At 51.1% G+C, this 140,304-nt stretch overlaps 4 protein-coding genes across 7 annotated transcripts in view; 1 reads left to right on the top strand and 3 right to left on the bottom strand.

The window, feature by feature from the left end:
* Positions 1-42,484, top strand: part of CAPN13 (calpain 13) — a 49,329-nt gene extending 6,845 nt beyond the window's left edge. Inside the window, 20 exon segments of the mRNA XM_071421466.1 lie at positions 4,034-4,103; positions 5,401-5,519; positions 9,207-9,340; positions 11,196-11,370; positions 12,494-12,565; positions 14,262-14,347; positions 15,669-15,743; positions 17,519-17,688; positions 19,635-19,780; positions 23,699-23,859; positions 25,375-25,411; positions 26,964-27,026; positions 27,989-28,046; positions 28,565-28,632; positions 30,088-30,156; positions 31,089-31,167; positions 33,952-34,068; positions 37,124-37,179; positions 38,385-38,430; positions 40,742-42,484. Of these exon segments, the coding sequence (XP_071277567.1) occupies positions 4,034-4,103; positions 5,401-5,519; positions 9,207-9,340; positions 11,196-11,370; positions 12,494-12,565; positions 14,262-14,347; positions 15,669-15,743; positions 17,519-17,688; positions 19,635-19,780; positions 23,699-23,859; positions 25,375-25,411; positions 26,964-27,026; positions 27,989-28,046; positions 28,565-28,632; positions 30,088-30,156; positions 31,089-31,167; positions 33,952-34,068; positions 37,124-37,179; positions 38,385-38,411 (1,782 nt within the window). The 3' untranslated portion in view covers positions 38,412-38,430; positions 40,742-42,484.
* Positions 42,485-58,006: 15,522 nt separating this feature from the next.
* Positions 58,007-82,251, bottom strand: CUL9 (cullin 9). Its single transcript, XM_071421455.1, has 42 exons — positions 82,163-82,251; positions 81,829-81,890; positions 80,213-80,800; positions 79,278-79,432; positions 78,398-78,931; positions 75,564-75,702; positions 74,351-74,541; positions 73,499-73,868; positions 73,086-73,287; positions 72,616-72,823; positions 72,322-72,515; positions 71,966-72,183; positions 71,590-71,821; positions 71,206-71,311; positions 70,670-70,897; positions 70,418-70,508; positions 70,179-70,350; positions 69,897-70,002; positions 69,645-69,740; positions 69,386-69,561; positions 68,750-68,883; positions 68,494-68,670; positions 68,148-68,263; positions 67,638-67,820; positions 67,137-67,294; positions 66,615-66,825; positions 66,350-66,518; positions 66,088-66,233; positions 65,810-65,927; positions 65,187-65,383; positions 64,846-65,105; positions 64,405-64,768; positions 63,977-64,117; positions 62,264-62,428; positions 62,003-62,166; positions 61,783-61,876; positions 61,493-61,567; positions 60,891-61,001; positions 60,096-60,213; positions 59,625-59,758; positions 59,369-59,460; positions 58,007-58,976 (listed from the first exon to the last, which is right to left on the bottom strand). The coding sequence occupies exons 3-42, from the start codon at positions 80,784-80,786 to the stop codon at positions 58,778-58,780; spliced, it is 7,518 nt and encodes a 2,505-aa protein (XP_071277556.1). The 5' UTR covers positions 80,787-80,800; positions 81,829-81,890; positions 82,163-82,251; the 3' UTR covers positions 58,007-58,777.
* A 2,807-nt stretch (positions 82,252-85,058) lies between these two features.
* SRF (serum response factor) lies at positions 85,059-99,336 on the bottom strand. Its single transcript, XM_071421441.1, has 7 exons — positions 98,767-99,336; positions 97,167-97,433; positions 91,864-92,122; positions 89,634-89,753; positions 88,744-88,935; positions 88,172-88,248; positions 85,059-87,908 (listed from the first exon to the last, which is right to left on the bottom strand). Exons 1-7 carry the CDS (start codon positions 99,208-99,210, stop codon positions 87,813-87,815), a joined length of 1,455 nt encoding a protein of 484 aa, XP_071277542.1. The 5' UTR covers positions 99,211-99,336; the 3' UTR covers positions 85,059-87,812.
* Positions 99,337-104,749: 5,413 nt separating this feature from the next.
* On the bottom strand, positions 104,750-139,892 carry PTK7 (protein tyrosine kinase 7 (inactive)). Of its 4 annotated transcripts, none has more exons than XM_071421393.1 (20): positions 139,737-139,892; positions 117,281-117,574; positions 116,656-116,758; positions 115,964-116,154; positions 114,811-114,958; positions 113,738-113,868; positions 113,224-113,490; positions 112,883-113,016; positions 112,374-112,509; positions 112,161-112,280; positions 111,866-112,015; positions 111,483-111,633; positions 111,024-111,151; positions 110,526-110,738; positions 107,296-107,451; positions 106,882-107,114; positions 106,264-106,344; positions 106,032-106,183; positions 105,776-105,954; positions 104,750-105,588 (listed from the first exon to the last, which is right to left on the bottom strand). In XM_071421393.1, the coding sequence occupies exons 1-20, from the start codon at positions 139,783-139,785 to the stop codon at positions 105,428-105,430; spliced, it is 3,177 nt and encodes a 1,058-aa protein (XP_071277494.1). In that variant the 5' UTR covers positions 139,786-139,892; the 3' UTR covers positions 104,750-105,427. The 4 variants fall into 4 exon arrangements, with proteins under 4 accessions (XP_071277494.1, XP_071277504.1, XP_071277526.1 ...); XM_071421403.1 differs by having other exon boundaries at positions 110,535-110,738; XM_071421425.1 differs by lacking the exons at positions 117,281-117,574; positions 139,737-139,892 and adding an exon at positions 116,404-116,505 and having other exon boundaries at positions 116,656-116,692.
* Between the last annotated feature and the right edge of the window lie 412 nt (positions 139,893-140,304).

Raw genomic sequence — 140,304 nt, 5'->3', positions numbered from 1 at the left:
AGGCAATTAAGAATTGAGCTATTCTGCTGTAAAGCAGGGAATTGAGTTCTGTCAGTGCAAGCAGACCCCTTGAGAGTAGTCTGATTTTTTCCTATTAGTTTTGGCTTGCTCAGTTATCCTCTCCCTCTCCAATCTGTCGGAGACAAGTCATTGCATGTCAGATCTCTGGTGTGGCCCAGTAAATCTTCTATTGTGTGGGTTGGAAAAGACCTTTAAATCGTGGAGTTCAACCATTATCCAGCACTGCTAAGCCACCATGTCCCCCAGTACCACATCTACATGTCTTTTAAATACCTCCAGGGAAGTGGGTGTACCACCTCTGTGAGCAGCCTGTGTCAATGCCTGGCCACCCTTTGAGTGAATGAATTTTTTCCTAATATCCAACATAAACCTGCCCTGGCACAATCTGGGCCATCTCCTCTTGTTCTGTCAATTGTTACCTGGGAGAAGAGACTCTGTAGCCTGGCTACCACCTCCTTTCAGGCAGATGTGGATCACCCCCCTGAGCCTCCTTTTCTTCAGGCTGAAAAAACCCAGCTCCCTCATCTGCTCCTCATGAGCCTTGTGCTCCAGCCCCTTCACTAACTTTGTCCTTTGTTCTGCCCTCCCTCCTTATCCCCAGTGTCTTATTTCTGTTGAGGTTTCCTGTGGCTGTGGGATGTATGGCAGTGGTGTGACTGACCCCTCCTCAGCCCAGGGAACTGTGGTACAGTGTTTATTTCTTAATCCACAGCAACACTATTACAGGCACAGCAGTGCTGCTGAATTAACATTTGTCCAGCTGAGAACAGTTTGGCTTTCAATAAATAGCAGCCTTTTTATTTGTCATAATTTGTGTGTGTTGAACAGGGAGCACCATTACTCATGATGGCAGGATGTGTGAGGATGGTGGAGCTGCAGCAGGGGGGAGCAACACGAGTGTGGCTGCAGGGAAAGATCTGTGGCAGGAGCAGAAACAGGGCTGGGACTTTATTTTAGGGTTGAGGTGAGCTAACCAGGAGGTGGCTCTGCAAACAGTCAGCTCCTTAACCCTCAGTGGCCTTGTGCCTGCACTCAGAATCATGCTGGGCTAGAAGAGAAATGTGGGGGAAAGTGGCCAGCACCCAGCCAGAGCAGCCTGCAGCCAGACTGGCTTGCACTGCCTGGGAAATCCCACCTCAGGCTTCCAATTTTCCACAGACCTGTTTGACTGTGTCCTTTGCATGTCTGTCTGTGGTCTACATCTACACTACTCACCTCCAGCTCCTTCTGGGGACTTGTTCTTCCCTAAAAATTTCAAGCAATTATAAAAAGAGATTTAGAGCTAAATGCATGTACAGGACACTTTCATTCCACCTTTCAGATTAATTCTCTATCTTGCCCTTTAGATGAACAGTACTTCTGTGGTAAGAACATGCTCTAGAGGATGAACTGGCTTGAACTTGAACTTCTCTTTCTTTTTGAATACATAATGAAGTCTTCAGTGGTCCAGGGAAAGCCAGTGGTGAGAGCTTTGTCCTGGGGGGATGAGTTCAGGCAGAGTGCTTGCCTTGCAGCCCATATGGTTTCCTTCACTGCTGGGCTCATGGATACTCTGAGAAGAGACCACGTGCCTCCCTGAGCTCCCTCTTCTTCCCCCTTCCAGCCAAACCTGAAAAGTCTTGGTGAAAATGCCACAAAGCCTCATCATTTCTCAGTGAAACAGGGCACTGCTTCTGGACAGACATCTAGTTAAAGCTGTGGTTCCTCTCTTTCTCGTGCAGTTTGAGCAGTAGGAAATAGTGAGGCTTGCACGTTTTGTGCAGTGGTAACTATGTGTTTAGCTGTGTTTTGCAATAATGGACAATATGGTGTTTTATGACTGCTGTATTCTTGCCTTTGAAGGAAGAGGAGCTAATTGGAGACTTCCTTTCCTCCCAGTTGAAAAGGTGCAGATTTCCAGAGCACTTCCATCACCCTTATGTCCTCTCTGTGCTCTGTCAGAAGCCCTCTGTGGGTCCAGACAGCTGCTGAGCAGCCCCTTCCCCTGGCTGGAGCAAACAGCACACTCTGTGCTGTGTCTCAGTGATTGCCCCAGAGCCCGTGGGGAGTGAAAACTCCTGGAGCAGAGCTCCATGTGCTGTGGGGAGTGCAGCACTGGAGAGTTCCCTCTGCCAGCCACAGAGATGTCTTTTCTGGGTTTAGACTAAATTGCCAGTTTCTCTCAGCAAGGAAGCTGCTTAATGACTTAGCTCATCCCCGTTTGCTCACAGGGGAGTCCAACACCTTGGTGGGCAATAGAATATTTGGTGAGGAATCTAATGGGCTGCCTTTTGAACCAGTCCCCACAACAGGCTAGCAGGATCCACAGAGCACTTCTGAGCTTTAGCATCCTGGCAAAGAGAACAGCACCAGCCCTTTCCTTGGGGGTCCCATAAAGACAAAGCTGCCTTCCCATTAGTTTCAGGCTCATGCTCCTGGATGGTGCTTACCCCTGTGGCAGCTGTGCACTGTAGCCCAGACACCCTGCTTCTGGCAAGTCAGACTTCAAAGCCCTCAGAAATGATGGGGGAAACAAAAAGAGCCATTCTTTTATGCTGTTGGTTTTCTGGAATGATTACTAGCAAGTCATTACACACAAAAGCACGGGGAAGTTCAAAGCCTTGCCATGCAGTTTAAACTTTCCTGCTTGTGGAAAGTTCTGAGTTCACCCAGGTGGGAAATCGAGGTAGGGAGAAGATAAGACTGGGATGGATGCAGAGCAGAAGGGAGAAGGGCTCAATGCTGCTTCTTCCTTATACAATGAGCAACAACTGCTGCTGGTGGCCACATGTCTCAGGCCTGCTCCCATGCCATGGGTAAATCTCTTGCTGCAAATCCCCAAAGTCCTGGGATAGCTGGGGATGGCTGTAGGAAAGCATGTCTCCAGGAATTTGCCTGCTGAGGCTGCTTTCCCCCACATCAGCAGTGCTCTGGGAGCATGATGTGCCCACCAGCCTGGAGCAGTGACATTGCATTGCATCTTTTCCTGACAGGGAAACGTTTTAGAGGGGTTTGATCACTGTGGAGCCATTTCAGAAAGCTGACAGCATTTGCTAATGCTGAGCTCACACAACTGTGTAAGTCATGAGTCACATTGTGAGCTGGTCTTATTTTTGTGCAGCATGTCAGACCAGCTGGGAAGAAGGAATGCCAGGGCCTGCTCAGGGAAGGGCTGCTGGTTTTTTTTTGGTTTTTTTTTTTTTTACCAGAACTTTTTTTTCCTTCCTTTTATCTCTTTGTTTTCTTACATGTGTGATGACTTGCCTATTTCAGGCTGATTGCTCTTTCAAAACAGAGCCTTACCACGCTGGAGAGTGCCAAGGGTTCTTCATGGGGGATGGTGAGGCTGCTCCTTCCTGAGCACTCAGACATCCCAGGCCAACAGCAGACACAGCTGGGAGAATGGTTCACATTTCTGTGTACAAAGCCAAGCCGTGAAGTGCTTCCCCCTTCACTGCCCAAGCAAGACTCTCAAGGAAAATTCTCCCTGAATCAAAAATGTCAGCCGGGCCTATGGGATTTTGCAGACAGAGATTAAGCTCTCTTTCTATATCTCCCTCACCAGAGTGAAGAAAAGCAGCCCAGGCTGACCTGTATTAGACCTGAATGGAAGCACAAAAGGCTTAGAGTGTAAAATGCTCCCAGACCCACTGCTGAGCTGAAGTATAGACCCTGTTCCACTTTGCTTGGAGACCTGTGTGTCTGTGCCCTGCTGTGCCCCAGGAAACTGCATGATCTCACTGCCAAGCTCAGAGCTCTCTCTGAAAGGTGTCAGTAGCATTAGAGAAACCCAAATGAAAACTCAGGGAGCACCCACCCCCAAGTCCCCCATCCCTAGGAATATCTGAGCAGGTTAAAGAAGAGATGATTGAGTATCTCCTCTGATTTTGTTGGTGGCAGGCAGCAAAACATCAGGGCTCAAGAAAAGCAGTTTTCAGACCTGGAAAAGGTAGGCAAGGTCTTCAAAGGGCAGGAACACACTGCTGGCAAAGGCTGGGTACTCACACTGTTCTTTGCATTTTCTTTCCTCCAGGAACTTCAGAGAAATCCTCATTTGATCACGGATGGAGTTAGCAGATTTGACATCATGCAAGGAGAAATAGGTAAGGTGATATTCTTGATTTGGAGGAGATCTGCACAGAGCAATAACCTGTGACTGCTTTGCCATGTTCCAAGTGCTCAGTGGGAAGATGTGGACCATGGTAGCTGCAGTAAACAATCAGTGCAGGTCAATCTAGACTGGCCCAAGTCCACAGACAACTGATTGCAGATATTTAACAGGATTCCCAAATGCAGCAGCTCAAATCTTTGTTACTTTTGTCTGGCATCTGCCTTCTGTCTGTGTAAGGCCAAGCTTAGAAATGGAGATCCAGCTGAGATCAGGCAGATGCTTCAGGAAGAAGGGTCTAACACAGTTGAGTGTGAGTAGATGAACAGGCACACCTCCAACTTCTGTAGGGCTGAATTTTCTTTCCTTCCTAATGTCTTCATTTGTCTGCCAGTGTTTTCTTCATGTGGATATTTCTGTTCAACTCCTGCCATAATTACCCAGTATCAGAATATGTATCTGCATCCTGTACCACTTCCATCTTGTGCTCCTTGACCATGTTTTTCTTCTGGGAGCAGCACTGCTCCCATGTAGTAAGAAATGCCTTCCCATTTCTCACTCCACTGAGAAGTTTGAAGGTTTCCTAAAGAGTGTTCTGTGTGGCATTCACATTCTCTGAAAAAACCCCTTCGCCCAGGATTTTTCTCCTGGGAAGCTGAGAAGCCTCAGAGAAAAGGAAAACAATTCTTATCTCATTTGCTTCTCCTGTGTTTTGCTGGTATGGAATATGTTTGGAGATTGTTTACCCACAGGTGATTGTTTCATTGGATTCTGGTGTGAGTTGTTTCCACTCTTTGGCCAATCAGGGCCAAGCTGTGTCAGGACTCTGGAAAGAGTCACAAGTTTTCATTATTATCTTTTTAGCATTGAGTAAGTATCTTTTCTGTATTCTTTAGTATAGTATAGTATTTTTAAATATAATGTAGAATGATAAAGTAATAAATTAGCCTTCTGAGAACATGGAGTCAGATGCATCATTCCTGCCATTGTTGGGGCATTTCCCAAAGAATACAATATTCCTGTACTGCAAGTCTCAACATGACTGCAAAAGATAGGAGCAGCCTGGAAGTGGAAAAGGGTGGCTGGTGACAGCAGGGTTCCCAGTGGACATTGCTGGTGAATCCTGGACAGTGCTTCAGCATTTTGGAGGGGGGAAAGGAGACAGAAGAATGTTGGTTGCTTTTATCAAAGTGGTTCTTAGATGTTGCAGCCCACTCCCTTTCTAAAGAGTCGGCTGCGATCCAGAACAGCAAGTGACTGACTGAATGCACTGGATTCTTCCCTCCCCTGAGGTGACTGCTGGATGCTGGCTGCCCTGGGCTCCCTGACGCTGCGAAAACAATTTTTGGAAAATGTTTTGCCCAAGGACCAAGGATTCCAGGACGATTATGCTGGGATTTTTCATTTCCGGGTATGTATTCCCTGTGGTATTGGTACCACTTGAGCTTGGCTGGTTGGATTGCAAAGGGCTCCAAGCTGCAGCCCCACATCCCAACACCCTTGAATGCTTTGGTTCTTCAATGCTGACTCCCAATTTGGAACTTTGCAGAAAATCCTGAATTTTTTAATGATTCCTCGTGCTCCAGGTGGTGCAATTGCACTTCAGGGAATTTTGATGCCCTTTTCTGAAAGTTGTGACTGCAAAGGCAGCGGTACCAGCTGTTCAGGTAGATTTATGTACATATATGTTTTAGATGGCATTCTGGTGGCTGCTTTGATTTGGGCAGTGTGTTATGGCTGTCATCTCACTGCACTATCTATTTGGGCTCATTTTCTGTTTCCCCACTTCTCCTTGCCCTTTTAGCTCGTTGAGACGGCTGGAAATTACAAATCCTTGGAGACAGATCAGAGGAACAGGCTTTTGATATTTTGAAAAGAGATTTGTTTCAGAGAGAGGAACAAGGCTTTTTAGTAAATCCCACTTTCTACCAACTCCTGAAATTGTCTGAATCTCCCAGGAGGGTGACTCGGGTAGCAACTGGCAGGCTCTGCTAGCTTGTGTCTGAGTCAAACAAATATCTGGTGGGATTAGAAGAGCTTGCAGCACCATTAAACTACAGAAGCTAAACTGGATGTGGAGAAAATCTGGATAAACTCAGCCATTCCTCATCCCTCTCTTTTGTTTCATGCAGTTCAGCAACAAACAGAGAGCTCTGGCAGTGGGACTTCTTTGACCTCCTAGGCTCTTGTGGAGCAGCACCAGGAGGATTATCTTGTGGACAGTCTAAATTTTGCTCTGTTCCTTTGCTCCTTAGAATACCAGATGTTTCCATCTTGGCCCATTTCCAGCACACACACTGCCACACTGTGTGAGATAAACCAGCTGAAGGGACACCAGTCTGCTTAAAACACATTAAATGATGCAAGCTAGATTGTCTTTCATGGGAGCTTTGAAAAGATTAGTTAGGCGCAATCCTTAAATCTTAAGCAGTATAAATACCTTACAGTATTTGAAAATGTTTTCCCTGTCATCTCATCTGCAAATCAATGCAACTGTTTCTGGCTTTCCTTGAGCAATAAACCCCTGAGAAAGCTCCTCTGAATGGAAATGCTTCTCTGCAATGCCTTTCAATTATTCCATCAAAGATATTTTACTGCCATCCACAGGCTAAGCAACCAGTCCTCAGTTCAGTGAGGAATCACAAACAAGGCATATCATATGCTAATAGAATAATTTTTAGTTTATAACTTTTTTTTCCCCATCATTTTGGAAGTGGAGCATCTTGCCTCTCAGGAGTACAAGGGGCTGCTCCAGTGTTCCTGTACAGCAGGAGCTGTTCAGCTGCAAGAGTCAAGGGTGTTAAGCACTTCATCAGCTGTAGTTAAGATGGGCAATGTTTTTATCTCGGGAACAATTACAGTGATGTTATTTCCCCAGGGATCAAGTTAGTCCCATGTTGGCACAGGAATCCCTTTCTCTGCCACAGAAGCTGTGGTGCCAGTGAGGCAGAGTGTGTCACTGCTTGTGACAGTGAGGAGCAGCACCTCAGCTTGGGAAAAGCCAGAAATGTTCTGCAGGGGACTACAGGGGGTCATTGCACATCAACTCACAGCTGGAGGGATCTGCCCTGGGTGTTAATGTCCCTGCTCTCAGGAAAAAAACGGATGAAATCTTTAAACACCATAAATGGTCAAGACTTCAGTTTCAGGAAACATCCAAGAAGTGCTTTCTAACACCATACAAAAGGTTGCTGTTAGTTGATAGTTGATAGACATGTGATTTTCTCCTTACTCAGTTTCAGAAGTGGATTTTTCTAAGATCTCTGTCCAGGAAGGGAAAAAGGGGGCAAAATAACAACACAGCATCCCCCCTTTGACCATCAGGACACTAGATGTGTTGTTGTCATCTTGAGACTGTCCATTTCTTTTTCCTTCTCTCAAGGAAAATAAAGTCCTGATTTAAAAGGCTTATTTTAAATGTGGAGGCAAAGAACTTCCCTCTTTGCATCCTGCCTAAATAGAAATTCTTGGTTTTATTTACTACCACATTCACAGCTGCAGTACTTAAATCCCATAAAGGGATATAAAGAAATTTCATTAAGCCAGACTCAAGCCACATCCTCTGAAAGCAGGTGCATGGCTTCTCCTGTACCACTCTTGTCCTTCTGGAGCACTCTAGGATTTCCCGAGGTTTCTTCTTCCCTCTGTGGCTTTTCCTGTCCTTGTGAGCTCAGATGTGACCACCACTTGAAGGTCTGTTGTGACAGTCAGGACAAAGCAGCTGAAGAAAAACACAGTGCTGCATTCAGACTCCAAGCTTGACCTCCCTACCAAACCATGGCCAAGGAACTTGACTTTTGGAAAAACATCCCTCAGTGGGTTTGGACTGCATTAATCCCCACAGCAAGTCCTGCATGTTCTCCTTATTTAGCTGTTGTGATTGCACCTGGGGAGGCGTGGCTGGATGTCACACCTCTTCTCCATATAGACCTGCTCCTAGGTGTTGGCAGAAGGGCTCCTTAGGTGACTGAAAGGACATTTCCTTTTGGACATTTCTTTTGCCTGTCTCTCCTTCAGGCAGAGGACAGCCAGTGGGAGGCTTTTCCTCGAGCCAAAATCAAGCAGAACCCCCAGATCTCTCCTGGAGCTCAAGGCAGAGGTTCCAACCCAAGTTAGGGGTTCCAACCCTCCTGCCACCACTGGTGCAGGAAAGGAGAGGCCTGGGTGAGGCAGAAGTGTGAGTAGGATCAGACCTGCTTTCAGCTGAGCAGTCTGTAAGCTGCTTTGCTGCTGGGCAGATCTGGTCTGGTGCTTTTCTAGCAGAACAGCTCATTTTGGGGTTTTTCATTGACCAGAGCTGTTGAAATAAAATCATGCTAGACTAAATCTATTGCTGGCATGCATCCACTAGAGTCCTTAGCATTACTGCAAATAAGAGCTTGGCCTCTTATGATTTCGAATCATGCTAAGCTACATTAATCTGCTAATGACTCTGGAAATGGCTCCTTTAGTTCATCCCCGCAGATCTTTATTCCTGTCTTTTCCCTTGAAAAGTTTCATCAGCTGGAGAAACACCTGCTCTGTCCACATGCTGGAGAGACTGCCTGTGTCCTTCTCATCCATCAAGGAGATGGATAACACCTCAAAACAGTCTTTAGTCACTGCACTGTCTCCATCCATGACAGCGTGTCAGAGTCTTAATTGAAACACTGAGGAAAGGAAATTTAGAGGCTGGATCTTGACAAAGCCTCTCTGGCCAAGAGCTGCACTGTGGGGAAAATCCAAGTGTGGCTGAGGAGTGAGGCTCATGGAATCCACCTGCTGGTCATTCTTTATCTCCTTGAGCTATTGCCCAAGAATATTAGCATACTCCCCGTGTTGAATCTCTCCTCCCACTGATTGCAGGACCAGCTACACTCCCCAAGGACTTTCCCTGCCACTGGGAAAGCCAGCCAGCTGGTGGCTTGTTTAACAATGGGGACCATTATCCTGAGGAGTTCAGGAGAGAACTTGCACATATCCATGTTGCTTTAGATTAATTCCTGTGCTAGTTCAGGAGGATTTTTCTTTCCATGGGCATTAGTGCTTAGAAGAGGCTCGTTATTTTATTTTCTCCCTCTTTTTTTAAAAAATATATTTTTTATTTTCTTATTTCCAGTTCTGGCAGTATGGAGAATGGGTGGATGTAGTGATAGATGACCGGCTGCCATTCCTAAATGGAAGATACCTGTCTGTACACCCCCGAACTTCAAATGAATTCTGGCCATCCTTGCTGGAAAAAGCATATGCCAAGTAAATACACCTGGTCTGTTCTTCCACCCAGTGCTGAATGCTTTCTGTGGGTGGTTTCACCCTCTGCCTTGTGCAAAGCACACAGGAAGGAGTTCAGGCTGACAGATGCCTGTGGTGCTGTGCTTATGTTGGCTGCAGCTAACATTGGGCCAATATAAACTGGAGGTGTTGGCCTTGGGTTAGACCTAACTCTACCCAGCCCTAAAGGCAGCCAGCCCTACATCTACCCAGTTCAGCTCTGGGATGTTAATGCCTGAGAAGCAAAATGAGCAGGGCAGTGGTGACACAAAAGTGCCAGGAGTGTCCTCCTGCTTTCAGGGAAACTTCTTTGTCTATGTTTTCCTTTCTGTGTTGTCCTCTGTTTGGGACTGCAGAGTCCAAGCATGGATTACCTGTGTTTACACACACTGATCAGAGATCCTGTGGGTATTTGGAGCAGGCAATGAGAGGAAGCAGGACTGAAGAGCATGCCCAGGCACAACACACACACTCCTGGGACTCTCTGATCAGCTCTCACTTCTCAGAGAGCTCTGACTCTCAGCTGAGGTCCCCAGAGTATGCAGGGTAAATAATGCCTAATAAAGAGATAACAATTTTTAAAAATCCTCTGGAGAGAGGAGGGATCGGATTGTGGTCCCTTGCCCATTTCTCATTATGAGAAATGCTGAAGAAAAAGTCCTGTGTGAGGGGTGGTATGAAGGGCTGGAACTTGGTACCTGAGGCTGGTGTGGCATTTGCACTGCAGTGAAGAGGAGATGAGGAAAAGAGATAATAATTTTGGCAGATTTGGTCAAGAATAAGCAAATGTTAGAGCAGCATGAGAGCAACTCAGGAAGGGGATGCATTTTGCCCTGAGATATCTCAGAAAAGTTGACTCAGGATTCAGTATCAATTTGCTGCATAAGATTTTAATTACAATGCATACCAAACCTCTATTAAATTAAAGTTGCAAGCAATGCTGTTTATGAGATTCCCATTGGAGAAGTTATTCCCCAACGCCCAAGACAAATTCTTTTCATCAGTGTAGGACAAGGACAACTCTTCAAAATACAATTAGCTGCAGACTTCATTTGATTACATTCATTAAATACAGTGTGTATGGAGGGGTTTAACAGCATGCTCTACCTGCTCTAAGTACAGCATGTTCCAGCTTATTTGCTGTCTCAATAAAAACCACACGATAAAAACAACAAGGACTGTGCTGGCAATATTAAATTATTATCCTATTATTGTGCTCTAGCAGAGTGAACTGGGAACAGTGCTGAGAACTCATTTCTGCCTTGCCCTGGAAGCATGGGTAAATACCTTCACCTCTCTTCTCCTTTTTCTCATTTGCAAAAGGAATACTGGCCATTTTTGTGAAGAGTCCTGCATAAGTAGGATGTAGAAACTAACAGTTCAGCTCCATTTAACCTGAAACATCCATTTGAACTAGTCATCCTTGGCTCCCTTCCTGTTCAGAGAAAAGAAACTGCATGCTTCAAGATGAGATGCAGCTCATCTCCCAAAAATGCCTGTGTTGGCCTGAGATGCACCTTATTATTTTCCACTGTCTGTGAATGGCTCTGGACAGCTGCCTCAGATGGGGATGAAGGCACAGAAAAAGCTCCCCCTTTGTCTCTTTCCTTCCACACGTGTTGTGCCTGGCCAAGTATTTCAGTCACGTTTCCTTTCATTACCTGGCCACAATGTCTGCACACCCTGGGCTCCCCTGTGCTCACCACCTCGATGCACACCTTCCTTTTTAAAGCAAGCAATGTGTGTTGTTTATGAAAACAGTGTAAGGACTAATTAACTTCTCTGTCTTTTTTCCCCTTTTTTATTTTTTTTAATCTATTTTAAATTTTTTCCACAGGCTGCAGGGCTCATACCAGAACCTGAATGGAGGCTACCTCTCAGATGCTTTAGTAGACCTCACAGGTGGAGTCCAGGTGCAGTTTTCACTGAAGGAGCCACCTTCTGATCTGGAGGAGATCCTGAGGGCAGCTGACACGTCTGGGTGTCTCATGGGCTGCAGCACCTCAGGCCAGGTGAGTCACAGGGCTGGTCACACCCACTCTCTTGGTTCACTGGCTTTGCACAAAGGCTGCTCTTTGCAGGGGAAAAGGAAACCCATCACCACTCTGTAAAATAGTTACAGTTTATGGGTGCCCCAAGGGATCCTGGCAGCAGAAAGTAGATAAGATTCTTTGGTGAGGACTGTAAAGGCATTTGGGCAGAGGTGGATGGATTGCTCTGTCCCAGAGGGGGCTGCAGCTTCTCTCCTGGCTAATTCCACTGCAGTACCGTGGTGTCCTCTTCCAGCAGGACTGATTTTGGCCTCCTAACTTTGTGATCAACTCTGGCAAGGCCAAGACACACCTCTCTCTCTTCTGTGAAAGGATGCAATGTGACCGTGTTCACGGGGGTCTGAGGATGAGGGAAGAGACGAGGATCTGACTCCATGCTTCAGAAGGCTTGATTTATTATTTTATGATATATATTATATTAAAACTATACTAGAAGAATAGAAGAAAGGATTTCATCAGAAGGCTAGCAAGGAATAGAAAAGGAAAGAATGATAACAAAGGTTTGTGGCTCGGACAGAGAGTCTGAGCCAGCTGACTGTGATTGGCCATTAATTAGAAACAACCAACATGGGCCAATCCCAGATCCACCTGTTGCATTCCACAGCAGCAGATAATTATTGCTTACATTTTGTTCCTGATGCCTCTCAGCTTCTCAGGAGGAAAAATCCTAAGGAAAGGATTTTGCATAAAAGATGCCTGCGACAGATGCAATCCTCTCATTGTGGCTTGCAGCCTTACTGGTATTAATGCTGGGCAGTTGCAAAGGGCTTTGCGATATTCAGCACGTACCTTTGATGAAATGTCTCCAAGGCTTCCCCTAGAGCATGTGGCAGTGAAGTGTGTGACACTGCTCTTGGGGTGCCTGCCCCCTCAGGACAGGAGGCTTGGCTGCTGCAAGCAAGCCAAGGACTGTTCTCTCAGCTCAGGTGGAGTGGGAGCAGCCACATTCCTGGAGGAGCATCTCTGAGGAGCTGCTGTGGTCAGAGCCCAGGCTTTGTTTAGTGCAAATGGCACTGCTGGGAGCTGCTGGCTGTGTCTGTGTGGTGTGGCAGGAGCTAAAAGCTGTGCTTTCTCCCTTCTGCAGTCGAGGAGGAACATAGAGCTGAGGAATGGGATTGTGCAGGGCCATGCCTACACCGTCACAGGAGCTGTGAAGGTAAGGTCAGGGACTTGATCCTGCCTGCAGATCTTGTGCTGATGATCCACCACAGGGCAGTGGCGCTGCTGGTCCAGTAAGAGTGATGTGAATTAGCTCCACACTCAGGGGGCATTGCTGAAAGCCCATAGCTCAAATTCCAAGAGATGGAAGGACTCTGGCACAACAAAAAGAGGGAGGATATCCAGATCCATGTTGTTTTCTAATGGAAAATGCAACTGAAATTTACTTTTCTTGTGGGACACTTCAGCAGTGTGTCCCAAATACAATGCAATACCAGTGTGTCAAATCCAACATTTCTGGAGATTTTTGTTCCATGCTGACTCTTTAAAAATGTGCTTTTGTGTTTCAAATGCAAGTAGAAGCACTGGCTGAAATTGTGGGATTTGTCATATGATGCAAATCTACATTTGTTCAGCTCAATCACAAGCTGCCAAAAATCACTGTGTGAAAAGTAAATCGCTGGTTCAAGAACAGCGTTTCTCCATCTTTTAAAGCTGTTGTACTCATGCAGAACTGCTCCTGGCTGAATATTAATATTGATGATCTGAGAACCAATTTATCACATGGATCAAAAGAAATTAAGGATTTTTTACAGCCAGAAGTCAGAACATGGCTTAGCCCAGTAAGCTGTAGTGCACACAGGGAGAGTTAACAGTGAAGAGAGAAACCAAACAATAGCTATGCTGTCAAGCAAGATAGCTACAAAACCTTTGAATCTTGGAACCTAAAGTAGCTTGGAAAGGGGATGTTGCTTTCCCTAAGCTACTTTCTCCCTTATCCCCCCTCTCTCTGTTGGTTTTCTCGTGCCATGGCATGCTTGGTGCTATCATCACAGCCAGCATGCTGGATTTTGGAGGCAAGGGGCTACAAAATGGAAAGATGGGGATTGCCAAGCTCCAGAGAAGGCCCCAGCTGTCTCTTTGCAGGGCAGGGGCAGAAGGGTGCCCAGTTCTGCTGGAAGAGAAGCAGGCTGTTCCTGGTGTGTGAGAGAGGAGAAACAGTCTTTGCCCCACTTAAGGGAGTGCCAAGGCATCCAAGGGGTTGTCCTGAGGGGGAATGATCAGAGGCTGGGCCTTTGCCTGGGAAGAGGCTGCCATGGCATTGTTTCCAACACTGCCTGTGTGCCTAAGGAGAGCCAGAAAATAAAGGTTTGCTTCTCCTTTCCACTTCCACCATCTTGGCTTCACTCACTGGCAAAAAAGTTAATTGCTTCTGACTTAAATCAGTGGCAGCAAAAGGAGGAGAGCACCAGAACCCCCAGCTGCTGCAAAGCACAGCCCCACAGATTCTGTTAATATTCCATTCTCTGTGCTGACTGTTGGCTTTCACTCCAGGCAGTCTGGTGACCTCATTCCTCAAAGTCTCTGCCTTTGCTGACTCACAGCATCAGATGTGCAGAATTAGGCACTGGAATTTCCCAAGGCTGTTGAATTCATGCAGTGTGACAGGAATGCTGCTGCTTCTCCCTGTGTCAGCTTTTCACTGTCCTCAGGAAAGCAAAATGGGCGCAGTTTTCTCTCCCACATCGTTCCTTTGCGGTGTAGCAGAAGGCACTGATTTTTCACTGCTGGGAAAATGAGATCAGAGGTTAAATCTGGTCTCTAAGGTGTGGAGGAAGTTCCATTTTATTACTCTTTTCTTCACTGAATTGTGAAAAGCTGTGGCTGAGTTTGTTTTTCTTTCCTCTTTACAGATCCCCTACAAGAATGGCTGGAAACATATCATCAGGATCTGGAATCCCTGGGGCCACGGGGAGTGGAAGGGGCCCTGGAGTGATAAGTAGGGTCTTAAAACTTTAATATAATAGTGAATCAATCTTTTATAAGAACCTCTGCCCTGCACCCATTTTAACAAAACAGATATTTCCAAATCAGTTAATTATGAGCATTATTTCCATCTGCATAGCAACTGCCTGCAGAAATCCAATCCAGGGAAAACTAATGCAGCCTTGCCAGGCTCAGGTGTCCCTTCTTGTCTGTGTGTATGCATTTTACCCAGTGCATGATTCTACAGAAGTCATGGATGGAAGAGCTCGTATTTCCTGGAGTAAGCTCTGACCACATCCTTGGATGCTGGCTGGCTGCTTCTATTGAATCCTCCTGCAGAAGTCACACTTCCACCTTCCTCCTCTTTCTTCTTCTCCCATGAAGCTGACTCTGGGAAGAGGATGGTCAGATGAGTCCATGGAGCAGGGCAGCATTGAACACAGAGGGGGACAGAAGGGGTGCTTGGTTATTCCAGAGGCAATGTGCCAGGGAATGGCTTGGGCTAATCTTTTGGATCCTTCATGCAGCTTTGGGGATGCAAGGACCACTTTGCTGCCTGTGTGGATAATCCAATATCCCTTTCCTAAAGAAAGGAATGATATAGACTGCGAAAATGTTTTGTAAATAAATAGATCTCAGTTTTCCTTTTGGAATTGCATCAGTGTTTCCATGATTAGAGAGATGTTCTTGTGCCACTCTTGGGTTATTTAAGAGCGTCCCACCCCTCCCTGTTGCTAGGACCACACACAAGCACTCTGCTGAGAAAAGTCAGGCTGGAGTGTTGCATCTGGAAGGGTTGGTGGGTTGTGTGGACCTGTCTGAGGCTGGGATAACATCTCTCTGCTCAGGCAGCATCCTCCCATCCTTTTGGAAGGGTGGACTACAATCCTAAGTGTAATTGAAATGTCAGCAGCACCTTCACAGGTAAGCTGCTGCACAGATCAATAAATTATTGATTCACGTGCTGTTTATTTATCTTAAACTCTGCAGAAAGTACAATTATCACTTAATTGTAAACATGCTGCTTGGAAACAACACATCTGACTGGGTAATGTGCTCCCTGCATGCCAGAGGGGTATCAGTGCTTCAGAGTGCTGTGGCCTGGTGCCTCTCCAGCCTGGGGACAGGTGACCAGGACAGAGGGGAGGATTCCCCACCCCAGGCTGGGCAGCTCAGGCACAGCAAAGGCACAGAGTTCCACTTGTTGGTCCTGTTTCCAATGCACAGTTTGTTCACCCCTCCTGATCCCTCATGGCCTGACAGGCTGCTTAGAGGAATAGGCCAAAGATGAAAAACTGTGCCTCACATCTTGTTGATTTGTTCTTTTTTTGCAGCTCTCCTCAATGGGACCGTGTTGAGCCTAAATACAGGGAAGCCTTCCTCAGAAATAAGGATGATGGAGAATTCTGGTATTTCCTTATTGATCCTTTGTCTGCAGGGTTTTCTATTTGCCTTCATTATAGAAAAAGTAATTTTGGCAGTTCTCTGTTCTTGGTGGTGGCTCAAGGCATCCTGTGTTAGCTGTGTGCAAACAGCAAATTGGAGATTGTCCTGACCCTGTGGTGTCAGAGGAAACAAAACCTGAAAAAATGGAGTTGGCCAAAATTAAATGACAGGCTGATGAAAAAAAAAAAAAAAAAAAAAAAGAAAAGGGAGAGAAGTAAAAATCAAGCCCTCTGAGACCCAGTCATTTTGTCATACCACCTCTCCTCATAAAGTGTGTGCTTTGAACCTTGGACTGACAGGTGCTTGAAGGGGACAGCTGGCTAAGCAGGTCACTGAGCTTGTGCACTTGACTGCTCTGCAGGTACTTGTGGTTTTTCACTGCCTCTGATTGCTCCCAGGTACAGCTCAGCCATGCATGGGCTGTCCCTTAGAAAAACTGATTATTCAGAAAGTGCACACGTGCCCTGAGGGGCTCTGAGGAAAGCAGGGCAGCAGCAGGTGGGTCTGAAACACACCTGTGAGGCTTGAGTGAAGCATGAGCATGAGACAGAGCACTGTGGCAGAGGTGTGCTGGAGATGGCAGGGCTCCAGCAAGATACCCCTGAACGTGCCCTGTGGTTTACCCTGGGGCATTTGGGGCAGTCAGGGCAGCCCAGAATGCACTGAGAGCTGAGCTCTTCTGCAAGGTAGCAGCCAGCAGAGCTGCAGGAGCCTGCAGTGCTCTCAGCAATCTCCCTTTTTACAGACATGGGGTGAATATGGATACCTAACTGGTGCTTCACAGAACCACAGGGTGGGTCAGGCACCACAGAGGGTGGAAGCAGGGTCAACCCAGAGCACGTGGCACAGAACTGTGATAAGGTGGTTGTGGAATACTCCAGTGAGGGAGACTCCACACCCTCTCTGGGCTACATGTTCTGTCACAGGCATCTTTTATGAAAAATCCTTTCCTTAGGATTTTTCCTCCTGAGAAGCTGAGAGGCCTCAGGAACAAAATGTAAACAAGGATTATCTGCTGCTGTGGAATGCAACAGGTGCATCTGTGATTGGCCCATGTTGGTTGTTTCCAATTAATGGCCAATCACAGCCCAGCTGGCTCGGACAGAGAGTCCGAGCCGCAAACCTTTGTTATCATTCTTTCCTTTTCTATTCTTAGCTGGTCTTCTGATGAAATCCTTTCTTCTATTCTTTTAGTATAGTTTTAATGTAATTTATATCATAAAATAATAAATCAGCCTTCTGAAGCATGGAGTCAGATCCTCATCTCTTCCCCAATCTGAAAACCCCTGTGAACATGGTCACAATGTTCCAGTGTGTGGTCATTTGCATGGTAAAGAAATTTGTCCTCATATTCAGGTGGAACTCCCTGTGCATCAGTTTCTGCCCATTCCCTCTTGTTTCATTGCTTGGCGTCACTGAGCAGAGCCTGGTCCAGCCTCTGACACTCTCCCTTCAGATACTGACATTGATGAGGTTCCCTCTCAAGGCAGAACAGGCCCAGCTCCCTCAGCCTTTCCTCAGAAGGGAGAAGCTCCAGTCCCTTGATCACCTTTGCAGCCTCCACTGGACCTGCTCCAGCAGCTCCACATCTCTCTTGTACTGAGGAGCCCAGAGATGGGCACAGCTCTCCAGATGTGCCTCACCAGGGCTGAGCAGAGGGACAGGATTCCCTCCTTTACCTCTTGGCAATGTTCCTCTGTCTTGAACTGAACCATGACATTTCCCTCCTTCTCTGCAGGATGTCCTGTAAGGACTTCCAGGAGCAGTTTTCCTGGCTGTATATCTGTAACAACACCCCAACATTCCTGGACTTTGGAGATGAGAGCAGCACAACAGCGTGGTCTCTGAACAGCTACACCAACCTGTGGAGCCCGGGCCTTCCCTCCAGGAGGAGCCGCTATTCCCGGGGTAAGGAATGCTCACCGCACCCACTGCCTGTCGCCTCCTCCTCCCCACTGGTGTGAAACATTCACTCTGAGCACCCAGTCGCACAAGGATTGACTGCCAGGTGTTAATGCCTGCCTTTTCCCATCACAGCACTTATCAGCTAAACAGGCAGAAACAAAGCAGCAGCAGCTGCTGAGTTAAAATGGGAGACTTGTGATTTAGGAACCCTGGGCGCCTTGAGTCAAAATGAGCTTGTATATCTTCTTTCAGCCGGTTGAAGTAGGTGTTACTGGGGACCTCATCAGAAAGTCTGGTCTGGCAAAAATGCTGTTGATTTCACAGAGCAAAAAAGTACTCTGAAATGGAATGGATATGGAATGTCACAGACACATTTTATAAAAAATCCTTTCTTTAGGGTTTTTTTCTCCTGAGAAGCTGAGAGGCCTCAGGAACAAAATGTAACCAATGGTTATCTGCTGCTGTGGAATGCAACAGGTGCATCTGTGATTGCTCTCATGTGGTTGTTTCTAATTAATGGCCAATCACAGTCCAGCTGTCTTGGACTCTTTGGTCACTCACAAGATTTTATTATCATTCCTTTTCTATTCCTTTCAAGCCTTCTGATGAAATCCTTTCTTCTATTCTTTTAATATAGTTTTAATATAATATATATCATAAAATTATAAATCAGCCCTCTAAAACATGGACTCAGATTCTCATCTCTTCCCTCGTCCTGGGACCCCTGTGCAAACCACCACAATGGAATGAAAAAAATGTGCTACAAAGCTCTATTTTTTAAGGGAAAAAGGTCTTTTTGAGCTGATAAGACCAGTGGTTTTACTGCATGTGCAAGAACTCTTCTGGCACTGTAAGCTCCAATCAATAGCAGTATATTTTTACATTTTTATCTTATCTCATCTCACTTTTTTTTTTTTTTTTACAGCTGCATCAGTGTTTGGGCTTTGTGTTTTTAATCTAGGATGGTAGTATCTGATCAGTGAAGAGGCTTCTTTTTTTCTCAAATGACAATCCTTGACTTAGCAGCAACCAGGTTTTGGCTTGCAGATTTCAGGCTCCTGCTCCCAACCTGATCCCCAGGTCCCAAGGTGTTGTAACAAAACAACGCCTGTGCTGCTGCACACCACACTCACTGGGACTGAGCAAGGAGCTGCAGGGGCTTCTTGTAGGCAAAGGGCTACAAAATGATGGAAAGATGGGGGTTGCCAAGCTCCAGAGGAGGCCCTGAACTGAGAGTGTGCAGGCAGAGCCATTTTCCTTGGAGCTGTGTTTCCCAACAAGTGTTTCAAGTACAGTCCCTGTCCAAGTACAATCATTCAAATTTGCAACTTTCAAGGCCACCCAACACAGGGATCTGGCTTAAATTCTACTCTGCTGCCATCTCAGTCCTTTTTTCCCCACTTAGGGCAGTTCATTGCTTTTTTTTCTAGCCAGGAATGCTTCCTGTTAACCAAAGCCTTGGCCAAGAAGCAGCTGCTTCCCTCTGGTGCTCGACATTCTGTCTGTCCATCACAAACACTGGCAGCAGGGAAGAAGAGGGTAGCTTTGTACCATTCTGTCCTTTTCTATGTGTTTATCACCTCAAAGCCACAGTCCTTCTCAGCTCAGCCTCTGGGTCAGGTGCCTGATTAAGAGGCACTTTTCTGCTTTTCTGCTGCTGGGAAAGTGTGCCATGCTGCCATGGAGGTGGAGCAGATGTAGTGGGGAGGGGTTGAGAAATCCACACGACTTCAGTGACTTTGCCAGAGATTTCTAAAATGATGAATGTGCAATTAGTTTACCTCCAGATGCCTCAAGTTCTAGTGCTAGTGTGGAGCCTGCAGTGCTCTGTTGTAATGAAAGGATCTTGGAGCAGTGACTGCCTGCTCCTCTGGGTCAGCACAAGCAGGATCTTACACAACAGGAACATCCCCGAGCCTACTGCTAACCTATGAACACTTTCTTAGCAGGTGCAGCTTCTACAAACCCTCAGTATTTTTTCCAAGTGCTAGATCACAACCCAAAATCCTATAATGTAGCAATTTCACTCATGCAAAAACGCGCTGGGCACGTGCAGGATGAGAAAAACCTGAGGATTGGCTTTTTCATCACCACGGTAAGCACAGTCAGATATCATGTGGGCACTGTTGTTCTCTGTGTGGTTTATTTTACCTGTGTGTGGGAATGCAAGGTTGAATTGCCTTTTGGCCTGTTAAAAACTCAGTATGTGGTGTGAATTTCTGGGTGCCTTCTATTGTAGAGAACTCAGAGTAAAAATAGAGTCAAGCAGGCTTTCTTTTATACATGTCTTAAGGAAAAGGTGGCACTTTTAGTTCTGTAGCATCCCAGAATAGCCCTGGGAAGCTGAGGGAGTGCCTGGGTTAGGAGATGTTCCAGGACAATGTCCTCTGTACCAGCAGCACTGGTGGCATGCCCTGCTGGCTGGGCACAAGGCATGACAGCCTCGAGCAGCACTCCAGGTATGGCAGGGAAGCAGATTGTCTCTTCTTCCCCAAAGGGCCTTTCTCACTCATCCTCCTGTTTTCTACCTGAAAAGCTGTATAGAAACATTTACAAAACACATGAGAGCCTTTGCTCGAGAGCAGTTAGAGGAAATCCACTCAGACACCTGGGACCTCCACTACAATTTCTCTGGGGTTTTTTCCTGGTGACTGTCCAGAGAGGTGCCTCTTCAAGCTCCTTTCCAGCCTTTTCAATGTTCTCAGAGCATTTACCAGCCTTACTGAAAGCACAGTGGCTACTGTGGATGGATGCTAACCCTTCCCAAAGTATTTTTCTTGTTGGCTGATGACTGTGGGAGGCTATTGTTCCAAACCCAAAGCCTGAAAAGGAAGCAAGGATTGCTATAACCCTAATTTCTCCTCATTCTCCTCATTACTGGAGAGGTTTGCCCTAGTCCCAGACTTTAAATAATTGATGCCATAAGTTTCACAGCTCCTCATAAAGGAAGAGCATGGCTTTGTAGCTCATAAAAAAAAAAAGTGTGTCTGAGAAATAAAAGATGTCATTAAAAGGGCATCCCTCCAGCAAGTGGAGCTCACTATTCCTGTGGGAAGATATCCTCTGTCCTGTGCAGGTATCAAGCCTGCAGCACTCCATTGGGCCAGCTGTGCCAGTCAGAAAGAGCTGCTGCTCCTGATAAAAGGGGAATTGCTCCTTCCAGCATGCCCAAAAGTCACCAGACATGGAGGTCTCTGTGTGCTCTTGCATGATGCACGTCCCCCTTGGTTAGTTACCCATTTTAACAGGCGTGGCCTTCACTGGGGGGTGATGATAGAGGTCTTGGTTCCCTCAAAAAAGGGATTGTTTAATCAGGAAGCAGACTAGGAGATGGATTTTCTCTATTCTTGCTTTACATTTAAAATTTTTCTTCCCCTCCAGTTGATGCTCAGGTGTGTTTTGTCTCCCTTGGTATGAGATGGATCAAGGATGGATGAACCTCAAGGAGTTTGTCAAGTCTAGACATGGCCTCTGTGGGCTGCCAGCCCATGGGTCACCTCAGGCTGCCTTTGGGCTCACTTGGGTGTCTGGCCTTATGAGTGACCTCCTACACAGGAGCTGGAGGGCAGAACAGAGCAGAGCATTCCTGGAGGCACCAGGATTACTGTGGGGCACTGAGCAGCAAGGGCAAGGGAGCAGTTAGGCTGCTCTGCCACACCATTGTCACCATCATATTTTCTGAAAAAAACCCTTGTCCAGGATTCTTCTCCTGGGAAGCTGAGAAGCCTCGGAGAAAAAGGAAAACAATGGCATCTCATTTGCTTCTCCTGTGTTTTGCTGCTTTGGAATGTGTTTGGAGATTGTTTATCCAACAGGTGATTGTTTCATGTGAATTGTTACTTTTACATGCTTTTGCTTAATGATCAATCACCATCAAGCTGTGTTGGGACTCTGGAAGGAGTCACAAGTTTTCATTATTATCTTTTATCCTTCCTCTATTATTTAGTATAGTTTAGTATAGTTTTAGTATAGCATTCTCTAATATAATATAGATAATAAAATCATAAATTAGCCTTCTAAGAACATGGAGTCAGATTCATCATTCCTCCCTTCATTGGGGGTCCCAAAAAATACAACACACCATAGCTTTTATCAATATGATGATATTGGTGCGCATTCATACAGAGGATTATACAGAAAACATTCCCTCATGGACACAATCTAAGTATTTTAATATGAGAGCTGCCCTTCCAGCTCCTCACAGCCAGCCTGGTGTCCTGTCCTGGTAGCAGCAAAAGCCAAGCCCAGGAGCTAAAACCAGACTGGGTGTGAGTGCCATTCCCTCAGTTTATCTCCCAGTGTTCAGCCTCAGTGCCTGAGAGCAGTCAGAACACCTCTGGGGAAGAGTTTACGAGGGGTTTCTTTGCACAAGGAGAGTGCAGTCGGCAAGATTCATGTGGCTTGACTCTTCCTCCCAGATCTGCTTTCTCTGCTGTGATTCATCAGCAGCATCATCCATATTGTATTTGCAGGGAATGCCCCAATGAAGGCAGGAATGGTGCATCTGACTCCATGTTTATTATTTATTATTTTATTATAATTCTTTATGATAATAAATAGATGATAATATGACAATTTTATGAAAAATATTATTTTATTATACTATATTACATTAAGGAATACTATGCTAAATAATACAGAAAAGATACTGAAGGCTAAAGAGATAATAATGAAAACTCTTGACTCTTTCCAGAGTCCCAACACAGCTTGGCCCCAACTGGCCAAAGAGTCAAAACAACTCACACCAGAATCCAATGAAACAATCACCTGTGGGTAAACAATCTCCAAACACATTCCACATGAGCACAACACAGGAGAAGCAAATGAGATAAGAATTTGTTTTCCTTTTCTCTGGGGATTCTCAGCTTCCCAGGGGAAAAATCCTGGGCAAAGGGGTTTTTTTCAGAGAATGTGAATGGCACACATCCGCTGTTCGGTACCTTTTGAGATGCATCAAATTGTTGCTGTGAAGTAAAAGGAGCATTATCCCCTGGCAGGATGAGAGGAGAATACAGTGCAAGGCAAGGATGCAAAGCAGAATGGACGTATCTGATAGCTCTAGGAAGCCTTTGATTAAATATAGACGTGGAACACTAATACATGGCTGTGAGGGAAGTTTAATGTGGTGTGATAGAGCTGAGAAATGTATAGAGGCTGATTCTTATCTCACACCAGTTTTGATTCCATTGAGATATTAATCTGCTTCTGCTTTTTACCAGAAGGAATGTGGAATAAGGCTCAAAAGTGGGGGGAGAAAAAGTATTACAGCATTTATTTCTTTGCAGCACTGCCCATTTCTATCTGCTCAAAATCTGACCCATAATACTTGGCAGTCTGTGTACCTCCCAGCCCTCTGTAACACTAGTCATCCTCTTTTTTTTTTTCCTTCCAAAATAGCAGTTTTATGTTATTGTCTCCCAAAGGCATGGCTCATAAATAACTCTGCCACGCTGTATAACCATTCTAAATGGAATTTATACACGCTGATATATTTTGGGGAATATGTTAAGAAAGGGGTTTTTATTATGCTATCTTTACATGTCATCATAGTAATAGCTGTTGCATTGTATTTGTTTCATCTCAGCAAAAAAATACTGGAATAACAGATGAAAGATCAGAATACTCAGTTTTCTTGTGACACTTGCTAGTTTGGATTGGGATTCTTGAAGCATTGTCATCTGGGTGACATGTTTAGAGGCCTCTTTGAGTCACAGAAGATCTCAGGGAATTTTTTAGTAATAGCATTCATCCTTGATTCCTTCGTGAAATCTGCTTAATGTTAATTGAAGTTCTCTTCAAATCTCCTTAAGCTCATTTTGGCTTCTGTTTCTTTCACTTTCTCCACCTTTGACCAACTCTGGTATGTCCTTGAGAAAAGCCTGTCCCCTGGCTGGGCTTTTCAGGCCACGGGGGATGCAGTGTGTACTCAGAGAGGTGTGGGGATGGCAGGCTGTGTGAGTGTGCTGCCTGATTTACTCTAACAAGAAGATAGCCAGCTATATTTTTCTTTCAGGAGAACTCCAGAGTTCTGAATCAAACCTTTCTCCAGGCTCGAGATGTGACCAGCTTCTTGATCCTGAGCCCAGGAACCTACGCCGTGGTTCCTGCTGCAGCAGAGGAACAGGAATTCCAATTTCTCCTACGAATTTTCATCAAGAATCGGGACTACCATGAGTAAGATGATACACACTCCTTAAAGGCCCCAGAGCCAGAGAGTGCCAGGAATTAACTCTTTGCTGTCAAGATGTGGCAATTTGCTTTTGGTGTGTCCCTGGAGGGTGGGGAAGGCACAGAGGAGGGTCAAGCACCTGGTGAGTGGGATCAGGTGTGCACTCAGCTGCACAAGGGTGGCCACTGCAGAGCAGGGCAGGAGCTCATCTGCAGCCACCAAGGGTCCCAGCTTTGCTACAAAGAGAGCAATAATTGTGAGATGTGTCCTCTACCCCTGATTGTGGGGACGTTTCTCTCTGCTGAAAAGAGGATGGGGAGCTTGTTTTCCCTAATTTTTAGCAGCTGTTCAGTATTTTCTTGCGTTCTGCTGGCTGGATGCCAGATGGAACAGGTCCCATTTTGCTCAGAGTGGGACCTGGAGAAGCCAAGAGCAGTGAAAGGCCTTAATCCTTTTACTCAGCCACCTCACAGACAGGCAGAGCTCCCTGTGGGCATGAGAGCAGCCTTGAAGATAAGTTTAGTGGAAAAATGGTGTCTGAGTTCATGCAAAGGCAGCTATTACCACACACACTCTCACATTACCACGTGAATGTGGTATTGTTTATATTTGGGTGTGGTTTACTCCAGGTGAGCAAGCTTTGAGTCCCAGCATTCAGCCTCACCAAATGACCTGCAAGCATCACTGTGCACTGCCTTCCCCTCAGAAAGCTTTAGAGTGGATGTGATTGCAGCTCTGACCTCACTGGCCCATATCTTAGTAATGAGATTGCTTTCCAGGCTTTGGCCCCTGGCAAAACCAGCCCAGAACCAGCTGAGGCAGCTCCTGAGTTATGGAAGCAAACACAAGGAGTGTGTGCTCTGGGCTGGACTGCCTTCAGCAGAGTGAGTCATGTGTGAGACAGCCCAGCCCTGGAAGTGAGCTTTTCAGGAGAGCCTCTGACCCTCACAGACCTTCCTGAGCTCAGCCAGGCGTGGAGATGACATTCCAGTGGCTCTTTGCAGCACTTACCTGCACAGATGTTATAAAAATAGAACCTGGCTTGTCTAATTTCTCTACTGAAAGCAAAACTCAAGTACTGAATGTGATGTCTTAGCAATGGTGACCCTGGCCCAGTTTCAGGCAGGCTGCAGACATTTAGATGTTGCCTTTTAATAGCCCAGATGCTGTTTTTATTCCTGACTGTTAAGCTGAGCAAAGAGAAAGGAGATGAAAAATTTCTGTGGCTGAAGGCAGGGCAGCCCTGTGTTCTGTGTGGTGAGCTCAGCCCTGGCATGCTCAGGGTGACACAAACTACCTTTCTGTGCTGGAGACTCAGCCCTGTCTGCACAGAGAGACCCAGGAGTGGTGCAGCAGCCTTGTCTGAGCTGGGCCAAGGCTGGGCCATGGGTGCTGAGCATCCTGTGGGGCTGTGGGCTGGGTGAGGGCTGCTGGTGGTGCCTGCCTTCCTCCACAGCTGCAAACCAGTGCTCTGGAAAGGGCTCTTTTCTCCCAGTTTGATTCTTGGAACTCTTTTCTAGGAACTCAAGCTCCCTGACCAGCCCAGGGCTGCCCATGGTAAGAGTCTGGAAACTGGTGCAGGTCCTGGTGGTGATCATTTGGTCACCTCTACTGACTCCTCTTCATCTGCTCTTTTCTCCCTCCACCACCCACTACTGTCCCATTGTTTGGCACCCTGCAGCCTTGCTGGGAGGGCAGGACACCTCTCTGGAGAGATGGGAGTGACAGCAAAGCCCTTCCTCTTCTCATGTGTCTCTTTCAGAGCCTGATTTTTGAGGAAACAGGTCTTGCACAGTCCCTTTGTCAGTCTGTCCATCTGTCCTTTTCACCTCACCATATTTAACACTTGGACAAACCGAATATAGCAGGGGAGAGAATGCTTAAAAGATTCTAATTTCTTTCAGTGTCTGTAAAATGGGTATATATCTATAGGGGGGAGAGAGGGAAACTTCATTCCTATGAGTGGGATTGGACATGCCTTCCCCATGGGAATGATTCCATTTAAGTGCTTGTACCCTATAAAGCACAGGAGACCATAGAGATGAGACTCAAATCAGATTTCTGCTGCTTTTCATCAGGATATCTTCTGAGACAGAGACATAAAGCAAACCACAGTTTGGAACTGGCTGCATCTCCAGTCCAACCCCCATTTTGTCCCCTCCAGCCCAGCCACCGTGGGTTTTTTGACTTCTTGCTGTGAGCTGTGCACATTGCCAGGGCTGCTCCAGCCCCTGCTGGTGCCACCAGCAAAGCCCTGCCACTGAGAGGCTGCTATTTACAACCTTCAGAGACACAGATCTTTGAAGCCAGAGGTGTGAAGGAGAACAGAATGCTGAGTCCTTTCCTTGTGATTCATTTTCCAGCACACAATTAAGCCCCATTAGAGGGGTGGTGTAAATGGTGACTTTTTATCTCTTCCCACTGACAAGCTGTCAGTTTACCTGGCTGTTGTCCTTAGCCAGTGTTCTGACTTTGATGAATTGTGGTATCCACAGTTTCTGCTCCTGTTCAGGTATTTGGGCTTCTCTGCTATGAAGTATCTCATACAGAGATGAAGGCATTGGGTCTTGGGCTTAGATTTTTTCTGAAGATTTTACAACTTTAAGGATAATTCCCTGTAGTGCCTGGTGGATCTTGTCACTGGAAGGTTGAAAAAAAAATCACTTAACCATTGAATTACAATTGCTCAGGTATAGTCCAAGCTTGTCTTGGGATTGAGAAGGTACAAGAGAAAGGAAAAGTCAGCTCATGCTGTTTTCTTGGTTCACATGAATCTTCCCATGCCCTGAGCAGTGGTCCCAACCAAGGGCCACAAATAAGGATCAGGCCTTGTCTCTCCATACTCATGTACTGACTTGCTGAATTCCACCCTGGATGTGTTCTGTCATCTTCCTTAAGCCCTGAACTGTTCCTTCCTGGTTGTACCAGCTGCTAACACCCAAAATAAGCTTCTTCCTTCATTGCAGTCCACTTTCTTTTGGGGGTGTGAAAACTGCAGCCTGTGCTGCACATTCCCTGCCCCTCTAAAGTGCTGTCTGGATCTACAGACTTTTGCCTCCAGTTGTTTTGTACCTGAATTATTTATGTCTGCTCTTTGTTTTCAATGCAGGATGTACCAAGACAGAACCAGGGCAGCTTCTATAAGGCTCTTTTCCTAAGACACGCTAAGCAGGTACCCTCTCTAAAACATATTGTTGGGAAAAAAACAAACAAAAAACCCCCAAAAAAACCCACGTGCGGACTTGCAGAAAAACTGATCTATGATGTTGATACAAATCCATTTAGAATTTTTTTTTTTTTTTTTTTTTTGGAAATGAAGCTCCATCTTCATGTGGATACCCTGAAAATGGTATTGATTGACCTGCCAAAACCCCCAGAAAAATGGGACATTCAGCTGGGATAGATTGTCTAGTGCTATATATCAGTGGAATATTGGAGATTTATAGTTGAGCTGGTGATGGGCTTGCATTGCATGTGTACTTTTTTTTTTTTTTTTTTTTTGCTTTGGTTTGTTTATTTGCTGAAAGCAATTAGAAAGCCTTGGGTAGTCCCCCCCCTCTCATCAGCATCATTTTCCATTTGCCTTCTCAGCACTTGGAAACCAGACATCAGTCAGCGTTTGAGTAATTGATTCCTGCTCTTTCAGAGCCAAGCTCTGTGTTCACAGGAGATGCTTTTAATGGTTTAATAAACTGTTATAAAGAACTCCTTGACTTAGTCAAGAGGAAAAAAATCGCTGTCAAAAGTCTCTGCACAATGAACCTCTGGCAGTTAATGGTTACTTCAATGCGTGAAGGTGAAAACGAGCAGGGAGGCCCTGGGGGTGTCCGGGGTGGCTGATGGGCAGCACTGCCTGTGTCCCCAGCCCACCCACACAGTGCCTGCTGTGCTGCCCATCCACAGCTCCCCATCCCTGCAGAGCAAAGCCCGTGGTGATGGGAGTGCAGCTGGAGTGGCCCGGCAGCATGGAGAGCCTGGTCGTGCTCCAGAGAGGATGCTGCTGCTCCTTTGGTAGATATGAACAGAGGTTCTTGGTTGCCACAGTGCCTGAGGAAAAAAAAAGGGTTGGGCAAAAGTGACACAGGAGAAAACTTTATGCTCGCAGACATCTCTTTGTGCTTTATTTTGCATCAGGGCTCAACTATCGATGCCTCGCAGCTGCAACAACTCCTTAATGAAGTGATCTCCCAAGGTAAAGCTTTTGCAGCCCAGCTGATGCTTTTGGTGCCTCCCTATCCTTGGACTAGAGTCAATTAGTCGCAGGATTTAATGGTGTCCTGATGGTCCTTAAACAATCCTCACTGTGGCTTCCTGCGCTGTGGGATGAGAGCATGAGAGGGGCACATCTGGGGGGCTGGAGCCAGCTCAGCCAGGTGCTCAGCCAGGCTCAAAGTGCTCTTAGGGCTTGCTAAATCAGCACAAGTGGCCTTTCTTGTCACTGCCATTTCCCTTATGCCAAGAGGGAAGTGTTTCCATCCGTGGGCAGGGCGAGCCCACAGAGGGCACCTGTCCCTGGGGAAGGTAGAGGTGTCTGAGATGTGCAGATTCCCTCAGCCTGGCACAGAGCCCTTGCTGCTGTGTGAGACCCTGAGCCAGAGCTGGGGCTTTTCAGCTGTGGGAGCCTTCAGCCTGGTGTCCTCAGAACGGTGTCCTGGTGCCTGTCACAGCCCTTGCTCTTGCTAATTCCTCCTGTTTTGTCAATCCCTGCAGATGAAATGACCAGCCTGGGAGGGAGATTCAGCTTTGATTCATGCAGAGGCATTTTAGCTCTGATGGATGTATCCTTTCAGCAGAAGCAATAAACTTCCCTGGTGCTGCCCATCCTTCCCTTGAGTTATGGCTGAGCTGAGCATCCCAGTGTGAGAACCTGCAAGTAAATATTAGCCCAAATCCCCAATAAATAACTGTCCCATAGTCCATGCAGGACTTTGCTGTGCATGCCCTGGCTCTGCTGTGTCTGCTGCAAGGTGAGGATCAGCCTTTTTTCTGCCAGCCAGTTCTTTGCTCTCATTTTGTCCTCTCTGGGGCTTGGCTAAGCTTCACCCTTGGGTGGGGGTCTCAGGCAGAGCTGAGACAAGGAGGCAGGACAGAGTTTAGGCATAGCTCAGCTGTTCTGTGGTGGTTGCACAGCCCAGGGTGGCACTTTACAGGCTGCCAGCAGTGCTGGTGCCAGGGGCAGAGACACTGTCACTGCTGAATGCCAGGCACTGGCCTCACAGGCCATCCCAGAGTGTATTTCCAGTGTATCTTTATTAGCTGAGTGAGTCAGTCTTTTTACTGTTAACAAGACAACACAAGAAACACATTTCTGGCCATTGTAGAACAAGAGGGCTCCTTGATGGAGACATACATCTCCCTCCTGTGTTTCTTCCCCTTTGCTTGCTCATTGTCTCTTTTCCTCCATGCCTCGAAAAAGCTTTGAGACATTTTCAGACCTTTAAAAACTGCCAGAGAATGAATTAAAATGACCAGAAGTCCCTCTCTCTTTCCAGCTTTCGGCACCTAGCCAGTGAAGGAGACTTTTTCTCCTCTGCAAAGCCCCTGTCCTGGGATAAGTGGGCACTGTGAATGCATGGCACTTGCAAAGAGCTGACAAAGTCTCTGCTCTGCTGTAATTCAGGATGGATTTTTAATTCTCTGGCCTGCAGATAACCCATGTACAGTGTGACCTATCCTGGCCTGCAAAGCCAGGATCAGCTTTTTTCACCCAGGTTCCACGACAGCAGCATTTGTCTGCCTGTATTTCAGTGGTGATGAGTTTTGCTTTCGGGGAGGTTTCACCATCCTGCCCTGGGGTGGGTGCTGTGTGTCTGCCCAGGACTCCTGGGTGGGGAAGGGAGGTTTGGGATCATCTCCTCGTGCTCTTGGCTCCTCAGTGCCTGTTCTCCTGGGGGATCCAGGCAGAGCAGATCCTGTGCAGAGGCAAGGCCATGGGGCCACGTTCATTCACAGGGGTGCTCCAGGGCTAAATGCCACCACAGCTTCCCCTGTGGTTAAAGGCACCTTATAAATAGAAACCTTTTGTGGTTTGTGAGCACAGGCATGAGCGGCTGTGCAGTGTGACAAAGAAGGTGGATTCAAACACCACTGAGAGCAGGAAAACTCTTGCTTTTCTCAGCACGACGTGACCCACGGAAGAGGCTGCACCTTAGGCGTTCAGCTCTGTGCAGGCAGCAGCAAAGCCAGCCAGGTTCAGCTCTCATTAAGTGCTCGATTCTTAACTAAATGCACAGCTCAACTCGAACGGAAGGCTCACCCTGCAGGAGTTCGGGAGCCTCTGGTGAAGTCTCACCAAGTACAGGGTACGGGGGAGGGGGTGGCTCTCTCTGGGGATGCTGGGGATGCTCTGGGTACTTTGGATTCTGTGGATTCTGTACCCCGGGGCTCTGCAGATGCTCGGTGCTCTGGGAGCGCTGCGGGGAGAAGCCTTGCAAGGGTTGTTTGCTTTGCTTAGCGGGTCAGAGTTCCCTCCTCTCACGCCAGGGAGGCAGTGGTGTGTGTAAATGAGTGCTCCAAATGAGCAGCCCAGGCTTTCCCAGCACAGAGAGCATCCAGGGAAAAGGTAGGAAGGCCAATTAGGCTCAGGATCTGATGGAAATCTCCATGTCTGTGCCACCACTGGCAATTTTTTTTTTTTCTTTTGACATGACTTCTTGAGCAGAGTCATCTGAAAAATGTCATTTTCTCCTTTCTGCAGTTCCTAGTGGAAATGTAGTGGATCTGATAAAGGCTTGTCTGGGAGAAATGTTTCTGCTCCAGGATAAGCACTGGAAGCAGTGACATGGTATTTAGGGTCCCACCTAAATCCTTGAGGGCAGGCATGGCAGCTTCTCTGTGTCAGGTCCTTCTCCCTCAGCCTTGGTGCAGGACAGGAGGGTTTCCTCAAGACTCAGCTTTGGGTGGGCTCCAATTTGTTCCCTTCCTCTTGAGATGCTCTGAGACCACCAATTTCCCCATCTAGACAGGGGTGCTCTTCCCACAGACAGTGCCTCACATGTGCTGGGTTGTGTTAGGAAAGCAAAAAGGCTTCTGCCCACCCCAAACTGTGGGATTTCTTACACAGTAACATTCTGTTCAGAGCCTTCTGAAAGTTGGGTGTCCCTTGTCACAGCCACCCCACCTCACCTGCTGAACTTCTTTGCAGCGTGTTTATTAAGGGAGGAGAGCTGGTTGTGGTTGTAAGTGTGGGGAATGGTGGTAAGAGCTTGAAATCTTCCTTTGCACTGTGTTTTAGGAGATCTTCTTCAAGGAAGACAGGAACCGTTCTGGGTTTCTTGATGTTGCTGAACTGGAGAATGCCATACAGGCAGCAGGTACACCCAGAGGGGCTGAGCAGCTCCCCTTGCTTTCCCTGGGAAAGGGAAGGGAAAGGGAAAAGATTTTTGGGGAGAAAGTGGCTTGGATTTCCCAGAGATGCCAGTTAGATCAGAGCTCTCCTGAGGGGTCTGTGCTGGGGAACCAGCAGAAGGGTGCAGAGAAGTGAATGCAGCACTGGCCAGACCTGCTGCATTCCATGCTTCCAGGCCATGGATGGAACATCCAGCAGGGGAGGAAAGGAGAGAGGGAGAGTGGATTCTTGCACTTGCCTCAGTTCCTGCAGTTCCTCTTCAGGGCAGTGACTGAGTCTAGAAGGGAAAGCCACAGCGACAGGCATTTATTTAGTTTGCACTGACCTCTGTTGGCTACCGAGTGCTGAAACTCTCAGCGAGTGCACACGAGTGAAGCGTTTCTTTCAGCTGAGTGGTCTCAAAGGAGACTTTGTGCACGCAGTACATCTCTGGCACAGCCATCCCCTTTGAATTGTGCACTAGAGCAGCTCCCATTTGGCTTCTGGAGCTCAGAGGGGTGCTGTCCCAGGAGGAAACTGGTACAGGATTGCTGGAAGCCATCAGCTGAGCGGATGCATATATAATATTTATTTTTTGGCTGTTGAGAGCCAGGCAAAGCTCTGTCAGAGCTGCACCTGCACTTCTCAGACAGGTGATCACTGTGACTGATCACAGTTTCACTGATCACTGATGTGTCAAATGCCAAAGGAGAAGTTGCCATTCTGTGAGAAAGATGCTAAAGTGTAAAACTGGGAGGAAAATTGTGCATGGAAAAGTCCTGCCAGCCAAAACAATGCAGCTGTTTGAAGGCATAAAGAGGCACTGTTAAGTGGCAAATTCTCAATACGTGTTTGACTACAAGTAGTTCTGAGTGGGGAAGAAAATTGCAAGCTTATTCTTGCTGCCCTCTGAGCCAGACATCTGCATTTGAATCTGGCTTGGCAATGGGATGATCCCTGTCCTGGCTTTTGAGCAGGAACTCCAGAAGGGGTTTGGGAGCTTGCTGCTACCTCTGGGAATGGTATTAATGTATCTAAATCCACCTCCTAGCCAGCTGTTCCCTGAAGTGTTCAGTGCTTTCCCCAACAAAACACTGCAGTGTGTGCTTAATTTTCACTGTTTTCCTAATGCTCCCAATAATAATAATGGATAAGAGTAAAGCAGGCCAGCTGCATTAACAGCAGTGCTGCCCTGAAATGCAGCAGCCTTGGCCTGATGTATTTACAAACTCCTCTTTGGCAACAGCAAGTGATTCAAAATAATTTTTATAAATAGGGAAACATAGAGTCATTATGTAATTTATATCTTGGCCAAAACCAGAGGGAGGAGTCCAGCAGATAAAAGGTTTGGGAAGTAGCCTTACAAATCAGCTGAAAAGTCTTGGGAACAGAGAGGACTGGCCCTTCAGTTTTGTTGATGAGGTTGATTGAGAGATGTTGCCAAGTGAGCAGATTTCAGAGCAAGTGTATCCCAGACTGACCAGCCCAAATTCTTGGTGTTTTACTAGTGTAAGACTTGACTGTAGCATCCCATAAGCAATATTTACTGGAACCTGCTCTCTGGAGAGAGCTTGATTGAATTCCTACTGTCTTCAAAAGCTTAAAAATAGAATTCATTGCTCACTGCTACAGTGGTTTAAAACCAGACTCGAAGAAGACAATTAATGAGATTAATTTTTAATTACTATCTTTATCTCATTTGAGAAGAATATAAAAGCATGTTTACCTTAATTTGAAATGTATCTTAAGCCCAAATGTATTTCCATTCTTTAATTATTCAGCATAATGTACCTGCTTCCTGCTGGAGACCTCCAACTAGGCTCATGCAACCAGAGTTTGTCAGTAGTGGTACTAAACCACTTCCATCGGCTCCCTCTCTCCCTACACAGGTGTAGAGAAGCCATTTCTTTTATTTCTGCTTTTTCAACTAATTTAGCTCCATGATGAGTTCATTTAAAACTGAAAAGTTCAGAGCTGGTTGAAAAAGCAGGAAAGTTACTTCACATCCAGCTGAGCTACTAAAACCTGGAGTGAGCAAATGAGACTTTTCTGAAGTCTCAGAGAAGGCATTAAACCAAAGCTATCAGTCCAGCTCTCTGCAGAAAATTTCCCTTTTGTTTTGCAAATCAGCTTTTAGTGCAAAATATATTTAAATCATTCCTCTCATATAGCCAGCACATTTAGGGTAGTTTTATTTAACTAATAAAAGACTCATTCTAAAAAGCAATTTTTGTTCATTCAATTGAATACCGATTTCCATCCAAACAGACTGCGACACAAATACTGAATAATCAGCTAATAAAAAAGAAATGCACCCTTCACCATTTTCTAATAGAAGAGAAAATGTAAAAATTAAGAATCCCAGGCATGCTATGCAGCATAATAGCCTGAGCATGCAGCAATGCAGCATCTGCCTCTTTAGCAGAAAGAGCCGGTGGTATTGGAAATGCTACACTCAGACTTTTACAGCTATGAGCCAAAGAAAATCACCCTTTCTTATAGCAAATAAAAGCTAGAAAGTCAAAGCAAGATAACACAAGATTAGTTAGCTCAGTGTTTGCAGCTTGCTGGCTTAAGCCACAATGGGAGTCAGTGAGTGAGGCAACTTTGGTTTTCCATTACCCTACCCCAACTCTTGGGCACCATGTGGGGGGAAAGCTGTCCAGGGGAAGGCCTGTACGCCAGGGGAGGGGGCTGAGGGTGTTGTTGGCAGGCTGCAGGAGGCCATCAGAGCTGCTCCATCCCCTCCCAGCGTGTTTTCCCCCAGCAGGTCTGTCCATGGACGCGCAGCTGCTGCGGCTGCTGACGCTGCGCTACGGCGACCGCACCGGCAGGGTTGGCTTCCGCGACTTCGTGTGCTGCATGCTGCGCCTCAACACCATGAGCCGTGAGTGCCAGCCCTGCCAGGGCCCCTGGCAGCAGGGCAGCCTGCACAGCCAGCCTCAGAGAGGGACAAGGGACACGACACAAGGGGTAATCGTACCTGTCCAACAGCGTGGCTTCAAGTGACGCAGCTGCCCCGAGCCCAGGTGTGGCCCAGGCAGCTCTTTGGGCAGCCTGCTTGCCAGGAGCTGGATTTATCTCCTGTGTGCTGGTACAGAAAACCAGGTGACCCCAACTCTGGGGATGATTGGCACCTGACTCCATGGATTCAGAATGCTGAGCAATTGCTTTATTAAAACTATACTATGTTACAGAATCACAGAATAATGAGGCTGGAAGAGGCCTCTAAAGATCATCGAGTACAACCTTTGCCCTAACACCTCAACCAGACTATAGCACCAAGTGCCATGTCCAGTCTTTTTTTAAACACATCCAGAGATGGTGATTTTACCACCTCCCTGGGAAGAGCATTCCAGTACTTTATTATTCTTTGGGTGAAAAATTACTTCCTAATATCCAACCTATACCTTCCCTGACATAGCTTGAGACTGTGTCCTCTGGTTCTGTCAGTTGCTGCCCAGTTACATTACAACTACATTAAAGAGACACTATACTACAAAGAATGCTAAAGAAAACTCGTGACTGTCTGAGACAGCCAGGACACAGCTTTGAGCCAATTGGCCAAGGAAACAAAACAATCTTCAGCAGAATCCAATTGACAAATCACTTCAGGTAAAAAAATCTTCCTAACACATTCCATATGTGCAAAAACAACAGGAGCAGCAAGTAGATATAAGAATAGTTTTTTCTTCTTCTCTCTGTGCTTCTCCAGGAAAAAAAAAAAAATCCTGAGAGGGAAAATTATGTCTCTCTCTGTTCAGAGAATGTGAATGCCACACACTGGAGCAACCAGCTGCTAGAGAGTAGCTCAGTGTTCAGTAAAGTTGTCTCAGTTTTTTGGTAAGGAGGAAGTCCAGTATCCTCTGTGGATAAACAAACCCATTCCCCATGTTGCATCCAGCTATTGCCTGGTACTTGCAAGGAGGGAGTGCCTGTAAATGAGCTTTTGCCTGAATGGAAATGAAATTGTGTTTTACAAAATCGTAATTTTTTCTACTCTAATAATAAGCATTTTGATGGAAATATTGGTAGTTAAAGCCAGCAGCTGTGACCCCTGTGCTAGAACACTGCTACAGCAATTTATTCCATCTTTGGAATGAGCTGGGTTTCAACAGTGCATAGAAAGGAGCATTCATTTCCTCCCATGTGTTTGTAGCACTGATGTTTAATGGGCCAACAGTGGTCAGCAGATCTGCTTGGATGACACTGCTAAAAATCCCATTTCAAGGGAGTACAGCACAGGCAGCTCCGAAAGCGTTGTAAAATCAGAGCGTGTCCCGATCTTAATGCTTTCATTAAAAAAAAAAAAAAAAAAGAAAGAAGCTTGTAAACACCCATTTTTTGTGATTATACATGTCACTTGCTGTAGATGAAAGTTTTTATGCCTAAATTAGTGCCATAGGATATTTTTTTTGTTTAAAAAAAATCCTTTTACATTTTAAGAGCCACTGTAAAGACAAATCCTTTGCATCCATGTGGAAAGGAGTATCTAAAAGTTTCATTGCTGTCTGTAATGAGAATCTTAAAATGCTTTCCACTCTTTCAGTTACCACTTTACAGAGGGTTTAATGTGGAATACATTTCTCAAACTTTTTAGATCGTGGTGAATAAGTTTGTTACAGGAGAGGATAAAGGTGCCAAGTGGGAATAAAAGGCAGTCAACCTTTATGATGATGTGAATGCAGAGGGGAAGATAAAATCTGTCCCATTAAATCATTATTCATCCTTTCAAGATAGCCAGAGATGAGACCCAAACCAAAAGCAGCATCTCCTTTGCAAATTCTATTTAACTGGAGTTAATGAAGCAGTAAAGAAGCACTTACCTCTGCCCAGAGGAGGTAATTTCAGCGCTGCCACTTTTTCCTAAAAAGACTGCTGGGTGCAAGCCCAGCCCTGCATTGGCAGCCTTGTCAAGGCACTGGGCACAACACGAGGATTTCCTTGTCCTGTGCTCTTTCTTCAGAGCAGTGCAGGCTGGATGTGCCACCTTTCCTCCCTGCTTTGGCCCACACAGGTAGCTCTGGTGGCCTCCTAAGGGGCAGATGAGCAATGAGCCCTTGTGCCCTGTTCCTACCCTCTCCCAGCAGCCTTTTTGCTAAGGCTGGGCACGTTTCAAAGCACCTGTAATCTTACAAAGTCTTTTCCATGCAGAGTGGGAAATTCCAGGCTCCCAGAGAAATGTGTCGTTCAAGGATAGACAGACTTAAATTTGTTTCAACTTTTTATTACTGTTATAAGAGCATATTTCTAGGAGAAAAGTAATTTCAAAATAAATAAAAACCCTCAAAATACTGTGTTTTGAGTTTATCCAAATACTTGGGCTTGAAGACTTCTCCTAGACATACTGCAATATAAATATGCACATAGAATAACAATATTTGAATGGATTTAAATTTCCTGATGGCAAAGTGTTCTGTCAAAAAAAAAAACTTTCAGCAATGTTAATTTCAAACTCTAGCTGAATAACAGCAGCATCTGCATTTATATTCCCTGCAAAAAGCTTGCAAGGCATAATAATGACTTCAAGAGAACCACTTTCTTTAGGGCACACTGTGATCACTCACTGCCAGGGAGGATGGAAAAGGACCAACAGAGAGTTTCCCTGTGGGAAGATGTGTTTCATTAGTTCACCATCCTCCTGTCACTCTTCAGGCAGGAAAACAATTGAAACAAATTATGAGAGGAGATGAAGGCAGCCACATTGAGCACTGCCTGTCCCTACACTTCTGCCAAATTCTGGCCCCAAAATTGGGATGCCTTCCCAGGCTGTGATCCGAGGGCCAAGGCAGAAGGGGTACCCAGCACGGGAATGAGAGGTGGCCAGGCAGAGCATCCCAGCACGGGGACTGCAGCTCTGCTCCTCAGCTGCCACAGCCTTATGTCTGCATTGCATTCGTGCTTCTTTCTCATGAAATAAGGTTTTTTTGTTCTGCCCCTAGATGCATTCCAAAACTTAGCAGAGGGCGGATCACAAATTTTGATGACAGCGATGGAGGTAAGAATGCTCCTCTCTTCTCTTTTCTCTTCTCTTCTCTCTTCTCTTCTCTTCTCTTCTCTTCTCTTCTCTTCTCTTCTCTTCTCTTCTCTTCTCTCTTCTCTTCTCTTCTCTTCTCTTCTCTTCTCTTCTCTTCTCTTCTCTTCTCTTCTCTTCTCTTCTCTTCTCTTCTCTTCTCTTCCTCCTCCAAAGTGGGAGCTCATTTTATCAGAAGGGTGAAGTTAAAGATGATGTGTGATGTGTGTTGCTAGGTTTCTGTCCCAGCAAATAGTGGTGGAGGCTTTGCCTGGCTGGAAGTGCCTCCTGTGTGGGAGGTGTTTCCCTCCAGGGGTTCCCTGGCCCCACTGGAGCACAGCTCCATCCATCCCTGGCCAAGGCATGGAGTCTTCCCTTGCTGACACCAGCCTGTCATTGCTGGAAACATTGCTCAAAGTGACTTTGAGAGAGTGACAAAAAAAAAAAAAAAAACCCATGCCCTCATTTCTTACTGCCCCATCTGTTAATCCTGAATTGCAAAACATCTTGGTTTTAAGAAAGAAACAGCAGACAAATGCTTGCTGCTGCTGTTTGTCTTAAAAGCACAGCCTGAAGGATAGCTCAGTGAATGGGGATACATCAGGCTTTTTATCAGCTAGTCTGAAGCAAAAATCCTGCTGTGCTCCATAGTGATATGCCTGAGTACTGCATTTTATCAGTCTGGGGACTGTTATTTGACAACCCAGTGTTTAAAAAGATTTTTTAAAAGAGCATTTTACAATCTCACCAGCTCCTGTTTATACTCTGTGGCTAGTGCAGAGCCTCATTGTTTTAATTCTTTTCTTTTTTTTTTTTTTTTTTGCACCAAGGGCACAGCACAGTTTGCAAGCAGAGGACCTGGACCTATTTTATAGGGTAGTCTGTAGGACAGCCAGGTTCCCAGAAGTTGCTATCTCTTCCACTTGCAATCAGGCAGGTGCCACACTTTCCCAGCAATTGCTCCTGCTGCAGCTGCTGCAATAATTTATCATGGAAAACAACATATGGGAAGAGTTTCTGGGTCTGAATTGTAATAAGGGAAAGAGGCAGTTCCAAAATCCCTCAACTATCCTGTGCAGTACAAAAGGACTACAGTCATTGGGTCACCCCTGAAGGTCCTGAGACAAGTCTGAAGATTTGGTGTATACCATTTCTGTCTAAATGCACCTTTTCTTCTCCTTTTTTCCCAGTTTCTGACCCTCGTCATGTACACCTAGAGAGATGCCAGAGGTCATGGTAAGAAATCTCCTCAGTGCTGACAAGAGAGGGTGGGGCCCTTGCAGGAAGCCCAGCCTGCAGTTATGGGGGGTTTTGAGAGAATAAGCTGTGAGAGGAAGAGGGAAGGAGGTGAGACCTGCAGCATGAGAAGGGCTGTAAAGGGAATTGGACTTTGGGCTGTTTTTTTTCCTGGGGAATTGCTGATGACCTTTCCAGTCAAGCAGACCACCAATGGCTCAGCTAGAAACTTGCCCCCACCTAAGATAATAGATGAGAGAGCATAACTTATTTTTTTGAGTTCTGAGGGGTGCAATTACCTCTGCATATTTTACACAGCAGCAAATGTATAGTCAAATAGAGGGTGGGCATACAAGGTAACTTAGATTTCTTGGTCTGTCTGATTTCACATTTTTAACAGAATTACGTGGTTTGGTTTACATTTGAACTCCCTTGTGCTTCTTTTGATGTTTGCTGCCTTCATGTCAGGCCTAGAGAGGGACTTTTTTTCCTCTGGATCTCCCAGTTTTGGTGCTTGGTTCTCCTGAAAGACTTTGCCTTTTCCTGCAGAGCTCATGCTGTTTATAGATCCAAGAGCCATCTCGGCCATGGTGCTTCTGCCAGGCCTCTGTGATGCAGCTGTTCCAGCTGCAGTGTCAAAGTGTTAGTGCTGGTCCCAAACATTTGTCACTGAGGAGAAAGCAGGGAGGAAACCCTTAGTAAAATGTGCAGTGGAGGGGCAGCTGACCCCAGGAATTTGTGGAGCATCCTTGGGCAAATCAGACACTTTCCTTATCAGCCCAGACCAAAAATGGAGCAAAAACCTAAAAGCCATGACATTCTTTGAAATCCATTAGCTGCATCCAGCTAATCCTTCCTATAGACAGGAATTACAATAGCAAATAATACAGGAACAGCATCTCTGGTGTCTCACATCCTGTTTCTGAGGGCAGTTTGCATTGGATGCCAGCTTTGCTGAGAAGTTGGAAAGGGAAATGTGTAACTGGGGTGTAAATTACACTCCCCCAGGGAGAAAGCATGGTAGGTTCAGAGCCAAGGCAGGCATGGTTCCCATGTCTATCACCTCGACTCCAGGACAACATTTGGGCCCTGCTGCTCTTCTCTCTTGGCTCTTGGTGCCATCCAGTGTGTCCAGCTGTGGCAGGAGCTGGGCTTCAGCACTCAGCACTGGGATACCGGAACAGGACAACCCCCGTGGCAGGGAGAAATGATGAGGAGGACTCCATCTTATCAGAAGGCTAATTAATTACTTTATTATACTATATTATTACACTATTATTCTATTATTCTATATTACTACTAATATATACTATATTATTCGATTATTATACTATATTATTATTAATTACTTTATTATACTATATTATTCTATACCATATTACACTATATTACATTACATCTAAACTGAATCTGCCAAGCACCCAACTGCACTCCCCTGCACAGCATCTCACGACTGCCAGTGACAGTCCCAACACACACCTGGATTCCATTGGTCAGTGAATCAAAACACACCAGAATCCATTCACCAATTCCCTTCAGGTAAACAATCTTCCAAGATGCATTCCACTTATGAGCAACACAGGAACAGTAAATGAGATAAGAATTGGGTTTTTTTCTTTCTCTGAGGTTCAGAGAATGTGAAACCCAGAAATATTCCTGGGAAGAATTGTGCCTTGCTTTTTCTCTGTGAAGAGAAATGTGGGGACACTGCGATGCCTTCACCCCTGAGCTCTGCCTGCAAACAGTTGTTTGTTTGAAAGCCTGCCCTTTGCATTCAGAGCTGTGGACAGTGCAAACCTGCATGCTGGTGTGTGGAAACAGAATATGCACAACACTGCACCCAGCATTTGCACTGCAGACTGTCATTAGGTAAATATGAGAAGGACCTCACCTTTGGAGAGGAAGTTGCTTAAATTATTACTTGCAAATTATATTCATAGTCTATTTAGTAATCTTTTTTTTTTTCGCCATGAATGATTCATAAACTGATCATAACTTCTGGGAATATATAATTAATCATAATTTTCACTTACTGGTTTGGAATGAAATCCTGCCTGCAGGGTGTTTGTAAGCAGCTCACTTGAGCAATTTAGCAGACACTTGCAGCTGGAGCCTGGGCAGTCGTGGCACAGGACCCTCAGAGGATCAGAACTGTTAAAACTGGAGCTTAACAAACTGTGATTGATGTGGGAAAACACACTTGGCACGCTCTGAAAAAAATTCTCTTGGCAAAAATATTCCAATTAGAGATTCCCAAAGGCTGACCTGAAGCTGGCTGTGTTCTGAGTGAGTCCCTTTACCTCTGTTTCAGGTGACTTTTCTTCCTCCTCAGCAGAGCAGAGTCCAAGGCCATCCCATACAAAAGCCATCCACAGAGTTCTTGAAAAACCACAGTGAAGGAGTGAAGCCAGGTGTCCTCATGCTTGGTGGTACTCCAGGCTGCTGGGATGAAGAGTCCTTTCCAGGCAAACTGGAGGTGCCTTGGAGAGGGAAGAATTGCTAATGAAAGTACTCCATGGGCAAGCTGGAAGTACTTAATGGTCTGGGCAAGCTGGAAGTGTTGACTGTGATCTCCTCTCATCTTCCTGTAAATGGTACAGAAGTCAGGAACAGCTCCATTAACTCCACTATGAAAAAAGAACAGAGCCATGCCTGTCATGTGAAAGGAGTGTATAAGATGTAGGTTACAAAAACAATTAAGAGACAGTTTTATTTTAATTATTTCTTCATTTTCTTCTCTGCCATTTATAAGTGCCAGAAAATGATTGAAGAAATTAGTCCTAATTCATAAATAACACCAGAATCTTTTTTGTTTTCTTTATACTTTTTATTAATAAATTAGGGGAAAAAAGTCTTATGCATTTTTGAGTTCATCAACTATAGGGATTCCATTTTATTTGCTACAGAGATGGGGTGGCATATTAGAGATAGAGAACAAACTGTTCAGTGCTTTTTTCTGACTTCCAGAATCTATATTGGGACTGTTTGGGAGTAGAAAAGTTTATCTGAACTGCATTCTCTTCCTCTGTCCTGATGTCTTTAAAAATGTAGGGCTTCTTCAGACATAATTCCTGCTCAAAAATTTCACTTAAACCTGCAAAATAACTGTAACCTTTCTGTACCCACACATGAACTTCACTTTCATACTTTTTTATCATGGCATTAACAGCAAATTTAGTGAAATTTAGCAAATCTATTCCACTCAGATATTTAAAAAAAAAAAAAATTATGAAGACTCTATTTGTGAAAATGCCAGAAAAGAAGGATGTCAATGGATGAAAGAAATCCCAGGTTGCCATGGCAATATAATTCACACCATGCCTCACCCAGACCCTCTGCACAGGTTTCCATTGAGGCATCCACACATTAGCAACAGATTTACCCATTTGCCAGGGAGATGTTGCACACTGGAGCAACAACTACATCACCAGGTAAAGATGAAACCCAGATTTTTGTTACCATGAGGACACTCTGTGCTGTGTCACTGCCTCTTTCACAGCTTGGAGAGCATTACTCATGTAGGTACATCCTGGGCAAGAGAGGCCACTGAACCCACTCTTCCACTGAAAATTGGAGCAAGGGGAAATCAGTAAAGTTAGACTATTTTAATATTTTTTCCAGTAATTTTTGAACAAACCGATTCCTTCTCCACAGCGAGACTTACACATCCCACCTGAAATCGTTAATCACTAATTAAGCCCTCTGCAAATGTTGGCAAAGGGAGGAGATAAAAAGGGGGCCATGAAAAAATAAATATGCTTTGCTAAAAAGGTTTATTAGTAGAATCATTTCAGAGAAAGGTTTGTGTAGCTTAGCTTGGGATAATTAAAAAACCTTCAAGTACTTCTGGATGACTTCCACCACACAGTTCAGTGGTGCTCAAGATGGCTCAGACCTGCTGGGAACAAGCTCTTTGTAGCTACAGAGAAGTCATCTCTGTTCAAGTTGCAAAATTCAGTTCAAGTCAACTGCTTTTAAATACTTAAATTCTTCTTGTGTGAAAGTCTCATCTGTAAAAATACCAAGCCATTAAGATTAATCTTAAAAATCTTAATTTGCAGCCCGTGTATTACTTCTCCTTTTGTTGAGATGCATAATTGCCTTTCTGTGGAAGGCAATTCTGCCTGTCAGGAGACAAAGATCCTTGTCTCACAACTCAGCCTGGCCACAGACTGAAATGTCTCGTGTTCACTGAAAAGCAGGCACAGACAGCAGGCACCCCTGGTGAGAAACATCACCTATGCATGAGCTGCCTCCCTGCCAGCAGCTGCTGGGGCTGATGCTCTGGGCAGCATCCCCAGGCACAGAGGGCACCTTCAGCTCCATCCCACCAGCCTTTCACCCCGCTGTGTGTGGCTCTGCACCCCCAGGGACCAAGCCATGGCCCCTCTGGCTTTGCAGGCTGGTGCCTGCAGGCTGATCCTGCACTGGGGCAGAGTAATAACTCACCGCTGTCAACCCGAGCATGGCTGCCTGTCTATGGCATTGGAAGAATTGGTATTCCACTTGATTTATACCTCCAACCAAGCTAATTAAGCAACAATTCAGGAGGAATCCATCATTGTGACAGACTTGTTGATTAACCATCCCACAAACAAAGTCAAGGGTGTTTGGTAGCCTGAAGAAAAAAAGGGTCAATAAGGGAGAAAAGCAATGATTTGGCCATAATACAGTGGTGATACTGTTATTTCCAAAAGCAACAAGAAGTTTAATATATTTCACAAATACTGGGGCCAACACGGAAAACAAAGGCAGCTCAGATCAGTGGGGTGTTTTAGATAAAGAGAGAAAACTTCTACATTTCATCTTTGCATGATTAAACTGTGAGGGCCAACTTTATGGGGATGGTGCCCCCTATTAAAATCTTCAGGCCCCTTCATCTGTGTTTGCCAGCTCTGATTGTGAGTGCAGTCCCCATGAGGTTTCTGGCACTTATGAAGGCTCTGAGATTCATCCAATTATGATAATATCCTCTCTAATTTTTTTGATTAAAATCAGTTGCTAGTCCTCAGGGACACAAGTCTGAGAAGCCCTAAGAGAATCTGCTGTTAGAAATGCAAGAGCAGGGCCTTGAACAAATGCTCTATTTTTAAATCTTCATGAGGCCAGTGCCCTCAAGAGGGTAAGAAGCAGGCTGAAGCAGATGAGATTAGTGATGCTGAGCTCCCTAGCACAGGAGATGGGACATAGAGCTGATGAAATTAGATAAGATCTAAGCCAACCATTAGCTTTAGAAGGACTCTGGTGCAGAGTGGTGACAGCTGACCCAGCAAGAATAATCTCTGCATCTCTGGATCTTGGAGCCCTCCTGTTTACTGCCCTTCTCCTAAGACCCAAGGGCCCCGTGTCTTACATCTGCAGGCCAAAGGCTGTGCCCAAATCATGCCAAGATGGACAGAGGAGGAAGTTCTCACATGTCTTACCTACAGGGCCTGATTCCTGAGCCAGCAGCCTGGGTCAAGGCTTTCCCATGGCCAGGTTTGGAGCAACTGGACCCCCCTCTCTACCTCTGGCTGTGCCTCAGGTCACTCACAGAGAACCTGCTGCTGCAATTTATAGAGGAAAAACTATAAACAGTTTCAAGGAAAAAAAAAGGCTTATTATTCCATAACCACATGCATGGCTGGAGAGGGGAAAGGTGGGTAAGACCCTGTGGTATTTTCAGGGTCCCCTGTGGCAGGAAGGAAATGATGACTCTGACTCCATGTTCTTAGAAGGCTTATCGATATATAATATATAATATATAATATATAATATATAATATATAATATATAATATATAATATATAATATATAATATATAATATATAATATATAATATATATAATATAATATATATAATATAATATATATAATATAATATACATTAGATTATATATTATATAATATTCTTTATATTATATATTATATATTATATATAAACTATTATTATATTATATATTATATATTATATATAAACTAATATAATATATTACAACATAATATAATATATTATATTAAATATATTATATTATATTATATTATTTCTAATATATAATATAAATGTAATTGTTTATATATAATATATAATAATATAATATATAATATATTATATATTTGTTTAAATATAATATAATATAATATAATATAATATAATATAATATAATGTAATGTAATGTGATATATTATTATATTATATTATATTATATTATATTATATTATATTATATTATATTATTATATAAGCCTTCTAAGAACATGGAGTCAGATTCATCATAGGACCCTGGGGACTTCACCTCAAACTTAAGGATAGCAAAGTGGACAGAAGACAAAAAGTCCTGCCTAAGCAATTTACTAGAAAAATAAGAGAACAAAGGAACTAATCACTTCTGTTAGGTGTTTTACCAGGAGCAAGAGCCCGTTGCTCCTGGCTCGTTTTTTCTCTGTATAGAGCTTTGCTAATTTTACTAAAACTTTTCTGTTTCTGACACTACCACAGAAGACATCCCACTAATTTTATGCCATCTGAGGTAGCTGAGCTATCTTGGGTGTGATATAGATCCTCAAGAGCTTAAAAAACCTGGCTTGAAGAGATCATTATATCAGACCCTTTCTCAAAAAAAGGTACTTGTCCTTCTCTGAGTAGGAAGCAGATGGAATTTCTGTCAAGAGAGTCCCCTCCCCATGTTCAGGTGCCTCAGCAGGGGCACAGACAAATATTGGGATAATTTCTCATTGGGTGGGGGGTGCCAGCTCCATCTGGCACTATGGAGCTTTGCCTTAGCACCTGTCTGTAGGATTTCTTTGCTCCAGGGCTGCAGCTGAAACATTTCCCTCTTACCTGGTGTGAAAAACTCCAATCCTTTGTTTTTAAAATTTTAAAAGTTTAATAGTAATAAAATGGTTATAAAAATAGTAATATAATTAGAGTAATTAAAATTTGGACAATTAGGATTAGGACAATATGAGACAATAAAAACAAGAAGTTATGGACAGACCGGGTACCTCTTTCTGGGCAAAAAAAGCAAGTAAAAGGACCCACGTTAACAGAGGATTAACCCTTAAAAGCAGCAGCCTGTTGCATATTCATACACCTCCCACATGATGCATAAATTCCATTCAAACACAGGATTCTGTCTGGTCAGTGTCAGCTTCTTCCTCTGAATCCTGACTGCATCTTCAGATCTGAGCGAGGCAGGAAGAAGTTCGTTTCTCCTGATAATGGACCAATAAATTCTTTTTCTCTGAAAGATTGAGGTGCCCTGGGGCTGCTATCTCAGTGCAAGTCCTCCCTTTAAAAAGAGTATCTTACATAGCAGCGTTTCTATTTTAACATTATGTTATAACCCTAAACTATGTTTAACACACTACTTAAGAAAATTAACACAGCATAACTCTCTAACATAACACATATAATATTCATTTTAATATCTGCCAAAAGCCAATCATAAAATACGTATTTTTCACACCTGCCAATTCCTCACACGAAATACCTTAAGCTGCAATTTCTGGCTGCACTCCTTGCACCTGGTCCCACCCTGCAGGGTGGGACTAGGGGAGGGCAGTCCCAAAGCACAGCCGCCTCTTCTCAGCAGGTTTCCCAATGCCCCCACCAGGCTGCCCATTGCCACCCTGTGTCCCGGGTGCCAGCTGTGCCACCAGGATGTCCCCAGCCCGCCGTGGCTCTGGGGTCCCTTTCTGCTGTCTGGCAGTGACATCTAGAGGCTCCCTGGCCTCGGCTCCTGCCTCACTGCTCGCAGCTCTTGGCACGCAGAAACCTGTGCCTCACAAAGCCCTGGGAAGGGCTGGAGGGCTTCAAGGAAGGAGGTGCAAGCCTTAAATCCAAGTCCTTCCCGTGCCCCTCCTTCCCTAAGCCACGGTGGGAAGGATCTTTGTTGTAGCACCCCAAGATAAATTTGATATTGTTTCTGGGATACCAAAGGTCTGGGAGACCCAGCCCGTGTCTTTTCCCTAAGAGAAGAACTGGTCCACGCAAGGCTGGTGCTGGTTAAATGTGAAAAATACGTATTTTATGATTGGCTTTTGGCAAATATTAAAATGAGTATTATATGTGTTATGTTAGAAAGTTATGCTGTGTAATTTTCTTAAGTAGTGTGTTAAAAGTAGTTTAGGGTTATAACATAATGTTAAAATAGAAACTATGCTATGTAAGATACTTTTTTTAAAGAGAGGACTCACAGTGAGGTAGCAGCCCCAGGACACCTGAATCTTTCAGAGAAAAAGAATTTATTGCTCTCTTATCGAGTTCTTCCTGCCTCACTCAGCCCTGAAGACGCCGTCAGGATTCAGAGGAAGAAGCTGACACTGAACAGACAGAATCCTGTGTTGGAATTTATGCATCATGTATGAGGTGTATGAATATGCAACAGGCTGTTGCTTTTAAGGGTTAATCCTCTGTTAACGTGGGTCCTTTTACTTGTTTATTTTACTCAGAAAGAGGTACCCGGTCTGTCCGTAACTTCTTGTTTTTATTGTCTCATATTGTCCTAATCCTAATTGTCCAAATTTTAATTACTCTAATTATATTGCTATTTTTATAACCATTTTATTACTATTAAACTTTTAAAATTTTAAAAACAAGTGATTGGCATTTTTCACATTAAATAATACATACAGCTTTCCACTTGAGGAAATATTATTTCCTTGCTTTACATGCCATCCATTAGGTCTGATGCCATCCAGCATCAAAGGCAAAGCTGCCACAGAAATACCTCTGTATCATGGCTGGCTGTGCAAGATGAAAGATTATTGTGCAAACAGTATTATGCATTTTAAAGCCATGCATTCAAGGAAAGGGGAGGAAATATATCATCTCCATAGGCTGAATTATTCAGCCAGATGATGAATGCATCTCCTGAAACATTCCCAGGGTTTGAGCTGAAATACCTACCATGGAGAGAGAGAGAGGGAATGCTATTGCCTATATGAAAGGTACTTGGGATTCAGTAGAATGTGTATTCTCTAGGGTGATATTCCACAGGCATTTTGAGTCAGCAGAGCAGATTGCAAATGAGCTTCTAACCTGAAATCGGGGAAAAAGCAGTTTAGCGGAGTAGAGCTTTCTCACAATAAAAAAATCTGCAGGAATATTGGAGTGAAAAGTGGGAGGAATGCTTCTTGCCCATCCTGTGTCTTAGATCCTCCCTCCTCTCCTCTTTACTTTTTGTGTCCGCCTGATGCTGAGGAGTTGGGCTGTGATGATGGCTTCCAGCTCCACAAAGGGAGAAATGCCAAGACAAGGTGGGAGGTCCAGCTGTGGGGTGAACCTTCTCCATCACCCTTGGATTTCATGGCCTAAAACCCCTTCTCCTGATCTCTGAGGTATTGTATTTGCAGGGTGCCCCGATGAAGGCAGGAATGATGAATCTGACTCCATGTTCTCAGAAGGCTAATTTATTATTTTATGATACTATATTATATTAAAGAATGCTATACTATACTAAAGAATACAGAGAGGATATTTACAGAAGGCTAAAAAGATAAAAATGAAAACTTGTGACTCTTTCCAGAGTCCCAACACAGCTTGGCCCCAGTTGGCCAATGAGTGAAAACAACTCACACCAGAATCCAATGAAACAATCACCTGTGGGTAAACAATCTCCAAACACATTCCACATGAGCACAACACAGGAGAAGCAAATGAGATAAGAATTGTTTTCCCTTTTCTCTGAGGCTTCTCAGCTTCCCAGGAGAAGAATCCTGCGCAAAGGGATTTTTCAGCGAATGTGAATGCCACACCGAGGGACACAAGTTACATCTCCACCCATGGAGCAGGAAGGTGCTTTGCTTACCAGTGGTGTATATGATTTGCAAGACCTAAATACAGTCATTAACTGGTAGAAATAATAATGTGTCAAGTTGTTTGGGTTTTTGTGGTTTTTTTTTTCAAACCAGCATTCCATGTGCTCTAGAACTCAGAGGTGATAGGAGATATGAAATGAAACTCAGATTGTCAGGCTGTTTTGATTTTACTGGATTGAAGGAAGAATGGTGAAAAGGAAATTGTAGCTGTGAGTGACAGATTTTTCTTTTTCTGATTTTTTTTTGCTCCTAGTCACAGGCATAAAAGTTCCCCTTTTTCATTATTATATCAGATGAAACCAAAGGCTTTTTTCCCTCCACTGGTAAAAAAAATTAACAGTTTCAAGCTTTTAGGGTGGTCAGTGAAGGCCAGCACAATCTTTATTCAAATTTAGAAGATTAATTGGACACCTTACCCATAGCTCCTCGATATCATTGATTACCACAGAAGTCTGTGGTATTTTCAGGGTCCCCCGTCGTGGGGAGGAAATTATGAACCTGACTCCATGTTATTAGAAGGCTAGTTTATTATTTTATTATATCATATTAAAGAATGCTACACTAAAACTATATTAAAGAACAAAGGATACAGACAGAAGGCTTAACAAGATACTAATAAAAACTTGTCACCCCTTCCAGAGTCCCAACACAGCCTGACTGTGATTGGTCATTAATTTAAAACAATTCACATGTTGGATAAACAATCTCCAACCACATTCCAAAGCAGCAAAACACAGGAGAAGCAAATGAGATAATACTGGTTCCTTTTTTTCTCTGAGGCTTCTCAGCTTGCCAGGAGAAGAATCCTGGGCAAGGGGATTTTTCAGAAAATATGACAGTGACAGAAGTCCCTTGGAAAAAGCCTTCCACATCAGTCTGAATATGTTAGGAAGCCAAAAGGAACAATGTGCTGTGGTGGACCTGGATATTTTCTTCTGGGGCCTGGCTGCCAGGCAGAATTCTCCTTAAACGCAGCAGGAGGGAATTCTGTACTTCTAGGTGGCCTTTGCAACACTCAGCATTTCAAACTCCTCATCTGGGTGTTGGCTCTGGCCTGGGGAGAGTGTTGTGGTGTTGTGCAGGTCTCCAGGATGAGGTGAGAGATGAGAATTTGACTCCAAGTTCTCAGAAGGCTGATTTATTATTATATTATATACTAAAACTATACTAAAGAAAGAGAAAGGAGACATCAGAAGGCTGGACAAGAATGAATAATAAAAACCCGTGACAGACTGAGAGAGTCAGACACAGCTGGCTGTGATTGGCCATTAATTAAAAACAATTCACATGCTGGGTAAACAATTCTCCAAATCACATTCCAGAGGAGCAAAACATGGAGAAGCTGAGGCTTTTCATCTTCCCAGGAGAAGAAATCCTGGTGAAGGGATTTTTCATAAAATATCACGGTGACAGGAGGGCTTGGCATCATCCCTCCGTCCCAAAAGGAGGCATCAGAAACTCCCAGCACTTTCATGGGGCAGGTGGACAGCAGGTGGCCTGGCTGGAATAAAGAAAGAGGAGAGTGAATGTCAAGTAGGGCATGGCTGGGCCTGGGTACAGGAGAGCAAAGGCAGCGCTTTCTGTGCCACTGCAGAATTTCCTGGTGCAAGCACCAGCCCCTCCAGCAAGTGCCTGTGCCACAGGTGACTGCAGGGATGCTCTGGGGAGTTCCTGTGTTTTACTGCCCTGGAAAAACCATGGGGCCTGGGAAAAGTCACACCAGGCAAACTAGGAGATCTTGGCATACTCCTGCCTGCGGGCCTGGGTCACCACATCCATGGGGAAATGTTTCCTGCAGGCTCTGCTGCTGCTCCTGGTGCTGGAAGGCTTACAATCCCTCATGTCCCTCCAGACAGCTTACCTGAGAGCTCCTCTCTGCTAACAGGTGCTGGGAACCAGCCCCTCTGGCTCAGCTCTTGGAGAAAATGATGGATCCAGCTCTCCCACTCGTGAACAAGTCCTAGGAAAGGAAGACATCTGCAATCACTCAGCTCTGCTGCTCAGGTGTGAAGCCATGGCTTTGCAGGCACTTCTCAGATAGCAGGCTGGGTTTAAGGCCAAAATCGGAATATGGAATAGAAGAAGCCTTCTCCCATTAAACAACATTTATAAAAATAATTTCTGGGCTTTTAGCCTTGTGCAATTTCACTTTAAGGCCTTATTACTCTCCTTGTCCCCAAGGATGGGAGAGAGTCATGCTGTGGGACAGCAGTCACATCCAAGAGGCAGCAGGCTGAGCAAACAGCTTTGCTTTGTCAAGCTGGAAGCACCAAACTGAGGAAGGCAAGGGCCAGGAGCTGCTTGCAAAGCTGCTGAAAGGTTCAGGCAGCTGTGGTATCACCACTGTGCCTCTGGATGTGCCCTCTGAGCTGCCAGGCTGCTGGTGGATTGACACACATTCCCAGTGACCTGCATTAGAGGGATTCGTGAGTCACACATCCCAAAAGAAAAATCATTTCTCTCATGATGATAGTGGAGCCTGGAAAATGTTAAAGATAGACTTTGAAAATGTTAGGCTTTGTGTTTTCTCAGATCACTGCACCTGTGTAAGCAGTATGATAAATGATATAATTGTTAGATGTGATGATTGTTTAGTAACTAAATATAATTATTGTATAATCATGAGAAGAATCATGAGAAACTATGTTAGAAATTTAAGGGGGAACCATGAGAAGCTATGTTTAGCTGAAATCTGTGTATACAATAGAACAATATAAGTTTAATAATTAACATGAAAATTATATAAGGATAGAGTATAAAACACATTCACCTCAAATGTATGGTCAGAATCAGATTTGGATGGAAAACTACCCCAATTCCCAGAGGTCTTAAATAAAAAGCACCACATATAATCTCTTATGTGATTATGTGTTTTTGAATGCTAACAAACAGACTGCTGTTACTGAGATGGGAATTTTGCATGAGATATTAAGCAAGAGTCTTTGATTATTTGAATTTAATGATGTACTTCTAACAACAAAAAGTAACTGGCATTAGGCCTTCATGCAGATATTCATGGCTTTCAAGGCAACTTTATGGATGAATTGATTCTGTCCAATCAACCAAGGCATAGAAGAATTATTTCCTTCTCTAGCTCCAAAGTGATTCAATAAAAAAGGGGATAGGATTTCCAAAACTCCCTTTTACTTTTGACTGAACAATGGAAGAGCTTTTACAGAGGCCTGAGGCTCAAGTGTACCCAGGGGCAGAAAGTCAGAGGTAGCAATGTTTAGGTCAGGAACAGATTGCTTCTCTTTTACTTTGATGAGATATGCTGAGATTTAATGAAGACTTCACCAATCCAGCCATGTCATGCTAATACAGGAGCTCAGATGGATGGAGCACAATGTTCTTCTCCAGCACAGGGATCTGAAGTGGGAGATCAGGATGGGGATGGTGACAGCTCCCAGAGTTAGGCTGGGATCCAGCTGGGCACGGCTCAGAGGGACACACCAGCAGAAGAATTGGTTTAGTGACAGGGGATTGATCTTGGAGGTCCCTTTCAACCTAAACCATTCTATGATTTCATGAAAAAAAGCACTGAAGGCGTGCAAAGTTTTGGCAAATTGGAATCTCTTGGGCAAAGTATTTGAACAAACTTTTTTTTTTCCCTCTTGCAATGGATAGATTGTGTAAGAACTTCTGGGAAACAACACGGCTAAAAGTCCCTGTGCTGCTGATAAGCAGACACTCCCCCGAGGCTAATCTCATCTTAATTTGTCAGGTGTGTGTGTTTTAACTACTCAATCATTCGACAAAAGACTTTTATCTCGTTTACAGTAGAGTCACTCCTCTTCCAAGCCCTGTTTGAAGAGGAGCGAATTCCTCCGGGAATTTTCACCCCAGAAGCTTCACCTGAGGAGGTTATTGAAAGAAGGGGATGTTTGCCCAGCTGCAGGCGGGCAGGAGATGCTGCCGCAGTTCCAGCCGGGAGCTGCAGATGTCAGGATTGAACTGCAGACCCAGCCAGACAATGCCTGCAGCCCAGGGACCGAGGTACAGCAGCACCGTGTAGGTGACACCGGGAATGCCACGCTCAAAGCTCGCTTTTCTGAAAAAATGCGCGTTTTATCATTGGCTTTTCGCAAATATTGAAATGAATATTATATGTGCTGTGTTAGAAAGTAATGCTGTATCAATTCTCTTAAGTAGCGTGTTAAATATAGTTTTAGGTTATAACAAAGTTAAAATAGAAACGATCTATGTAGGATACTTTTTTCCAAAGAAAGGACTCACACCAGATAGCACCCACAGGACACCTCAATCTTTTAGAGAAAGAGAATTTATTGCTCCCTTATCAAAGAAACTAATTTCTTCCCGCCTCGCTGAGCCATGAAGACACAGTCAGGATTCAGAGGAAGAAGCTGACACTGACCAGACAGAATCCTGTGTTTGAACGGAATTTATGCATCATGTATGAGGTGTATGAATATGCAACAGTCTGCTGCTTTTAAGGGTTAATCTTCTGTTAATGTGGGTCCTTTTTCGGACTTATTTTACCCAGAAAAAGGTACCCAGATGTCCATAATTCTTTGTTTTTATTGTCTCATATTGTCCTAATTAAAATTGTCCAAAATTTTAATTACTCTAATTATATCGCTATTTTTATAACTATTTTACTACTATTAAACTTTTAAAATTTTAAAAAGAAGTGATTGGCATTTTTCACACTTTGGAGGTGTAAAACCCCTCTTGAAAAAAAGATTATTTTCCTCCACAAACGTAGAGCCAATGCTGGTACCACAGGGGTTGCCCTGAAGGTGCTGCACCCCCCTCTGTCCACACACAGAAGAGCAAAAAAAATGTACAGAGAAAGGCACCAAAGTTAATCAAAGTCTTCTGAGCAGCTTCTGGTTGAGGAATCATTAAATATATAAGGTTACCTCAGTCTGGAGAAGAGCTGCTTACAATGATGTTAGAGAGCAGGTGCATAAAAAAAGACCATTTGTTGTCCTTACCAGAACCAGGAGCAGCAAATAAACCCCTTGCTGGTGTGTGCTGGAGCTGTAACATGCAAAGTGAATCTCCTCCTCAAGCTTAATTCTAGGAGCAATCCTTACCATTTGGAGCAACCACTGAATGATGGCTTGAACAGGGATAGGAATTAACACCCTCACCCATCATTCCACTCATCTCCAAAGCTGCAAATTCCCCCACCCACGAGCCACTGAAGCCATAATCAAATATTTCCCTAGTGCAAGCAGCTGCCTCGGCATTCGTTGTCTTTTGAAGCAGAACCAGTGTGACATTAACAAATTAAACCAGGCAACATCCTGCCCCTACTGACAACAGTCAGATTACACTCTAACTAGCCCCAGTCCCTTTCCATTCCTGATTCACAGAAGTACTTAATCCCTGGTCACTGCTATCAACAATAATTAAATTCACTGCCACCCATTCTTGTCCTAAATCACTCTACTCAAAATTATTAACTACCATAAATCCTTGCCTCAGCAGCTCAGGGAGACTGAACTGGACTAAATCAAACACAGATTTGAAAAGTCTTAAGCATTCTCACTTGGGCTGAATAGCCTAATAATTATTATGGCTGTAATAGCCAAACACCCTCTACTAACTTTCTACTTATACTTCCTTAGAAGCTATATATATAGATATAGATATAGATATAGATATAAAAATAATATATAAGTTTACATATATATGTAAGTTTATATATCTAAATAACTTATATATACTAACTTTCTACTTATATATATAAAAGTATTAAGGAAGTATAAGCTTTTTATATATTATATATAAAAGTTTATATATATAAATAAAAAATATATATAAATAGCTTATATATACTAACTTTCTACTTATATATATAAAAGTAATAAGGAAGTATAAGTTTTTTATAGATTATATATAAAAAGTTTATATATATATATATATAAAAATATATATATAAATAGTTTATATATACTAACTTTCTACTTATACTTCCTGATAATTGCCACAACAGTCCTTGCTCTTAACACAAACAAAGCTCAAAACCTACAAGCGATAATGGCCTAAAGAAGGAAAATATGGGTGAGAGCACAGGAGACAGAGACTACTCACCCCAGCCTTCATGTGGCAACAGAAAAACTCCACTTTCTCAATCCCTCCCTTATATAGGGCGTTTGCAAGGCCCAGTCTGGATGCTCTCATTGGTTTGAACCCCTTCAGGTCCTGGCCAGTGAGGTGGCTGCAGCCTTGGGAGATATTTGGTTGGCCAACACCCTTGTCAATCACTGTAACATCAACACACAGAGTAAAAATCTCAATATTAGCCTTAGGCTTCCTAGCAGGGCTTCCCCTGCTACCAAGATTCCTGTTTAAATTACTTATTGTTGAAAAACTTACTGAGCACATAATGACCAAAACAGATACAGTCATTGTCATACTCTCACTACTAGGATTGCTCCTGTGCCTTCTCCTCACATAATATTCACCAAACACACTGCCAGCACTCCAAAGAAAAGCCCTAACAATAATTCTGTGCCTATCACTAACCAAAATCCTGCCCAACAAAATACATAAACCTAGATGACCACATCCATAACAAAAAATAAGCCCTAACAATTGAAACTGCTAGTTAAGCCTAAACATCTCTAGCATTAACCCTAACGACTGTATCTCTATCCCTAAAAATATTTCAACTAACCCCTCACCTTAAATTTAAGCTCAACCCTTGTCCTAACCCTACCATGTAACCAAAATGGCTGTAAATCTAATATTAACTCCACTACCTAATGCTATCCCTATCAACAGTAACCCTAACCCTGAACTCAAAGGTAACTCTAACTTTATCCCTCATGACTGTAATCCTTAAACTCAAGCCTAACCATAACACAAACCCTTCACCTAAAACCCTAACACTGACCATAACCTAACCCTCTCTTTAGCACTGTTTGCTGTACCTAAACCTTAAAATGGCTCTTAAACACGACCACACACAAAGGGAGTATAAAGGGAAGGTGAGGACTTACAGAAAGTGGCTCACCAGTACCCTCAGGACCATGCTCCCTGAATTTTGCAGAATCCTGGGACTAAGAACCACAGAGCCTACTGGGCAGGCAACCCTGAGTCCCACCAGCATGGGGCTGGGCATGATGCTGGGTGCTTTGGTGCCTGGGATTATGTAATCACCAAGTCCTCTGAGCAGGGATCCCTGAAGGATGATTTTGATGATCTCTTTGGTAGTGACTGGTTAGAATCTTTCCAATCTTTCTCTTGTTGGCAGCAGAACACACTGCTGATTATGTATTTTGATCCTGAGTTCCTGATCTGCAGGGCAATGCCCACTAAAAGGTGAGCAACAGACTCTCAGCTGGAAATTGCCTTGTGGGGTACATTCCTCATTTTAAATGGTAAGGCACTAATAATATTCTTGTTGGGAATGCCTCCAATGGATGGAGGGAAATGTTAATGCATTCCAGTTGTTACTAATTTTGTCCTTTTCAAAGCTGCTAATGTGGGAAGATGGGTAAATTTGGTGCGTGCCTCAGGGGGATTTGATTTTCAGTGATAATGGGCATTGAATTAAATTGTATTTTATTAATTGTTATATAACACTGTGTATTACTGCTTCTTTCACTTATGTTCCTGACATGGCAATGTGGTACAGTGCAAAAATTCATCCTTCCTCCAGTCACTACATCTCCAAAGGATGGTATTTGGAGACAAAACCTTCCATTCAGAGACTAGGGTCTCACCACAGACTGCTTCTGGAATGTTACTTTCTTGGTTCCAGACTGATGGAATTTGGTTTTCCCCTCCTCCTGGAGCAATCCACAACTTGCTGAATTGATTCTCTGTACCTTCTCAATGAACTATCAATTTGATAGTTTTAGCAGAGGAGTTTGGTGCAGTTCAATTTGCATTTCCATCTCTTTCCCAAGGGCTGAGGTGAGGCTGACTGGCCTGGTTTCCTGGGTTGTCCTTCTTGACAATGGAATATATTACCTGCCTGTTCCCAGTCACTGGGAGCATCCCCCTTCATGGATGTGACCTTTTAAGGGTGATGAAAAGTGGCCTTGTGGCATCTGCCAGCACTTTGAGTACTCTCAAAGAGGTTCAGCCCACATGGTACAGGATCACAGGAGGAGTGTTGTTGCAAGGGAGCACAGTGGCTCACCTGCTCCAACCTCCCTGCTCAAGGACGGTGCTCCCAGAGTGTTGGAATCCTGGATTCTGAGAATTTTAAACCTTCTGTGCTTAAAGGCACAGACCCACAAGAGAACTCTGCATTTGATCCTGTGAAGAAGGTTTCCAAAATTGATTGACGGTGCTGGGATTACGGGTGTGTAGTTGGTTAGAAGTGTGTAATATCACAGGCTGGAAAACTTAGTTTGGGATTTTAGATATATAGAAATAAATATGAAGCAAGATGGAGGTTTTAGGGTGGAGGCAGGTTGTTCTTCTTTACCTTCTTCTTCCTTCTTCTTCATGGGTTTGGGTGACGTTTTGTAATTGGACAGAAAAGTCTGTATTGTGGGCTCTGTGGGATCAGTTATTGGGTTAAAAGGGAAAATAATCTAGGTGTCCTTTCTTAATTGAATAGTTTAGTCTTAAAAGACCTTGTAACAAGAGATTTTTGGCCATTTTGTGCCTTGCTAATGAAAAGCTGCCAAACTCATGGTTGTGAGACTGTTTTACTGATAAGAAATAATAAACACCTGAGTCTGAACATGAACTACTGTCTCCAGTGCCTTCGATGCAGACCCAGAGAAACCAAAACCAGAGCATGTGGTACAGGAATGACAACTGAAGAAGCCCTTCTTGTCATCCTTGACTCAGGTAGGTGGTTTGACTGGCACAGTACAAGCTGTCCTGTTTGTCCTAGCACAGGTGTCCCACAGGCTCAGGGAGGACAGAAACCTCCCACGGAGCAGGAGAGCAAGGTTTGATCATGATGTTCAGTACAAACACTCCATGAGAGCAGAGATTCACAACCCTGACTCTGGGTTTTAAGCAGACATCCAGGAGACAGGGAAGGAGGAACCACAGGCATGAGTCTCCACATAAGCAGCTTAGGCATCTAGGATGCTCTGCTCCATCCCCAACAACCTGGGAAATTCAGGTTGCTGCTGCAAGGACTGGTCACACTGGGGAAGACAAGGCTGTCTGGGCACCCCCACCACATCTCTCCACCAAGTGTCCCTGAGGAGAGGGCCCAGAGAGGTGTCACAGGGAACCCACTGCCACATATGGGGAGCAGGGCTGGGATTTCCACCATGACAGACTGCAGGACCAGGAGCTACCGGCTGCAGGGAAGTGGAAAATCAGCCTTCCTTCATGGTCTGTCTGGCAGTTGCTCCCTGTCCAACATCCCATAAGAGCCCCACATCCCTTCCAGATGATATCCAAGGTATACTCCTGTATCTCCAAAACAGCCCCCAAATCACCCCTCAAGCCCTGGTAGCAGTCCCACATCTGCCTTTTGCTGGGCACCAGACATCACCCCCTCCATCAACATGCAGGCATCCTGTCTTGCACCTGGTCCCAGAAACATCAGCCCCACTACTCTGTATGGCCTGGGCCCCTGCCCTCTGCCCCATGGCTCCCCACACCCTCTCACTGTTCCCTGAGCTGCCCAGGAAGGAGAAGCCACTTTGCAGGAGGGCAGACTGGGTGGTCTGGCTGAGGATTCCAAACCCAACTCATTTGTGATTTCTAGCTAATTTCACAAATAACTTCTGGGATAAGCACACTCAGGTCACATCCTCACTTGAGGATATCCTGCTATCCCTCCACTCCCCTGTTCCCCACAGACAAGAAGAAGGCTTGTGCTAGAAGAAAACTGTTTATTTTTTTAAACAGAACTTTTTTCAACCCTTGTTCCTCAGGATTTTCTTTTTTTTTGCAAAGATACATTATTATATGAACAACCTCTGCATATATATATATATGTATATAAAATATATGTGTGTGCATATATTTATAAACTTAAACAATCCTGCAAACTTGTGTCACTCATAGTGGCCCTTCCTGCTTCATAACAGAGAAGAAAACTCCAACAAAGGGCAAAAATGCAGCTCCTCTCAAGCAGAGGAACTGAACCACATCCATCTGTGGCTGGAGAGAATCCCACCAGCTCCAGCTGGGAAGCTTTGAGTGTAAATGTATCTTTTTACAGCGTTTCTAGACACTGGCCATTGCTAGACAGTGCTGTGCTGGGACATGTGCCACCCTGTCCAGTGCCCAGCCCTTGGGGACAGCACACCAAGGACAAGGAGCAGGCCTTTAACAGGTGGCAAGTGGTCCTTACTCTGCAGGTGGGCTTTCTAACTCAATCAAATACCTACAGGCAGAACTGGAGACAAGAGAAAAAGGCAAGGAGATGTCTTTCTGAGAGGTGGCCACAGTAACACAGACCAGCTGCCCAGAGCATGTTCCTGCATATTCAAGAGTCACTGAGCAAGAAACCTCCCAGAGGAAATATTTTGTTCCATCTGAGAGCTCCTCCCTGCCTTTGAGGAAAAACAGTAACACAAACTGGTTGAGAAAAAGTAGAGGCAGAGGTCCAAGGTGGCAAGGCTGGGTGACAGAACCCTTCCAGTGTTAGCTACGATAGCTATCATTATCATCAAAGTAAGAATCACAATCTGAATCATTATCAATCATAAAGTTGTCTTCATCAAGGTCATCATCATCATCATCATCATAGTCTTCCTGCCACTGTGGATCATACTCCTCATCTTCAACCTCCTTGCCACCTTCATCTGTGTTGGGGGAGTCACACAGGAGGATACGTTTTTGCCTGTCGAGGAGGAGAGCATAAAAGCTGTGAGCATCAGCTGTGACCCAGCCCCACAACACCCTCCTGTCATTGTCTCAGCATCCCCAGCCAAAGAAACTTAGGAGAGTCCAGGGAGAGCAACTTCCATAACTGAGTCTGCCAGTGATGCAGCTTTCTTGATCACAGCTGCATACAAGCAGGAGTTTTGCTCGTTTCCCTACACCACTACATCACTTAAATTGTTACCTCAGGGGGAGGTAGCAATTTAACCACAAAACCACAAAACAGGATGCAAGTAATCAGTGTTTGCCATTCACTCTTTTGTATGTCAGTGAGCACAGGCGAAAACTCTGCTCACCTGCTTTTTGTCTGCACTCACTCACCTTCCCCTGTAACCCACTAAGAAAACTCACCCTGTACTTGCAAGTGCTGAAGCAGGCACATTTGCAAGTTTCAACTTTCTCTGAACAGCATCTCCTGAAGTCTGGAGCCCAACATGGAAATCCTGTTAGCAGGAAAGAATAGCCAACAGACACAGAAACAGCATGTAATTTGTGCTGCAAACCCTTAGCCTGCACACACTGTCCTGAGTCTATCCCCTCAGCTGATCAAGCCCTTTAGTTTGCCCAAAAGAGCAAGCCAAGGCACGAGCAGCCATGTGGCCTTCACCTGTGTGGAGTGCCAGAGGATTGCAAAGAGCCGCTCCTTGATCTGCCGCACCAACTCCAAACCCGTGTGGAAGTGCTCTGCTTTCAGGAGCTGAAGAGAAGTGGCCAGGTCCTGGTACTGCAGCAGGGTTTCCTCTGCAATTCAAGGCCAACAAAGTCATGCTGCATCCCACACTCTTGAGATCAAGCCCTTGGCTCTGATTATGAAGCCAGCCATAGCTGCTTAGATCCCCTGTGCAAATGCATCCCTCTTTCAGAACAGAACATGTTGCTCATTTCTGCATCAATCTCCACTGGCAGCCAAACTCAAGTGGACTTCCTCAGAAATGACATCAAGCAGGCAAGGACTGGTGTGGGAGAAGTGAGGCCAGCTGGGGGTTGCTATATTTGCTATCACCCCACTACTGAGCTGCTGCTCTTTGGCTAGAGCTAGAAATGCCAGTCACATCTTCAAGGAGGCTGCAGGACTTACCCAGAAGGATCTGCAGAGCATTAGTGAGCAGCTCCAGGCTCTCAGTCTGCTGTTCCACAATATCCATGCTCTCAGTGTCCTGGTTATAGTAGCTGTACACACAGGAGTAGGCCAGCACCTGGTAAAGTACAGATCATCTTGTTAAGCACCCTCCTTCAGCTTCAGAGTGGGCAAGAAGGGAGCAGCATCAAACCCCTCCAGACCTCATTATTATCAGTGACCCATTATGACAAGGAACAGCAGTGCCAGGCTAACTCCAGCTACTAGCAGGACTGGAAATGAATGTGCAATTATTTTATATTGAAGTCTAAAATCACTGATTTTTCCCACCTGCAAACCATCACAAGAACACAGACTGTAAATGCATAACAAGTGTGACTGACCAGCAGCCAAAAGTCAAACCCATCAGCACACAGGACCTAGGCAATGCTGGGCAGCCCAGGCTGAACAAAAGTGGCAGTGAACAAAGAGAATGGAGCCCAAAGGGAAGCAGGCATGGTGCTGTACAGCACCAAGAGCCCACAACAAAGGCATTTCAACAAGTGGCAAACTCCAGTTATGAATTGATGACTGAGCTCCAAATCCTATGACCTTACTGTCAGGAACACTGCAAACAGAGTTCAACTCAGACTCAAAGCAGGGAAGGGCAGACATGAGCTATTCCCCTGTCCTGATGCTACTCCTCCCCTCAAGCTTTCTCTGTCTCCTCTTTTTTGGAGAAGAACAAGGTTGGTGTCTCCTCACACCAGCAGAATTAAGTCTAAACCTCAGCAAGACTGTATTATCCAGCCTTACCTTCCGTGCCTGTTCTAGCACTTTGCAGGCATCAAGAACAAAGGTCAAGTTTCTAATTTTTGGCATCTCTCTGATGGAAGAAATGCTGTTCCTCAGACTTACTGCAAATTCCTGCAAAAACCAAAGGATGGGGGGGAAAAGAGTCAATGTCACTGTCAAGCTCCACAAGACTGAAAAAACAGCACCTTCCACACAAATAATTGCTAAGCATTCTGAAGTGCCATCCCAGAAGATGCAGGCAGCAGAAGAGCGTTTAATGCATCCAGCTATGACATTTCTACTGTGCCATCACTTCAACCTTTTACAGCACCTCAGCTCTGAGCAGAGCTCAGCCTTCAGTCACCACTGCTTCCAACTCCTGCACCACTCTGAGCCCCTCAACACCACAAGTCAGGTGCTCAGTTTCCACAACAGGCTGGATAGAAGAAAGCAGCCAAGGACTGCTCCTTGATGTCAGAGCCAGGGCAAAATGATCATCCAGTGATCCCAGCCTGGATGTGAAGCCTGCTTCTAAGCAGAGAAGACACTGACACAACAGAAAGTGCCCTGCTCACCAGGGCTGAGCAGCAGTCAGCATCTGCAAAGGCAGGAGGAGGCCTTACCCTTGCATGGTGATGAAAGGTGCATCTCTCATTGTAATCCTGGAAACGCTTCTCCTGCCAAGCTGCTTTACTCACCTGAAAGGAAAGGTACAGGAACTTGTAGCAATTTCCCTCGAGTACCAGGGCTACCTGGAAATGCCAGTATTGCTGGCAAATTCACAAAGTCTAGAGTGGAGTCTGGTCAATTCAAAAAGCCCAAAGGGCCCAAGTGGAGATGCTTACCATCTCTGAGAGGCTACAGGGCTCTCTGAGCACAAGCATGAGCCAAGGAGATACAGCAAACCACTCACCATAGCAGAGCAGTTGTAATAATCCTTGTGGTTCGGCCTCCAGGGCTTGAGGCAGCGCCAGCAGAAGCCATGATTACACTTTGCACATGTCATACTGCAGAAGGACAGTGGGAATCGCTCAGTCCTGACAGCCACTTGCAGACAGTTCCTGACAGTGCTTCCCTACACCACAGCCAGGGACTGTGCCACCCAGTAACAAACACAAAAATTTTATACTCACTGCAGGCACCCTTCATTTTTCTCTATCTGAGCCTGGCAGTTTGGGCAGTGCTTTGAAATGAGCTTAGCCAGGTGTTTGCTTTGGGCTTCACTTGTCATTCCCTCATAGTATCCATCATCATCCACCCACCGAGACATGTGGCTGCAGCTGGCAGGATAATGGGCCTGAGAGACAGAGAAAGACAATCAGTCAACCACACAAAAGCAGAAGGATGTGTGCCAAACCTAGGACAGTACAGCCTGTGATCCACCTCAGCCTCACCTCTGGGAAGTTGCAGTTGAAGCAGGATATCCAGGAGCACTTGGAACAGGCTGCTCCATAACCAAGTCCATCCTTAAGGAGGATCTGATCACAGCCCTGAGGGTTGGTGCACCATGTCAGGTTGGAGCAACACTCAACATAGCGTCTGAGGAGGGCTTTTTCATACTGTAATGAGAAGCCAGGAAAGAGATTTAAGCCTGAGAAGCTGCATGGTTAAGCCTTAAAAGCAGTGTCTGGTGCTTTGGGCTGTGCATCTCACCAAACAGCTGCTCACAACAAAACAGCACTCAGCCAGTTTGCCCTTCCACTCCTTTTGTGTTCATTTTCCTATCCCCACCATGTCATATCTGGAAGCTGTTGCATTTCATAGAATTGCTGAGGTTGGAAGGCATTTCTGGAAATTAAGACCTGGTTCAACCTCTCCAGTTTAAAGCAGGATTGCTCAGGACTGTGTCCAGTTGGATTTTGAATATACCAAAGCACAGAGACTAAAAACCTCTCTGCCCAAACTGGTACCATGTCTCACTACCCTTGCTATTGGAAAAAAAACCCAACCCCAACAAACAGTTTTCTTATGTTTAAATATAATTCCAGCATTAGATCTTCATAAAATAATCTAGTTATTTTGAGCTCAGGATTAGACCAGAGACCTTCACAGATTACTGCAACCCAAAATATTCTATGACTGTATGTGTCACTCTGCATCAGACGTTAACACTCCAGCCACACCACTTACTGATCAAAAGGAAAACATTTCAGTGACAGCATCAGAGCATCTTGTTAAAATTAGCTGCTATTTATGTCAACCTGCAATAATTATTTCCCTTTATAAAACAGTCACAGCAACAGGCTACTAAACCCTGCTTTCAGACAGGTGTGACTATGGGATTTGCAAAGGCAGTAAGGACTAACTGTCCAGATATATGCATTAATTCTCCAAACACTTTCTGTAAAAAACAAGCCAAAAGATACAACTGTCAAACAACAGAGCAGTGGAAAAGAGACTGTTCTGCCCAGCAGTTAACAAAAAGAGTCTGTCATGTGACAGCTACAGCTCTGCCATTAGGTGGGGAGGACATTCAGCCCTAAAAACTGAAAGAACAGAAAAAGTAGCATCTGCTTTAGAACAAGCATCTACTACTAGCATCTAGCCTGATGACCAAGCAGTAAGGAAAGCTTAGATAGGTTTGTAGACTCACACAGAGTGAAAATTAAGTCTGATGTGGTAATCCCTGCCATCTTCACAAAAACCTGAACTGCTCAAAGCCAGAGACCAATGGAAGAGAAAGGGCATAGGGGTCACTGATGCAGCAGTAAAATGAAATTGCTCATGTTTTCATTTGGTTATTATTATTGTTATTATTATTATTATTATTATTATTACTATATTGCTTCCAGCACAGCACTAGAGGATACTTGTCATGAACTGCTACCATGGCTCTCATCTAGTCCTGAACTAATGATGTCCCTGAAATGTTGCTTGCTAGAGATATATTTAGAGGAAATACCACTGTGCTCTTTTGTTGATGTTATGCTTTCCTGAACAGCTGGTATTGACCATAATCAGAGAAAACAGACACAATCTGGCTGGCCACCATTATCAAGCTGCCAGTCTTGGTAACAGGAGGGAAAAAGCAGCAACAAAATTATCTGGCAGTGCTGACCAAAATGTAGGAGAGCTTGGACACTCAGCAGCCACCCCTCCTGCTTCACCTTGGCTATGATCTCCTCGGAGGAGACGATGGAGTAGATGAAGGCTGTGGTGGGCTGAGCTCGGCACTCGGATATGGGACAGGTGCAGTTGACAACCATGTTCTGCTCAATGCGAGTTGTGAGATATTCCCTCCAACAGGGCTGTCAGGGCACAAGAGCAGAGATCAGACCTAAGCAGGGCTGTGTGACCCTGGAAGCCATCCCCACCCAGCACCCCACAGATCACAGGTAAGTACCCCAAAGCACAAAAGTGGGAATAGATAAGCCAGGGAGTGAAGGATCACAACAAAAAAAGTGAACTGAGGAAAGAGAATGTATAAGCTCTGAAAAATCCCCTGATAACACCTTCAGACAAACAACAGCTGCTCCAAGTAGACAGCAGCAATTGCCTGTCAAGTAGCAGGAACCAAAGGCCCCAGGACCTTCACCTTGCAACAGTAGTGCATGCAGCAAAGGGTTGGTGGCTTCTCAGTGGGACACAACTGGTTCACACAGACTGGGCAGTGGGTTCCAGGGCTTGGGGGAGGCTGGACATCCTGCACTTGCAGCCCTGAGGAGATGAGCAGGCCCTCACGGTTCTCCACATAGCACTGGATCAGGAAATCCACATTCCACCTGCAGTGCATGAGGAGGTGCCGAGCAACATCATCTGGTATGCTCAGGGTATCCTGGACCTGCTGTACTGTCTGGTTCATGAGCAGCTTTGCCTCCTCAGGACTGAGCGTGTGCCCCATTGGCACCTGCAGCATTGCCATGAGATATTCTTCCGCCCTGTCTGTGCCAGGATCCCGCCTGACATGGAGAAACGTGCCATGTTCACACCGGGTGGAGATGCACACCCCTCCACACCTGGTGACATGCACCCCTACCAATGCAGGCTGTCTCTGCCATCCTCCTCCAGAGATGCTTGGGCTGGCCTGCACTGGAAAGTCATCTGTGCATGGCCACCAAGAGGTGTTGTGGACTCAGCAGAGATGTATTCCAAGACGTGAGGCCTCCCCTCCTGGCGCCGCAGGTAGCCCTGGTTCAGCAGGTGCAGGATGCAGGACAGCACGTCCACACTGTGGCAGCAGAAGCTCAGGAACTGCACCCCTGGGCCCAGCTCTCCCTTCTGACAGGCATCGATCACCTGTGGCAGCAAGGGAGCCCCAGTGCAGTGGCTGCAGCCCCCAGGCAGCCCCTGTGCCCCCCGTGCCCCTGCAGCCCGTACCCTGAACACCAGGTTGTCGATGTGCAGCTGCTTCTCCCCCTTGAGGATGCGGGTGATGAGGCAGCACAGGACGTTCCTCTTCCTCTCCAGGGCACTCACCTCGGCCCTCTCTGTCCGCAGGTACCTCTGCTGGGGCAGCAGCCTCAGCTGGCGGCCGCAGCTCTGCGCCAGGGCTGCCTGGTTCAGCCGCAGGGCACCTGCAGCCAGCACCCAAGCCAGGCTCAGCCGAGCTTGAGCTGGGCCCTGAAGGAGCCCCAGGGCACACGTGTGCCTGGGGGACCCAAGCTGGGCCTCCTGAGGCTGCCTGCACCGCTGGCCACCCCAGCCCTGTGCCCCACGTGTGGCCCCAAGCCACAGCCATGACACACATGGCCCCTGGCCTGGCCCAAGCCCACACACAGACCGAGACCCCCACGCCCACCCACGCTGACCCAGGCCCCATGCACGGCCCCAAGCCCCGCCCCACCCATCACCCCCAGCCCCACACTGGCCTCAGGCCCCACCCTGAGACACACCTATGCCCCGAGCACCAACACATGGACCCAGCCCCCTCACCAGCCCTATGAGCTCCTGCACCCCTAAGCCCAGCCCCTCTCCCCTGGGTGCCCCAGCCCCACACTCACCCCCTGGAGTGCAGCTCCCCACCAGGACGCCCTGGCCCTGGGTCAGCGGTGTCAGCGCGTGGTGCACCAGGTCAGCAGGGAGCCCTGTGGCCTGCAGCAGGGCCTCCACAGCCACCTCCTGCAGCACGGGGGGCGAGGGCAATGGCCAAGGCTCACTGACCACAGGCCCTGCCTAACAACGGGGGCCTGTGCCCCAAACACCGCTGGAGCCCCCACCAGAAGGGAAGGGAGGACACGGCCCTGCCCTGCTCCAGCCCCCACCGTGGCTCCAGCCCTACCTGGGCGCTGTTGAAGCACAGCAGGATGTACATCTGCAGCGTGGACACGTGCAGAACGCAGTCTCCAAACTGCAGCTCGGCGTGGCCCAGCCACGTCCACTGCAGCCGACGGGGCTTGCTGCACTCCCAGCCCAGCTGGCTCTGGCCTGCCAGGGACAGCGTCAGGGACGGGGACCAGCCCTGCCAGGCACTCCCAGCCCACCGCCACTTGTGCCTGAGCTGCCTTCCAGGCTCTGGGCACACCCCCAGCCACAGCACTCACTCTGCCGGCAGAAGTCAGCAAACTCATCCAGGGGGGAGCTCAGCACCGCCGGGAAAAACCTCCCAGGGTTCTCCATGTAACAGAGCGGGGAAACGGGCCAGCAGCGCGGGGACAGGGCCAGCACCTTCACCTCTGGCACGTCTGCCACCACCGTGGCTGTTCCCAGCACCTGGCCACAGGGGCACGAGGGCAGCTCCAGTCAGGCTCCGGTATCCCACCAGGAAAGCCGGCGGCCCCCGGGCTCCCCAGCCCCGAGCCCTCTCACCTCGTCCAGGCCCGTGTCCAGCTCCAGCAGCCGCTTATCCTGCTCCTGCAGCTGGAAGAGGCAGAACTGCCGCTGCAGCTCCTCCGACTCGGCCAAGTTGCTCAGCATGTCCTGGGGAAAGCGGCTGGGGAAGCACAGCCCGATCTGCTCCACGATGCCTCCTTCCAGCCACGATGGCCCTTGTGTCAGGAGCCGGTCCCCCAGGTAGTGCCTGCCATGGCCACCAGCTCCAGTCAGGCTGGGCCCGAGCCCTGTGCCCATCAGCCACCCACCAGGAGACAGCCACAGGTCCGAGCCCGGCCTCACCCCACGGCACATGGGCCTGGCAGCACACACGTGTCCCCTCCCTGTCCCCAGCAGGGAATGTGATTCCACACACTGGCAGCACCCATGGGCCCTCCACGCTCCATGATCCCATAAAAGCAAAGCGGGAGCACCGCTGCCACAGCAGGCCAAGCTCCCCCAGCACACCAGGCCACGCTGCAGCAGGCCCCTGGCTCTGGGCAGACACAGCAGCCTCACCTGTAGAAGTGTTCAAAGGTGTGGGCAAACTCCAGGCCACTGAAGACCACAAAGGGCTCCAGGAACTGCTGCAGCCGCTCCAGAGGCCCCATGCTGCCCGCAGCCCTGCGGAGCTCCTGGATCTGCACATCAAGGTAGCGGGCAAACTGCTCACTCACCTGCAAGGGATAGGGCAGGCTGCAGACAGGGCTCACCAGGTGCCCACAGGGCTGGGCTGGGGGAATGTCCCTGCAGGGAGCAGCCAGGAAACTCTGGCACTGCCGGGCAGGGGCCGAGGGTGCCCAGCACCAGCCCAAGGCCGGAGTGTGCCAGGGCCGGGCCCACGCTGGGATCAGTGCCACGCACCTGAGCCGGGCACCACCGGGGTGCCAGGGCAGGGCTCTGTGGCTCAGGGGGGAACAGGACACCACCCACCCAGAGCCGGCCCCAGGGCTGCGGGCCAGGGCAGCTCCCCAGCCCCTGCCCAGGGCACGGCCCCGGGGCCGCGCTCCCCCGACTCACGTGCAGGGCAGTGAGGAAGGAGAGCTGCAGCAAAGCCCCGGCAAAGCCCTGGCCCAGGGCCAGCACGAAGGCGGCCTGCTGCCCAAAGAGCTCCTCGGTGGCCCCGCGCAGGCGCTGGTACAGCCGGCAGTAGCGCTCCGCAAGGTCCGGCGCCTGCCCCGCCGCCTCCAGGAACCGCTGCACCTGCGGAAGCAGTGCATGGGCTGAGCCCAGCGGGATGTGCCCCTGCAACAGCCCAGCCCTGCCCTGCCCACGCCAGCTGCCTGCTGGCTCCCCGGGACTCGGGGCCCTGCTGCTGCTGCTGCTGCTGCGGGGCTGCCAAGGTGGGAGCGCAGCTCCAAGGGCAGCCAGGGGCTCTGGGGGCACTACGGAGACGCAGCAGCGCTCCAGGCTCTGTGGGGGCCAGGTACAGCTCTGTGCCTTCCCCATGGGCACTGCCAGACCCCACTCCCTGCTCCAAGCACCCAGGGAAGGTCCCACAGCCCTCCCAGTCAGCCCTCCAAGCTCTACCTGCTGCTGCACCACGCCACGCCAGCACTGCGAGATTCCCCACAGGCCTCTCGACTTCTCCACCACCACCTTTGCAGTCCTGGCCGACACCTCCTTGTTCTTCCCCTCCTTCCCACCTGCCAAGGGTCAACCTCAGGCTCAGTGTGGCTCCACGGGCAGGCCCCGCACACTGACCCGCCACAGCAGGGCTGAGGGGGTGCTGGGGAGGCACGGCCTCTGCTGGGGCATGACCACAAGCCTTCCCCGGCTCAGGAGCCTCCGTGCCATGGGATGCTCCCCAGAGGAGCCCCATGGCCACAGCCTGGCCCTCTGGAGCAGCCCCAGGGCAGGGCAGCCCCTGGCTCACCAGCTGCTCTGGTCTCCTCTGGCTCGGGGCCGCCGGGGTCCACGTGCACCAGGAGCTGGGTCAGGCGCCGCACGCAGGAACCAAAGGCAGCCCTGCGTCCCGGGGCACGGCGGGGCAGCTCCACGCTCTCCAGGTACTCACTCAGCAGCCAGGCCAGGGCACTGACACCATCAGGGCCTGCGAGGCCAACCAGACTCAGAGCTGGGCGCCTCTGCCCGGGGCGCGGCACGGCCGGGTCCCGGAGAGCGCAGGCTACCTGGGCTGGTGATGCTCTGCACCAAGGGGGTCACCAGGGCCTCCCAGAAGGTCCTGCCCAGTGCCCGGGCTGCCTCCTCGTCGGGAAGGAAGCGGTTGGCAAAGCCCTGCTCGTGCTGCAGCGCCCGGTTCAGTCTGCAACAGCGACCGGGCAACGCTCGGTGCCAAGGGCTGGAGAACTCCCGTGGCAAAGCAGAGCACAGTGCTGGCTCCATGCTCTGCCCTTTGCCAAGGCACCATGGCTCCCTGGCCCCACTGACCCCAGCAGCCAGGGAGGGCCCCTTGCTGTCCCCAGGGCCTGCCCCCAGGGGCCCTTGGGGCCTCACAGCCCCCGCCAAATGGGGCCTGTGCAGTGCCTGTGGCCACGAGATCCTGCTGTGCCCGGCCAACCTCTGCCAGGATGTGCCAGCCTCTGCGGGGACCAGCATCCTGCTCGGGGGGTTAGCCCAGCTTAAACCCAGATGACCCCAAGGTGGCCCTGGCCAGGAAGGACCACTGGTGGCCAGGAAGGAGCAAGGGCCCCTCCCAACCAGCTGCTCCTTTCCCAGCCCTGCAGTCCCCTCACAGGCTGCCAGCCACGTCCCCCTTGAGCCCTGGGACACCAGGGATGCGATGGCACAGCCAGGACACCACTCACCTGCCAAAGAGCTGCAGAAGCCGCCCCCGGTCTCGGCAGATCTCCTGGCTCCAGGCATGAGCCCGAGCAGTGCAGGAGAGGAACGTCCGCCGGCACAGCTGCTCCCTGAAGATGGGCCAGAAGCTGGGCTTGGGACCCAGCACCTCGATGCCACGCACACGTGTGTCAATGCCACCCTAGGGGACAGCGGGACCCTCAGTTCCTGCGGCCCCGACGCCCCTCAGGGCCCGCTCCAGGCCCTGCCCCTGCTCCCCCCTACCTGCTGGCACCGCTTCACCCGGATCTGGATGACGGGCCAGAAGCGGGTCATGTTCTCCAGCAGGATCACTCTGCTGTCCGAGGGCAGGATGGTCACCTGCAGGGAGGCACCGAGCCCTCAGCGTGACAGGCAGCCCAAGGAGGCTCCCACAGCGCAGCCCCTGCCATTCCCACCTCCCCGGGCCTCCCACCACAGCCACACCTGCTCGGGGCACAGCAAGGAGCAGCCCCCGCCCCTCCCACGGGCACTCACCGCGTTCAGCTCCGTCCTGATGGTGGCAGCGCTGTCCCCGCCCAGCACCACCACCCTCGATGGCATGTAGCTGGAGTCCTCGCTGGCCACCAGCATGCTCAGCTCCCTGCACACACAAACACCATGGGGCTGCCCAGCCATCTCCGCCTGCCTGCCCCAGCCCTGGCGGCACCACGCCCTGCCAGCCACAGCCCGCTGGGCCCAGGACAGAGCCACTGGGGCAGGGCTGGCACAGATCCCTAGAGCCCTCTCCTGCACACAGCCCTGCCAGCCCAGCCCCACCTGATCACCACTCCACACTGCATGTGCACAGTGATGAAGTGGGAGCCGGTGCTGCCGTTCGACTCCCAGTAGGTCTTGGGGTTCCTGTCCGTGAGCTTGCTGGCCTGGTGCGAGTTGGAAGAGACCTGCACCTTCTCCCAACACTTGTCCTCCTTCACCTCCATGCTGGAGCCTGTGGGCAGAGCACATGGAGCTTCCAGCCACCAAGCCTGGGGTCAGCTCCCCCTGCCCGCACTCACCTTGGCACAGGTTGTGCAGGAAGACATCAAAGAAGGGGATGCTGATGGGCTGCTGGCTCCGGCGGTGCTCCTCAATCTGTCCCAGCACCAGCTGTGGGACGGGGCAAGGCTCTTACCAGGGGCCCGGGTCCTCCTGCCCTCAGCCCCCGCAGGGCTGTGCCAGGCACAGAGCACAAGGCCGTCCCTCAGCAGCAGGGACGGCCTGGTGCCCCCAGACCCAAATCCCCAGGCAGCTGTGCCTCCCCAGCCCACCTGGATGCAGCCAGCCAAGATGCTGCTCGTCAGCTTCTTGTAGAGCCTGGCGAACTTCTCACACTCCGCCACCAGCTCCAGCAGGGCCGGCGCCAACGGTGGGACCGTGCTGTGCTTTTCCAGGGCCTTGGACAGAGCCTCGTGGGTGCCCAGGTGGCACATCACCACCACACAGTCCCTGCTGGCACTGCCCAGGCGGTGCAGGAAGCCAACGACCTCCTGCAGCACCTACTGAGACACAGCCGTGAGCAGACGGGGCACTGCTGGCAGCTCCCAGGGACCCCAGCAGCCGGAGCTGCAGCTCCATTCCCCTCATCCCAACCCAGCAGCACCCACCAGAGCCTGGCCAGGCACAGCCAGGCTGGGCACGGGGCCCCCAGGACACGGCCACGGCCAGGAGAGCCCCTCCCCACCTCTCCCAGTGCCTCGGACACAAGGCCAGGCTGGGGCCACCAGCGGGGCCCTGCTTGCCCAGCCCGGCTGAGGCACAGCCAGCACAGCCACCCTGCCTGCCACGAGCCCCAGGGCCCCCTCACCTCCCAGCTGCTGCTGTGGGTGATCAGGAAGGACACACAGGGCTCCACACACTCGTGCCAGGGCAGCACATCCTCCTGGTAACTGTCCAGGAACTTGTTCAGGATCCTGGGTGACAGAGGGGGCCTGCTCAGTGTGGGCACAGGGACAGCAGTGCTACAGGCAGCCCTGCTTCCCTGCCCCACCTGGAAGGCACCTCTCAGGGACTGGGAACTGAGGCTCCCTGGCACCTTGCACACCCCACCAGCACCCAGGCATGTCCACTGCTGCCCCTGCATGTCCCCACCAGGACCCACAAACATGCACTGGCTCTCCCCACCATGACCCCCAGCACTCACACACCTCATGAGGGGGTCCCAGACCCCCCTCAGTCACCCTGCACCCACCTGAGGATGCTCAGGCTCACGGCCTTCTCTGTCCCCAGCAGCTCCAAGCTGCGCAGCAGCAGCCTGAAGCAGCTGTGGTCCTGCAGCAGCTGGGCCACCTGGCCAGAGGGAATGGGGCCTTGGCCGCACAGCTGCCGCTCCAGGGCCACCACCACCTCCTTGGACAGGCTGCCATCGTCCAGGCCACCCAGCAGCATCTGCACGCCCTTGGGGTCCAGCAGGAGCTCCGTGCCTGCCGTGACAGGGACGCGTGAGCCCAGCCCAGGCGCTCACGGAGCGCCAGCAGCCCCCCAGGGTGCTCTGCCCTGAGGGGCCAGGCAGCCCTGCCCGTGGCACCCGCAGGGCCGTGGCACGGGCCGGGTGGGCAGCGCGGTACCTGCTGCCTCCGGGCCCAGGGGCAGCCCGTGCTCCGCCAGGCGATTGATGGCGCTGAGGGCCAGCACTGCCTGGGGGCAGCCGCTGCTCTGCCCGGCCCTCCAGCAGCTCTGCAGCGCCGCCAGCAGATCGCAGCTCGCCAGCTGCTCCGCCAGGCCCCGGTGCCCATCCATCAGCATGTTCACCACCAGCAGCCCGTTCTGCACCCCTGAGGAGCCCCTGCAGGGACAAAGCCGTGCCACTCTCCTGCCCCAGGCACAGAGCCTCCCCTGTGCCCACAAGCCACCTGCCCGTCCTGCCCGTCCTTCCCCCTGCAGATTCCCCCCGACCTCAGCGCTCTCCACGCGCTGCCCCTACCCTGGGACCCTCTGCATGGTGCTCAGGGCGGCAGGGATGCTGCTCAGCAGGCTGGCAGAGCCCTTGCTGGAGGCAGAGCCGATGCTGGCGAAGATCTCCCGCAGCATCTGCGCGTCGCCGTGGTTCCAGGGCAGGCCCTTCCCGCCGCCGCCTCCCGGCTCAGCGTCCGCAGCTCCCACCAGCACCTTCAGGGCCTGCGAGGACGAGAGCGGCGCAGGGGGCAGCGGCCCCTCCACCCCGCCCGGCAGCCCGCGCTGCCCTGCCCGGCCCGGCGTGCCCCAGGCGCTCACTCACCGCCAGCCCGGCCTGCTGCACCAGGGCCGAGCAGCCGTGCTGCTGCATGCGGGCCAGCACGGCCCGCACGCCGCCCTCCGTGGCAAAGGGCACGCGCCACTCGTAGCGGGCCAGCAGCACGGCCAGCAGCCGCAGCGTCACCGCCACCAGCGCCTTCTCCGCCGCCTCCGCGCTCAGCAGCTCCACCGACACCTGCACCAGCTTCTCCCTGCACGGCACAGCACACCTCAGGCACGGCCTCCTCGGGCCCTGACAGCCGCCTCCTTCCTGCCCGCGCTGCAGCTGGGACAGCCCTGCCAACCAGCCTGCCTGGGACAAAGGGACACAAAATCCGCCTTTCCTCTCGCACATACCACCCTCCAACTCCCGCCGCCGCCTCCCGCTCCTCCAGCTCAGCACCGGCCCCCACCCTGCCCACAGGGCCCTCCCCAGGCAGCAGCAGGAGGGCTCTGCAGCACCCCAGCACTCACCCGGCACTCCCGATGCCCAGCCCGCCCTGGGCTGTGCCAGCTTGCTGCTCCGACTTGGGCTCTTCCTCCAGCATCTCCAGGATGTGCTTGAGCCCGGCTAAGCGCAGCCCCACCGCTGAGCTGCTGCTCTGGATCACCTCCACCACAGCTGCAACCTTGGCCAGCGAGCCGCTCTCACTCAGCCCCTTGGAGCTGCCCAGCGCTGGCCGGAGGGACGGAGCCGTCAGGGCAGCGCTGACCCCTCCAGCAGCTCCCAGGGTGCCACACAGCCACACAGCCAGCACCCACAGGCACCCCCACCTCAGGCAGCCCTGGCTGCATGGCCCCCGTGCCTGCCCAGAGCCCTCCCCTCTGGAGGCAGCAGTGCCGCTGCCAGCACCGCGCCTGTGCCCCAGCGTGTGGCAGGACATTACCTTGGCTCTGCTCCTCCGTCACCTCCGGCAAGAACAGCCCTTCCCTCTCCAAGAGCTCGCTGAACAGCTGGGAATCCGACTTCGCTGCCTCACCGCGGCCCTGGGGCGGCCCTGGGGCTGCACAAAGGTCTCCCTCCGCTGCCTTGGCCATGGTGCCTTCAGGGCCGCTGCTCCTGTCACCCTCTGAGGACACTGCGGGGCTCCCTCCACCATCCTGCTCTGCTCCCCTCCCGAGGAAGTGTCTGGCGTAGGCACGGGAGCCACGCAGGTCCCGCAGAGAGCTGCCCTGGCACCGCTCCTCCAGGACCTGCAGCACCTTCTGGGCCAGCTCCGCAGGTACCGACAGCTGCACCAGGGCTTCTTCATCCACCTCCGACAGCCACACCCGTGGGGACAAGTTAATCTCGGGCTCGCCACGCACCCCACGCCCCTGGTGGCGGCCACTGGCACCACGGACAGAAAGGCTGCACCGCCAGAGGCGCCCAGGGCCGCTCCCCACTGCCACCCTCCCCTGCCTGTCCCCAGCCCGACTCCCAGCAGCCCACAGCTCCCACCCCTGCTCGGCACCCCACTGCAATGGCAGAGTGACCCCACGGCCTTGCCTCACCTGCCCAGACCTTGCTGGACAGTCACTCTTCAGTCAGGGGACACTGCCTTTCCTCTCATCTCCAGCACTGCTCTGCTGGGCCAAGCTCTCCAAGCTTTCTGCAGCCCCACTCACCCTCCCATTTCTGCCCCGCTCAGGCTGGCCCTGCACACCTCACACTTGCCATCTCCTCTGGGCCTGCTCCCTTCCCTCGTGTTCCCTTTGCTCCTCCCTCCCATTTCCCTGCTGCAGGCACTGGTCCCTACCTGCTCTCCCAGGTGCTGCTGGATGAGACAGGTGATCTCTTTCTGCTCCTGTGCTTCCAGCTTCCTCACAAAGAAGAGCAGCTCCCACCACTCGGCACGGCTCAGGGTGTCTGCAGCCTTGGGCAGCCGCTGCCCCAGGTAAGGCAGGGAGTACAGCCCCCCCAAGGGCTTGCACAGGAATGCCTGTGGAACTGCAGGGGAGCAGAGCAAGGAAGGGCACTGTCAGCTCTGCCAACTCCCCCATCCTCTTCTGCACACCCCACATTCCCATTCATACTCTAAGTGGGATATGATGCCTGGAAAGAGTTATACATAGAAGTGAAACAGAGCTCCTGCTTCCCCAAAATCAGAAAGAACATGAAAAGGAGAAATCTAACTAAGTCTTTTTTAAGTTAGACACTGCACACTGGCATGAAATTAAGCCTTTAAATACAAGAGGTAGAAGCCATTTAAGAAACCATCTTTTCAACTGGCAATAAGAATAGTTTCAAAGTGTGCAATTTGCTGCTGACCTCATCAACATTCTCTCTTGCAGCCAGTAAATCCAAACCACTCTACACAAAAGATATTCTAGAAGGCCACAGCTGTGATAAAAGAGTTACTTTAATAGGTTTCCCTGGCTAGAATCATGTCAGATGCTGAACAAGAAAGGGGTATCTGAAGTCTGGATTCTGCCTTTCATTTTTCTCCCAGTACAAGGGCAATGTTAAATGTTCTAGGAGATGTTGCAGATGTCTTACGAAAACAGTTCCTTAATACTTTAACACCTTGTTTAAAGCTCAACAGTTAAACAAATTGTTGCTATGTTCATGCTTTTAAAAATCCTTATCAATTACTTAAGGGGACTTGAGTGCCCCCAAACAGCTTCATCTCAGAGAAATTCTAAGAACTTCTCAGATAAATTCATGTTTTGGCAGTTCGGTCAGTTAATTCAAACACGAAGTTTTGACAGTTGCAGTTTAAATAAAATTTTATGCTTTTTCTATCATTACTTTCATTATACATCTCGACAGGAGTCTAGGGTTCAAAAATATTCCATTCAATCACAAGCCATGCAATTCCTTAACTAGCTTTACATGGTCACACAAACTAATAGTGCTTTCTAAACCCAGCCTGCTACTTGCTGTATGTTTGGCCACATAAAGGTCACCACTGTTATCCCACAGGATAATCAGAAAGAAAGAGATGATATACACACACATCACAATCTCACCTGTGTCTAGACTGAAGCTCTTTCTCACACTACATTCCTTTTCCTGAGCAGCAGGATCTTCCCACTGCTCCCCAAAGCCAACAATCTCCAGGATGTGCCACCGCACCCAGTAGGTCCGACCCGTCGACTGCTGTAAAACCTGTGGGTGAAACAAATCCAGAAAATCAGATCTGCTCACTTGTTCTGTCCTCTTGCTACATCTGTCCCCCCACTTCCCAAAGAAGTAGAAGACCACAGAAATTTTGTACAGATTTCAGCACTCACATTGTCCAGTTTTGAGGCATACCATCGTTACTAACTTCTTGCCTTGGTTACACCTGGATCTTTATTTTTAAAAAAACACTAATTCTGCCTGCAACCAGTACAGATCTCAGTACAGCAGCAGAGGCATGAGTGAATCCATTTAATCACACCTGTTCCAAAAGTGCCAAGCTGCAGGTGCCTTGGAAAAAGCAGACAAAGGACATAACCAACACTACCTCGAGGCAGATGAGCTGTATATAAAGTACCTCAGGGCACTTTTATGACCTTGGTTATTCATCAACCCTCTCAAACAGGTTTTGGGCTCTTGACAAGCATGTCTCAAAGGCAGCAATTGTTTCCTCTGCTTTGTCCAAATTGCCTCTCAAAAATCAGAAGGACTTTTTATGGCTTCCCATACTATAGTGTTACATTTAACCTTCTGAGCATAAGGAGAACCCAGCAACAGCAAGCACAACCTGTCAGTAGCTTTAAAAAACAGCAGAAAAAGTTATGGTTTGCTTATTTCACTGAGCTCTTTTGGAGTTACACCAGTGCTACTATGAACCCATTGTGCTGGACAGATGAGATGCTGACAGACTTTGGGAAAGCACTGTATGGAAGGAAGTTGAGTTAAACGACACACAACACCAAACAGTCTTCAATGTATCTCTGACCTGAACTAGTTATGTACCAAATGCCATCTCAAAGGAGTCATGGAAAGATAGGGCTGCAGGACCAGACACAACAGGGAAAATCTTTCTTTGGAAAGGCACGGAAAACAACAGAAATCAGAGCAACAAAGGAAAGATGAGACGAGGTAAGAGACAGTTGTGATGGACTGGCCCAGTTGCCATTCAGATCTGGTTTTGTTAATAGTGTGAGCCTTACAAATAACTTACTGAAAACAAGTCTGAATGGAGCAACTGCAAATTCATTCAACCTAATTAAACAGAAAAATAGAGAGAAGAGGGAAACCAAGGGACCAAGAGGACAAAGGGAAAGGAAGCTAACAGTACACTTTAGCTCAACATTGAAGCAAAAACCCTTTGAAATTTATGTCACTGACAACAGGAGAAAATAATGAAAGGATCTTGGAGCTCTTTCCAAGTGCCCAGGTCATCAAGAGTAAAAGTAAGTACAACTTTATAAGAAACAGATACCACAATTTTAGGAAAACTCAGATATTAGAAACCAAGATGTATAAGGACAAAGAGAGAATCGGTATGAAATACATTTCCTTTGCAAGTTATCTTTATGGAGGGGGTTATAAAAGAAGTTTATAAACCACTTAAAAATAAGTGGTTTATAAGAATGAGAAAAAAAATAAGATGCAAAGCAGTTATTCAGCTGAGGAGGCCTCAATAGAAACATCACCAATGCATGGACCAGAACTAGAAAAGCCTTTTAACTGAGGTACATGGAAGACAGGGAGGTGATTCCAGAAAAGCAGGGGAGAGTCTTGCCTGGCCAACCTACTGGCCACCTATGATGGAGTGACCACATCAGTGGCCAAGGGAAAAGCTATGGCTGTCACCTTTCTGTAAGGCCTTTGACAGCAATCCCACAACATCCTTCTCTTCAAATTGGAGAGACATGGATTCAACAGATGGACTATTTTTGATGGAATTGGTCGAATGGTCATATTCAGAGGTCAACGGCTCAATGCGCAGCTGGAGATTAGTGACAAGTGGTGTCCTTCAGGGCTCTGTATGGGGACCAATACCATCTGATATCTTCATCAGTGACAACAGTGAGATTGGCTGCACTCTCAGCAGGTTTGCTGACAACACCAAGATGAGCAGTGCAGTTGACATGCCTGAGGGATGGGGTGGCATCCAAAGGGACCAGTGGGAACCTCATGAGGTTCAACAAGGCCAAGTGCAAGGTCCTGCACCTGGGTTGTGGCAAACCCCAATACCACTCCAGACTGGAGGACAAAGGGATTGAAAGCAGCCTTGGCAGAACTGGTGGATGGAAAGCTGGACATGACCTGGCAATGTGCACTCAGAGACCAAAGAGCTAACCATATCCTGGGCTGCATCAGAAGCAGTGTGGCCAGCACGTGAAGGGAGGTGATTCTGCCCCTCTGCCCTGCTGTGGTGAGACCCCACCTGGAGAACTGCATTCAGCTCTGAAGACTTTCAGTACAAGGCATGGACCTGTTGGGGCAGGTAAAGAGGAAGGCCACAAAACCAGTAAGAGGGATGGAACACCTCTGCTATGAGGAAGTGCCGAGAGAGTTGGGGTGCTCAACCTGGAGAAGAGAAGGCTCCAGGGAAACCTTACAGTGACCTTTCAATACTTAGAGGGGGCTTGTAAGAAAGATGGGGACAGACTTTTTATGGTAAGGCCTGTTTTAGAAGCTAAGAAATCTTAGTGGCACAACCCATACAAAACCAGACTAGCCTTCCATGCAACCCACCCCTCCAGCTCTGAAAGGTGAGTGTTTTGCTAGGACAGAAGCAGTGATACACATTAAGCCCCGCCTATTGTCCAGCTTCCTGCACATAAAGGCATCATTAGGAATTCAGCAGTCACCCCAGTCACACCCCTCTGCCACTGCAGCCAGAAGAATCCTTCCCATGACCTACCTGTACTGTGTGCATGTTATTCGTGCTCTGGAGAAACTCGCCTTCCTCCCCAGCTCTAATGTCACCACAGTCCTCCAGCAAGCGCACCCGCATGCCACGCACCAGGTTTGCCCGCAAGTACTCCGCGTAGTCACTGCTGTCTGCAAAGTCTGATGCAGTCAGGAAGGTACAGCCCTGCTTCTTGTGAGGACCAGGATTTGAAGGCAACACAGGCTTCTGGGCAGCAGTGCTGGCTGGGGGCTTGTGCTGGAAGATGGAGCGGGCCGGACGAGGCTGCAGGTCCCGCTGGGGCAGCGGCTCTGCCTTGTGCCTGTGGCTCCAGCCCATGGCGTGCACCAGCTCTGAGATGAGGTTGGCCATGGCCATGCTGAACTCAAACTCCTGCTTCACACGGCTCCTCTCCTCAGGGACAGGGCTGGGCACAGCACAGCCCTGCTGCTCCTCTCCCTGCTCCACGCCGCTGCTCAGCTTGTCCAGGAGAGAAGTCACACACAGGTAGCGCTTCACCAGGACAAACAGCTGCTTCCCAGGGATCTGCAACAAGCACAGCTCACGCTCAGCCTGCAGAGCACCTCCAGCCCCCAGCTCTCCCTGAGCCACCAGCTCATTCCCAGGCAGGCTCCCGTGAGAGCTCCGGACCAGCTGGCAGCAGCAGAGACCTCTCAGCCACCCTCCCCTCCCTGCTGGCAGACCAGGCACTCCAGGTGCCTCTGCACCAGCCCCAGGCCCTGTCCCAGCTCTCCTACAGCCAGTCCTGCTCCCCTGCCCACCTTCAGTCCCCTCTTGTCCCACATAAGGGTGCCAGCCCTGGCCCCCTCTCCCACCCCTCCTGGCCCCTCACGCCCCGCAGGCCCAGGGCTGCCGGCGGCTCTGTCACCACCTGCGGGAGGTGAATCCCCTCGAAGGACATGCAGGGCTCTGCAGAGGATGTGATCTCAGCAAACAGCTCCAGCAAGGTGCAGCGACTCTCAAAGTCCATGTGCTGCTCAATGCCATCCTGCTGGCTCAGGGACAGCAGGACATGGGCCCAGATTCCTGCAACAACAACAAAAACTCTTCAGGCCCCAGAAAGACAACCCTCACCCCACCCTCCCTGCCAGAGACAGAGCTGCAGGGAAGGAACAGCTTTGCTGCTCCCTGTCACCTGATCCACGTTCTGTCCCTTCCTCTGCAGTGGCAACATTTTGCTCCATGGTGTTTTTTTTCTACCCCTAATGCTGCAAGATTCTCACAAAGCAGCAACCCCAAATAACTGATTCCAGAAGAGGGTCCCAGGGAAGAAATCAAGTTTTAACCTGAATTAGCCCCTCATCTGCCCCACTTCAGAGCTGCATGAACTCAGGCACTAGGACAGGGAAAGCCGGATCTCCTGTGGGATACACCACAACCAGCAACCTTCCAGCTGCACCCAAGCCTCATCAGGAACTTCCAAGCCATGGCAGCCCTTCTGAAATGAGGACTAGCCTCTATCCAGGGCCTAAGGCAAGGCTCCCTGCCAAGAACAGGCCAGAGACTTTCCAATGGACAGCTTGGAGCAGATTCACCCCACACTGCCAATCCCCTTGGCCTAAGTCCTCCTAACAGTTAATCAGCATCCCAGCTCAGAAACCTGGCATGGGAAAGAGTTTCTAACTCCAAGAGCAGTCCAGACAACTGCAACCACGGAAGTCCAAAAGATCCCGACTGATTCTTCCCCTTTTGCCAAGAAGCCCCGAGACACGCCCGCTTCCCAGGCACCTCACCCCTCCCGAAGGCTGGCACCCCCAGCTGCCCAGCCAGCCCTCCTCAGCAGCACTGAGCAGGAGCAGCCCCCACCTGCATCGTGAGCCCCCAGAGCTCGCAGCATCTCGCCGGCGCCGCGGCGGATCCGCCGCTCCCTGTGGCACAGCATGGCCGTCAGCAGCTCCAGGGCTCCCGCCTCCCTGAAGGCGCCCGCCAGGGAGCCGATGCTGGCGTAGGCGCCCAGCACGTGCACCGTGCTCAGGATGGAGCACTCGGGGGTCCCGGCCTCGGCCACCTGGCGCCCGGCTCGCTGCACCAGGCTCCTGACGTCGGCCTTCATCTCCAGCAGCGAGGCCTCGTCCAGCGGCGCTTTGTCCGGCGCCACTTTGTCCACGGACAACGGCCTCGTCTGGCCCAGCAGCGCCGGGCAGCTGGCGCAGACCTCTTCCGCAGACATCCACAGGGAGATGTTCTCTGCCTTGGTGTCTCCAGAGGAGGCACCGCTGCCTCCCGCTGCTCTCTCTTCCGAGCTAACAACACTCCACCGGACCAGGTATTCCGGCCGCTCGTCGTGGCCTCGCCGCTGCCGCAGCAGCTTCTCCGGGTGGGCCTGCAGCTTGGGCCCCAGCTGCACCAGCAGGGTGCCAGTGTGCTGCTCGTTCACCATGGCAGCAGCTGTGTCTGCAGAGACAGAGGGAAAGCAGGGTCAAGCTTTTATTTCTGAAAGTGTGAGCCAGCACTGACAGTAGAAATGGTCGTGGCACAGCTTTTGATCCTGAGATCCTACAGACAGAATAAAGCTTTGAAGGAAAACCCACTTTGCAGAGGCTCACATTCCCCTTCCAAGAAAATAAGACAGTTTTTCATAAACAAAACCAGTTCCAAGCGTTACTGACACACATAGGATGTTCTCCTCAATAGGCAACTAACACATGAAGGCAAAAATAGGCCCTTTTAAAAAACCACAAACAACAACAAGAAATTCTAGTCCTGTTTGCATCCCTGCTACTATCCACAACATGACCCTCACAAGTTGCTGCTTTTGCACTTCTGCCTTCCCTCTTCCTATTTACCATCTATAATTGTTTAGAGTGTGAGTTTACCTAGAGCTCACAGTATTCTCACCATGCATAGGGACCTTCACATCACCAGGCCCTGAAGAAAATAATGAGCAGTTTCTCAGATCTAGTTCATACACATCAGATAAAGTTCACTACCTGAAAGTCTCTCAGTATTTCCTCCTTGACCTCTTAGAATTCTTTGCCTTTACAATGTTTCATCAATGGACAAATTCCACAGAACTAAAAGATTTCTACTCTCTGTTACATGACTGTTCTGTATCTTGGGACCACAGAGAAGACACAGTGCTTCTCTGCTTTCATCCATACGAAAAGCAGCATGGAAATAATTTGCTGTCCAAGACTGAGTGCCAGCAATCAGCAAGGCAGCTGCAGACAAAACCAGGGACTGAGTTCACAAAGGATTCCACATCAGGCTGATAGGAAGGAGCTCAGCCAGGTGGCAGTGGGAAATGCTCCTACCACTCACACACACTGGCAAGAGAAGCAGTGAAGCAAGATACCAGAGAAACAATCAATCCATGCTTAACCAAAGAAGACACTAACCATCAAAGACTATGACAAGCACATTAAAAACATTTTCCAGGTACAGAGAGAAGCAACCTGAACTCCCAAGACATATATACTTACCTTCGATTGTGCTACCTTCCTTGGAATTTGCAGCATGCCAGGAGGGAATCTTCTTGCAGCTTCTGTAATAAAAAGACCGAGTTATTCTCCTGTGCTTTGTAGCAGTGTTTAGATGCTACACAAGCCAAAGAATTGTTTTCCTTAAGTGAGTTTGTACAGTGCACACACACACAGAGGACAGCTCGCACTGACGTGCCTTGGAACACACGGGCTTTCCCCGGGCCGCCCCCCTATGCCGGGCTCTTCGCTCACTGCTGTCCCGCTACCCTCGGAGCCACGGCGAGCCGGGCAGAGCACAACCGGCCCAGCCCCGGTACGCGGGGAGCCGACTCACCCCCGAGGAGGGAAGAGGAAGCAGCCCTTGAGGCGCCGCTCCGACCCTGCCCGCGGCGCCGGCCCCGGCGCCACCGGGAGGTGCCGGAAACAGCGCGCAGCTTCCTACGGGAGGCAGCGAGGGACACGGGAGTTTCGGGAGCTGCGCGTTCCGCGCCCGCCCGCCGCAGTGTCCCTGCCGTGTCCCCGCCGTCCCTCAGAATCCCAGGATGGGGCAGGTCGGAGGAGACCACCGTGGGTCACCTGCTCCAAGCTCCCTGCTCAAGCAGGGCCATCGCAGAGCACATGGCACAGGATGGTGTCCAGATGGTGCTTGACTATTCCCAGTGAGGGACACTCCACAGCCTCTCTGGGCAATCTGTCCCGGTGCTCGGGCACTGCACAGGGAAGTTCTTCCTCATGTTCAGGTGGAACTTCCTGAGCCTCAGCTCCTGCCCCGTTGTCCCATTGCCCGGCGCCCCGAGCAGAGCCTGCTCCATGCTCTGGGCCCTCCCTGCAGGCACTGACAGACATGGATGAGGTTCCTCTCAGTGTCTCTGAGCAGGCCCAGCTCCCCCAGCCTCTCCTCAGAACTGAGGTGCTCCAGTCCCTTCATCATCTTTGTCACCCTCTGGGGGACCCACTCCAGGAGCTCCGTGTCTCTCTTGTCCTGAGGATCCCAGAACTGGGCACAGCACACCAGACTGGCCTCACCAGTGCAGAGCAGAGGGGCAGGATCCCCTCCCTGGACCTGCTGGCACTGCAGTTCCTAATGCAGCCCAGGATTCCATTGGGAATGTGCCACAAGAGTGCTGCTGGCTGCCCCACACCTGGCTGGCACCTGAGCCTGTCTGTGGCCGTGGGTCACAAAGCTGCTGTTCCCCCACACCGGGAACGGTGGTGAGCTGTGGAAAAAGATGAAAGATTGGAATATCTCCTGATTCCCCTAGCTAATCTTAGAAACGAGAACAAATGGAAGTTGCAAGCTGAAGAAGGGATCTGCTAGAGCGAGCTGCTTTTTGGTAAGCTGGTAATGCTCTGCTGGTGTTGGTACCATTTCTCTGGTTATTAATTGTCTTAATTGAGGGCTGTAGCAGGATGGGTGGCAGGAAGGCTAAAACCATGTCATATCAGCACTAATATTATTACTGCAAATGCACCATTAATCAAGAAATACAGTGCAGCAATGTCAGGCCTCTGGCCCTGGGGTAGTTCTAGCCCTGCACCCACCCTCCATCCACCCTGCTGGCTTCAGTGGCAGCTGTGCTGGCTCCCAGCAGGTTTGGGGCTCTGAGATGCTGCCCTGTTCTCAGTGCTACTGCAGAGCCAGCCGAAGCCAGCTGCACACAAATTTGGCCTGTTTCCAGCTCTGGTGTCACACTGATCTGAAATGGCTATACCATAAAATCTAAATTCTTATCCTGTGCCCATACTGCCCTTCCTTGGGGTGCAAGTTTCTATCAGTCTGATAAGATTTGTTTTAAATTATAAACAATCATTAAAATCATCAGCTAACTAGATGAGACTTTGCTTTCTTATTTGATCTTGGAGCAACTTGTATGTGCCCAACCTAATTTCTACCCTCACTACTAATGAAATGGATTAGACAATTTCCATGTTTTACAATAGCAATCAGCAATTAATCCAAACAATATAATTGCAATTAATTATAGGCTGGATAAAACAGTGCAGTGCTGCATCAGTTTGTGGAGACCATCCTCTAAACCTATGGGCACCAGTGGTGGATTGTAAAGGTTTGTGTTTCCAAGCCACACTCTTGATTTCTCCATTAGCACATGTGATCTCTGTTGGTGCTATTGATGCTTTCTTTCCAGAATCCCATGGATGCTCTTGAAATCTCTGTTTTCAATTAATATGTCATTTTCCTTCCCTGTTCACTACCAAGACATCTTGTTTGTGACAAGGAGAGGTTTTCTGTGGTATTCACATGGCCTGCTTATGTCTTTGCTCTGATGGTCTCCACACCATGCTTAGTAAGTGTTTTATCCTAAAAGTAAAGATCTGTATCTGTGGTATCTTGCTCCATGGTGTGCAAGTGACACACAGGCCCCTGTGCCCAGGTGATGTGGGATTGCTTGTGCTGAGAGGGCATTTATAGTGTTGAACCACGAGCCACACCTGTGTAGGCACAGGGCTAAAAGTGAGGTTGTGCTGTAAAAGGGAGGCACCTCACCTCCTCATGGGGAAAGAGTAATTTCAGCTGTCTAAGCACTTTCTGTACAATCCTCTTCCCCCCTGAGGTATTTTCTCCAAACTGCACTTTTATCAGTGCTCAGCTTTCCTCACACTATACTGGCTCCAGGAGCTGATGCCATGGAGTGGCCAGCAGCTGCATTTTTAGCTGCCATACTCTGGCCCCACAGCCCTGATGATTGCAATAATCCCCTCTCCCTTTGGGTTTATTCACACCTTTGGACACTTTTCTGAGCCTCCGTGTGTCCTTAATCTGGCTTCTAAGCCCCTGCCTGACTTTAAGTTATGTCTCTCCAGACTGATTTTGAATATTGCCATATCTTCTCATAGCAGTTTTCTGCAGGGAATTTAAGTTTCCCTGTTCCTCCCTATTAGCACCCATGAATTAGAAAAATTCTTTACCAAAATTCCCTGTTCCTCCTCATTGCTGTTTTTTATTTCTCTCGACTGACACAATGCCCTGCTCACCAGGGACACTGTTCCAGAGCTTTCAGGAAAGAGCCCTCACAGCACTTCTGTCAGGCTCTGGCCCACACATTAGGTTGAGATTCCAGAGGATAAGTCCAGGTGGTCAGGAATAACCTGTGCAGGAGGCAGTAGGGATAGAAACTTTTGTGAGGAGCCCCTCTTTCCCCTGATCCCCAACTGCTGGCCCTCAGGTGTGCATCACCCCCTCCCACAAAGCATGGTCAAGATCCCAAATCTGTGCACAAAATGATAACATTTATTGAAAGAGTAAATTTTTTTTTAATACAAAAGAAAGCTCTGTACATAGTACTGTGATTACTTCCACATCCTTCCAGAAACACAACCCTGGAAACTGGAGGGGAAAAAAAAAATAATCCCACACACACTTATGCGTACACACACACACACACGCGCGCGCACACACACCCCTCAAACCAGTAAAATGAACTAAAAATGTCACCACACAATAAATGCCATTTCATCCCTGATACACAAGTGTTCTTACAAGTCTGCACTTAAATAAAATACACCATTAGCGTTTAACCAGCAGTTGCCTTTGGGGAGCCAGGGAGGGGATGCAGTCATACACCCTGTAGCAGCAGGGGCTCTCCTGCCCTTCTGGCCCAACAGCTCTGCTCCATAGTGCCAGCAGAAGCAAAGCAGAGCAAAGCCAGGCCACAGTGATGTGCTGGGGCAAAGGACAATGCAAACTCTGATCCCACACTTCTCCCTGGATGAACTCCTAGGTATCTATGTGGTTTTGGAAGCATCACGGAGCAGTTTTCCTACACTGAGCCATGGGATACGGCTCAGCACTCCCACATGCTCTGAGCTGCAGGGTTTGCATCACTCTTAGAGCAAGAATTGTAAGGGGAGGCAGCATGCAACATCACCCTCACCAGATAGGCCACTTCACTCCCCACGAGCCCTTCCCAGGCTGCTAACAGATCAAGGGCTGAAAGGCTCTTCTGTGAATTCTTTGCACAGGGAGCTTGGAGGAGACCTGTCCCCATCTGTGCGCTGCAGAATGGCTGCAGAGGGGGAAGTACAGCCCAGATTGTCACCCATGAGTTCAGGAGATGCTGCCTGCACAGCAAGCAGGGAGAACAGGGATTAGCCACTGCTGGTCACTCACCACAGGGAGGAGTGGGGACACCCATATCCCTTAGGCAGTCACAGGCACCACTGCTCCGTGCCAAGAGCAGTGACAGTGACAGAACAGCTGCAGGTCCCTGGACCAGGAGTGAACAGGGTGGTCATCAGAAAACCCAGCCCCCCTCTGGCTCCTGGGCACACTGCAAACTGGCTGCTTCTGAGGAATGGGCTTACCACTTCCAGAGACCAGCCACTGCTGGTCTTCACTTGACTTCTGCCCATTAAGCCCAAAAGTATGGGTATGAAGTCCTTGTTACAGTTAAGTAGGAAACAAGCATCCCACTCGGTTCAGCTTGATCCCTGGCACATGCTGGTGGATGGAGAGTGCAGCTTAAACGCTAATGCTGAGGGAACATGTCCAAGGTTACAATACAAACTCAAAAGCAAGGCCCCTTTCCTGCCTCCATGCCCGCCCACCCACCCCTCTCCCATCCCCCTGGTACAAACCCCATTAAAACTGTACAGGAGCCAAACTTTTATTCCTTAAAGAATTACATAAATACTGAGTTTAACACTTAGAAAAATAAAGTAATTTTCTTTTTTTTCTTTTTTTTTTTTTTCTCTCCAAGGCTTCTTTTGTCTTTTAACTTAAAAAAAAAAAAAAAAAGTTACAGTAGCTGCTTCTTCCCCTAAGGACTCAGCAGCTTCTCTCACTTGCTCACTCTCCCTCCAGGGACAGGGCTAGGTAGCAGAGCCATTCACAGCAATTCCCATGCAGGACCAAGCATGCCCCAGCCCTTCTCCCCCAGCCTTGCTGAGCATCACAGCTGCTCCCCCGCAGCCCAGGATGGCCTGCAGGTCACCCTGGTGCTCAGAGGAAGAGCCTGCCACCTGCCCAGCAGCTCAGTGCCCCACGGGCTCTTCCCTTTGACATTTGAGTTGTTTCTCCACCTTGCATCAGATACAGAAATTTAGAAAGCGCTGGCTGGAGCTGCAGGGGGATGTAGGACAGACCCAGCCAAGTTCCCCTGGGTGTATGGAGTCCAGAAGCAGGGTGAGGGCTGAGAGTGCGGGGCTGAGCAGAGCACAGGGCCCCTGAGGAGCTCGCCAGGGCATCTTTGTGTTCCTGGGCATCTATCTCACCACCTCACCTGTGCAAGGGCAGCCGCCGGGGCAGGGCCAGTCAGGCTGTAAATCTGCCAGGCAGCCCAGCGAGGAGGCACTGAGGGCAGAGGGCTCACTGTAGTGCATACGAGGAGGACAGGGCCACGTGCCACCAGCTGTGTCCTGCCCTCCGGGGAGAGGGCATGCAGGCCCAGAGATGCACATGCAAGCTGGCCCTTCTCTCCTGTCCGGAGCCCAGGGTGAGTTGCTGCGGCCAGGACCTGTCACCCCCACAAAGGCACATTGCTGAGGCCAGCAGCACAGCCACAACCCACTCTGCTCCAAGCTGCACCTGCACGACAGCTCCGGGTCTAAGCTGAGCCCCACACAGAGTAAATACTCATGGGCAAGGTGACTCAGAGCACCCAGAAGGAGCCAGAGCCTCCAGCTGGGAATGGCCTGCAGTATTTATTTACAGTGCAGAGCAATCCTCCCCTCAAAAGACAAATTTCTTTGGCTGGCGTGAGACAAGCACAGCTATTGCAGCATCCAAATGCCCCAAGCCCTGCACGGCCCCAGCACGGCTCCACCCGGGGTGGGTCCTGCAGCCCCACGCGCATGCCTGTGTGTGTGGGGGTGGGTGAGTGCGTGTGTGTGTGTGCATGTGTGGATGAAGGAAACGTGAAAAGGCAACAATAAATAACTGGTGCAGTCTGTACGAGAAGGAGTCGCTGCCAGCCCCAACACTGGCGTGACAAGCCAGAAAACAGAAGGCCGGCAGCAGAGGCCTCTCAGTCACTCTTGACGCTGTGTGAGGTGTCCAAGTTGACCACCTGCAGCTCCGTCAGGCTGCTGCCACTGCTGCTCTGCTGCCCGATGACAGCCATCTAGAGAGAGAAGGGAGGAGGAACCACTGGGGGACAGCACGCCCGGAGACCGTGTGTGCCAGCAGCCAGGGGGCACTGTCCTTCCCGGGCACCCATCCAAGGAGGATGAGACTCCCTCACCCAAGGGTGGGTAGCACAGAGCGCATTCCCAGACCTGAGGACTGATCCTACCCAGCCAGGTCTGCCCAGACACACAAAGGATGTGCAGGCAGAAGAGCAAGAATAAGCCCTGCACGCACCTTCAAGACCTACTCTGTGCCTACCTGGTGAAGCTGGACAGCTGAGACTGGGATCTGAACCGTGCCTGATGGGGCTGTCAGGAACACTTGGGGGACGCCACCTGCCACAGAGAGAAGCACAAATGACACTGTTCCTTAAAAAGGGTTCCCCCATGGATCCTTTATCTGAGCTCCATGGAGCTACTCAATGACAAAGCTGCCTATCTGCACACATGGAGACATTCCAGAAGAAAGCCACGTTCACCAGTTTTCCAAATGCTGGGAAAAGCAGGCACAAGGCCTCAATCCAAGTCTTGCCTGTGTGGCTTCATGCTACTTTTCCCCCCTCTCCAGAGCTTCCTGGCTCCCTGTGCTGCCAGCCCATCCCAGAAACCTCACCCTCCTTTTTACCCATCAACAGCTCGTGCAATCCTTTGCACAAGAGAACGGCAAAACCTAAAAACACACATCGAGCATCACCCTTGCCAGGCCTTTGTGCAGCCACCAGGACTGCTGGGAAGAAAACCCTTTGTGATACAGCATAAATACGCGTGGGAGGAGAAAAACCAGGGTGTCAGTGCACTCTCAGGGAGCACTGCCCTGGCCAGCTGCCTTACCCTGATCCTGGACCTGGCCGTGGGACACCTGCATGGCTGAGGGCGCCTGCGGGAAAGCGTTGAGCACGGCGAGCCCGCCGTCGGCCAGGCCGGAGGTGGGCGCGTACATCACCGCGTGCGGGCTGGGGTACATCATGTGGCCGCCCACGGTGGTTGGCACAGACGACGTCATGATGGTCGCTGGGAGGGTCACTGCCAGCGGGACAGAGCACATGTGAGCACAGAAAGGAACCTGCCACGCTCATAGGCCTGCTCAGCACCCCCGTCCCAGCCACCCCGGGCGTGCTGTGCTGAGGCACAGCTCATGGAGATACCTATCTCTGTCTTCCACCCCAGAGATGAAGCAGGAGAGCTCAAACCTCTCCTTTCATGAGTATGAAGGGGCAGGAAAACACAGTAGCCAGACATCCCAGGACTGAATTCAACTTGTATCTCAATTCCCCGATGAAACTTCAATAGAGCTGTTGAACTAGATTCAGCCTGCATCCAGGCACCTGAACTCAGATTCTGCTGACAAAGAGATGCCTTCTGCATAGACAGTAAAAATCTCAAGCAGATGTGAGCCGATGCCTTGTGCTAGAGGCAATGCTGGCTCACTAAGAAACCCCTTGAGAACTCAGCAACCTGTTCCCAGCTCCATGCTGCAAGTGAGAGCAGATGATGTATGTGGAGAGGCTCTGAAATCCCCTGTAAGGTACCCTACGCCTACATAGGATACAGTGTAGCACAGGACCTGGCAACAGGGAGCAATACACCTGGGAAACTGTCAGCCTTGGATAGAGCTGGCCTGAAGAAGGAAACTGGCCAGGGTGCTGGTGTGAGGCTTGTTGGTGTGAGGTGTGTGAGGTGGTGAGTGGTTAGGAAGGCAGACAGAAGGTGGGTACCGGTACCTGTTCCGCTGGAAGAGGTCTGGGTAAGGTCAGTGCTGCTGTCACTAGAGGGAGACGTTTGCTGCGGTGCCTGGTGCACCTGGATTGCCTGGACTGGAACCTGCTGAGCCATGGTACCACCTGGGGAGAGAGAGGAGCCTGTCAAGCCCATGGCTCCACAGGGATACAGGCACTCTGGGCCATGTGAAAGCCCCAGTCCTTCTCTGGCTGCACACAGCTGCACAGCACTGCTCTGTGCTGCACTGGGGGAGGCCACACAGAAGCAGTGTGTGGCAGAAACCAGAGACCAAAACCTGCTCTTTCCTGGCACATGGGCCAGGAAGGGGTTAACTGGCCTACGAAGCTCCAAGACTGAAGAAAAGGCCACAACAACTTTTGCCCAACTCCTAGCCGTGGTTCAAGAACATCTGGGATCCTCCTTGCCATTCCTGGTTCCACCAAGACACAGAACAGATGTTGGGAGGAGAGGGCCCAGCCTTTCCTTCCCAGAGAGGAGCCAGTTCTGCAAGGATCACCCTGCTGCAATAAGTGGAACCACAAGAGCCCAAATGCCCACACCAGCTGGGCTCTGCTGCCTTCACACTCTGGAGCCCAGCTCCATCCTCCACAGGGCACTCAGGGTGCAGCTCTCACCCCTCTGGTGACATTACAGTGCCCTACAGAGGAATTAGAGAACAGCTGGTCTCATGGTGTGCATCCCAGAGCTGCAGGCCACACAGCCTCTGCCCCAGACCACTCCCTGCAAAGCACTTCAGATCCAGAAACACAGCTTGGCACAGCAAGGTCTCCTAAGGCTGAGGTCCTGCCTCCAGAGGGAAGAGCAAGGGATGCCAGAGAGCAAGAATCACTGGCCAGCTTGCTCAGACTGGGCATTTCCCCACACATCACACCCCAGAGACACACATCAGTTAATTCTCCTCCTCCAGATCACAAGGGAAATCCAGTTCCCTTGAATGGGAGCCTGCTGTCTGCCCAGGCCCCCAGGAGCTTTAAGCATTCCAAGAAAGCACAGGAGTTACCAGAGTCATGGACTCAGGCGCAAACAGGCAGGACACGAGAAACACTGTGTCACTCAGCACTGGTCCCCAGATGATGGATGCCACCACAAAGGAGAGCTCAGCCCTACTCTGAAACTCCATCCAGGAACAATCCCAGCCCAAGAACAAACACCTGGACAGCCTTAACTCAGAAGAAGAAGAAATTCCTACAAAGGACAGTGCACACAAGATAGCAGAGCAGCACCATTACTCTGCTCTGGGTCTCCCCTAACCTCTGCACTGTGGTTCAGTGGCTGACTGCAGATACAAACACAGAAGCAAGGGCAGCTGCTCAGAGCCAAATGCCAGCACTCAATAAACAACCACTGGGCACCTCAGCCCCTGTACTACCCCTCCATCAGTTCTAGCAGCACAGCTCATCCTCAGCACAGCTGCACTAGGGACCTGCCTCTTCTGCCTTTGTTAGCCACAGGCCAAGCCCTGGGGCATGAGACTGAAAATCTGCTGCTTGCCTTGGTCTGCATCCCCCAGGATGCTGCTCCAGCTTATGTCAAGTATTTTCTGCCCTGTCTTCCCATCTCTCCCCAGCAGCCACAGCCAGGGTTCCCTGTGCTCTGCCTCCTCTGTGCTCCCACGGTCAGGGGTCAGCTCTGTGGCCAGGCCAAGACCCCCAGAGACACCTCCATTCCCCATCTCTAGCAAGAGGAGGAGGAGGAGAAGTGAGTGCTGACCTGTCAGCGACACAATATGCCCTCCAGCTCTGGCAGGGATGTGGAAGACTGTCTGCTGTGCCTGCTGCAGCTGTCCAGCTGTACCCATGACCAGCTGGCCCTGCTGGCTGGAAAGAGCCAGGGAGTGTGGCTGTAAGTGAGTGAGAGGAATGGCAGGGGTCCCTGGAGAAAGGGAAGCAGCTGCTGAAAGGAGGGAGAAAGAAAGGCTTCATCATCACCAGCTCTTTTCACTCCCTCCAGGCTTCTGGGTGCTGCCCTGGGGTCCCAGCTCAGCTCCCTGCCACCTCCCAGCAGCAAGGCCAGCTGGTACCTCTCTAAAGAAACACTCTCTACATGACCCTTCTCCAGCCACTGGGTTTGAGCATGGAATCACAGCCAGGCTCACCTTACGGCAGCAACCACTCTGCTTCCCTTCTGCCACTAGGCCTCCTCTCCCCTGGAGAGAACAGCAGCACACTCCAGGTGCAGACATGGACGAACACAGTCTCTAAAGGCACTGACCTGACATGAGGGTGAAGCCAGTGGGTATCGGCATGAGGCCCCCAGACGTCACTGCACTGGCTCCAGTAGTCTTCAGCACTGTCCCGTTGGCACTGGTGACGGCATTGGGGCTGATGCTGGCAGACACTGGCGCCAGGTAATTGGTGATGGGGAATGACGGGCCACTGCTGACCTGCATGGAGGTCGAGGTGGTCGGGGCTGTCTGGATGGATGTTGTTCCCGGCAGGTTGGTGACAGTGAACGCGGGTTTCAGGGCGTCCTACAAAAGGAGACATTGTGACAGCTCGCACCAGCCCATGAGGCATCTGCCCGTGAGACCAAACCAGGCTCTCTGTAGGTTGCATCATCCCCTTTCCAAACCATACCCCCCACAGCCTGCTGCCAGCACATGGAGCAGAGCCAGGGGAGCAGAGAAGAGCTGCTTGCACAAGCATGAGGAGAGCTGGAGAGAGCTCCACATAAACTTTAGATGCTGGCCCAGGGCCACAGAGGTCCCCTGAGAACCCTCCCTACAACACACCAGGGGACAAAGCAACTGTTCCAGTCCCCAGGAGTGCCCAAAATGTCTAAGAAGAGAATAGCCTCTTTTTGGCACACACCAGGCAAAAGCAGCCCTTGCAGGGACAAATATAAAGGCATAGAGTCTCCTGTCAGGAACACACACCACTTCCCTTAAGGCAGGAAACACAAGACCAAGAACAAGTGGAGAACTGGCTCTTAAAAGCAGCTGTACACTGGAAGTGATGGGGGAAGAGGTGACTAAAGGCAAACCTGGACACGAGGGAGGTCCAAACCCAGCCCTGACAGCAGCTTTGGCAGGCCCTGGGGAATGCCTCCACACATCTCCTGAAGCAGAGGCCAGGAGAACCTGACCACAGGAAGCACCTGTGTGCCAATCCACTGGCAGGAGACGGGCGTGAGGCAAACGCTTCCAAAGGACCCCCCACGTGTTCACTGCAGCCAGCACGGTCCTGCAAGGAGCCTCAGAGGACAGCACTGCCAGGGGAGCTGAGCACCAGGAAAGGGCTCTGTGCTGGGCCAGCACTGGCCTGAGAGACTGGCATCCCAGGTGTGGGAACGAAGGTGGAATGTGCGTGCCAAGCTGCAGCAACACTTTCGTTTCCACAGCCACAAAGCATGTGGCTGGATGTGCCTTGCATCTGCAGGAACCAACCAAGCCCAGCATGACTCCTGCTGCCTCTGGCAGTCACACCTCACCTAACTTCCCTCCATCCCCCAAATCCCCTTTGGAATACCCAGGGTGCCCGTGACTCCTCTCCTGCCCCGCTCATCTGGCCAAGAGCACGCTGAGAATGCAGTGCTTCACAGGAGCCCGTGTCACAGAGCACAGGCAACCTGCTGTGCCCGTGCCCTGACACAGCTGCCAGCACGCCTGGCAAGAGTTAAGGCTGCCACACTCCCACCCCTCCCACTGCAGCTGGTGGGCCCAGCTCTCCCACGTGCTAAGCCTTGTTCCCAGCTTGTCAAGCTGCCAGGAGCAAGGAATTCACAGCTCAACGAACAGCTAAAAAAGGGAAGGCAGCCCATTTTGGACAGGGGGATCCAATCCCAGGCACTCAGTCAGGCTCCAGGGCCCAGGGAGGGAGGAGAGCAACACCCCTCTGCCTTGGCACCGCGGTCCCTGAAGTCCAAATTAGCAGAGGCACGTGATAACAGAGCGGAGCCCAGCAGAGGCACTTTCCATTAGCTCAACCACAAACTCCTGCCATCCCACATGGGACATGGGAGGCTGTGGGTGCCCTCCCCACGTGGGTGACAGGGCAGAGCTCTCCCCAGCCCACTAGGGAGCCAGAGCAGAGTTGGGCAGGACAGGTGCTGTTCCCAGTTGGAAAAGCCAGGGTTGCTCATGCCCAGCTATAGCTCTAGGGTAGTATACCCATGAGATATAACCCCCAAGCAGCCGGGGCACTTAGCACCCAGTCACACTCCATACTCCCAGGCCTGGAGAAGGCATCCCAGAAAGTTCACAGCACTCTACTCAGGGAGATTCTCAGGGCTCCCTAGAAATACGAGGGCAAACCTCAGTACAAAACAAAGGTGCTTGTTTGGGAGAGAGGCTGTGGCAACAGACTTGAATCATGCACAGCTCATCTCTGCCCTCCCTATTCTGACCCTGTTGAGACTCAGATTCCTCCCATCTTTATTGTGCTTCTCTTGGGCTGCAGCAACAGCTCCCAATACAGAAAGAGAGCTGGGAGAGACTTTGGGATTGGACACCCACTGTCATCTCCTCATAACTCTCAGTGATACCCTGGGCACCTTGGCTCTTCTCAGCACCCTGCAAAGCCCAGACCACATACATGAGACAAGTCATGGGTCACTTCAGCAGACATCACCCAAGGGGCCGGGGACAGCAGCCCTGAAAGCTCTTCCCTTCCTGATCCAGCTGCACATCCATTCCAGCTCAGGGCAAACCTCAGTGTCTGCAGAAGCAGCACACAGCAGAGGTGCAGCACAGCAGCAGGTGTCTGCCCAGACCCTCACCACTGCTTTGCAGCATGAGGAGGTCACAGGGCACAGACCAGGCCAGCTGATGCCCATCCTGGACCACAGCAGGGTCTTGGGGACAGAAACGATCCCACTCCACAGCTTTTAGGGACTGCCTGAGGCAATGTTGTTCAGCATGGCCCAGACACCCAGACAGAATTATTACACAGGTGTAGCAGGACAACAAGGCTCAGAGGGGTATGGGAAATCCCAATCTGGTTTCCAACACCTGGTCTGTGTTCCAGATGTAGAAAGTCCCATGTTTTCCCATTCCAGAGAGATGACCAGATCGGGGCTATTCCCATGCTCTCAGCCCAATCTAGAGCCTCTGAGCTCCTTCCAAAATATCCTTTCCCACACAAGCACACCCAGGAGACTGCACACAGGCAGTGTCCTTTGGGGCCTGCAAAAGATGAGAGAGGTATCACCATGAGGATACAGCTACCGTCTCTAAAGTACAGCAAGCCCCAATCCCAGCACCCCAGCAGGGAGTTTGGGTCTGGCACAGCAGGAGGATTTCAGAGCTGCTGCTGGTGTAGCACAGAGGAATAACCAGCAGGCTGCTGACTGCAGGTGACAGCCTGGCTGTGTTGCTCTCCCCACTCTGCTGCAGCACTGAACACAAGCAGGTTTTGTCCATACAGAGGTCTGAGAAGCAGAGTTCACACAAGACCAAAGTGTCTTTTGGAGCATCCCATGTGGCTGGACCTGACAGTCCAGGCACCCAATCTCCTGCCACCTCCTCCAGTGAGGCACCTGCAACCCAGCCTTGTGCACCAGTCACCCATCAGCAAGCCCCAGCCACCCAGCATGGCCCATGCACAGGCTCCTTTCATCCTCAGAAGACTCCGTGGTCTATCTGAATTGAGCTGGTCTCTGCCCAGCCACCAACCAGGCTTCCAGGCCTGCAGAAGGCACAACAGGACAGCCCTTGTCCCCAGCCCCAGGGCTTGCCATGGCAGGAACTCTCAGCCAGCCAGGGGTGGATTTATTCACAATGTCAAGCAGAAGACAGGGCCATAGGGCTCCTCCAGCCTCTCATCAAATGCTGGCTGTGGCCACAAGGCACCCCACACTAAGCATTGGCACTGGGATGGAGCTTTCAGGGTTGCATCAGACACGGAGAATAGAGAAGTTGTGTTAAGAAGGTCTCTGCAGAGTAACTGCACCCCAAGGGCACAGTTCCCTTGGGGCCAACTAGCAGAACTTCCAGGAAGAGTACAAAGGGATATAATGTGGTCAAGTCTCATGCCAAGGCCAGGTAATTTGTCTCATTACGAAATGCCCACAGGACTTGCCTTTTCATCCAGGAGAAGCCCAGGAGGCACAAGTCCTTACAAACACAAGCTGCACAAAGGAGAGATTGCTGCTGTTAGAAGGCTTCTTTGTCGACTGGATAGGGCTGGCACAGCTCACAGCAGCAACCAGAGGCAGCCAGGGAAGACATGACAGACTGGGACAGCCAGGACTGCTGCTGGGATCCCATCAGCAGGAGCCATTCTCAAGGACTGTTAAGGGCTGCAGCATGGAGACTCCAGCCACACTTGGGCCCACCACAGCTCCTCTGCCTGCAGGGATCTCTGGGGCTGCTGCTGTTTCTCAGGGCTCGGCAGCAGCTGAGCTTTTGCTTGGTGCAGCACTGCACACATGTGGGGAAGTGGACACTGAGGAACGGGGGTACCCAGCAGCACCATGACCAGAGCTGTTGTGCTGTCACAAAAACAGGCAGCTGAGTACCCCAGCAGCCCCAGACATGCTGGGCACATCTCAGTGCTGCACTCACTACCTTCACAATTACAGCTGAGAGGTCTCCAGGTTCTGTCTGCTTAATGTCTAGAGGCTACTGCATGGCAACAATGCTGTCGCTTGAGCAGGGACAGCTGGAGAGCTCCTACGACAGGGCCAATGGAAGAACACTTTTGCAGCAAGCCTGGTACCCATGACACCGGCACAGCAGGGCTGTTCTAATTCCCAGCACCCAGCAGAACTGCACACAGGCCTGGGAAGCTGTGGCAGAGCCCCAGATTCAGCATGGCATCCCAGTCTTGCACCACAAACTTCCCTGCCTCCCATCTCCAAGCACCTGTGGATCTGAGCACCAGCCCGCAAAGGAAGCGGCAGGGATGTGGGACACAGCTCAGAGGAACAGTGCCAGGGAGTGCAGGGACGAGACCGGGCCCTTCCAGCAGAAAACTGACTCTGCCCAACCGTGCACCCACAGCCAGGCCACCCTGGGCAAAAGGCCACAAGTAACACGGGCAGGCAGGGGCCAGCATCTGCAGGGACAACAGGCAGGGAGCAGAAATGGTCTGTCCAGCCAAATGTTTCCATTCCCCATGTCCTCCCTGCCCCCTTCCAAAACAGCACCAAAGCAAGAGACAGCTGCAGCTTATAAGGAATGTGAGGGGCCCTGCCAGGGACTCTGGCGAGGGAAACCAGGCCTTATAAGGCCATGGAGGCAGAATCAAATTTTTATCAATGAGTGTGAGAGCATGGAGACGCCTGGGGAGAGATAACAGTGCTGAAAGCTGGCCAGGGGGGTGGGCTGGACCAGTGGGGAGCCACGCTGCAAGGGCCAGGAGCAGGATACCTGCCACCCGCTTCCCTCCCTCTCTCAATCACCGCCACTATCAGCCAAGGAGCCAAACAGCCTCGAGATGACACGACACAAGCTCGCTGCAGTGGCAGCGAAAGGGGACTCATCCTCAGCTCCCAGCGCTGCTGTTTAGAGAGGGCTGGGGATGATCAGGGCTCCGAGCACAGCCCAGGCCTCCCTGGGTGCCCAGGAGCATTACCTTGGTCTCCCCGCTGCTGTCCGACTCGGACACCTGGTAGGTGAGGTCCGTCTCCTCAAAGCCAGTGGCACTCATGCGCTGGTCAGTGGTGGGGTCTGAGCGTGGCGGCGAGTCCGGGGAATTGAGGCACGTCTGGATCAGCGCCTTCCCCGTCTCGCTGGTGATCATGGGCTGCAGCTTCCGCGTGGCAAACGTGTACACATGGCCCGTCTCGCTGGCCACCAGCAGCAGGACTTGAGTGCCAGTCAGCGTGGAGAGCTCATAGGCCTGCCAGCGGGACAAGGGAAGAACAGGGAGTCACAGGTGACAGGGACAGCGCACAGTGCAGGACAAGAGTCCCTGCATGTTCCCGCAATGGCTTTCCTTCTCTTCACACCAGCTTCAGCTCCCTGCAACCCCAGAGGAGCTCTGGCCTCTAAAACCAACCCAGTACTGGCTCCCCGCAGGTTGAACTGCCCCATGCTGTATTCCCATCTCCTTTAGCACACCCTTAGGGGATGTGCCTGCCAAGAGGCCATGGGTAGAGTGCTCCCCTCAGTACAGCAGTCTGACAACATGGGGACATGAGATTGTCTCCATTCTGGAAATCCTACTGACTTCTCCACACATATCTGGATACCTCCCTCACCTCACCCTCATTGATGTTACTTGGCACACATCTCTGCTACCTCATTCCCCTCACCAACACCCCATCCAGGCTCCGACCCAGATTTCCCTCTCAGGCTCCAGACCTCTGAGCACAGCTGCACCCAAGCACCCCTGCAGCAAGGCCACCATGCCCCAGGTGAGGAATACCTGTGCACTAGGAAGTGCACTCTTCACATGCCACCACTGCACACCCAGCAGCCTCACAAAAGCTTCTACAGATAGGATGGCCTCATTCCATGTCCCGTACCTCCAAGATGTGCCCAGCGGTACCTCACACCCATTCCCACCTTCCCAGAGTGCATGATGCCCAGCTGAGCTGCGATGCAGCACTACCCAGTTGTTCAGAAGATGCTATGAGCACCACCAGGGATGCAGATCAGCCAGCAGCATCCAAAATCCGCCAAGTTCCTAATCTGTCTTTGCACACCAGGAACCACAGACAGCACTCCGGACCGGCCGAGACGTGGCGTTGGTCCCTTCCGTGGCCGAAGCAGCCAGTCCTACCGGGGGCAGGGCAGGCAGCTGTGCCACCGCACACTCGGTGTTTTGGTGGTGGCTCACAGCGAGGGGCCCCGAGGGCACCGGTCGGCACCGGCCCGAGGCTGGACGCCGCACCGGGATGGGCCCCCCGGGGCACATCACACGCCTGGCGACCGCCAAGCACGGCGGCATCCCCCGGCCCCGGGGGCTCCCGCTCCCGGCCGCCCGGCTCCGTGCCCGAGCTCCGCCGGGGGCTCCCGCGCAGCCCCCCGGAAGGGGCTGGTGCCGGGCCACCCCCCCCGGTCCCGCCCGCGGGACGGGGAAGCCGCCGCCGTTTCCGGGCACGGCCCGCCGGCCTGCTCAGCGCTCGGACCGGGCCGGGACTGCCGCGGACAGGTGGATGCCGGCCGGCATCCCCGCCCGTGCCGGACCGGACCGCCCCCCCGCACCGGCCGGAGTCGCGGGGCCGCACCTTCTTCATGATGCCGGTCTTCCTCTTGCTGAAGGTGGTGTAGCGCCGCAGCTTGTTGTCGATGAACTCCATCTTGATCTTCACCCGGCCCCGCGTCTTCTTCCCGGGCTTGGCGCCGCTCACGGCCCCGCCGCCCCCGCCGCCGCTGTAGGCGGCCGCCGCCGCCGCTCCCGCCGCGGGCCCCGCCGCCGCCGCCGCCGCCGCCGCCTCGGCCAGGCCACGCTTCACGCCGCGCCGCTCGCCGCCCAGCTCCTCCTCCTCGGCCGACTCCGAGTCGCCCTCGCTGCCGCTGTACAGCGCCTCCCGCTTCAGGCAGCCCCCGGGCGCCCCCGCCGCCGCCCCGCCGCCGTTCGCCCCACGCGGCACCGGCGACCGGCCCAGCCCCGAGCCGCGGGCCAGCGCGGCGGCGGCGCCGTTCCCGGCCCCGGCCTGGCTCGGCAACATCGCGGCGGCGAGCGCGGGTCGGGTCGGGCCGGGTCAGGCCGGCCCCGCCATGTCCCCGCCGCGCTCCGCGCTCACGGCCCCGCTCCGCCGCCGCCCCCGCCGCGCCGCGCCGCCCCCATATAAAGCGATACAATGTTGCCTTTTATGGCGAAGGCGCTCCTTATATGGGGCGAGACGGCGCCCCGTCGGGAGGCGCCGTTCCATTGGCTGGCAGCCGCCGAGCGCCGGCGCCCATTGGCCACCGGTTGGCGTTTGATTTGCATACGGTCGGACCGCGCTCGCGTCACGCCCGGGTTGGAACACGCAGGGCGGCTCTTAAAGGGACCGTGCCGCCGGCCGGGACAGCGGGCGCTCGGCCCGGACACGGACCGAGGCGGGGACCGACCGGGGGCTGCGAACGAGAGCGGGGAGACCCCCGGTGCCAGCCCTGCCCCGGGCTCCCTTCCCACCGCCAGCTCCGGGCACGCGGAGCTCTGGCACGGTCCTCGTAGGGGACACAGCACGTGTCTCAAAGATTGCGTGCCTCGCCATCCTCAGGATCCATCCAGCCGGCAGCGGCTCCGCCAGCAGCGATGCCACCAGTGCTGCTCAAGGCAGCTCCGCGGCCCGGCTGTTGTCACAGCCTGCAAGGGACAACGCGCCGTCCATTTTTGTCCGGTGGCTGCCGAGGCACCGAGAGGGCGTGGGGGCCACCTGGGTGTCCAGGGTGTGCAGGGCATAGGAGTGAAGCAGATCGGTCCAAAACACACTTTGCTGAAGCTGATCACTACCGAGTGGAAAAAAGATCTCCTGTGTAAGAGGATGGGCCGCAGGTCCCTTCAAACCCGCAGGGGGTGAGGCTGTGGTTCCGCACCGCGGCCATCCACGGGTGGGACAGAGCACCTGTGCGGGTGGGAAGGGGCTGTCACACCCTGGCCCATACCCTGCAGATGGCTCCAAGCACTTGGCACAGGTCACATCCTCCGTGCAGGTGTGACCCAGGAGCTCCAGAGCAGAGGGACAGCCCACAAAGGACAACTCTGTGCAAGGCACACTGCGCATAGGTCAGCAAAGGTGCGAGAGGGACAGCACAGCCCCAGAGCCCAAAGCTGTGAGGACAGACAGACAATTCTTAGTTGACAAAAGGGGGTCTCCCACACGCTGTCCTACAAACAGGAGCTGCAACGCAGGGCAAGGCCCCGCCTCCGGCAGCAGTGCTCTGGCCACAGACCCATTTTGTCTCCTGGAGTTCTGCAGCACCCATGGAGCGCTCTGCAGCTCGCACGGGCCCTTTCCATATCTGCCTCATCACTCAGAGGACACGCACGCTCAGCACCAGCCCTCACAGCTGTCCCCCACAGCCCAGGGCCAAGCTCCTACACAGCAAGGGAGTAACTGCAAACCCCGACACCCCCCTGCCTGCCACCGCCGCCTCCCCCTCCTCCCGCCAGCCATGCTCCTCCAGTGAGCACACATGCCATTTATAGCTCCCAGCAGGGCTGCTGGAACTCACATGCCTCCCATCACATGCCCTGGCCACCCTCCCCTCGAGCTGAGCACAAGCTACACCTGGCACAGGTGAGACCGAGGCCTGGCCGTGTCCCGCCAGGCTGAGGGAGGGTCAGCAGGACCCTCAGCCAGGCTGGGGACACCACTTTGGCTGGGGACAATGAGCACATGGACCTGATAGGCACAGCCAGGGTGGTCTGCCTGCTCAGCACGAGTGTGCAGTCACCGCAGGTAGCAGGACTTGGTTTCCTCTTGCTCATGGGAGAGCTACACACCCCTTTCCTCCTTCTCTTCCCTGGGCCTTCCAATTGCAAGGCCTTTTGCTCCCCAAGCTGCAGGAGTGTCTACACAGGCAAGAGGTGAGACCTGGCTCCTTCTGGGTGGCTCATCCCTCCTCCTCTAGTCCTTTCCTTCCCAAGCCTCATCCTGTGGATGCTCTCCAAGATGCTTGTCCTTGTGCTCTGAACAGGCCCAGAGCTTCAGCCTGCCCCAGCTTCCTGGCATGCCAATCTCTCACCAAGGCAGCCAGACCCACGCCCTGTCCCCAGGCCACCATCACCCACAGGACACAAGTCACCAGCAGGTCGTCCCTTGACCAAACCAGCAGCCACTGACAACAGGAAGCAGCTTAAAGCAAGTTTCCAGCCTTCAGGGATTTTCTTATTTACAGCCGCCACATCATAAAATTTCCATTTCTAGCCCTGTTTAAACACAGCTTTAGGGCACAGCACTTGACAGTATGCCTTAAAAGTCTCTTAAGATTCCCCCAAAGTCCCCTCCAGACAAGCTGCCTGACAGCTCCACGGGAGCACAGACCCTGCTGCCAGCATGACCCCAGCCCTCTACATCCCCTTTTCAATCCTTTCTAGGCCATTGCAACAAGTGCTTCCTCACCCTTTTCCAGCTCTTCATCCATACTCCAGCAGGGTGCTGGGGATGTGATGGTTTCCATCCTGTTCCTGATCTTCCTACTACTGATACTCCAGCTGCTTTTTCTGACTGCTACTGAGTACAGTTAGCTGCTCTTTTTTTAACAGCCAGATCTCTTCTATGAGCAGTAACAACTAGAACAGAGGTACTGTTGCACGTGGAAAACTAGGTTATGGCCTTTCTTAATTTGTGGTTTTTGGTTTTTTTTTTTTGGCCAGCAGACAGGTGCAGTAATGGGGCTGCTCCCTCAGGGGTGACCCCAGGTATAATAAACCCACAGTACCTGAGCAGAGCAGCAAAAGGTGTTGGCATCAGGGGCATCCACAGAGCAAGCCATGGAGTAAATCCAGCATCCACTTGGTTGTGAGAGAGAGCCAAAATCCTGACTGGATAATAAGGCTACCACCTATGCCTAGAAGACAGGGCTAGAGGCAAGGCCAAAACAGGAACACCTACAAGCTTGCTTAAAACAAACCTGAAAGCACAGGCTTGAGCTGAAATGCAGCTCAGGAGTGTGGGGGAGCCCCAGGTGAGGCTGCTTAGGACAATTAAGGCCCATTCGTTTCCACACAAGTGCCTGACACAGCTGCAGAAGAGCCACAGGGCAGCAGAGGAAATCCGAGCAAACCAAGCAGCCCTTCCTCAAGCTGCACAGCACTCATGGACCAGGGCTGCTCAAAGGATGCAGGGGGAATTTGGGTAACTTCAGGGCAAGAGAAAACACCAGGAACTTCCTGATGGAACTGTCTGGCTTGGATGTCTGTGCTTTAGGGAGTTGTTCATTGGGACTAACATCTGCTTGCTGCTCTCTTACACCGTTCAGCGAATGTTCAATTTCGGTCACAGCTGGTGGCTCTCTGGGTGGACCTGGGCTCTGATGGAGCCATGTGGTTCTTTCTGGCCCTGGATCCCCCACACACTCCTCTGCAAGGTGTTCCTTCAGTTTGGGCTGAGGCAATTGGATCCCACCTCTTGGCAACTGCCAAGGTGCTCTCCTTCTCCTGCAGGGACCCTGATTCCCTGCCTTGCTCCACCACTTTTAGCTGGGACTGTATTTGCTCAGCTTGCTGTTTCCAATTACTTTGGCCAACATCTCTCCCCTCCCCAACGATACAGAATTTTTTCATTACATCACTCCCAAAAATACACAATCCCAACCCCCATCATTCTGCACTCTTTGGGTCTGGAGCTTGGCCTAGCTTTGGTGACTTTCCATTTGGGTGCTTCCCTGTAGTCACCAGGTCTTGTCTGCATAGCAAACAGGCTGTGGAGCCTGCAGGATGTGTTGGGACAAAGCAGAGCCCCCAGTCCTGATGCTGCTCACAGAACCAGCTCACTGCAGCTATGCTGTACCCTCCCAGGCATGAGATGCCTGCATGCACAGAGCTGGCAGAATGAGGGTGGTACCCCCAAAATCCTTGGCATCTCTGGTCTCTAGCCATGGCAAGGCTGAGATTCTGCTTGGCTAGGCCACCACAAGTGGCTTGGCTGCAGGAATCAGCCCACAGAGTGCAGTGCTCCTACCTGGAAGGAAGGACAGCAGACAGGAAAGTCCACAGGAATGGAATGGATGTGAGAAGTGGAACAAAAGGACATCAAACAATAGCAAATGCACGAGACAGGTCACTTGCAAGTTGTAGAGCACATAAGCAGCAGTGCCACAACACTCACATGCTTCAGAAGGGTTGCACACACACTGGGGGGGACATGAGGCTGCAAGGAGTAGAAGGAAAGGCACATCCTGATCCCTCTGTCCCCACCAGGCACAGTGCCACCAGTCCCACACTGTGGCCAGGCCCCAGGTCATGGAGGCAGCCAGAGGTCAGGGTGGCAGTCACCTGCTGCCAAGCCTACTACACCAGGGAGAGCACCAGGTCCAGCAAACCAGACCTGGTTGTCCTCCTCTAGAGAGGGGCCCAACACCTAGCCACTGCCACAGCTTAGCTTGCCAAGAGACCTTGGCTTGGGGAGTCCGTATCTCCACCTGCAAGTGTTGGAAAAGGGACCAACACCTTTGGTAACTGGCAGAGCAACTGCCAGCAAACTTGCTTGCACCCACTTTCCAAGCCTGGACCAAATCTGAGCTCAGGGCCAGCTAGCATATTCCAAGAAATGAGCACTTTACCCCCTCCAGCACCTCCATAACCTCTTTGGGTAGCAGAGATGGGAAGAGGGTCCTGGACATACCTGGTCCATCCCTGATTAAAGCAGAGCCAACTATGGGTAGTTCAGGACTTCCCTGGTTCAGCATTGGGTGTCTCTGATGATGATGATGATGATGCCACAGCTTCTCTGGGACTCAAATCTTAATTACCCTTGAGGGGAAGTATTTCCCCTAATACCAGAATGAATGTCCCTTGTGCAGCTTGTGCCCACTGCCCCCAGTCCAGCCCCATCAGGCCTCCTGCCAAAGCTCAGATCTGTCTGTATAACCCCCCAAGCCAGGGCTGAGCAGCCAAGTAGAGCTGCTGGTCCCAGTGCCTCACTCTGGCTCCAAGGGACAAGCCCATGCTGGCCTGGCTCATGATCATGCTGTGGGGCTGGGGCTACTTGTACACCACGTGCACACCTGTCCTCTCCCAGGGAGACTGCCAGGACCCTGCCATTGTTCTGGGCCATGAGCACAGAGGAGAGGGCTGCAGACCACGTGTGACAGCAGGATATCCCCCAGGGTTCCATCCAGGCCTGGCCCTGCCAGCATCCTGCAAGAAGCTGAAAATCTCCTGTACAAACCCACAACCCACTGTGGGCTGTGGAGCTGCCCCAGGCCACAGAGGTGGGTGCACAAACCAGTACCTGAAGTGGGGGCAGCCAACCAACATGTCCCATGAGTGGCTGTTTGCCTGGAGTCTTGAGAAGGACATTTTCTCTTCAGACAAGTCCCTCTTGGAGAGCAACTCATGACTGCCCAGAGAGACAGAAAGTGCTGAGGAAAAGTGCTCCCTCAAGGCACACAGGGCTGGGAGCAGCATCTCAGATTCACCTGAGAAGGGGGCAAAGGGGTTAAACACAGCAGACAGATGCCTGAGGAATGAGCCCCAAACCCAGGATCCATATAGCGGTGGAGGAAAACCGCTATCTGACAGCAGTATTTTACAAAGACAAAAAAACAAAACAAAACAAAAAAAAAAGCGCCTTCTTTATTGAGAGCAGCACGTAAAAACCCAACAAAACCCAACCCTTCTTGGCTGCAGTACCCTCCACTCAAGCAAACAAACTAACCCAACTCTAGGCTGCATTCCAGTAACAGAAATACTATGGTAGGGAGGAGTCAGCGCTCTGGAAGAGGGAGACAGGGGGCTCTGCCCAGAGTCATAAGTACAAAAAAAGGCACAGGGTAACTGGGAAAGGTAGTGAGCTCCTTCATATGCCAGGCACTTTGTGCTCCTGTTGGCTGGCCTGTCCCCATGGGGAAGGGGAAGGCAGGCATGCCTAGCACAGACGGACGGACGGACAGAGGGCCGGGCCAGGCCAGCAGAGGTGGATGTGGTGAGCAGGGACGCCCGAGCTCTGCCGTGGGAGGGAGGGGCGGCTGCTCCATCCACACCAGCAGCCTGAGGGCACCGGGCTGAGCAGGCAGGGGGCAGGAGGCAGCAAGGGCTGTCTTTTGGGACCCACTGGGGAGGGGGGTGGGGCTGGGGTACACTGGCTTGTGCTTTGAGTCCAGCAGCTGCTGATGCTGAGCTGCTCGCTGGCGCATCGGGGTCAGCAAGGGGCTGTGGGAGTGCCAGGGGCTCCCCGGGCACACACAGACCCCTGTCCACCCCGCCACATCCTTCACCAGCAAGGGCTGGGGTGCTCAGGCTTTGCTGTCAGCTGGGCTGTCCCCCAGGGTGGTGGCAAGCTCGCTGAAGGAGGGCCGGTCCTTGGGGCTGGGGGCCCAGCAGCGCTGCATCAGCTTGGCCAGGCGGGACGGGCAGCCCTCGGGGGGCGGGAGCTTCGTCTTTCCTGACTGGAGACCTGGCACGAAAGGAAACATTGGCAAGGGGCGTGATCCTCTCTGGGGGATGCAAGGAGAGCAGGAGTTCTCCATGCAGGCTGGGACAGCCTCCCCACCCAGACCAGCACTGTCATCATACAGCCCATCTGGCCCCCTTTACCACAAGTAAAGCACCTTGTGCTGTTCCCTACAAGGTGCTCCACGTACCTGCTAGCACCTCATCATCTGCCAGTGGAGTGTAGGGCATCTCCCCATGCGTGAAGACCTCCCACATGAGCACCCCAAAGGACCACACATCCGACTTAGTGGAGAACTCATCTTCCAGCACGGCCTCAGGTGGCATCCAGCGCAGCGGGATCCAGGCCTGGCGGAAGTGGTAGTACTCGCTGTGGGGGCAGGACAGGCAGGCAGTGAGACTTGGTGCCATTTCATCCCCTCCCATTCCCCTGTCAGGCTCCCTGACCTGTTGTACACGTCCTTGCTGAGGCTCAGGGAGGAGACCTTGACCTGGCGCTGGGCGCTGACCAGGCAATTCCTGGCTGCCAAATCCCGGTGCACGAACCTGCCGTTGGAGAGGTGCTCCATGCCCAGGGCCACCTGTGTGCAGAGAGACACCTGACCCCAGAGAGCTGTCAGCACTGGCTGCCCTCCTTAGGCTCCCCAGCCCCAGAGCACTTCCAGAGCTGCATGGTCACCTTGTGTTTGGTAGTGAGTGGCTGTGGCTTCAGAGACTCATCTTTGCTTTTGGAGATTCTCAGAAACTGCTTCAGGTCCCCCTGGAGACAGACAGCAATTCAGAGTCAGCATCTCTACATACTGACAAGGCTCACTGGTCCCTGCAGTGCCTGGACGTGGCCAGCCCACAGATCCTCATCTCCTGATCCATGGTTCCTGCCTGTTCTCCTGGTCCCTGCCTTGTAGGGCAAGCCAGTATCTTGTTTCTGGGCCTCAACTGGCTAAGATTAGGGCAAGCAAGCCTGAAATCTCCAGGTTTTTCATGCCCCAAATTTATTTCTCTTCTACAAACTCCAGACTCCTCACAGCCCTTAGCATTCACAGCCATTCTGCAGCATGAAGTCCCACAACTTAGCTTGTATAGCAGAGCCCAGGACATAAACGAGAAATTAGGAGATTGCAGAGGACAAAGTCACCTCCAGGTCTTGCAGGAGACTCCTCCAGAGGCTGGGGACAGCAGTAAGCTCAGCCTGGTCTCCTTACACCTCAGCTGCCCTGTGCTGCCAGCCCATTGCCACACTTGAGGCCCCACTCCCTCTGCTGTCACATCCCTGCATCCCTGCTGGCAGGGCCCTTACCAGGTCCACGTACTCCAGGACCATGTAGTGAGGCTCAGCCTCACGGCACAGCCCCAGCAGCCGCACCACGTTGGCGTGGTTCAGCTTCCCAAACATCTCTGCCTCCCGCCGGAAATCCAGCTGCAGCTGCTCATCCCTCGTCTGCAGGCTCTTCACCAGCACCAGCACCTCGCCCTCACCATCTTCTGCACCTTTGGCCTTGGCCAGGAACACTTCACCAAACTCCCCCCTGCCTGCAAGTGTGGGGAAGCACAGGGGAAGGCGGGTGCATTAGGAGAGCAGGTGTGCTTGACATTCCAGGGGCTGCAGGGCCCTCTGTACCCAGCACATTCTGTTTTCTGGCTGGGACATGCTGGGGTTTCAGCCACAGGTGTCCTACTGGAGTGGGGACATGGCCAGGGTGGCCCAGCATACCCAGGGTTGTGATTGTCTGCAGGTTGGAACGTGGAAAGTGCATCTTGTCCGTAGCGCTGTGGCGCTTGCTGGCCCCAGAGCTGCTGCCCAGGCTGGTCAAGGCCACTTCTTCCTGAATCTCTGCTGTCATCTGCCCATTCTGCAGCAAAGCACCGCCTGCCAGGGAAGCACAGACAGCTTCAGCATCCTGCCAGGCCACACAGTGAAAGCTCAGCCCCTCCTGGGGCTCTGACACTCCGAGCACTCCAGCCCCAGGCAGCAGAGTGGCCTGGCCTCAGTTTTTGCCCCATCTCTGGCAGCCCAACAGCCACCCTTGAAATCAGATGCTGAGCAATGGCTTTGGTCCCAGAGCCAGCCAGACCCATCTGGCCTTGTCCATCCCACTCAGTCATCCCCAAGCAGTGGCTACATCCAAACTACCATGGACAAAACCCTGCAGGACAGCAGCAGGAGATGGGATGGGCGAGGCAGAGGTGGAGCAGATGGACACTGCTCACTATAGCCACAGCCTCATGATATCCAAGAGACTCTCAAGTCTATCTGACACCAGCTGCTGCAGTCTGATGTCCCTGCTCCTTACTCACTTCCCAGCAAGCCTTGGGAATGTCCTTGGAAGTGCTGAACCTGTAAGACCAGACCAGCCTGGATTTTAATTGGCTGGGTTAAAGCAGTGCTAGGAAGCGCTGTCCTTGCAATCAGCCCCAGCAAGCTTTCTGCACGGGAACTTCACTAGAAATTTCCCTAGCACAAACACAAGCAGCCAGAGAACAGGACAAAGCATGACTGCCTTGAGAAAATAGAAAACCCTGCATTTCATAGGCACCTTGTAGAGAAATGACTGCATAGATGGCAAACCTTGATTTTGAATGTATTTACTGCTTGGATCAGACCTGGTTACTAGGAAGAGGTACTGTCCATAAGATGAAGGCAGGAGTTGGAATTTAAAGCAGGGAACAGCCCTGACCTAGGGTCCCTCACACTCCTCCAGCATCACTACTCCATTTCAGCTGCTCCTGAAATAAGCACTAGGCAAACAGCCACACAATAGGAAATTTTTAACAAAATTAAGACAACCCAGCATGTGGTAAATCCAACAGAGTCCCACTGCCTGTAGTTTCCATCAGAGGCTGTTGCATCACACAGTGAGTGTACATGCCTGCTTACAATGCACATGTGCAAGGCAGGTACCAGCACATCCTGAGCAGGCCTGGCCACCGTGACGGGGACCATGGCTTTGTCATAGGTGGGGCTGGAGCTGTGAACACTGAGATATGTTGACTTAAGAGCCATGGCTACTGACATCTGTCTGCTCTCACGAAGTACAGTAAGATTTGCAAAGATAAAAACAAAAAACCACCACTTACCCTATAAATCAAAGCTGGATGCTCCTCACACTCTCCCTGGTTCTACACTCATTATCAGCAGGACTGTCTGACCCTCTGCTGTCTGCACTCATGACTAATCGTGTCTCAAGACCACAAGCTTGAAGCCAAGAGGATAACACAAGACGACCACTGCAACTGTGCCAAAAAAATCCAGAAGGCTGCAGAGTGATGAGTGTGCTGCCACTGAGAGACAGCACCAGCAGGCAGCAACAAGAGCCACTTTTGAGAACACACATGTTCATGTTTCACAGAGCCTGGACAAGGCACTTGGTAACAAAAGGACAGGAGGCCTGATGTATCCAGCAGTCCAGAGAGGAACCAAGTGTGAGGAAGCTGCCTGCTTTGCCCACCTGCATGCAACAGACACAGGAGCATCTCCTGGAGAAACAGACACAGCCATGCTGCCCTGGAGACACTAGCACAGAGATCAGTCCCCACAGCCATGAGCCTCCCCAAATGCTATGTCTGTATTCAACAACAACAAAAAAAAAAGCAGCACAGTCAGCCATGGATACTGAGAGCAAGCTCTCCTTACAGAGGATGTGGCACAGCAAGGACGTGACCTTGGAAAGTAACTGGATGGTTAGGAGTGCACTGATCCACAGGAAATCCATAGCAAAGATCCACTGCAAGTCTGTGGAGAGATTAAATCTGTCTGGACCCTGAGAGCACTGGAAAAGTCAGCTGGTGGTCAGCCAGGGAGTACCTGTAGGTACTCAGGCAGGTGCTGAAACACTTTGGGTCACCCAGCTAACGAGGGACCACAGCAAAAAGAGGCAAAGAGCCAGATCTTAGAAGACTGTGGTGAATGGAATAACTCCACTAGAGCTGACAGCAAACACAAACCACTTCACCAGAGAGGCTGTGGAAGTACCAAAAAGGAGTGTAGACATCTGGGAAGCTGGGTCTGCTTGTAAGAATGAGGACGCACCTGGCAGCTAACCTGGTTCCAAATGAAGGGAATAAGAAGAGGCAAACTCTAGCAGAAAAGAAATATAATAAAGACAGGCCAAGATAAAAATCTGAGACCACCTCAGAAACAATTGAAAGAAATTCTTTCCCAGGAAGGGGATGCTGGCCAGAGCCTGCTGGCACAGGTGAGCTACCTGTGACTTTTCCACTGAAAGATCTCACAGTGGTGGCAGATGCAGAGCACAAAGCTGCTGAGATGCTCCTGCATCCCTGCTCCTAGGAGGTTCCCCACAGCCAGACTTCTCTTCTGGAGGTTTGGCTCTGCTCAAAGTGCCAATGCAAGGAGAAAACCAGGAGGCAAACCTAGCAGTTATGTTTTGCCAGGCCCTCACAGACCTCAGAGCATGTGGTCAGGATGTGGCTGTGTGCTGGAGAACTGGGAGGGGGAACATCTGCATTTATGGGAAGTATGAATGGGGAGATCCAGGGAATTAGGAACAGCAAGCTCAACTGCACCCCACCACTTACAAGTCCTCACTGGAGATAACAGAGGGAGTTCAGTGACACATCTTCCCTTCAGCACCAGGAGCAGCTGAAGTCTGATTTGAAGAGGCCAGCAGAATACTACTGTTTCATTACATTGCACCAGGGATCCTTCCCTCCCCTGGGACATGTGATCCCACGGGCAGGTGCTGGGATGCAGGAGTGAGACACAACTCAGCAGGCAGAGATGGCACAAGGTGAGGCTGGGATTTAGGTTTCACACTGACTTGCCCATTTCTCACCTGGCAGCAGGTCTCTGCCATCAGCCAAAAACCACAGAGTGAGAGACCATGGGTTAGGAGTTCTCCTATCCCCTGGGAGCTCCCTGCCCCTCAGGCTCTCCTGCACAGGGACAGGGAGCTGTGGTGAAGCCCTGACCCTCAGGCGTACCGGCCTCACCGTTCAGACACTCCATCTCAGGCTCCTCGCCCTCTGGGTGCTTCTTCAGCCTCTTGGCTTTTCTCCTCTTCTTACAGTAGAACATCAGCCCCAGCACAATAATAATGTAGGCAACAGCTGCCCCCACTGAGAGCCCAATGGTCTGGATCATCTTGTAGGGTGTGTGGCTGGCAGGTCCCTCATCCTCTTCTGCTGCTGGCTTGTCTGTGGGGCAGAGAGCATCCAGCACATGGGGGTGTGGAGGGATTTCCCAAATCCTGCTCAGGAATGTGCTGGAGTGATGTGAAAAGCCTCCAGCCCCCTACCCACTGCTGTGGCCACCTCCTCACCCAGCCACAGCACGCTGGGCACATCCCACAGCACACTCTGCTGCATTCCAGCGGGGATGCTGCTGGGACTGCCTGGTAGGCACAACCAGAGCCAGAAGCAGGGCCTAGAACTGCCAGGGATTCCAGGAGGTCACGTCCCAACCCTGGGCACCTTCCTTACCTACAACATAGAGGAATGCCTCCCGGTGCTTGATGTTGCAGCTGTTGCCAGCGATGCAGGTGTATTTTCCTGAGTCCTCGGAGGTGACGTCGTAAATCACCAAGGAGCCATTGGGCATGATCTGAATCCTGCCAACCACACACACAGAGCTCTTTGCAAACACCAAAGGGCAGAGGGAGGCCTGGGGCACCTGCAGGCCCACGTCCCCACTGCCATCAGCTTCCATCTCAGGCTGTGCAACACTTAAGAACAGATGACTGCAGCTCAATCACAGCTTGGCAGGCTGTGGCAGAAAGGGAAACCCTGGGGCCAGCAGAGTCCAAGTCCTGGCACGTGGAGTCAACCACCAAGCTACAAGCTACAGGATTGCACCACTGGCACCCTCATACTGGGCAGTGATGGGGGTACTTGGGAATGTCCTGCTGCACCACGTGTCAGTTTGGAATGGAGGCTGTGTACCTGGGCAGGAGCTTGCCGGGATCCAAAATCTTGTCCTTCCCTTTCCACTGGATGTGCGGTACGGGGTCCCCCTCTGCCTGGCACTGGAACATGGCTGTGTGGCCCGGGTACACCGTTGTGGGCTCTGGCTCCAGCTTGAAGGTGACGTAAACTGAAGGCAGAGAGGCCAAAACGAACTCTGTCAGCTCCTGGGAATGGTGCTAAGCTCCCACCAGGGAGCACAGCCAGCACGGTGGCACAGTGGCACGTGCCCTCCCAGGCTGCATGCAAAGCACTGACAAACTGTGAGGCACAGCTCAGGACCAGGCCAGACACCGCTTTCTCTGCCACCCAGGCCAAGCCAGCCCAGCAGGAAACACCCCTGCCTGCCACAGAGCCCTCACCTGCTACCACGAGCTGCACGGTGGCGCGGATCTCGCCCTGCGGCCTGTTGGAGGCGATGCAGGTGTAGTTCCCTGAGTCGCTCCTGCTCACCTTGTGGAAGGACAGGATGCCAGCATTGTGGCTGACGTGGGATGGCAGGCTGCTCCCATCTGCAGGACACGAGAGCACGGATGCAGCAGTCGTGCAGCACGCACGGGGCCACGCTGCTGCTTCACCCACGCTGGAGGTGGGACAAGGTGAAGCTCCCATGGCCTCAGGTCAGAAGCAGGCACACCACAACCAAATCCCCCTGACCTGTCTTAGTCCACTGGATGGTGGGTTTTTCCCGGCCCGTGGCCGAGCAGGACACTGTAACCTCCTTATCAAACTCCATGCACTGCAGGGGCTGAGGTGGCGGCGTGAACTTCAGCTTCTCTGCAACAGACAGAAGCGACGTTTAGGCTCCCTGGAGCTGGAGGTGTCACCCCTGCAGCCACCAGGGAGGGACGTGAGGGGCTGCCAGCCTACCCAGCACGTGCACGCGCGCGTATCCCTCGATGCTGCCCGCGGGGGTGCTGCTCACACACTTGTACATGGTGCCGTCGTACACCTCCACGTTGTTGATGCGCAGCGTCCCGTTCTCCGAGATCTCAAACCGCGAGTCCTGCCCAGAGCGGGGGAAGGAGCGGGGCACAAGTGACGCTGTCACCAGCCCTAGGGTCAGCCCTGGCTTGTGGCACTGCTGACACTCCACGTGCCACACCGTGCTCCAGATAAACACAGCCCTGCTGAGACCCACGTGGAGAAGCGAGACAAGCTGCGGGGACCTTTTTCTTTGCCCTGCCCCAAAAGCACAGGGCTGACTGCCAGCCAACTGAGCACCCACACATCAGGAGGAGGGAGCTAGTGCCAGGAAAAAGGCCAAAGTGGGGGTGACAGGGAAGCTGGGCCTAGGAACAAGGTGAGAAACAGCAGCAGCAGAGCAGGTGCCCAGCAGGAGTGCCCACGAGGGGCAGGGGCTCGCCTTGTGGCCTCACCTCAGAAATGGAGACGCCATTGCGGTACCAGGTGACGGTGGGTTTCAGGGAGGCCTTGCTGAGGCAGTGCAGGTATCCTGGCTTGCTCTCCTCCAGCTGGCTGTCCTTGGGCATCTCCACCCATTTGGGTACCGCTGGGCATGAAGGCAAGGGGTTACACAGAGCCACTCACTACCCCTCTGGCCAGCAGCAGTGCAAACACACAGGCAGTGTGCAACCCGCAGCTCAGCCATGAGAGGTGCCTCTCTGTATCAATGAGGTAATGAGCCACGCTGCCCAGCTCACCCTAACCCCCTACCCAGCCCCTCTTCTGCTCCCACCCTTTTCAGAAAATTTCCTACTAGCCACAGTGATGCTTAGCTCCTGTTTCTTCTCTCCAGCCTTGTTGGCAGCATGGCACGTGTAGATCCCTGCATCCATCTCTGTGATACTGGTGAAAATGAGCTGCTCTGCCTCTTGGTACACCCTGCCAGCAGTGGGAACTCGTTCCTGGTTCCTCTCCCACCAGACCTGGGGTGTGGGTATGCCTTGTGGGGCAGTGCAGGACACACGGTGCCCCTGGTTTGCTGTCAACACCTTCGGGGAGAAGGGCGCCATGTCTTCAATCTCTGAGAGGAACAAGAGACCACAGGGCTCAAAGAGGGCAACAAGATGCAGCCAACCCACCAACACCATCATTCACAGGGGAGGCACCATTTAAAGGTGAGAGCACACAAACTGTTTGCTGCCCTCATCCAGAGAGCAAGGACGAACCATTGCATGTACTGACCCACTGCTACATTGTCACATAGCTCCAGGGTGACACTGGAACTCTGGGGACTCACTGCCCACCCTGTCACCAGCCCCAGACCTCACCTGCCAGCCGCAGAGTTGCCTTCAGCACGAGACTCTTCCCCCTCTGCCCGTGGCCAACGCACTTGTAGACACCGGTGCTGCGAGCCCTCACCTGGGTGATCAGCAGGGAGCCATTGGCAAACACGGTGGTCCTGGGCACATGGGGAGAGCAAGGGCTCAGTGGGCACCTCTGCAGGACATGGGCCAAGGCTACAGAGCTGAGATGTCCTGCATGAGCCCGTGAAACCAGGAGGGGCCACGCCAAAGCTTCCCACCACACGAGAACAGAATGGTCAGGATACATTCTTCATGGAGGAATGAGCTCGTAGAAGTTTTTTTCTTGGTGAAAGAGCTGGCTCCCACCAAAAAATGCATCAGCAAGCAGGAGCCAGTTCTGGGAGCACACAGAGCCAGGAGGAGGGGCACGGGAACACAAGGTGGCGCCCGGGGGCTGCCAGGCCGAGGGCAGCCGGCACCCAGACGGCACTGCTTGCTTTCCAGAGCCTGGAAGAGACATCCCAGCTCCGGGATCACTGCCCTGGTCTGCAGACTGCCCCATGCTTAGGCTGTCTGGGGCTCAGAAACACTCCTGGCTCTGGGGATCACCATGCACATGGATGTGGAAGTGCAGGAGAGCCATGGGCCCAGTGATTGCTGTGCAGATGTTGGGGGCTGGGAGGTGTTCCCAAGTCTGGGGATCACCATGTGTTAGAATCAAGTACTGGGACACACCCCTGACTGTGAATTGCCCCAAGTGGGTGTCTGGAGCTTGAGCTTCCCTGGCTCCACAGAATCACCACATCTGGGCGATTCTCTAATCCCTAACTGTGGGACCATCATGCATGGGCATCTAGAACTGACAGCCCCACAGATTCCTGTGAGGACAAACTGCTCCCTGAGTCCTGTTCAGGTAAATGCCATGCACAAGTACCAAGGCCCTGCTAAACCCAAGCCAGTCAAGCTGAGAAACCAATCCCCATGACCACTCTGATGTTGTGTGTCCCCTCCTGTCCAGGCAGGGTTTGACCTCTCTCTTCTGGAACACAGTGCCCCTCTCCTCCCAGCCCTGCCCACATCACTGGGGTCCCTGTTACTTGGATCTGTTGGTGACAGGGTTGTCTTCAAAGAGCCATTCCTGCGTGGGAGGGGGCACGGCTGCAAACTGGCAGTCAAACATGGCTTCTTCGTTCTTGGTCACGATGAGGTCCTGAGGGATGATCACTGCCTGAGGAAAGCTCTCATCTGCAATGGCACAGACCACAGGAGGGTGAGGGGGACAGAGGGGCCTGCAGTGTCCCCAGAACCAGTGCTCTGGGAAAAGCTCAAAGAAGAGCTGGGTGTGCCCTGCAAGCCCAAAGGAGGCAAACGTGCCAGCACAGCTGGAGTTAGGGACTCAGAGCCCAGGATTGCACATGGGAGCTGCTCAGAAGGGGAAAACCCCTTCTGTTTCCAGCATGGCCCTGAGCACCCTGGTTCCTAGTGAACAGATCAAAGCTGACACTGGACAGCAAAATTCCCCTGTCCAGTTCCAAATATCCCTCTAATGTCGACAATTCCTGCCCTCCTTAGGCCTTTCCTCCAAAGACCAACAGGGCATTTACCCACATGGCAATGACACTAGCAAAACCAGAAGCACCTACAGCCTCCAGGGTGCTCCATTACAAAAGAAGACAGCATAAATCTGCTCCAGAAAGACACGGGGGTGAATTAACACACACAGACAGGGCTGGGCTCCAGCCTGGCTGTGGTGGTGTTCGCAGGATGAGGGAAGAGATGAGAATGTTGACTTTATGTTTCAGAAGGCTTGATTTATTATTTTATTATATGTATTATATTAAAACTATACTAAAAGGATAGAAGAAAGGATTTTATCAGAAGACTAGCTAAGAATAGAAAAAGAATGATAACAAAGGCTTGTGACTGACTGAGACAGTCTGGACAGCTAGACTGTGATAGGCCATTAATTAGAAACAATTACATGAGACCAATCACAGATCCACCTGTTGCATTCTACAGCAGCAGAGGATGGTTGTTTACATTTTGTTTCTGAGGCTTCTCAGCTTCTCAGGAGAAAAAATCCTAAGAAAAGGATTTTTCATAAAACACGTCTGTGACACCGGGCCAGGATTCGTTGGGTCTGTCTCTGCCCAGAAGCTTTGCACAGAGGAAAGCCACACAAGGCTGAGGTTCCCCTGCAGCAGAGCAGGCTGTGGGGCAGGGCAGTGTGACAGCTGGGACACAACTCACCGATGACATTGAGCGTGAAGTTGTTGTGGCTGCAGACGGAGCCGACGGCGCTGCGGGCGCAGCAGGAGTAGAGCCCGTTGTCATCGGGGCTGGCGCTCGGCAGGGTCAGTGTCCGCTCCTTGTTGCTGACAGAGTAGGAGCTGTGGCTCTCCGAGAGGGGGACACCGTCCCGGAACCACTGCCACATGGGGCTGCAAGACAGGGGCGAGCGGGTGAGCACGGGCACGGCGCCGTCAGGGCTGCCCCGGGAGCGGGTGTGCGGAGGAGACAGCCCAGAGATGGCCCAGTGCCCTGGCTCTCCGTCCCGCTGCCGGCCCCGACACAGACACGAAGCCATGAGACATGCAGCCAAGGTGGACGGGACACGACTGGGAAGCGACGGAGAGTGACTGCAGCACACCAAGCAGCTCAGCAGCTGGGCTGTGACAGCCCATCCTTACTGTGCTCCTCGCTAGGCGGCTCTGGGGAAGCCGTCTGCCTTCTCCCGCGGCGCTCAGCACAGGCTCAATCCTGCCCTTGGCCTTCCCTGACTCTACTGAATTCTTGCGGGAGAGAGGAGGGGAGTGGGGGAGGAGCAGAAAGAAAAAAGGTGGCGGGGAAGAGGGAGGGGGATAGAGAGAGAGAAAGAGAGACCACACAGCCAAGGTGCAGGGGCCCCTGGCAGGGTCCACTCCTCAGGAGGCAACCCTTACCGTGGGTGGCCATCGATGTGACACCGCAGCACCACTGTGGAGGAGGGCTGGATCTCAGCTACGCTGGCCGGCTGCTTCAGAACCACACTGCCTGTCTCAATCCCTGTGGGATCAAAGAATACCAACACAGCTGGCTCTCCAAACCTACAGAGCCCAAGTGCTGGTTATTGGTGACTCACCGATAACCAGAGGAGGCAGCAGGGGCACAAGCATGCTTAGAGATACACATGCCCTCAAGGCAGCGTGGAGTAAAGAGACACCCACACTGCAGAGATCTCTCCTTGCCCTGTGTAGCTGTTCTTTGAGGGTTAAGGTGAGTTCTGAAAGGATCTGCAGTGCCCAGGACACACTTGCTGCAGTAATGTCCCAGTTTCATATGCACAAACAGGAAAGGGGACAGGAGAAAGCATCTCTGACAGCCTCAGGGACACCAGAAGACACAAGAGGACTACAGGGCAGGATGGACACGGCAGCTGGAGAGGAATCCGACTTGAGCAGCCCAAGCCATCCGATCCCTGTCTGACCCACACAAGCATTAGCAGACAGCCTGGAAAAACTATTTCCAGCCTCTGGCCCTCCCAAGAGAATGCTCTTCCCTGTGCCTTGCGGGCAGCCCCACACTCACACTTGATGTTGAAGGAGGCGTTGGCCGTGCGCGCCTCCTCCCCGGTGAGCACGTTCCTCGCCAGGCACTGGAAGAGCCCGGCGTCCCGGTGCCGATCCACGGCGGCAAACTGGAGGTTGCTGCCCTCCTTGAAGCGCTGCTCCGTGTCCTGGACGGGAATTCCGTCCTGCAGCCACTGGAACTCCACGTCCGCCGGCTCCTTCACCTCGCAGCGGAGGATGGCGCTGCGGCCGTGCAGGGCATCCTGCGAGTACGGCTCTTTGGTGAAAAGGATGCTTGCCTGCGTGCCCACGGCTGCAAGGCAGAAAAGGGAGGGCATGCTCAGAGCAAGGGAAGGAGAAGAGTGGATCAGGTAAGCACGTGCTGTTCTCAAGGGTGTCCAGACAGTCAGAGCCATGTTAGGAGAAACAGAGCTCAAAGCACATCATTCAGAGTTTGAACAGATCTGTGCTTGGATGCCAGCACAGCTGCTTTAAGCCTGTCTGCAGCAATCACTGGAACAGGGCTGCCTGAGCTTGCCGCAGCCAAGGAGGGCTCTCTGCTCCCTGGGGACACGGGCATTAAGAGGGAGTTCCCATGACCCACTACTGAGTGTCTTCCAGCCTGAACAGAAAGATGTCTTGCAATGTATGAGCCCGGAATGCAGTCACCAAAGCCCTGGAGAGCAAGCAGCTTCCTGGGCATTTGCAATGTTTCTTTGAGTGCTTCTTGTCCAGTTTTTTGGGATGTGTCCTAAGTTCCAGCCTTGCACCACGATTGTCCCTAATTAGAAACACGCACAGACTGTTTCTAGGTTTTCCTCAAAGTCCCTCTCCTCAGGACTATGTCTCTGACTCACCTCCACAGCCCCAACAATCACACAGAGAAACACTGGTGTGGAACAAGGATTATCTATGTGAATAAACACAGCATCTGCTGGAACACAGCACAAGAGGATGCAACAGGGACACCACAAACTCGCGCCGGTGACTCAGCCCGCTCGCTCGCAAGCAGAAGCGGAAACAACAAAAACAACAAACTGCAATAGCTGTCCTGGGGTCTGGTAGTGGCCTCAGGGGCTGGAGGCATCTCTCTACAGAGATGGAAACCCCCAAAAGCCCTCCTTGACACACTAATGCCCATCCAAGAGTGCTTCCCTGGGCAGTGCCTGGCATGGCTGCTGAGGGAACCTCTCACACATTCCCAGATCTGGCTGCTGGCTGCCCCCAGCCAGCCCTGCAGGCGCTCTGCTCTGGTTACCAGCTGGAAAAGCAAGGGAAGCAAACAAAAGGCAATTCAGCACATGAGGATGGCTCTTGGACTCTGTCAGCAGCACCATGCTCTGCAGGGAAAGGGGCCAAGCCAGGCAGATTTTGAGCTTCTTAGAATGAAGACGAACAAGAGCGGGGTCAAAACAGTGTGTTCCCACCACTGCAGGAGAAACAGCTTCAGAAAGTGGTTGCCTGGATAAGTTACGTGAGCAGTATCAAAGTCCAGCTGAAAGGCATCTCCTCTTTGGACACTCAGCCACATCCTCCTACCCAGCATTTGTATAAAAGCCTGGTGAAGGGATATGATTTAACAATACATCTCAGTCAGACAGAGCTAGGGATAAGGAATCTTTTTCCAAAAGAGATGTTTTGAAGACCATCAAATTCCAGGAAGCCACAAGAGCCCTTCCCATGCTGGAAAGCCTTTGGAGCCTGCTACATAGTGCAGGGGCCAAGGCAATGCTGCTCATGGGCACCCCAGTGTCAGGCACACATTTCCTGCAGCAGCAGCAAGGCACTGACACAGGCACTCCAACAGGACTTCACACCTGTCCCAAACACATCAGTCAGGAGCAGGGGTTGGATTTTGCAGTGACCCTTCTGCCACTGAATTCCCAACTGAATTTCCTCTGATCCCAGAGCTATGAACTCTGAATTTGGTTGTCCTGACTTCTGCAACAGAACAGCCAGCTCCATGCATTTCTCTGGAACCTGTTGATGGTCCCGTTTCCCTGGGTCTCATACTGAGCCAAGTCCCATCAGCATGCTGTGCTCCAAGGGTCAGCACATCCAGTGAACTCTCCATGGGCAGCTGCCATGAACCTCCCCTAAAGGCAGGAACTATCCATCAGTCTGTGACAGCTGGCTCATGAACCCGAGATGAAAACACGCCTCAAGGTGATACAACGTGCAGGAACATGTGTCACATCAGATCTGTCCCAACCAGAGCACTCAGCAAGGCAGCAGCCACCCAACCTCACTCAAACACAGCCATGTGCTCCATAGCCTAAAAGCTCCAGAACATCAGGAGCTGAGCTCACACCAGAACTGCTGCTGGGTCAAAGGGGCAGGAGGAAAGGGGAACAGAGCACTCAAATCCACTCAGGTTTGAACCTACAGGATCCAGGTCTGTTATTTTCCCCAGACATGCCTCAGGCATATTTCCATCAAATCACACCTGTATGGGACAAAGCAGGTGCCAAGTGGCAGGGCACACAAAGCTTGTGCAGGAGGATGGATTTGTTCTGCTCTTGCAGTGTCAGCCTACTGATCATGCCAGTGCTGGAGTTTGTGATGAGACACCTCTCTCTGAAGGTGCAGACCATTAGGGTATTAAGATATTGTATTTTAAATTACATGCACTTCTAGCATGAAATCATCAGCATTACCAATGTAACACTGAAGAGCAACAGAGCTGCTTTCAGCCCATCACTGACAGCACAAGTGCACTTTACTCAGCACTGATCACTGAGAGCTTTGGCTGCCTCATCACATGCATCCTGCTGCTCCAGCATGCCCCATGGCCAGGCAGGAGGACATGGCTCTGTGGACAGAGGACATGATGGTGGCTTGGCACAAGTCCCACATGGGAAGCAGGGATTTTACCAGGTGTCAGGAAACACTGGGATCCAGCTCCCTGGTGAAACAGGAGGAATTATTCATGCTGTTGTTTTCCATGCTGGGGAAATGGACACAACCATTTCAGCTCAAGCAAGATGCCTGTGATGAACAGCTCATGAGCACAAGTGTCAAGGCAAAATGGGATTAAAAAAATGTAAAGCGCAGCAGGAGCCACCAGCCTGTGTTTTGTTTGACAATAGCATCCAAGGTGCCACTGGTGAACTGGCTACACATACTGGAAACCATTGTCCCAACCATGTATCACATCTGGGCTGCAAGGAAAGACCAGGAGCAGCTAGATGTGGTCCAGAGGAATCCTACTTGAGTTTTGGGGTGGAAGACATCAGAAGCCCAGAGGTGGACACAGCTTTTCACAGTACTTCAATCCAGAGCACCAGGGCCCAGTGTTGGGAGATGGGAACTGCCTGGAAGAGCTGCACAACCCTGGCCCAGGAAAAGGCTGCAGTCAGCAGGGTCTGTGCATCCCCCCTCCACCTCCTGGGCTTTTGGGACAGAGGCTCAAGGAAGCTGTCCAAGGAGAGGGCTGCTGTGTGGGATGCCATTATGCTGGAGTTTGGGTAAAACCTGTACAAAGCCAACAATCTGCACCGCTGCTGAATAAAGAAAATTTGTTTGTTCCTCTCAGCAGCTGCAGGACCTCCCAGCTCTCCTGTGTGGCAGAGCCATGGCCGTGTGTGGCTCACCCACTGGAGGCTACCCCAGAGGAGAGAGCAAAGGCAACCCCAGCTCACACTGGACACCTTCCCAACAGCTTCTGCTGTGGTTTCATGAGCTCATCTGGGCTGGGACACATTGCTGGGAGCTGCTGAACGAAGCAAAACGCTTCCCTTAGTGAGAGTCACCTCCAAAACGATCCAGCAATGCCACATCAGCCTTAGCAAGACAGAGGCAGAGCAGAGCTCTCCCCCAGCCACACAGCTGGGCCAGCCATGGTCCTGCAAAGCCCACGCCAGCACCGAGCAGTCCCAAATGTGTGTGCTGGCAAACGTCCGGCCCCTGCACATGCATGTGACACCAGCCACCCCTGGCTGGGAGAAAAAGAAACCCTCCACACATGTTTCTGGACTAAAACTGTCTCAACTGTGCCTCCAGAAAGCTTTCCAGGAAAGATCTTCAGCCAGATTAGATAAACATGTTTGAAATGCAGCACGCTCGAAAACACCCAGTGGTGTGCTACCCAAAGGATACTCAATTGAAATGCAAAACCCTCCTGTTGAGGTAATAGATAAAGGTTAAGTGAATTGTGCAGGGAGGTTCAATTGGTACCTACAGGTCCTCAGGGTATCATCCTCACACACCACAAAGCAAATCATCTGCAGGGAGGGGACATGGACTAGTAGGATGCACAAGGATGGAGAGAAGAGCTCGGATCCCATCCTGGCTGTGAGATCATCCTTCTGGCAAAGATCTGAGTGCAGGAACACAGCATCCTTCAGGCAGTGGTACCCTCTGCTCAAAACTAATTTCATTTTTTTGGATCCTCAGCTTTACCCCAGGAAAAACAGTGACACTAATACACCTGCATTACCAGTCCTAGTTTCTAACAAGGGTCTCTCAATGCACTTTTTTGTCTTGGGGTGTCCCCAGGTATTGAATTTGCAGGCAGTCCTGACGAGGGGAGAGAGAATGATGAGGAGGACTCCATCTTATCAGAAGGCTAATTAATTACTTTATTATACCATATTATTCTATACATCTAAAACTGAACCTGCCAAGCAACTCAACTCTGCACACAACTCGTGACTGTCACCCAACAGTCCCAACACACACACACCCCTGGCCCTGACAGGCCAAGGAAACAAAACACCATCACTGTGGGTAAACAATCTCCATACTGCATTCTCCTTTTGCACAAACACAGGCACAGCAAATGATAAGAATTGTGTTTTCTTTCTCTGAGGTTCAGAGAATGTGAAACCCAGAAATATTCTTGGGAAGAATTGTGCCTTGCTTTTCTCTGTGAGGAGAAATTTGGGGCTGCAACCAGGACTCGGCCATTGCTGGACTCCAGCCTGAGCACATGCAGAGCATTTCAGGGTGACAAATAAAATCAACAAAGCCATATCCAGGACAGACTTCTGAGCAACTCTATGAAGTCAGTCTCTGCTGTCTGAAGCTCTGCAGAGTAAGTTTTCAATCCTGTGGGATTGGCAGGAAGCAAAGAACTCTCCACACCTCTGGTAAAGGACACCCAGCCCCATGGTAGCCACTCCCTTCAAAGGCTGCCACAGCATTAATGCAGTGATGTGGCAGCAGACTCAGCACGGACTGGGAATGTCTTTGGGACTATTCTCCAGAGCCAGAAGTGCTAACTAGAATTCACTGCTTTAATGCCTCAGTGCCAGCTCCACAGGCTCACCTGGGGACACTCCAGCACCCAGCACCACCTGGGTGCTGCAGAGAAACCCTGCAAGCTGAGGAGACCAGGCAGCACATCTCCTGCCCTGCCTGCCAGGCCAGGCTGCCTACATCTTGAAACAATCCAAAAATCCCGGTCTCCTTGCCTCACGACATCGCTTGGGAATGCGGCCTCAACCACAAAGCCTTCAGCTGCTGCACAGCCCCAGATTCCTGCTGAGTGCACAGGCACCTCTCTCACCTACAGCCCTGCTGGGGAAAGCACAATGCAGTGCTCCACATGCCCAGCCCTGGGGGAGATCCATGTTTCCACCCACCCCAACTGCCCCCATCCCGCCATGCCCAGTGTGCAGCTCCTGGGCACCAGCTCCTCTGAAATAAAAGAGCTCTGGACAAAGGACAGAGAGGGAAAAGGAGAGGATCCATTTCACTTTGTACCCAAGAGTTTACCAATCTCTGAGACACCACAGGATATGAGTAATCCCAAAGCTGCTTGCAACCAAACCAGGAGCTAAAAGCATGGGAATGGGATTCGGGAGAGGGCTCTGTGCAAGTATAAGGTTTCCTGGTTTGGAAAGCAAGCCCAGCACTCTGGTGCTTCTGCAGCCTGTAGCCCAGCCCCATTCTCCAGCCAGGCCCCAGGAGCATTATTCTGCAGACTTGCTTCCAGGAGCACTTCAGCAAAATTCACCCTGGGTCAGCTCAGCCAGATGTGCAAGCCAATTTCTTTAATGCTCTGCACCTGGAACAGCAGTTTAGAGGAGCTGCAATTCCTCTCCAGTGCCCAGGACAGCAAAGCCCAGAGCACCCAAACTGCATCCATCCTTTCTCCCTAAAAGGAAGCCATCCTCTTCCTCTTCTTCCCTGCCAGCAGGAGGCCTCAGATCTACCCCAGCTATGGAGGGGGAAAACCTGGCTTAGAGGAAACAAAACTAAGACCCAGAAGTACCAAGATGTGATGGAAGCAGCCAGCTGCAAAAACTGGCCCAGCCAGCTGTTTCTGGCAGAGGACACGACTGGCCAGCATCTGTTTGGCCTCTCAAAGCAGAGTGGAGCTCCCATGCTCCCATGCCAGAGCCAGGAGCTCACAGCTGTCCCAGCTCCACCATGGAGCCAGCTCTTCCTGGGGCTGCACAAGGAGTGTGCAGGTCTCAGACCTGGGGCAGGAGCTGAATGTATTTACACCACCAGCTCAGCACTGAAGGAGACAGAGACCTTTATAACACACTGCTGAACATTTGCTCCCTGTCCATTTCCATTCATAGCTAGCAAAGATGCCATGCTCCCTGGGAAGGCACTCCTCCTGGGAAGCCTGCTCCTCCTGGCTCCCCAAACCTGCAGGGCCCTTGCAGCACCCCAGCAGTTCACTGAGGGAAGGCCCTGGGCCCCTTGCAGCAGCCACACATTGCACTTCCCTGCAAACAGAGTCCAGGGATACAGCTGGGAGAGAGCAAGGTGGCCTGGCCAGAGATGCCTTAGTCCCCACCTCTAATTTGAGGTGAACAGCAGGAGTAGCCTAAATCTATCTCCAGGCTGCAGCACTTCAGATTCAGACTGAAAGACCAGGATTAAGAGACCCTTTCAGCACTTTTTAATTCAGCTACCAGCTCTGGGTGTGCCAGCTAACTAACAGACCTCAGCAAAGCAAGGTGGCAGTGACAGCTTTTAGCCCCCTCAAACCCATTCTCAATACATGGCCACCCCACATATCCACACTGTGACCTTCATCTTCTGCCCCTGCCACTGCTCAGACCACTGAATAAACAAATTGTCCAGCAGCAATACAGGCTGTTGCTCTTTGATGAGAAACCACTAAGGAAAAGGAGGATTTGGATGAGCTGATGCACTCACTCCCAGCTCTGTAAAACTCTGTAAAACCTCTGTAACAAGGCAAGGCAGGCACAGGCAGAGCTGCCACTGCATCCCTCAGCTGCATGTTTAGCTGCTGCTAACCCCAAGCAAAACCACCAAACCAGAGCCACAGCTTGGAAGGTGACTTGGCTCCCTGCAAGCCCAGGGGCAGAGCTAGGGGCCACAAGAAAGACAGTCCCCAAAGGAAAAAGAGCAGAAGAGACTGAGAAGCTCACACTCAGGACTGATTTATCACCTTTTCTCTGAGAAAGACAATCAGGCCACAGCAGAAGTGTGGTGTCAATGGCAACCACGGGCACATCTTCAGAAAACACCATGACCTGTGCTCCATCCTAAGGACAGCAGGGATGGTGTTAGGGCTTGGGGTTCTGGCCTCTCACAGGTTTCAATATCACACTCTCAGAAAGCATTATCAAGCAGGTCTTGTCTTTAGGAGCAACTTAAACATCACTGTCTGCAGGCAGCAATTCCTTCAGTTGCCAAGTCCTCGGGAATGGCTCCAGCACTTGGGCTTTGCTTTTAGTCACTCTTGGATCAAAGAGCAGCAAACTCTGTGTTCAAGCCCTGGCCTGCTTCCAAAGGCTGGGCAATGAAATCACTGAGCTAGAGCATCCTGAGCTTGCTGGTCCAGAGGACTTGACAAGCCCTCTGTCAGAACAAGGCTCCAGTGCCTGCAGGCAGGTTTAACTCCTCATGTGCTGTGTGTGCACTGCTCAGCACCAGCTCAGCCCATGCAGCCCTGGCAGCACTCCCTACAAGGGAGAAGCACTCCAGACACTGAAGTGCTGCTGCTGCTCAGGACTGCAACTCTGCCCTGAGAGCCTTTTCTTCCTGCTGCAGCCAGGCACAGCTTGCACAGCCCCTCTGCCCACATGCTACCTAGGGCCCAATGGGCTTGGCATATCTCTCCTGTTCTCCCTCATCCCCACCCACAATTGTCATCCTAGGCTATTAGCAGCACTTTGCTTGCCTGCAGTGCCTGGGCTCCTTCCAACCCAGCCTTCACTGCAAACAGCCACATCTCCAGAGCAGCAAGCCAGCCCTCTCCAGAGCAGGAGAGCCACAAAGATCAGCAGGCAGTAAAACCACTTACCTGGCCTCCTGTCCTGGCCTCTCTGCCACCACTGGATCAGCCAAGCACTTCGTTCCTTGATCCCATCTTCTGCTCCCCATGCTCTGCAGCCCACAGGACACAGACTGCCACGGAGCAAGCAGAGCACACCAGCATCTGCTCTTTGTCCCTGTGAGGCTCCCAGTGAGCACAGGGCCCCATACAGACCTCCCATTCATGTCTCCAGCAAGCCATGTGTTTCCTGGCACAGCTCATTATGAGCACGCTCATATAAAAGCAGATTTTTGGCATGCCAGAACAGGGAACAAGGACACATGGGTCAGCTTTTCCTCTGTGCTGGTCACAAGCACAGAGCCAGCAGGCTCACTTGCACCAGCTGAAGCCATAGAAGCAAGCAAGGAAAATCATGAATGCTCAGTAAGGTGAGGAACCCCCCCCTGCCTCCTGGGCAGGCCCCTGGAGCCACAAAAAGCAGCAGCTGGGAGCATGCCTGCTCCACACACAGCTCTTCCACTGCTGGAGCAGCAGCCAAGCCAAACACCCAGAGATATTTTGCATCCCCAAATTATTTCCAGCCAGAGCGATCCTCCATGCGAGAGGTTCCAGTCCAGAGAGCCTCTCAGATGGGCAGGCTTGCAATAAACCAGCAGGCCAGATGGAAATGGTTTGATTCAGGCAAGGGGCTCTGAACAGAGAGCAGCACAACATCTGGAAAGTCTTTGGGCACTCATCATATAAGGTTTTTAAAACTACATCTTTTCCTGTCCCAGTTAAAGTAAAATCAAAAACTCACTCTGCACCCAGGAAAGCAATCATGGGCACAGAGCAGCATTTCCAAGAAATGCTCTGCTAGAGTGGCTCCATGAGGCAGGAGAAACTGGACCAGCACACAGGAGCTCCAGGTCATGCTGTGGTGGATCTAGATGACTGGGAACTTGGGAAAACATCATCTGTGATTGTATCACACATCTGGATCCAGCAGCTCTGCTGTGAGAGTGTGGGTCTGCCCACATGGGCACTGAACCTCTGCCTTTGGGGCAGTTCACTCCAGATTTGCAAGAGACATGATGCCTGCACACCACCACTGAGCTGGCTCCAGGTGTCCCACACCACCTCTCTCTGCTGCTTTCTGTGTGGAACACCACCAAGCAAATACTGAGAAACCAATTCTGCCCTGCAAAGAAAGCTTTAGAATGGGAAAAAAAAATTAAAAAAAAAAAAAAGAAAGGGGAAAAAGCAGCAACCACTTAGCAATTAGCCTCCCAAAAACTGTTGAGAGACACTGCAAGTTTTGGGGTGTCCCTATCCTTCCAGGATCCCATACATGGGAATGGCCAAGCCCAGTTTCTGAGCAGTTATCACAAGAAACCAGAACAAGAAGCCACTGGTGTTTGAGCAGTGAATCAATTGCTGGAGCAGACACCAAGGCAGCACTGCCAGGGATGTGCTGGGATGCAGCTGGCCCTGGGAAGAGCTCACTGCCACACACAGCAGGGCAGCCTCTGCTGCACACAGCCCCATGCCAAGGCAGGCAGGTACTGCTCACACATCTGCTGCAGGCCATCAGAACTGACAAAAAGGCTCAGCACAAGGACACTGAGCCCAGGAAACCAGCTGCAGACTCCTGGCAGCTGCCAGCACATCAGGACCTCATTCACTTGCCCAGCTCAAACTCGTCTGGGGCTCCCTGCCTCTGTTCCTCATGCTGCCCTTCCTACTTCCCCAGCCCAGACCTTCTGAATCCCAGTCCTCTCCCCAGCCACACATCCCACACGCTTGCTTCTTCCAAGACCATCCCAAGCTCAGTTTCCTAACCCTGCCATAACCTTTACACCAGCAGGTAGCAGAGACCCTGCCTTCCTGTGTGCTCAAAGCCAGGCAGCAGCCACTCCAAAGCAGCAGAATGTGATGGTGCCCTCTGAAGATGCCCTCACCTGCAGGGACAGGTGGCTGGGGAGTGAGGGAAGAACGAGCTGCTACTCTGGCAATGAACAAGAACAGCAAGCAGGGGTGCCACTCTGCAGCCACAGAGCAATGGGAGTGTTTTGGGAGGTTCCTACTCATTCCCAAGCCAAGCAGGACTGCTGTCAACCCCCCTGCAGGCTGGGCTGATCTTGTGGGGCAGACACCAGGTTGCACAGTTTGTCCCCAGGGCTGTGGGATTTGCTAGTGGTCCTTAAGGAGAACGTGTCTGGGCTGAACTGAGAGCTGAGCTTTGTGCCAGCTTCTCCCAGCATCTCACTCAAACAGAAAAAACTGGAGCAAGAGAGGGAACTCCCCATGGTAGCCAAGCTCCTTGGCTCCCTGAAACTGCTGGGGCTGCTGAACCAGAACAACTGGCCTTGGAGCTGCAGGAGCTGCCTGTCTGCCCTGGGAGCACACTGACACTGCTCCAAGCCATGCTCTGCTGTGCCCGCGCTCCTGGCACCTGCTGCAAGAGGGGACACGGGCACCTCCAGAGGACACTGCACCAGGGAAACAGTGCCATTCTTCTGGGTCACTGGGTGGCACCAGGCCCCTCAGAGAAGTCCAGATATCCTTTCTGAGCAGCCAGCCCAGAGAACCAGCCCAAGAAGCCATGAGTGCAGTGCAGCGGAGCTGGGAGAGGAAGAGGGCAGAGATGGCAGCCAGATCACTGCTCCTCCTGCCCAAACACTCAGGGCACAGCTGGTGCTGGCAGCACCACTTGGCCCCTGGCCCGTGGAAAAGGAAGGGTTGGCTGAGTAAGTGCTGCTTGCTGGGCACCACAGGCAGTGGTGGCCATGGGACCCCCAGGCCAACATCTTTGTAGCAGATAAAGAGAGACAGGGGGACAAGTGGGACAGGAGCTGGGAAGCCCAGCAGCACAGGAGCTGGGAATCCTGCTGGCTCAAGGAAACCATCTTTCATGGGACATCAGCCAAAGACTCCTGAGCAGACACTGCCAAGCCCCAGTGAGACACACAAATGTTTCAAGGGAGACTCAGCACCACTGACAGACCTGCTGCACCCACCAGTCTTGCCAACCCACTCTGCCAGGCTTGCTCTGAGCCCTTGAGCAATTCCCTGCTTTCCTCACAAACACCTGATGTGTGCTGCTGGCAGGAGCCACAGGGATCTGAAGGTTAAGCCCCCTGGCCAGCACAGCAGAGGTACTCCCACTAAAGGAAAGACAGCAGAAAGATGCCAAGTGGAACCAGGATGAGCCACATGCTCCCTGTGCAATGGCCTTGAAGGATGGTGCTCCCCCCACAATTTAAGCATGGGCCATGTAAGAATGAAAATGTCTTTACTAAAGCAAAACTCCTGCTGGCAGAGGAGAGCCCAGGTGGTGTTGGACAGGCAGGCAGGTCCTGCCAGCCAGGCAGGGCTGTGACAGGGCTGGCTCATCACTCCTTGCCCTGGGACCGGCAGTGAGGACAGGCTCTGTGGGGCTCAGAGCTCACCCCAGGGCAGCTGGGGCCAGCACCTCCAGGTATCACACCAGGGACAGGTGTCACCCCAGGGCAGCTGGGGCCAGCACCTCCAGGTATCACACCAGCTCCTGCCAACCCATCCTCACATCCCTGCACTCAGGCTGAGGGCCAAAGGCTGACGTTGTTGCTGCCATCCCAAGCCCAGCCAGGAGGGATTCCCCCAGAACAGCACTCTGTGTGTGTGTGTGTGGATGGAGCTCCTGGCCAGGGCTCTGTGTTATTCCTGTTCCAGCTGAAACACTGTTCCAGATGGGGGGAAAAAGCAGAAGAAGCTCCATAAAACTGTCTGGCACTTCCCCTCAGCAAACAGGAGCCCCAGCCAGGCGCTCCAGAGAATGGAAGCTCAGGCTGTAAAGACAAAAGGGGGTGGGGGTGGGAAGAGGCCAGGGCAAGGGAAGCAGAGCAGAGAGGAGCAGCATGCACACGAGGCCTGCAAGCAGAGCCAGCTGCTTCAGCAATGCACCATCAGAGACAGAGCTGCTGCTCAGAGCCAGCTCCCCTCTCCCATGAAGAGAGCTCGCAAGGCTGCACTGGGCATGGAGCACTCCTGCCTGCAAGCCCTCCTTGCCCTCCCAGGACTGTTTGCTGGAGAATGAAGCTTATTTATGCCATTGAAAGAGCCTGAGTGAGCTGCTTCTCTGCGTGCTGCCACCAAACCCACTGGAAGGAAGAAAACACCCCCAGTACCACCCAAACCTGTGCTTCCCTCTGGCTGTGCTTGTCTGGACATCTTGCAAATCTTGCTCGCTCAGGGGGCCAAGTCAGAGGGTTACAACCTTACCCAGCACATGGCTCAGCAGCAAACCCCACAAACACCCCGAGAGCCACAGAGCAGAGCCAGCAGGGACAGAAGCTGCACTCAAAAATTCCCATCTACACCACTGCAAATGCCCTCTCCATTTTGCTGACAGCTCCATGTTTACACCATCTGTATGGACTTCAAGCCCACCCATAAGCAACTTGCTGGTCCCAAACAAGACTCTGTGAGCTGGGGACAAAGGGACAGCTGCACTTCTGAGCCTTGCGTGCAGGGAAACAGACAGGGAGCTTATTTATATCCCAAGCTCTGCTCTAGGATAAATATTTTAAATCTCTCTCCAGGTCACGTCAGTATATTTACAGCTAAGTTTCCCTTAGTTCTGTGCCTGTAGAGAATCAGATGGATTTGCCATGAAGATCCAGCTGGCCAAGCTCTCCAGACAGCTTACAGCTCATGGGAGAAATGGTTCATCCAGTGCCATGCTCTTGAAAACGACACCCATGCTCTGGCAACTGCTGCAGGGATTCAGTTGTGGGCTCCTTCCTGCTGCAGCCCACCCACAAGCATGCACCCAGGCACTCTGCCTTCCCAGGAACAGGGAGAACTCATGGAGGCTGGGAAATGCCACCATACAACACCAGACTGGGGCAATCCCACTGCTGGGCTCCCCATGGAGCACGGCTGCACTGTGGGTCTCGCTCAAGGTGAATCTCTGGAGCATCTTGCTTCACCATTTGGTTGACCAAAGGTAAAAACCTGCTTGTTCCCCTCCTACAGGAAGGAAAGAAGCTCCCAGGAGAGGCAATCACTTTTCCTAGCAGCCACCACACTGCTGCAAGGTAAAAATTGCTGTGAAAGGCACTGAGGAGACACCTGAAATGGGCTCTGCAAGGTTGGGGTTTGAGCTCTGGCTGCCTCTGAAGCTTCAGGAGGATGGACTGGGTTCACAGGGATTTCTGTGCCAACCCAAATGATTCAGGAACACTCCTTCACAAACACTGCCTGCTGTGCACTGCATGTCCATTTTCCATCCATGTGCCACTGGCTTCTTTCTGGCTACAAAGCACCACCCACAACTCCCCATATCTGTCTCCAGCTCTGCAGATTTCTCCTAGATCCTCCTCTTTGCATTGCTAGAAAGCTGAAGATCAGCCCCATCTCACAACCATCATTTACAACTGTGCAGGGAAGCGCTGTTGTCCAGGACTCACCTCCTGGGAAAAACATCACCAGGGAGGCTGGACCTGCACTGTCACCTCTGGAAGCAAAGAGGGCACAGAAAAGAACAGTTCCTTGTTTATTTTCATTAAAGCCATTTATGAATCTATATTAAAAGCCACAAAAATAGGAAAGCAGATGGAGAAGCTAATATTTCTTCTGCTCATGCAATATTAATTAAGAGGTAGCTTCTCTATGAGACATTGCTACATTATCTCAGCTAAAAATGGAAAAAAGTCCCTGAGTGGGAAGACTATGCAGCAGGGCACTTTCTGGAATATTTTACAAATCAATAACTAGGCAGAATATTTGCTACAGATAAATCTAAGGCAAAGCCCCCGTGTCAAATTAAAGAAAAGCTTGGCTATCACACACTCACTGAAACAGAAATTCCTCCTAACCAGATCTCCTTGAAAAGTAAGTGCTTTTCTCCATTGCAGCAGAAAAGCTGATTTCCAATACATCTGCAGGACAAATAGTTCTTACTGGACAGTCAGTAAGAGTATCAGTACAAAGCCACCAGAACAAAGAGTACCTGGGCACCCTCAGCAACCAAATGGCAGGGAAGCACACAAACAGTGGCAAGAGACACTCAACAAGCAGGTCCTGGGGAGCACAAAGCTGTGCTGAGATACCTGCAGGTGCCTGGCTGCTCAGTGAGGCCACCCAGCAACCCAGGGGTAATGGATTGCTCCATCAAACCCATGGCAGGCCTTTGTCTGCAGGAATGCATCTGCAGCCAGTGAGAGGAGGCAGGCCAAAATCCCAGCAAGGCCACAGAAACAGAACACGATGGTGAAGGATGCCCAGGATGACAGCCTTTTGTTATTTCCTTGCCAAAATGTTAACCATTCAGATGAATGCTTTCTGCTTCAGGCCATGTGGCTTTGAGACTTTTCTCCAGCTGAGCAGAAGAATCCTTATCCAGAAAGTCCTGTGATTTCCAAGGACCAGCTGAACATCTCAGCAGCCCTGCCCCAGCCCAGCCCTGATTCCTCATCACCTGCTGTGAACTGGAGGCCAGGCTCAAGGAGACAAAGGCAATCTCAAGATGGCAGGAGGAAGCCACAGCCACACCTGGGAAAGCAGCAGTGCCCAGAGGCAGGCACTGGAGAGAAACCAAGCAACAGCAGAGTCTGAGAAGGGGGCGTGTGGCAAGCCATGGCAGGTCTGGATACAGAAGAGGAATCAGGAAGAGGTGGAGATGGGAGGCACAACTGGAAAAGGAACAGCTGCACTTGAGCCAGAAAAAGGCAGTAAATAGAGACAGGACAAGGGCAGGAGGGTCAGTGCTGGCAAGTAGCTCCTCCACTCACACATCAGAAGCACACACACAGCATGCAGGGAGAGCCAGCAGGAGTTAACTCAGAAGATGAAAAAAAAATCAGATGTGTTGCCTTTGTCACTCAGCTTTTGCTTGGAATCTGGTGGACAAAGAACTGCTTGAACCTGGCTGGAGGAAATAATGATCACAGAACAAGATCTGACTGCTGCAGAAGGAGTCTCAGCCCAGGAACTACAGTCCCATAGCACCTGCCAGGTGCTCAGGTGTGTGCCAGGCTCATGGTGTTTACAGCAGGCCATACGGATGGAGAGGAACAAAGAACATCAAGTAACTCATGAGAAGCTTTGGATTTTTTTCATCCAAGACAATTTGTACAATTCTTGCAACTGCTGAGAGAGACTTCTGGTGCTGGTCCCTCTGCAAAGGCAACTGCACAACTTGACCTCAGCAGCACAAACCCATCTATGCTCCCAAGAATGGTTAAGGAGAACTGGATGCACTGCCCTTTGTGACACCCTACAAGGTTTTATTTTCTCTGCTCTTGTCTTTGCTAGGAAAGACAAAATCCATAATCTTTTCTCCAGTTAATGTTTCCCAGTGATCCAGGCAGTGCCAGCAACCTCCACAGAGCCAGCAGCATGGAGCAGCTCGGTGCCACAGGAGTGCTGGGCTGCCCCAGCAGAGCCAGGACACACACCAAGGCACGCTGCAGTGCAGCAATAAAGGCACTTGCAAGCAGCAGCTTGTCCTGCCCTTAACCATTTGGACAGCCACTGCATGGTTTGAATCAAAGGCTTCCTTTGTGCTCCCAAAGAAGCCAATGAGCAACTGCAAGGAGGAGAGAGTTTATAGCAGGTCTTAAGCAATACCGTGCCTATCTTGTGCCAGCATCACTCACAGAAAGGACAGCCCCCCTATTCCCACCCAGAGGCACACAGAGCCTCCCCTCTGCAGCCAGAATGGGACCTGGCCTCCACATGCCATGGCTCTGGGGACAGCCCTGTCTGGCTTTCTTCTGGAGTGACAGAGGGCAGAGCCAACCTGCCCAAATCGACAGCAGGAGGCTGCAGTCCTGGCTGCTCTTCAGGGTGGCCTGAGCTGCATCAAAATGTAAAATCCTGCTGCTGGGACAAACCTCGTTTCACAACAGCATCACAGGAGAGGAGAAGTTCCAAAGCCTTATTATCTTAGAGCTACAAACATCTCAGGTGTTAGCACCAAGATCTGAGCCCAGTGCTCACTCTTGGACACTGCTCTCTCACCTAGGAACTGAACACAGGTCAAGCAGGGGCTGAAATACAAACAGCCTTGTAATCCTCACCTAAACCCCAGCCCCTTTCTGCCCTGGGTCCCAGCACAGACAGCAGCCCCAAATCATTGCTTCCTCCCAGCTTGAAACACCTTGTTTTCCAGAGAGGGAAGGCTCATGCCCTGAAATCAAATGTGTCACACCACCTTCCAGACAGGAATCTGCTGGTATCAGTTTTCTTCATTCATCATCCTGCACAATAGGACCATCAACCCAAGCCATCCCAGCCTCCCAGAGGTGCAGACCACCTGACAGTGGTGGATTCAATTCATGGATGCTCAGGGGCCCTGTGCACGCTCCAGGTCACAGGTGCCAAAATCCCTTCCTGCTCCATTCCAGTCAGAGCCTAATTTGACAAGGAGGAGACACACCACTGGTATCCCACTGGCAAGCACCATCTCACAGGAGGAATCATCACCTAAAACCAGCCATGCCTGCTCTCCTGACACACAACCTGTGTGTACCCCCTGTGCAGGGGACAGCAGTTCACGAGTGCTCCTCACTGTTCATCCTGAATTCCACAGCTGGACTCTGTTTCCATTCTGCTCTCGGAGGCACCTGAACACCTCAGCATTCATCTGCTCACTTCCAGCAGAAATGTTTTAATTACAACAAGGGCCTTGCCCTGGATGGCACTTACAATTTTTAAGGATTAGAATGCATTCTCCAAAGAGGCCCTTGCAGAACAATTTCAGAAGGTCAAAATGAGAGAATAGAGGATGGATTTTTGAAAGCTGATCAAATAAAAGGAGCAGCCCCAGGCGGTAACAGTCTGCAAAGAGTATCAAAATAGCGCCCACCCATCAACTTTCCCAAACTGCTAAGACAAGCAAGCTTGGGAAAAGTCAGAGCTGAGCAGGCACACCGAAACTGCTCGTCCCAGGCACACAGATCAGGCTTTCAGAAACTTGCAAACCACTCTGAAGTGCCCCCCTTGCCTCTCTCTCTTTGCTGATCAGACAGCGTGTATTAGTCACCTCTCAAAGCACAGGTAAGCAGCCTATTCTGTGACCAGACAGAGACTGCTTCCCTGAAAAAGACAAGGCTTAAGTTAAGACTAGAAGTACTGCACAGGTCAGCCTTTTAAGCTCAGGAAAAACATTTCTGTATTAAGTTTAAAAAAGAGCTGGCAAGAGTGAGAAACTGAGCCGAAGCAGCAGTCAATGAAAAGCACATGCACTGCAGACCTGGCTGCCAACACAAATTGATGCTTTAAAACAAAGACCACTTGTGTTTTGGCTTGAAGATCTTCCACAGCTACTCAGCAAGAGCTGCACAGATTAAAAGGAGACACAGGTAAACAAAGAACAGTGCTTACTGCCAACTATTTCTCTGGAACAAAGGAATGACCAGAAATGGAGTCCTTGCCTTGACTGGGTGGCACGGGTTCATCCTCACTGTGCTGTCCCATGCCAAAGAAGGCAGAGACAACAGGAAATTCTGGACAAACCTATTCAGCCTCTATTTAAGCAGCACCTGGATCTAGAGCCTGAACCTGGAGAGCTGCAGCTGCTTAAAACACTGAATATGCCTCCAACCTCAAGAGCCCACAGGAGCTTTACTACAGTCAGCCTTCACTCTTCTTCTTCACCCATTTCCAGAAGAGACCCTCAACAACTGTTCTTCCAGCTCTCCACTCCCTGAGACTACAGACACCTGTGTGCCTCCTGAAAAGCAAGATTCTGGTCTAGCTCCCAAACCAACCCACATCCATACATGCCTTGCAAGCCTCTTTTCCTTCCTACTGCTTGCATATTCAGAAGGCACAGGAAGACTGAAACAGGAGATGGTCTTCTGCACAAAGGTGATCCTTCCTTCAGACTGGTCCTTTTTTAGGCACAACAGCTGTCCACTCTAAACCAAACGGCAAAGTCAACAGCTCCCACTGCAATGCAAAGGTGGATGTGCTGGTCCTGTGTGACTTCAGAGGTGACCTGACACTGCTCCTTCCTGTAACATCCAACAGCAGTGCAGGAAAGCAGCCACAAGATAGGCAAGAAAAAGGAGAAAGCTGACAGCTCATCAACACAGCACAGCAGATCCTGACAGGGTCTGGTAGGATGGAGGTGGAAGTGCAGGACTCTGAACAGGCCACATCCTCCAGAATCAAAAATCTGTGTGCTTGCCTCCATATGCTGTGGTTCAGCAGTGTCAGCATTAGGAAGCAAGGAAAAACTTTCTGGAAGAGCCCAGGGCCCCTGACCTCACAAGCAACTCCCTCTGAACAGCCTCCCAGAAACCAGAGCCCAAGGTTGCTGAAAGCTCACACGGACATCAGGAACAAGATGTGACCCATGTGCTCCATGACCCCCTCCACACCATGACAGAGCCCAGGGAATGGCCACTGCTCTAGCAGCAGCCACATGAAAAGCCTGAAAACCTTCAGCATCCCCACCCCTTCCTCATCAGGTCTCCCCCAGAGAACAAATCCTTCTGTGTCCAGCAGTGTGATTGCTTTTTTCAGGCAAGGCAGCACACAAGGTATGCTGCAGGCACAGCACAGCCTTTTAACCCCTCTGTGCAACACAACATCTGCTCTTCCAACAAACTAAAAGCATTTTTAAGTAGCTCTGGGATGCCACCTCCCAGTATCTTCCAGGCAAGGAGCAAGACATGGAATCAGGCCGCCCACCTTGGCACCTCTGCCATGCTGAAACACACTGAGCCCAGGAAACAACACGTTACCAGCTGCCAAATTATCATTTCTCCATCTCTCTTCCTGCTCTTCTCACAGACATGGTTAATTTCTTGTAAGGGTGGAAGACACTGCAGTTGCCCTTCTCCCACCTCAGACATTATCAGCCTTCTCCAGCAGGTACTGCCATGCCAAAGGTGGGGCTGCCTCTTTCCCTTACACAGCAAAATCCACTGTGCTGGTTCACAGCCTTTGCAAACCCCACCAAACCCAAAGGTAACACCCTGTGCAACTTAAGCCTCATCATGAAGAAAGTTCGTGTGCATCTGCCAAGCATCTTGCTAGTCTTGCTGCCCTCCAGGCCTCCAAAGAGCTGCCTGTCCCAGCCCCTGAGACCAACACTTCATGTTAGGAGAATGAGAACTGTTCCTTGGGGTCTGCACAAACAATTGCATGTCCTCCAACCCCAGGGGAATTTCCCTCCAAACACCACAGCAGCAACTGCCTTCACAAAGAGCACGTTTGTACCCAGGTCTGTCCACTTCTAAATAAGCATTTGTTCCAAGTTCCCAAATATCGAAAGCAGTGGAAACACCCACTGCTAATGTGAAATATTTTGCATTCCAGGCCTGAGAGGTATGCTTGAAAATGTTCAGAGAGGAAAGAGTGTTTATTCACTGGGAAGAGGTGTACTAGGTCCTGCTATTTACTTTAGTCCATGTGTGCTTGCTGGAATACAGCTTTGATCTTTGCAACTTAAATAGCAGATGAATTGAAACGAACGCAAGAAAAATATTAGTGTAAAGATCCTCCAGTAAATACCTGTAACCAGACCCCACAGCCTTCAGATCCTTTTGAAGTGCCTTATCACTTACAGCCAAACTGGCCCTCATGTTCTTGCCCACTGCCTCAAGGTGAGGCTCTTCTCTTCCTACCCCTCTTCCCTCCATTCCCTTTGGGCTCCATGGCCTTCAGAGGAAGTGCAGCCTGCCTTCCCAGGACACACACACACCTCTCTGCTTGGGTGCAGCATGAACCAGCCTTTGGCCAAACAAGGTGAGACCTACCAGCTGAGCAATTAGCAAATGTGAGCTGCCATCCCCCCAGCTCCCTTGAACAAGAGGGATTCAGCAGACTGGGAGGAAACTCGGTTTCCAACCAGCAAGAACATTCATCACCCAGCAGGCAACTGAACACCGGTGCTTGCTGCAGTTCAAACATCTGCCCATCCATCTGCCTTCAGAGGATGGTTTCATTCCAGGTCAATGAAGAGCTCAGAACACATCTTTAGGGATCTTTAAACACGACAGGCCCCTGACCAGTGCCAGCTCCCAGTGGTTCTGCAGCCCACTGTGCAGACACAGAAGTGCCTATGGCCACGACTATGGAGTCGCCGTGCCTTTGAAGCTCCTGCCACTTCGAGGTTCCAGCCTGCCCAGGGCACTGTCTGAACACAGCCAAGTCCCAAGGGGGATCAGATCACTCCTGTTTTCATAAATTTTCTTCTTTAAGACCAGGCTTGCTAGGAAGCATGAGAAAAGCACTGCCATACAGAAACACACAGCTCAACACAGGACATGGAGGCATTTCCAGAACAAAACAGACCTTTTGGTTTTGGGTTTTTTTTTTCTTTAAAGGAAAGTTGACTCAGCAAATATTTCCTCTGCTAGCATTTCAACCACATGTTCCAGCAGAAGTCAGCACACATCTGGCATGCTGCAGTGCCACTGCCAGAAAGATCACAGCTTCCCTGAACAATGGAAGTGGAGGAAGAGAGAGCAGCAGTCCAGGCACTGAGCACTTCTGGAACATGCATGGCAAAGGATCTGCGTGAGCCACGGATACTCCACACCTCCCAGGTCTTTCCCCAGTGCTCTTTCCAAACACCATCCATAGGCAGAGACACAATGCCCTGCAGCCTACAAAACTTCCCAGCAGCCTGTAAAAGCTAGACATCGAACTGCACGTTTTGGCTACACTGATGGCACCTGAGATTTTTCACAGTGTCTGCGAGCTGGACAGCTGCATGTTATTCCCAGTGCTGTAGGATGTGATCCTGCTCAGCAAGAGAAACAAGGATTGGAGCAGTACAGAAGCTCCAGCGACTGCAGAGTGGCAGGAAAGGCAGCACACAGCCCTCACAGGCAGGTTTGCACATCCCAGTGGTAGCGTCCTGGCACACAGGTGAATGCTGTGGCAGGTCCAAAGGGCCCTACGACTTCAGAGCACACACTCCCCCGCCAGAAACAGCCTTCCCAGAGGCTGCCAAGGCGGATGGCAATCACGGTGCTAATCAGCTAAGTAAGTGCTGCTTTTCGTGCTTATCAGCTGTAAATTGGACAATACTTGCCGCCTGGCAGCAGGGCTCAGCCACGGCTCCAGATATGGGCGGGCAGCAGCCCAGTAGATATCTTTCCCTCCGAGGCGGTATTCCACCCAGGTGCTAAACTAAGACTGCTCTTGATTTTACAGCAGAAACTGCAAAGCAAACTTTACAACTGTGCACGGTGAGACAGAAGGGACTGCACACAGCGACTGCCAGGGTTCCTAAGTGAAGAAACGAGGTGATGTGGCATGGGGCAGCCGTGGGACCCTTCAAAGCCGGGCTGGAACACAGCTCACAGCCCCTGTGGCTCTCACGCACAGCCAACACCTTGGGCTCCTCAGGCAAGGAAAATGGTGCTCGGAGGGCAGTGGGGAGAAATACCACGGAGCAGAGCGAGAGGAGGAGAGTTCAGGCGCTGCAGCCGAACACGGTGAAAAGCAGCAGCAGCCAGGAAAACCAAGGGGCCGCGGAGCTGGGATCGGGCAGGAAGAGTGGCACGGGGGGCGGGGCAGAGCGCTCATCCAGATGCGCTCAGCAAGGGACAAAAACCCCTCGGCGGCCGGCAGGTCAATCTCCATCTCCACGGGCGGCAGCTCACCGCGGGCCCGCTGTTTTTCCTCGGGGGTCCGATCTGAGCGGAATTCATAGGAAAAACCACGCGCTGCTCCGCGCAGCCTGCCCGGTGTCAGCCCTGCCCACGGGGCCGGAGGGGCGCGGGCCGGAGCCGAGCCCCGCTCGAGGGGTCTCCGGGAGCCCTCTCCAGCCCGCGCCGCCCCGGGAGCGCCCGTTCGCCGCCTCCCAGACGGCAAATGTCTGGCGTATTTGCATCCCTGTGGATTTCGGCACGACGCTCCCCCTTCGGAGCGGGCGGGCGGGCAGGGCGAGCCGGCGCACGCCGGGGAAGGAGAGCCGGGCGAGGCGCCCCGGCGGCTCCCGCAGCACAGCGGGGCTGCGCGGGCCGGGGGCGCGGCCGGCCCGCAGCGGGGAGCGGATGGAGCCTCAGCAGCCCCCGGGTCCGGCGGGACGAGCGGGCCCCATCGCCGCCGGGCTCACGGGAAGCCGGGGGGGCGCGGACCACCGGAGGCTCGGCCCCGGACACGGCCGCTCCTCCTTCACCCCGCCCGGGGCCGGCCGTGGACCCCCGCCCGCCGGCCCCAGCGCGGCCCAGGCACGGAGTCGAGCGGAGGCGCGAAGCTCCGCCACCCCCGCCCCGCCGCCGGGACCCGCGTTCCCTGCCCGGGGGAGGCTGCGGTGGCTGTCCCGGCCCGCACTCACCCAGCACCAGCAGTGCCCGCACCGCCGCCATCCTCCGCGCCGCCGCCATCCCCCGCGCCGGTCAGCGTGCCCGCCGGACCCCAGCCATGCCGCCGCCGCCCCGCCCGCCGCCGCCGGGAGGGGTTCCGGAGGAGGGGCGGCCACCGGAAACCGGGCGGGGTCGGGAGGAGCGGGGTCCCCCCGGCAGCGCCCGGCTCGGCCCCCCGTGCCTCCATCGCGGTGCTCGAGGCTCAGGGCTCGCTGGCGCCATCCCCCGCAGAGCCCCGCCGGGCCGGGCCGGGGCCGGGGAGGGCCGCGCCGCGCTTCCCCGTACCCCCCTGCTCCTGCCAGCGCCCCCGGCGCCCCGAGCTGCGAGGAGGCGACGCCGCTCCCCTCCCGCCCAGGGGCTCCTTGTAGCCGGGCTGTTTGTTAAACTGGTGGCGAAAGATCCCGGTCTGTACCGCTGTGAATGACCTTGTGGAGGCAGCGGGGCAGCGAGGAGCCAGGAGCACCCTGCTACGGGCAGAGGCTGGGCACACAGTCCCAGTGTACAGCACGCTGCTGCTCCTTGCTGCTCCTCTGCAGGACC

Source organism: Agelaius tricolor, unplaced genomic scaffold, assembly GCF_023055355.1.
Source record: "Agelaius tricolor isolate 1412-34295 unplaced genomic scaffold, bAgeTri1.0.p SCAF_1, whole genome shotgun sequence".
NCBI lineage: Eukaryota > Metazoa > Chordata > Aves > Passeriformes > Icteridae > Agelaius > Agelaius tricolor.
This window is presented reverse-complemented; position numbering and strand designations above follow the sequence as displayed.

Coding starts and splice junctions, on each gene's coding strand:
- CUL9 (XM_071421455.1), bottom strand. CDS start 80,786: ATGGTGAACGAGCAGCACACTGGCACCCTGCTGGTGCAGCTGGGGCCC. Junction 69,562..69,644: donor GGGTGAAGCGGTGCCAGCAG/GTAGGGGGGAGC, acceptor GCTGTCCCCTAG/GGTGGCATTGACACACGTGT. Junction 64,769..64,845: donor GGCAGAGACAGCCTGCATTG/GTAGGGGTGCAT, acceptor TCTCCATGTCAG/GCGGGATCCTGGCACAGACA.
- SRF (XM_071421441.1), bottom strand. CDS start 99,210: ATGTTGCCGAGCCAGGCCGGGGCCGGGAACGGCGCCGCCGCCGCGCTG. Junction 97,434..98,766: donor AGACCGGCATCATGAAGAAG/GTGCGGCCCCGC, acceptor TCCCGCTGGCAG/GCCTATGAGCTCTCCACGCT. Junction 88,249..88,743: donor CGGCCAGGTCCAGGATCAGG/GTAAGGCAGCTG, acceptor TCTCTGTGGCAG/GTGGCGTCCCCCAAGTGTTC.
- PTK7 (XM_071421393.1), bottom strand. CDS start 139,785: ATGGCGGCGGCGCGGAGGATGGCGGCGGTGCGGGCACTGCTGGTGCTG. Junction 116,759..117,280: donor CGCCTCCTTCAACATCAAGT/GTGAGTGTGGGG, acceptor TTGATCCCACAG/GGATTGAGACAGGCAGTGTG. Junction 113,017..113,223: donor GCTAAGCATCACTGTGGCTA/GTAGGAAATTTT, acceptor CTTCATGCCCAG/CGGTACCCAAATGGGTGGAG.